The sequence below is a fragment of the Sminthopsis crassicaudata genome, chromosome 2 (genome assembly GCF_048593235.1).
Source record: "Sminthopsis crassicaudata isolate SCR6 chromosome 2, ASM4859323v1, whole genome shotgun sequence".
NCBI lineage: Eukaryota > Metazoa > Chordata > Mammalia > Dasyuromorphia > Dasyuridae > Sminthopsis > Sminthopsis crassicaudata.
Window position 1 is genome coordinate 241,753,922 of NC_133618.1, and position 144,179 is coordinate 241,898,100.

General features: G+C 35.2%; 3 protein-coding genes across 6 annotated transcripts; 2 read left to right on the forward strand and 1 right to left on the reverse strand.

Moving 5' to 3' along the window:
- The first annotated feature begins 625 nt into the window (after positions 1-625).
- RTF2 (replication termination factor 2) lies at positions 626-67,324 on the forward strand. Its single transcript, XM_074288664.1, has 9 exons — positions 626-1,306; positions 10,682-10,776; positions 11,154-11,247; positions 12,426-12,565; positions 14,488-14,566; positions 58,087-58,200; positions 65,572-65,626; positions 65,715-65,810; positions 66,752-67,324. Exons 1-9 carry the CDS (start codon positions 1,238-1,240, stop codon positions 66,928-66,930), a joined length of 921 nt encoding a protein of 306 aa, XP_074144765.1. The 5' UTR covers positions 626-1,237; the 3' UTR covers positions 66,931-67,324.
- Positions 23,353-47,854, reverse strand: LOC141555630 (beta-1,3-galactosyl-O-glycosyl-glycoprotein beta-1,6-N-acetylglucosaminyltransferase 7-like). Of its 4 annotated transcripts, none has more exons than XM_074288656.1 (8): positions 43,173-43,425; positions 37,163-37,251; positions 35,219-35,364; positions 34,810-34,861; positions 33,528-33,591; positions 29,706-30,750; positions 27,743-27,838; positions 23,353-23,620 (listed from the first exon to the last, which is right to left on the reverse strand). In XM_074288656.1, the coding sequence occupies exons 6-8, from the start codon at positions 30,688-30,690 to the stop codon at positions 23,394-23,396; spliced, it is 1,308 nt and encodes a 435-aa protein (XP_074144757.1). In that variant the 5' UTR covers positions 30,691-30,750; positions 33,528-33,591; positions 34,810-34,861; positions 35,219-35,364; positions 37,163-37,251; positions 43,173-43,425; the 3' UTR covers positions 23,353-23,393. The 4 variants fall into 4 exon arrangements, with proteins under 4 accessions (XP_074144757.1, XP_074144756.1, XP_074144758.1 ...); XM_074288655.1 differs by having other exon boundaries at positions 33,528-33,711; XM_074288657.1 differs by lacking the exons at positions 33,528-33,591; positions 43,173-43,425 and adding an exon at positions 47,767-47,854.
- Positions 67,325-69,657: 2,333 nt separating the features above from the next.
- LOC141555635 (protein FAM209-like) lies at positions 69,658-72,676 on the forward strand. Its single transcript, XM_074288665.1, has 2 exons — positions 69,658-70,884; positions 71,613-72,676. The coding sequence occupies exons 1-2, from the start codon at positions 70,636-70,638 to the stop codon at positions 71,871-71,873; spliced, it is 510 nt and encodes a 169-aa protein (XP_074144766.1). The 5' UTR covers positions 69,658-70,635; the 3' UTR covers positions 71,874-72,676.
- The last annotated feature ends 71,503 nt before the right edge of the window (positions 72,677-144,179 follow it).

Below are 144,179 nucleotides of genomic sequence, written 5' to 3' on the forward strand. Positions count from 1 at the left end.
CCAGCATTTCTAACACAATACTATTTGTCACTCGCTTCTGATCTTACATTACAGATAATGGCTGCTTTTGGTTTTAGATCAATACTTACCATTTTTAATAAAGTTCCATTTATTCCTGTACTTCCGAGATGTTTCTAACTGAAGGGGTATTCTATCTTGTCAAAAGCCTTTTCTGCACGTATTGAAATAATTATGTGATTTCTGCTTTATTATGAATGAGGGACAGTCAGAGGAGGACCACCGGAGCTAGAGATGGGACAGCCAGGACTGCCAGAACACTATCCGTTTGATCCTGGAGATAACAGGAATCGCACGACTACCTACCAATTCCGTGACGTAGTCAGGGGTTGATGATCATTTGGATTAAAAAATTTTATTGCTAAAAGACATGAGATTATTAGGTCCAACCCGTTTTACGGAGGGAGAAAACTGAGGTAGAAAGAGGGAGGGGACGCATCTAAAATCAAAGACAATTAAAGGCAGAGCTATGGATAAAACCGAGACCTTTTCACCTTCTGTCCCGGATTCAGACGCTTCTATTTTCTGTCCTTGTCTATGATTATTGGAGCTGGAGAAGACTTCTTCCGGATCAAGAGTAAGAGTCCAAGGGCTCTTAACCTGAAGTTCCCAGGCTCCCAACCCTCGCGTCCATGAATTTAAGTGGGAGGGGGAAGGGGGAGAATCTATTTTTCACTAGTCTCATTGAAATGTCAGCATTTCCTTCAATTATTTATTTGGAAGAGAGATCCGTAAGCTTCGCCAGATTGCCAAAGAGTTCCATGAAACAAGGTTAAAACAAATGAAGAAACTAAGGCTGAGGATCTCCCAGAACGAAGGGAGTCCTTCAGAAGAAAAAGAGATTAGCAAGAGCCTCGGGAAAGATGGGAGAGAAGCAGTGACTAGTTAAGAAAAGGAAAAAGAGGCCGGGACAGGCAAGGGCGGAGCAGAGTGGGAGGAAAGAGGATCAAAGCCATGGTGAGCCGCCCGCCTCCTCACTTCCGCAGCTACCTCGCCTCCCTTCACTTCCCCACGCGGAGGCCCAAAGACAGAAGGCGTGGCTCTCTGGCAACGGTCTCCATAGGAACTATACACCAAACGAGTTCCGCCCTCTCCCTCAATCAATGTCGTCATGTCAACGGTAGTCTCTTGCGTCATCTCAGCGCGCCGGAAGTTTGTGTTGTTGACTCTAGCGACGACCGGTAGGGCAAACTGCGGAAACGAATAGTACTGAAGAGAGATGGGCTGCGACGGGGGCACGATTCCTAAAAGGCACGAGCTGGTGAAGGGGCCGAAGAAGGTGGAAAAGGTCAGAGCCGGGTCTTAATGTCAGCGGGGTGAATCAGGTGAAGTGTCACCTTCCGGGGGAGTTTTTGGGAGCGCAGGTTCTGAAATGTCTTTTGGGGCGGAGCTGGACAATACCTTTTCCTCCCCTCCCCCCTTGAGCGTAATTTTCTTATGACAATTCCTCCTGACTCCTTCTGCATCTCGCCGTGGGATCATTCCCTACTTTTGGTTTTTTCTTATGGTTTTCTAGGTTTCCTCAAAACTGATAAAAATAGACAGCTCTGGCTTGAGTTCGCCGTTTGGCGTCGCGCGTTTGTTCCTCCTTTCACAGCCAGATTCAACAAAGAGTTGTCCATAGTCGTTACCTCAGTTTCCTCATACCCCCCATTTCTCACTCCTCCTATGATATGGCGTCTAATCCCATCACCACCAATCATAACGGACCTTTTTCCCCCTCAAAAGTCGGTGATTTCTTAATAACTAAATTAAGCTTTTTTTTTTTAATCAATTCATCTTCTTTGATATCAGTTTTTGATACTGTGACCATCCTCTTCTTGAACGCTTTCCTCTATCTTTTCTTTTATAACCTTCCTCTCTATTGTTCGTCCTCCTTATCTTTTCTCCTCCTCCTTTTCAGGGCTATCATTTGCTGTCAGTGTAAATGTCCTTCCTTTAGGTCTCTGTATGAGAGCCCCGATCCTTGTCGTGGGCTACATGAGTTTCTGTTAGTCTCATCTTCTCTTCTGAATTCAGTTTTCTCCGATTGTGATTCCCAGATTTAATTTCACCGAGGTACTCCAGACCCACATTATGATCGATGACATTTGTCTTGTGCTTACTAGCCAGGCACTTTGGTAAGCACTTTACAATTATTAGCTCATTTGTGACCCATAGCAACCCCTCCCCCATAGGTGCTATTACTATCCTGTTTTACAGATGAAAAAACTGAGGCAGAAAAGAGGTTAAGTGACTCACTTTGTAAGCTACTAAGTGTCTGAGGCCATATTTTAATTCAAATCTTTCTATTTCTAGGCTCCAGGCTCTCCTTACTTTGCCACCAGCTGTTCTCCCACACCCATGCTCACACTCACAGCTCTAGGTCCCTGTTAGGCATCTCCATTTGAGAGTCCTGTGAACATCTCAAACATGTAGTTTTCAAGATGAGACTTAATTCTTTTCCTCTAAATATTCCCCTCTCCAAACTTAATCTATTTCTGATAAGAACATCGCCATCTTCCCAGTTATCAGATATCATTAATGCCAATTCATCTTTTATTTTTCCTTGTTCTTAAATCCCATAGCCAATTTTTTTTTTTTTTTGGCAAAGTCTAGTTGGTTCTATATCTATATTCTTTGTACCTGCCCTTTTCTGCTCTATTCCTAGCCTTAATTCAGCCCCACATCACCTTTCAGTGAAATGTGGTAATAATTCCTAACTGGTAGCAGGCCAGAACTCTGAAAGGAGGGTATACTTGAATTTAAGATAGCAGGTACTTAACTACCTACTCCAGTGAGAGCACGTACTTGGTGTAATGTAATGATGTGATCAGTCTAGAGGATGTGATGCTCTACAGCTGCTCATGCCCAGTGTGGTGATGTAATGTAGTTGTGCTGGCATATTTAAGGGAGTCTCAGAGACAGAGGACTCTCAGCAGCAGCGATCTCAGTCACAGAGAAGATTTCAGGTTCCAGACTCCAGAGACCAGACTCCATCTTTGACCAGCTATGTGTCTGCTCTCTTCACTTCATTCCCCCACTAAGCCCAAAGGCCCACCAGAGAGCTAGCCCGGACATTACAGATTTGCCCTCAAGTCTTCCTGACTTCAGGCCCAGAGGCTTTTTTCAAGTAGTGAGCTTTTGTCCCCAAAGTTAGGATATTTCTCAAATAGTAAATCATTATGGTCATTTACTACAATGTATTATGTATCTAATTTATTCCTCTGATAAACTTTTTCTTAGCCAGTACCAGATTATTTTGATGATTACTGGTAAGATTTGACCTTTCTTCACATTTTCCCCACATTAATTTTCTTGACATTTTTGACCTTTTGTTGTTCTAAATCAATTTTTAAAATTTTTTCTTTTTTAGCTTTATAAAATAACTTTTGGTAGTTTATTTGGATGATATTAAGTCGATTAACTTAAGTAGAATTGTCATTCTTATTATATTGACTTGGCCTACTCATGAGCAATTAATATTTTTCCAGTTGTTTATATCTATTTGGGTGAAAAGTATTTTGTGAACTGTGTTCCTGAGAGTTCCAAGGTCTGTCTTGCAAGTGCTGCAGCTTTACCCACTTCAACACCTAGTTGTAGATAATAGATAATACTTTAATTAAATGAGACACAGAAGGTATGTCAGAGCCATTGTGTGTATGTATAACCTTGATAGGCAAAGTGGTTTTGGAAGATTACAACTATGAGTGCTTATATAGAGAATAGTTAAGTGACTTGGCTTTAGTTACTAAGTGTTGGAGTACAATTTGTCAGTTCTATTCATACTCCTCTAGTATCCAGAGATTTATTTGGAGGGATAATGAGATGTCCAGAGCCAGGGAAAAGACTGAGTGAAGGGACCGTGGAGCAGTCCTGAGTCCTAGACATGTAAGTCAGTAGTAATAATAATGCCTTATATTTAGTCTGATTTCACAAGGCTTTTATTATTTTTCATCTCATTTTATTAATGTATAAAAATGAAATCAAATTAAGTCATTTCTTCTTTTGGCTTAGAAAAACTTGGTGTAGTGGCAAGAGAGCTTTTTTTAGGCAGAAATTTGAATATTGGCTTTGTCACTCATTACTGTGTGATCATAGCTATTTTGGGCTTCATTTTTCTCTTGTTTGAAATGAACAAATTGAACTTGATGTCAGCTAAGATATCTTTTGCCTCCAAATCCAAATCATAGCTTTGTAACATTGGAGCCTTAGGTTCATAATATCATCTTTGACTTATTTTTTCCTTCAAACTCTCATATAATATATGAATCTGTGGATTTTGGATTTAAATTGATATATTGACTTGTAATTTAAAAAGTAAATGCCTTCATTTTTAAAAATACATTATTTAAATCTGCCATATTCAGTTCCGTAGACTTGAAATTAATTATCACCTGTTATATGCCCATGTGGTACAAAAATGTTCAGAACAAAAGACATGGTAATCTCTGTAATATTGGCAGCTAGATGGCGCATTGTGCTAGGCTTTGAATCAGAAAGACCTGAGGTCAGATCAGTCCTCAGAAATTTACTGTGTAATCCTGAGCAGGTCATTTAACTTGTTTGCTTCAGTTTTTTTCATTTGAAGACAATATCAGCTACCTCAAAGGGTTGTTGTGAGAATCCAATGAGATAATTGTAAAGCACTTAGCTTAGTGTCTGGCACATAGGGCAATATAAATGTTAACTATCATCGTTATTATTATCAGAATGGATGACTACTTGTTGAAGCAAAATTATTAAATTGATGATATGTTGTGTTTTTAATGGAACCTAAAAAAGCTATGTTGAAAACAAATAATATTCTCTTATAATCTTTAAAATCTGCTATTTTAAATCTCTTTTCATGCATTTTGTTGCTTACTCCATTTTCTCAAATATTTACAGGATCATAGATTTAGCAGTAGGAAGGGATCTCTGAACTATCTAGACTAATTTCTGTCAGAAAAGCTAAGGTGAAGAGGAAGTAAAATTTTAATCTGCCCCAGTGCAAAGAAATAGCTTGCTAGGAAGATTTTTTCCCTTAGCATTTTAAGAAACTTTTGTTTTTCTTTAACTAGTTTTATAGCCTTGGTGAGAGATGATGAGGGTTAAACTAGGGTTCAAACTTTGTGATGGGGAAAATGGGATGATGTGAGAGGTGTTATAGAGGCAAAATCAGACAAGATTTGACAAGTAATTGGTTATATTAATATGAGTGAGAAATTGAGGGTAACCTTTTAAACTGGATAGCATGTTGGATAAAGCATAAGACTTGGAGTCAAGAAGACTCAGGAGAACTGCCAAAACACTTAGTAGCAATGACCCTGGGCAAGTCATTTAACCACCCAGTGCCTTTTTCCTTATCTGTAAAATGGGGATAATAATGGTGCCTACTTCACAAGACTGTTGTGAGGATCAAATGAGAGAACATATGTAAAGTGCTTTGCAAACTTTAAAAGTGCTATATAAATTCTGGATATTAAAATAGTAAAGTTGAAAATCTGGGTTACTAAAAGCGTGGTTGTGACCTCAACAGTTTGGGGAGATTTAAGAGAGGGGAAAGTTTGAGGTATGGGAGAAGACGACTAAATTCTATTTGTATGAATTTGAAATACCTGTAGGATCTTTGCTTCAGAATTTCTGAAAGGTAGCTTATAATGCAGGACTCGAGTTCAAGAGAGAGATGAAGGTTGCATGTATACATCTTGGAATCATCTGCTATAAATAATTGACCCTATAGGAACTCGTGTAGAAAGAAGCCTTCGGAGATATCTACAATTATTGAATATGACTTAGATGACTGTCCACGCTAAGAAGGATCAAGGAAAGATCTTGAATATGGATGATCCTAGTATCAATTGCTATAGAATTATCAGGAGAGATAAAGATTATTTAAAAAAAAAAAAGCCACTAGATTTGGCAATTAAGAGTTCATTGGTAATTTTGAATAGCAAGGTCAGAAGCCAAATTGCAGAGGGTTTACAAGAGAATTGGAAAGGAGAGGAAATAAGAGAGGAATAGACCATACATATGTAGATGGATTTTTCAAGAAGTTTAACTGAGATGCAGAGGAAAAATATAGATAGCTAGTGGGAATGTAGGCTCAAATGAGGCTTTTAAAGATGACAGGGAAAGAAAGAGGAAAAGAAAGAAACATAAGAATTATAGTGGTGATAGTCTTCTGGAGATCATTGGTACATGAAGAGCCATTAGCTTTGGCAAGTAGAGTCACCTTGAACATCCTTTTAAGTTCAAACATTCTATAATTATAAAATTCTATAATCAAGTCTTTATATTTATCTATCAACTGACAAATATTTATTAAATGCCTTCTATGTGCCCAACATTTTGCTCTGTGTTGAAGATATAAATACAGAAAATGAAACAGTTCTTACTATAGAGCTTACATTCTAGTGGGAGAAACAGGTATATACAGAATTAATATTTATTTGCTACTGGGGAAGCAAATCCTCTGAAGGGCCTGTCATCCCCACCAGCTGCCAACTAATTACCATACACAATCCAGCCCAGCTGAAGTACCAAGGCACCCTCAGGGAGAGACAGGAGCCAGGTCTAACTACCACTACCACCTTGGCATTATCCCCCCAACTCCCCAGACCTCAATGGAGACAGCCTAGAACCCAAAGCCTAAGAACTTTGAGAATAGCAGTGTTTACAGTCCACTGCTTGACATAAGGAAGCAACTTGTTTTGAGATGAGGCCTTGCAATTGCTTTTTTCACTGTTACAGTCACATCTGTTGAAGACCCAGAAAACAAAGTTATCAACAAAGACTTTGGCATTGTAAAATGATTTAACATCAGAAACCTGTCTGATTTTTAATCAGTGGAGATGACATTAAAGAAGAAGCATTTCCATTTGCTTTGCCACTGCTTCCTAAAGACTCTGGGCCTTTGTAGCTAAAACCTCCTTCATTATTATATGAGCTCCTTGAGAACAGGGACATTTCAATTTGTATTCCTAATACTTAGCACAGTGCTTTGCACATTGTAAATTCTTAACAAATGCTTTATTCATTCATCCATTCAAATATGATGAGTGAAAACAAGCAAATACAAAATAGTTCAATATGGAGAAAGTCTAAGAAGGGGCATGCCAGTTAGTAGTTGGAGGATCAGAAAAGGCTTTCCTATAGGAGATAGTGCTTAAGCTGTAATTTGTTCATATCCTTTGACCATTTATCATTTGGAGAATGACTTGTATTTTTATAAATTTGACTCATTTATCTCTATATTTTAGAAATGAGACCTTTATCAGAGATCTTGGATATAAAAAAAATTTTCCCAGTTTTCTGTTTCCCTTCTAATCTTGGCTATAAGATTTGTTTGTGGGGCAGCTAGGTGGCGCAGTGGATAGAGCATCAGCCTTGAATTCACGAGGACCGGAGTTCAGATCTGGTCTCAGACACTTAACAACTTCCTAGCTGTGTGACCTGGGCACTTAACCCCAGTCTCAGGAAAAAAAAAAGATTTGTTTGTACAAAAGAGTTTGTACAAAACTTCTTTAATTTAATATAATAAAAATTATCCATTTTACATTTCATAATATTCTCTAAATCTTCCTTCCTTTTCCACATTTCTGACAAATAGTTTTACCCTTTTTGTCTAAATCATGAATCCATTTTTACTTTACCTTGATATAGGTGTTAGACGTTAATCATTCACTAGTTTCTGCCATACTATTTTTCCAATTTTCCCAGCAATTTTTGTTAGATTTTAAGTTCTTATCCCAGAAACTGAAGTCCTTAGGAAATGAGCTTTGTGTTTTGTTTTGTTTTGTTTTTAAATTTCAAACATACATTACTTTATGAATCATGTTGGGAGAGAAAAATCAGAACAAAAGGGGAAAATCATGGGAAAAGAGAAAAAAACAGAAAAAAGAAGCGAATATAGCATGTGCTGTTTATGTTCATAGCTCCTTAGTTCTTTTTCTGGATGCAGATGGCATTTACTATCCAAAGTCTATTGGGATTGCTTTGGATCACTGAAGTACTGAGAAGAACCAAGCCTTTCATTGCTAATCATTACACATTCTTGCTGTTACTAGGTACAAGTTATTCCTAGTTCTGCTTGTTTCACTCGGCATCAATTCATATAAGTCCAGGCCTTTCTAAAATCAGCTTGTTCATCATTTTTTATAGAATAATAATATTCCATTACTTTCATATACCACAACTTGTTCAGCTATTTCCCAATTGATGGGTATCCGCTCATTTTCCGATTTTTTTTGCTAGCACAAAAAACTGCTACAAACATTTTTGCACATCTGGGTCCTTTCCCCTCCTTGATGATTTCCTTGGATAAATCAAATTACAGACCCAGTAATGACACTGTCGGGTCAAAGGGTATATAGAGTTCTATAGCCCTTTGGGCATAGTTCCAGATTAGTCTCCAGAATGGTTGGATCATTTCACAACTCCAGATGGTGAAATCTTTCATTGAAATAGGAAATTTTGGAAGAGGACAGGGTTTGGGAAAATATAATGAGTTCCATTTTGGACATGTTGAAGCCAAAATGTTTGAGATGTCTTTGAGACATTTAGTTTTAAGATTAGTAAGCAACTAGTGATGCGTAATTTGAGATTAAGCTCAGACGAAGCTTAAGAAGATATTGGAACTGGATATGTAGAGCTGCAAGTCTTCAAGGGAATGATTTTGTTAAGCTTACATGATCCAATGAGGTTACCAAAAAGAGAAATTGTAGAGAGAGAAAAGGGCCTAGGTCAGTACCTTGGGGAATACCCACACTTAGGGAATTTGATATGGATGATGAACCAGCAAAGAAGTTGAATTAAAAGCAACCAGTTAGGCAAATAGGATGAGAAACAGGAGAGTAATACATGAAAATCTAGTTTGGAGAGAGGATCTAAGGAAAAAGGTAGTTAAGCATTGTCAAATGGAGAAGGTACCTTGAAAGGAAGAGGACTAAGAAAAGACCATTCGATTTTAACAAATCATTGGTGACTTTGGAAAAAGCTGTTTCAATTGAGTGATGAAGTCAAAAGCCTGATATCAGAGGTGAGGAATAAGTGAGAAGAAAGATAGTGGAGGCAGTGAGTATAGAGTGATTTTTTTAATTAGTTTGAGGAAGGGAAGAGACATATTTAATGATAGCTTAAGGGGGTGGTTGGGTTTAGTGAAAGTTTTTTTGTTGTTGTTGTTTTTGAGAACGTAGTAGAGTTGGTCATGTTTGAAAGGCAAATAGGGAAGGAACCATTAGATTGAGAGAATTTGAAGATTCAAGTGAAGGACAATCTACTGAAGAAGAAAGGAAGGGATGAGGTCAAATGTACCTGTAGAGAGGCTGGCCTTGGAAGGATAAGGTGGACCTTATTGTCATATCTAGGCATGAGTGAAGGATAAATCAAGGAATTTTGAAATGAAGAGAATGGAAGAAGAGGGTATTCATGTCAAATGGCCCCAATTTTCTCAGTAAAGTAAGAGGCAGGGTTTTCTGAAAAAAGAGTAGGGAAGGGGAAGTATGTGAGATTTGAGGAGAGAAGAAAAGGTTAAGAAAATTATTTGGGGAATAAGAAAGGAATTTAATCAGAGATAAATAAAAGGTCTGTCTTGTTTCAATGAAGGTCCAGTTGAAATTGGGTAATATGAATTTGTTTGTTTTTGCTGAGGCAATTGGGGTTAAGTAACTTGCCCAGGATTACACAGCTAGGAAGTGTTAAGTGTCTGAGGCCAGATTTGAACTCAGATCCTCTTGATTTCAGGGCTGGTGCTCTATCCACTGCACCATCTTACCTGCCCCAGTAATATGAATTTAAAATGTACTTATTGAATACAGTTGTTGTTATTCCCTCAAATTACCATTTGTGAAAAGGACTAAAGGAGTAAGAATAGCTATCCAGTGCTAAGGTTTGGAAAGAGATGAGTCAGGGTAGAACAGGGGATTCCAAAACAGAAAAAAGAAATGTGCACTATATATCAGCCATAATAATGTTGTTTTAGAAGGATGTATATATCTGTGTATTTGTGTATGTATATATGTGTGTATATGTGTACATGAAGATGTGTACATATAAATGTATCTAAGCTTAACTGTAGCCTGCTTAGGGAGAAAATCTAGGTTTTTCCCTGAAAGGGGGAAAAAAGAATAAAGTAAACATGCATAGCAGAAAACAAAAGAAAACCTACTAGGAAGCAAAGATAAGATTGACAGGTATAAATACAGTGTCTTCTATTATTATATGTGCTTTCTTGAAATGGAATTCCTCCCTGATGTTCTGCTGAAAAAATGATAATGTGTTTTTTCTTTCTTTCTTTTTCTTTTTAGTCTTTTTCTAGTTTGTTTTTTCTAAGACCAGAAGTAGTATGGAGTTCATATGGCTAACTATAGGGTTGAAATTGGAAAAGGGAGTTAGAGAAGCACCTAATGGTAAAATAAAGAGATTGGAGATGTCAGTGAACATGAAGTATTGGTTTAGGAGGAATAGAACAGAGAGAGAGATAGAGTTATGGAATATTGTGGTCAGATGGAGGAATGTCAGCGTTTCTAATTAAGGAAGTGAAATATTTGCAGATAGTGATGAGATCCTGTGTATGATCATCCTATTATTTGATTGAAGTGGAATGAATAATAATAGAAAAGAAATCTGAACCACATATCAGACAGAAGGTGGAAGTAATTTAAAAACAAATATATATTCTTTTACTTTTTTCATTTCTTAGGTTGACAAAAATGCCGAGTTAGTGGCCCAGTGGAACTATTGTACATTAAGTCAAGAAATTCTAAGAAGACCAATAGTAGCTTGTGAACTTGGCAGGTATGCTTGTATTATTTGAATTATCACTTTCTTTTAAAAATGAATTTAAAGTAAATTTATATTTGTAAATAGGGCTTTTGTCTACTTGAAGGTTTTCATTTTGTATTTCTTTTTCCTCAAGTATATTTGAATCAAATTCTTCAAATTCAATCCTGTCCTAAGATCACTTTTTAAATTAGTTACCTTCCTTGAACACACTATATACTATACATACATTTCTCTGAAATATTTTAAAAAGAAGCATCATATAATCCATTCCATTGTCAAATGCAGTTTTATACCATCCTTATTACTGCTTTAAGTATTTGATGAATCTGCCTCAGCACAGATACTTTATTGTCTATAATTATAATTTTTTACTACTTTTATTGTTACAGACTTTATAACAAAGATGCAGTCATTGAGTTTTTATTGGACAAATCTAATGACAAAGCTCTTGGGCAGGCAGCATCTCACATTAAGAGCATTAAGGTAATACTAATAATTCTGAAATAATTCAAGGGTCATAAATGTTTACTTTCTTACTGGTATGCTTAAAGATGGGAATCATAAGAGGTGAGTTCCAGTAACAGTTTCATTAATTTGCTGTGTAACTCTAAGCCAATCACTTAATGTCCTCAGAAATGGGGCATACTGAAAATGGGGATAATATTTACCTTCTCTACAGAGTGTTTGTGATGGATTGATTAAATCAGCTAATGGATGTCAAAAAAGCTTTTAAAGTTATAAACTATCATATAAATACAAGATAATATTTGTAACTGTTGATGGTCAGTTCCTATTGTTTAGATGTAGAAGATAATTTTATAAAATTTTAGATAAGAAATGGAACATAAATATCAAATGCTTCCATTTCATTTTGCTCAGGAGAAAACTGAGGTGCAGGAATTAAGTGACTTCCTTTAAAATCACACAACTAGTCAATAGGAAGATTGGGATCTGGGTGCTCTTCTAATTCTCAGAATAGTCCTTTTTTTTTTGTTATGTCATACTCTGTTTCATTTTGTCTTGTAAATTATTATTAGTGATATTTCTTTCATAAAGAGAAAAAGAAAGTACTTTTATTATTAGGATCAGTGCAGTTTTTATCTCAAGATTTAATTTTTAATTATGAAAGTTATATCTTTCTCTCAAAAATACAGTAAAATAGAACTTTGCATTTAGCAGATAGTCAATATGTTACTTGGCTTAGATTGAAAATTGAAATTTAAAATGATCATGTATTTATTTATCTCATCTGTGGATAAGTAAAACACTAATTCCTTTCATAATTTTAGCGTGATATTCTCTTCAGATTTGGAGTTACTTAGATGATATGATTCACTTATTCATTTGGTAACATTTAACATGCTTCAAATCTATTATTTATTGGTGATAATAAAGATTTTTTTTTTCTTTTAAGGCAAAATAATCCCTACCCTGAAGGAGCTTACATTCCTATGGGTGGAATAAGAAACAACACACAAATATAAATAAATATGGAGAACTTCTTTGGTGGGGAGAAAGCATTAACAATTGGGAAATTAGGATAGTCCTTATGTAGGAGATGGCATAAGAAGGAAGAGAGCAAAACAATAATTTTGATGTTGATTTTATTAATAAGGGGAAATAATATATAAACTAATTAAAATGTTGATGGTTTTTCCTAGAATGTGACAGAGCTGAAACTCTCTGATAATCCATCCTGGAGTGGTGATAAAGGAAATACAAAAGGTGATAAATATGATGACCTCCAGCGTGCTCGATTTATTTGCCCTGTTGTAGGTCTGGAGATGAATGGTCGGCACAGGTCTGTAATTCTGAAATAATTGGTATAAAGTCCTGCCTTGGATTTTATCTTTTATCTAAAGGTGCTATTGAGTCACAAATGGGTGTTTACTGTTAATCCATTTGTAATGTAACTTCTAACTCCAATCAGTTTTTGTTTTTTCCTCACTTAATAGTACTTTTCCCCCAATTACCTATAGAGATATTTTTCAACATTTATTTTTGTTAAGATTTTGAGTTACAGATTTCCTCTCTCCCACCCTTCCCTCCTCCCTCCCTAGGACAACAGGCAATCTGATATAGGTTATACATATGCATATACATATACAAACAGTATTAGTCATGTTGTAAAAGAAAAATTATAACAAAAGGGAAAAACTATGAGAAAGAAAAATCAAAAAAGAAGTGAAAATGGTATGCCTTAATCTGTATTCATTCATTCTTGGATTGAATAGTATTTTCTACCACAAATCTTTTGGAATTGTCTTGGATCATTGCATTACTAAGAAGAGCTAAATATGTCTTAGTTGATCATCACATAATGTTACTGTTACTATGTATAATGTTCTAGTTCTGTTCGCTTCCCAGTCAGCGTTTTATTGTAAGAAAGCTTAATGTGGGATTTTAAAGAGTTCTTTGTATATTTTTAAATGTTCTCTTTTATGCACTAGTTTCCACATGTGACACATTTAAAGCTGTTTGGTTGCCTGATATATTTGACCCTGGGAAAGGAAGTAAAGGGCAAATGTTTCCCAGACAGTGATTCTGTTTTCCTTGTAACTACAGCTATAATTTACCATAGTGGAAAAATGTTATAGAATGTGCGGTTGATGCATTGGCTCTATGTCCAGTAATAAAGAAATAGTCTTGAATTTGTTCTCACTTCAGTACTTAAAAGGTAGTCATTTCTTTTATTACATGGGTATTCTTTCCACTTTTACACATTATATCCCCACTAATAAATTAGTCAAATGTCTTTTCATATTGCTATGGATAGATATCTTCACAACGCCTCAGCCAAACTGTTGCTTTACAGTTGCTTAGTGAAGCAAGCAGAACCAGGAATACATTGTACACAATAACAACAAGAATGTGCAATAATCAACTATAAAAGGTTTGGTTCTTGTCAGTAATTCAGTGATCCAAAGCAATCCCAGTAGATTTTGCATAGAAAATGCAGAAAAAGAACTATGGAAATTAAATGTAAATCAATACATGCTATATTCACTTTTTTCTGGTTTTTTTTTTTTTTTCTCTCCTATGGTTTTTCTCTTTTGTTCTGATTTTTCTCTGACAACATAATTCATAAAGCATTATTAAAATATTAAAAGTAAATTTTTTTTTAAAGTGCAGACACTTTTATTGAAATGAGAATTGTGGAAAATCTAAGATGAGTGATTTCTATAAGGAAAATTTTTATGGATATATTGTGCCTTGTGGGCTATATGTCTTTCCCCAATCAGCCACAAGGGGTCATGTGGAAAGGAGGCATCTAATTTCTTATTACAAGATATTAACCTTCTCTAGAATACAGTGTAAGATTATTAAAATACATTTAACCCTCAAGGATTTATAGACAATTAATTCACAAATTTAGAAACTAATTCCACAGAATAAAAGTAGAATTTCTAAACAACAAAAAAAAAGGAGATGTTTTCTCTTTTTGATGTGGCTCTTTTCACAAGGCTTGTTTCTACATATAGAATCAGTCACTTTAAACTGATATTGTAAAATGATATATGTGGATGTATTACAGAAATGCAAATTATGCTCAAATGTTAGGTAATAAATATAATTATCAAATTTATAACATAATATATTATGTATTTATAATTTGTTTATTATAATTGTAATAATATGCTGTTACTTTGTAATATGACGATACTGTGATTATTATTTATAGTAAGTATTAATAATAAATAATTCTTATATTTAATTTTTAAGGTTTTGCTTCTTACGCTGCTGTGGTTGTGTATTTTCTGAACGAGCCTTGAAAGAAATCAAAGCTGAAGTTTGTCATACAGTAAGTAAATTCTATGAAATCCATCATTTCTGCCATATAGTCTGTTGAGAATAGCATTTGATTTGGCATAGAGCATGGTTCTACAATTTTATATGATTGAGGAGTCACAAATAGCTCTGTGATAAGCCAGGAAAGTTCATAAGTATTGATAGTGGTCATATCAGTCAAGAAAACAGTAAGAGCCTGCTGTGTGCCAGGCACTCTGCTAAGCACTGGGGATACACAAAAAAGCAAACAATAGTCCATGTCCCCAAGGTGCTTAAAATCATATGGGAGAGACTTATGCAAAGTATATGCAAAACAAACTATGTTATAGCATAAAAAGGAAATAATTTAAAGAGGGAGAGCACTAGAATTAAGAGAATAAGTTAGAGAATACATCCTATAAAAAGTAAGATTTTATTTGGGAACTTGATGGAAACCAAGATGGTTTAGAGCAGTAGAGGGAAAGCATTCTAGGCATGGGGGATATCCAGAGAAAATGCTTGAAGCTGGGAGATTGAGTATCTTGTTTGGGAACAACCAGCAGGCCAGTGTTAACTGAATCAAAGGGTATGTGTTAGGGAGTAAGGTATAAAAAGACTGAAAAGGTAGGAGAGGGCTAGGTTATAAACATTTAAAAGCCAAATAGATCATTTTGTATTTGAAGACAATAAGAAGCCACAGGCGTTTACTGAGATAATAGATTGTTTGATGTGATCAGACCTATGTTTTAGAAAAATCATTGTAGTGGCTGATTGGAGGATGGTTTGGAATGAAGAGAGAGCTGAAATAAGCAGACCTGCCAGTTCATTATTATAGTGATCAAGAGGTGAGATGATGAGGGCCTGCCCTAGAATGGTGTCGCTGTCCTTGGAGAAGGCAGCAAATCAAGAGATATTGCAAAGATGAAATCAGCAGGCTTTGGAAAGTGTGTGTGTGTGTGTGTGTGTGTGTGTGTGTGTGTATAAGATAGTGAGGATGACGCCTAAATTTGGAGCCTGAAGAATTGAGAGGACAGTAAATTTTGAGGAAAAAATGAGTTTTGTTTTGTAATGTTGAGCTTAAGATGTTTACTGAACTTCCAGTTTGAGATGCTTAAAAGGTAGTTGGTGTAGAAAGCAGGAACTCTGGAAAAGTCTACTTGAAACAAGGTATTAACTCAGTGGAATTGATGAGATGGTTGTTCTCTAGTTCACGTATATACTTCATATTTAGCATGATGATGTAATGGTTCTCTAAGTTCACACATAATCAGTATGCTGTAATGAGATAATTACAATAAGGTGTGTTTATAAGGGCTAAGAAAAACTGGAAGAGAGACATTCTATGTTTGACCAGCCTTGTGGTACCTCTCATGCCTCCTGCCCTAAGATCAAGACTGGGCCAGTATAAAGAACCTAGACTCTATTCTTGACCATTCTCATAGTGTCTATCCTGCTGAGACCAAGGCCCATCCAAAGGACCTCCAGAAAGCTAGCCCAGACATTACAGTTGGAAATGTCAGATTGGAGTTCATCTGACTATTATTATAATAATATTGCCAGGAGACAGCTAAGTGATGCAGTGAATAGAGCACCAGCCCTGAAGTCAGGAGAATCTGAGTTCAAATCTGCCCCCAGACACTTAACACTTTCTAGCTATGTGATCCTGGGCAAGTCACTTAACCCCAATTGCCTCAGCAAAAATAAGAATAATAATAATAATATGCCCAAAAAGTTATCAAACTGTGCATACCCTTTGACCCAGCAGCGCTACTACTGGGCTTATATCCCAAAGAAATACTAAAGAGCGGAAAGAGACATATATGTGCCAAAATGTTTGTGGCAGCTCTTTTTGTAGTAGCTAGAAACTGGAAGATGAATGGATGTCCATCAGTTGGAGAATGGTTGGGTAAATTATGGTATATGAAGATTATGGAATATTATTGCTCTGTAAGAAATGACCAGCAGGAGGAATACAGAGAGGCCTGGAGAGACTTAAATCAACTGATGCTGAGTGAAATGAGCAGAACCAGAAGATCACTGTACACTTCAACAATACTACTGTATGAGGATGTATTCTGATGGAAGTGGAAATCTTCAACATAAAGAAAAACCAACTCACTTCCAGTTGATCAATGATGGACAGAGGTAGCTACACCCAGAGAAGAAACACTGGGAAGTGAATGTAAATTGTTAGCACTAATATCTGTCTGCCCAGGTTACATGTACCTTCGGAATCTAAAGTTTATTGTACAACAAGAAAATGATATTCACACACATGTATTGTATCTAGACTATATTGTAACACATGTAAAATGTATGGGATTGCCTGTCATCGGGGGGAGGGAATAGAGGGAGGGGGGGATAATTTGGAAAAATGAATACAAGGGATAATATTATAAAAAATATATATATAATAAAAATTATTAATTAAAAAAAAAAGAATAATAATAATAATGATGATGAATCCAGGAAAAATAGCCTTAATTTGTTTTCCATTTATTTGTTCTATATACATTTATCACAGCTGCTATTTTGCAAGGAAAACTACTATACAAATGCAAAGTTTTGATAAGACACATAAAATACTCATTATAAATAAATGAATGCAAAAGTATTTATTAGGTGGCACATTACTATGTATCAAGTATTATGCCTGATACTGGAGAATACTAATTTAAAAATGTGATATTGTGTTTCGCATAGTCAAACAAAACCATTGCCATATTGGCAGTGTCCCAAACTTTGTATTTTATTCTATATATAATAGTCCATTACTTTCTTGTAAGGAAGTTCATTCTTCCTCATTAATTTTTTGGATTCAGGATTGAGCAATTAAGTCTTTAAAAATTGTTTTTCCAGTGTTGGATATTTTCCAGATTCTGTTCACTTCACATTGCCTTAGTTCATACACATTTTCCAGAGTTTCTCTGAAACCATATTTCTTAGCACAGTAGTTGTCTATTACATTCATATGCTACAATTTGTTCAGCTATTCCCCAATTGATGGGCACTTCCTATTTTCTCCCCAGTTTGCGACCACAAAAAGAGTTGCTATAAATATTTTTGTATATATGGATCTTTTCCTTTTTTCTTCTTTGATTTCCTTAGGGTATTTCCTGAAGTATACCCTACAATAGCTTATAGGCCTAGTAGTAGTTTGCTGAGTCAAAGGCATATATGCCCAGTTGAATGATATTGTATCTCTCTATACTGGGTGCCTTGTTTGCTATGGTGCCACATTTGTTGTCTTTCCCTATTAGAATGTAATGGTCATCACAGACATGGAGTGTCTTTTCTTTTTTCTTGTATTTTTATTTCCAATGCTTAGCACAATGACTACCACATTATAAGTGCTTATTAAGTGCTTGTTACCTTCCTTCCATCCTTTTAATCAGTGAAGTGAAATACTTTTGGATAATGGTGAGATCAATAGTATGACAGTCTTTGTTTTTGGGTGAAGTAGTGAAGTAGGTGATAGGAGAAGAGAAGATTAAAGAACAAGGAAACCATGATGTTTGAGAGAACATCAACTTGTATGTTGAAGTGCTTTTATACAAGAGGAGTAATTGGTGTGGAGAGGAAAACTATGAGCCTAATACTGAACTCTTTAGAAAGGAAAAAGGAGGACCTAAGGTCTAGTATATACTGATAGAAACAGAATATTGACTAAGTGCTATTTCTGACTAGAGTAACTTTCAGAAGAGGAAAGATTGCTGAATGATAGGAGAATCTGAATGTGGCAAAGGGAAGAAAAAAATTTGCTGATTCTTCCTGACTATAGTGTTTTTGTTTGGTTTTCTGGAGGTCTTGGAGCAGCCTTCCTTTCAGCAGGGTAATCACCACAAGAATAGCCAGGTGTTAAAATCCAGAAGGCTTTATTATCTCCTTCCCCTGGTGCTCAGCTAGCTTTCTTTTAGCCTTCAAAGGGGACTTAGTTTCCGTGGAGAAAATGCAGGACGACAGGCCAGCCACCACAAGGCTGATGAAGATGGAAATGAATCTCTCTCTCTTTAGCTCCAAGAGCTTGAGCTCCTGCCTCCAGTCTGCTTGTCTTCTCTGTCTCTGAGCCTCCTAGTCCCCTAGGAGAGCCACCAAAAACCTATCCGAAAATGGGAATGAATCTCTTCCAGTCCTTGCTGGCTGTCATATACTCCATTATCATAGGTGTGAATCTTGTGGAACTATATTAATTACTAAGTACATGTTCTGAACTAGAGAACTATTAAGCATCATACTAAACTAGATAACCATTGTCTTAATCAATTCCGTTGACTTAACACCTTGTAAGAATCCTTGTTTCAAAATTCAGAGTTCTGGCCCATAACACCTGACCTGTCAGGGAACAGGAAAGAAGGCACATCCAAACACTGGGAAAAGTGGTGAAAAATTCAGTGTCTTCCTGTGCAAAGCTTGATCTTCTTGATGAATGGAACATAAAGGGTAGAGGTTTAAGTTGAAGGCAAGTTTGTTGATAATGGAAATAGCCAATAATACCTTTTTCTGTCTGCTAGCATAATCAATTTCCTTTTTTGGTGCTGATTGGTGCTTGCCCTCTCCAGTACTTGTAGTATGTCAGTACATTACAGAAAACTTATTTTAAATTAATATAAAATTGTGTTTTGAGTTAGTTGACTTTTCACTTTATTTCACATGTTTTTAAATGCTTATTATGTGTCAAGCACAGTGCTAGGTATTGGTATGAGAAAAGACTTGCAATTTAGATAGGACTCAGTGCTTATCTTTTTAGAGTTGATAGTAATAGAAGAAAATATCTAGCAGAACAATTCTTTACAGATTTTTTTATTTTATATGTTACTTTAATGAAGATAATGAGAGTAAATATTCATTTCTCTGGGTAGAATGGGTTTTAATTTATTCCAGATTGACTTTAGAGAAGAGGAAAAACTTAATTTATTAAAAAAAAAAAAAAGTTTGTATTTGAATCAGGAAGTAAATTAGAGATAAGGATTTTTTAAATCACATATTTTTAATCTTTTTAATTACATTTTTTTAAAATGGTAGGATATATTATGCTTCTAGTCTTCAATATTTTCAAATACTGGAAAAAATTAGTGCCTTTTGAATATAATTTCTTGTTCTCTTGGTCACAATATAATTTATAATTGTCTTTATATTTTTTTCATCAAATGATAAGATTTGGCAAATGATGACTAGGTAGGTGGTGAGTACAAAAAGGCCGTGACTAAAGGTCTAGAGTTGTATTTCCACCACTCTCTTTTGGACTATGAGCAACTCACTTGACCTCCCTAGGCCTCAGTTTCTTAAGCTGTAAAGTGAGGGAGTTGAATTAGATTTCCACCTGTGAGATTTTTTTATTTCTATAAGAGCCAAAATTAAATTGTCTAAACAGTATTTTCTTTCGAATAATACTAATTCAAGTTCCAAAAACCAAAATTATAGTTCTACAAAGTTTCCAAATTTTAAATTCACTAAAATGGAAAAGCTCTCCAGTGTGTATTAACTACAATATGGAATAGTCATCATGATTTTTTTCCTAAGATTTAATCTTTGTAATTACTACCCATATTTGTCTCACATAGGCTACAGTGTTTATCTTTGACAATGGGTTAGTGAGCCATTTTATTCTGTTACCTCTGCCAGAGAAGCTTCCAAATCTTGAGTATCTGAACATGGGTGATAGTTGACAGGTGAATGACAACTTTCTTATCCATTCTACTATTGATTATCTTGATATCAAATTTAATACACAAGACTTAGTGTTTGAAATTGTCCTAGTTCCATATTTTAAAGCAGATAGGATGAGCAATGGTTTTAGAAAATGGGTTCCTAAGAGATGGGGGTTGCTAGGTTTTCTGTTTGCTAATGATTTGTTTATATTAAAAAGAAAATTTAATTGTATTCCCCACAGTATTCTGTGCCTCATGTAGTAATGAGAAACAAATTGGGGTGAATGTAAGTTGCACAGCACTAAACAATACAGCATTCTATGATACATTAATAATACATTTAGTAATAGTAAAGTTAACTAGTTTTCCAGACTGATTAGGTTGAGAAAGTGAAATATTTATAAAATGATATCTTCTGTATTATCAAAAAATCCTGCTAAAATAACAAAATACACTCACTTATAAGTTGTTAGGAGAAACAACAAATAAGGTATAATCATACGGACTCCAGGTTTTAGGTGTGTATGCATATGTTTTAAATAAGAGAAGAAACCTCACTGCAGATTGTAAAGCTTATTCTAATTTCCAGGTTCTCTAGTGAATATTATTATCCATGGACATGATGATCAGCTTGCTTCACCCATTCTTTTTGAGTCTGAGTTTGTGATTATCCTAAATAATACTTCCAGAGCCATATTGTCTGTTAACTATTCCAAGTCCTATTTTTTCCCAGTAACAAAAATAAATGACACATTTGTTTTATATGGTCCATGATATATTTTCAAAGCAAAGTAGAAACTTTCTGACATTTCTTTCAAGCTCACCTAACTAACCATAGAAGAATGTCCTTCAGTTAAAAAAACCCTGAAACTTTTTAACAGTCCTTTTATAGTATTTATTGTACTTTTGTGTAATATCCAACGCTTATTTTTCATTCACTTACCTCTGCTTATAGCTGCATTTCAGAAAATACTTAATTATTTTCTGCTATGTTCTAATTATTAAGTGGAATTATTAATTTTTTTAGTAGTCTGAGCATCATTCTTTAAAAAGAAAAAGGCTTTTGTAGTCTTAAGTCAAACTATGCCCTCAGTAGAATACTGTATCAGCTGAAAGACATTGGGAAGCAGGGAAAAATGCTTGAGGACAATGTTAGAAGACCAAGTTTTTCATCTCATTTTTGCTTATTAATCTGGTACAACCTTAGGCAATATGACTTTTAATTTTTCTGGATCTTAATTTCTTCATCTCTAAAATTTGAACATTGGATTAGATCTCTTAGGAATCTGTTCTCCTCTAATATTCTTAATTTTAAAATTTATTTTCCTTCTTTGTATAACAGAAAATACATAGTTGTATTCTTTACCACGGAAGATATAAAAGGAGTTTTTATTCATCTGTTTATGTTACCCATTTCAAGTCTTATTTTCTAGGTCCATTCATTGCCTCTTGTCTTCTATTTTCAAGCTAAAAGAATTCAGACCAAACATATTTCTTTTTTCCAACTTAAAATTAACCTTGTACCTGTTTTGCTGTCAGGACCCACTTTTTGCCTTCATGGATACTGTTGGTCCCCTTCCTCACCCAATTCCCTACTCCCATAATTCATCTTGGTAATCAAAGGGAATTAAATATAATTAAGCAAGACTTTATGTCCAGTTTTTTTAAAATTTGCTGATATATTTCTTTGTCACTTTACCCAAATTTAACTTAATTTGGGCATATGATTCAAATAACTCAGAAAAGTATTTTTGTGTGTGTGAGATTTATATATTTTTTAACTTTATATTTAATAACCTATAGTATATAATTATGGTGAATCTAAGCTTTATAAACAGCTAACATAAAATAAATTTTAATAAATCTCAGAAGAAAATTTTTTTTCATAAAATGTGTTCATTTTAGGAGAGTTACTATAAATAAATTGATTTTTTAAAAATTCTTTTTAAAAACTTTCTAGTACTTTAAGTATTTATTAAAACTACAAATATCTTGTGAGAAATGTTTTCAAAAAGTAGCATTTTAAAATTAAATTGATTTTTCTTCATTTAGTAGATTATTCTGTTTTCTTCTACTAGCTTTCAAGGGCAGTGTCTTATATTTCTACTGCCACTTTGGGTAGCTTTGAGGGCTTTCATAATTTACTTATATTTCATATGTTTTTCCATGATGCCCTTCCTTTTTAATACCACTTGATCTTGGTTCTATCCTTATTTTCTTTATTGTTTTTCCTTGTGTTGTTATTGTATTATACATATATATGTGCGCTGGCACGCACTTTTTTGTTGTTCTGAGTTACTTTGAACTGTTTTGGAGAAAAGTTACTTTATAACTTTATCTCCTCAATTAGGGTGCTGAAAGCATTTGGAGAATGAAGGTTAGTTGACAATCTTGATATAAACAATAAGCTGCTTAATGACTGTTTACCATAATAGATTCCTTTTTCTTTTAGAGAAATACAGTATTCACTATATCTTGGAATCCTTATAAGGTTGTTTGATTTACTGTAAAGAGTAGCTATAGATAAACTTTAAAATATATAGTTTTTGGGACAGCAAGGTGGCACAATGGATAGAATACCAGCCCTGAAGTCAGAAGTTACTTGAGTTCAAATCTGCCCCCAGACACTTAATACTTCCTAGCTGTGTGATCCCTGGGCAAGTCATTTAACCCCATTGCCTCATGAAAAAAAATTTATATATGTGTATATATATATATTTTTTTTCTGTACAGCTTTCTGTAAGATAGCATAGAATTTTAAAATACGATTTGCTCATTTTATCCAGCCTTTATTTTCCCTTGATTTATTCTTGAACATTTTTGTATTTCCAGTGCTTACTATTTAGTAAATGCTTGTTAATTCTTCTAAATCTATATTAAGGAGTAATTTTAGTTTTCAGTGAATCATGTGAAGCAGTTTGAACTTTTAGACTTTCTTCAACAAATAATGGGACATTATGCTTTTTCTTTGCTTTCTTTGAATTTATGAAAGTTCAGTATATAACACTCTGCATTTCTAAATCCATTGTTCAACTTTTAATGGCCTGAACTATATCATTGAGGGATATCTACATTTCATTATTTTTGTACTTATTTCATCTTATTTGGATCTGTGTTCCCTTGCAATCAAAGGAACAGCACTCAAAATAAAAAAGTGAACTAGAAAGCTTGATAGTTTCTCTTTATTCTTTGACAGTATACATTACTTGCTGATCAAATATTTATTTTCATATTAAAATAGGAAGTCTCTTGTAAATGCCAATGTGATTCTGAAGGAATCTCTGCCTGATTTAGTACTTTAAGTCTATATCTTCTCTCTAAGCATTCCATCACAAGTGGATATGTTGTAAGCTCAAATTTGTTAGCGAATAAATGAGGGGATTCAATAATCCATTGCAAATCTCCCAATCCATACACACAGATATTTCGAACATAATGTCCTGTTAAGATAAATTAAAACCATAGTTAGTACAACCTTAGCTGACTTTGTTTAAAAATAAAATTCTAATTTTGTAAAAATAATTTTCTGTTAGAGGATGGAAACTGTGAATTTGTTGGTTTGCTTGCTCTGCATTAGAATTAAACTGGTTGGTTACCTTAGGTTTCCATAGTAGCTGGATGGAAGAGGCTTTTAGAGTTTGGTTTATAAATAGCTAATTGGAAGTTTTTATTCCCATTGACTATAGTTTTTGAACAAAGTTTAATGGCTGCCATGGGTGAATGCTGTGGAATCTTTTGGCTGGCTAAAAGCACAAGAAAACTGGATTGGAAAAGCAAAAGGGGGGGAGGCACAAAAATAAGGCAAGCCAATATTGCTTCCTCTAAGATATTGCAGTTGTTTGATTGATTATCTAAGACCTAGTGAAAGAGGGAGATAAGCCAAAAATGTTTGTAGTGTTATACTGTGTTAGACTAGATGGATAAATATACTAAAAATTTAAGGAATGATTTTCAAATGGAGAACATAGTTATTTTATTATTCCTAATAAAAATTTTAATAACTAGGACTTAAAGCTCCAAGATTGATTTTTTTTAATAATTGAGGAGGAAGAGAATTATTTTCAGCTACAAATTTTTCTAGAGCATTTTGTTAAATAATCTCTTTTGTACCCATCACTCTCCACTTTGTAATACACTTACAACTTATTTTCATATCATATACTCCTCAGAAAAGGATAAGTTTCCCAGAGATTTTAAATATGTGACTCATTTTTATAATTTTCTTTCCAGAGTCTCACACATTGTCTTGTACCCAATAATTGCTTAAACAATGTTTGTTAAGTGAATTAAATTTCTCTGGAATGTGAATGCATTGTTTAAATAGAGATGTCTAAAAATATGTGGTTAAATTATAAATAAAACTTGTATTTCAGAATGTAAGCAAAATATTACTAGCAAAAGTTTAACTTTGGGAAGAACAAATAATTGTGTCATAAAATTTCAAAAATTTGAGTGTTCTCTCTTACCTTACTAATAATAGTAACTGCTTTCTAACTTTATGTACCATCTTTTCTCTCAGATCATAATTGACATAAGTGATTAGTATTAGTGTTGCTCTCCAAACTATTTCTGATAAAATACAAGTTCCTCAAACTTTTGTAAACACAATAATTCTAGAGTTGCAGTGGAAGTAGTTAAGTGTTGTTTAGATAAGCAAGCTTTCAACTAAAACCTCTAATGCAAAGCTGTTAGACATACACCATGTACAACTCACAGAATTCTCTGGTGTTTCCCAAACCAGATTAAAATGAAATTAGGAAATGTTAGTAAAATAAAATTTTAAAATATAGTTAAAATTATATATATATATATATATATATATATATATATATATATATATATATATATATATATATATATATAAAACCACTTTCTATTTGACTTTAAAATCTCTTCCCTAATTTTCCCACATGACATGGTGACCTGGGTTCTTAAAGACTATGTCAGTAGAGTACATGCTCTGTCAGGTTCTACCAAACTCATGGCTTCTGGTATTAAACCAATAGTAAAATACCTACCAATAGATCAGCAAGCATCACTGGCCATTAATATAGTTTGTTTCTTATTTGAGGACCAACCATCACTAGGCAGGTCTCCAGGTAATGAAATTTTTTTTTTTAGTTCAAAGTATTATTCAAAGATCACCTACTAAAATTATAAAGGATTATGTTGTTTATTGATGGTGAGGGTCCTTGTACCAATGAAATGATAGATCCTTAAAATATTCGTTTATTGGACATGTGAACAGCTATTGAATAAACCTTAATAAACTGTTTGTGAAAGGACCTCACTTTACTTTCTATCTTTGTGACCTTGGGCAGGTCTTTTAATTCCCCTAGACTTCAGTTTCTAGTGGTAAATCTGGTAACATTTGGTTGTATAAATCTAGTTGTAAAGCTTTAACATTTACCTTTCAAAGGATCCTGCTATTGAATATTATTACTTGAAGATCATATTTTTTTCCTTATTCTTAATACTTCAAAAGATCAGCATAGCATCATCAAATGTCTTCTTTATTAAGATTACAACTTTTATAAGCCTGAATATAGATTTATAAATAATATAATATAATATATTATATATAATAAATTATTTGGGGCAAAAATAAAATATAGTAGGTGACCAATCACCTGGTGGTGAGACCTTGTCCTTGTGTGATTAAAATTCTTATTAAGTTTGTTTTTTCTGTTTGTTTTAGCTTTCTGTTTGTGTAGTCTGTTTATTCTGTTTGTTTAGCCAGGCCTGCCTGGCTTTCTTCCAGCTTCTTGACCTGGTATACCTGATTCATTTGCGTGATTATATGATTATGATTATATCATAATCAAATAAAGAATTGCCCTGAATTTGAACTTGGGAATTTGCAAGTTCATTCTCTAGAATTCATTTCAACTTGTACAAATACAAATACTCTGTGTAATATAAAAAATAAAATTGGTTATTTTCATCAATGTAAGAGGCAGTATGTTATAATGAATAGAGTGCTAGATATGAAATCAGGAAACCCATATTCACATCCTGATTTGTCACATAAGAAATAATTATGCAATAATGAGTAAGCTTCTCAAACTGTCAGAGCGTGTATCCCAATCTATAAAATGGGAATGGTTATAGTAGTACTATGTAGTTCACAGGGCTGCTAGGAGAATCAGAGAGGCAGTATCTATAAAGTGTTCTGCAAATCTTAAGGTGCTTTCTAATTATGCTGCCTTTATATGGAGTGCATAATGGGTCTACAGATGTCCTTGGTTGGGTAGAATTTTCTCTCCAGCATTTTGCTTAAGTAGCCTATAAACAATGAAATTAATTTTGTATATCCTGTATTTGTATATGTTCCCCCAACTAAATATAGTAGACTCTTTAAAAAAGACAGAAATATTTTTTTGAGGTCTTTTTAACATGTTTAACTTGGGTAAATAAATGAGTTTGACTTTCCTACTTAAGAATGACACTAATCATTTAATGGACAGAAACATATTCTGTAGTATGTCATTGGAGGGATGTTGACTTTTACACCTTAAATATTTTGAACCAAAATTAAATAATGTACTTTAAACTAATTTTTAAACTATATTCTACTCCTTCTTTGCAGTTTTATAGAGACAGGTTGACAGTTATTTCATTATAAAACCTTAAAAATCATATCTAGCCTAGTTAAATATTGAGCCCTAGTTATAAAATGATATCCAACTTATGTAGAGATGTTCTTGTCAAGTGGAACAGTACTGTTTAAGAGCCAGTGCTTTTATATTCTCCTGCTACTTGAATATTACAGAGTTGCAAGGGATCTCAAGAGGCTACTTTGTGTAGCCAAGAATCCCTTCTATATTATTTTTGAAAAATGGTTCATCAGTTTTTGTTTGAAGACTTATACTGAGGAGTAACCCCTTAACTCCCAAAGCAACTCTTGATTTGAAAGAAGTGTTAATTCCAAGTTGTAATCTACTGCCTCTGCAATTTGCATCCACTATTGACTTTCTATAGTGGAGTAAAAGAAATCTAATCTTTTTTTTTTTTTTCTATATGACAGTATTTTTGATACTTGAAGACAGTTCTCATCTTTCCTCCCCCCCTACAAATTTAATAAACATGCCACGTTTACTCAATAACTCATATTTTTTTCCAAGGTGATGTGGAAGAAGTTTTTTAGCCAGTTCTGAATGCTTACACCTACTCTGCCATCTTTTTCACATGTCTCAAATGAGAGGAGCACGGGAAACTTTGGCTAGTATGTTGCTAAAATCCATTTAATCTATGTGTACAGCATTCTTTTGGCTTATCAATTTCTTTACCTTGTTTAAAAAAAAAAAAGAAGAAGATATTCGTCTGACTTGGCCTGTTCTTAATGAGTTACATAGATTTCACAAACCAAACCTTTAATGGTATATTTTAGAATATTAGTAGCAATTTGAAACCAAATTTACTATTCTATAAGTAATAGATACTATCATTTTCTCACTTAACAAAGTCAGAACATTCGACTTTCTATTTCTGTAACACCCTTTTATGTTATCCACAATGAGCTAATTATATATTTTTAAGTATAATTTGATCTTCAATATTACCTTTGCAACCATTATGAACAACTCCTTCCATATCTTTCCATTTAATAGCTCGAATATGACCTTCCCAGTCAGCATTTGGTGTAGCACCTGGAGCATCTAAGGGGAAAAAAAAGAGAATTTCAATTGAGAGAGGTTAAAAGTAACCACAATTATCCCCTTAGAATACTTTTCCTAACTCAAATTCAAGAACTAGTGAACTAACATTTTAGAACAAAATATAAAAATAAATGTAGGAAGTCATTAACAATAATTAGGATTTTTTTATATTTTGTTGGGCAAGTGAGTAAAAAAAAAAACCCTACCACATTGTCTAGTAAAAAGAATATTGAATTAAGATAATTTAGGTTTGAACCTTGTCTGCCTCTTATTATGCAAATAACCTTGAAAGTTAACAAATGATTTCTGGGCCTCAAGTATTGTTAAATGATAACTAGATTTGATGATCACTAGGGTTCATCGCAACTCTAAATTCTGTCAATCCCAGCTAAATAGTATTCCCTATAAGGATTTCTCTTATCAGTTTCACCTCTTTACAGAATTAGAAATATTTGCCTTGTTTTGCCCTCAAGTGAGATCATAGCTTCTGCAAAAGAGAAAAATGAATCAAACTTACAGCCCCTTTTGTCAACAGTTGATAGAGATATATAAAATATTAAGGGTCCAGAATTATTAAAAGAACCAAAAGAATGTTAATAGTTAACATTCTTTCTTAACCTTAGTTTAAATCATGAAGAATCTCTTTGATCTTTAGCCGTTAAACTTTAATTTATCCATTTTAATTGCATAAACAGAATGGCTATTTTTCCAAATATTTTCTTAAATTGTCTCATAAATAGTATAGAATATAGCTCTTAAGTATCTATGAACTTCTGTTTATTAAAGAAAAACTAAAATGATGAAATCTGACTTTTAAAAAATTGACCACACCAAATAACTTAGCTGTGTTTTTAGATTTCCTTTCTCCCTGTCCTTCTAATGAAACATTTGTAAAGCACTTTGCCCTGATAATGTTGTTTTCCATAGTAATCTGCTAAACTGACTTTTTTATTTTTTCTTTGTGTCCTTAAAGCCTAACACTGCCTGAGTGCTTAACAAGTGTTTGTTAATCTATTTTTATAGAATTAATTGGGATGAGAAAGGATTAAATTCAAGATTATCATACAAGCTAATGATACACTTTGTGTGTTATTTTACCACCTCTGAGTTTCTTTCAGCATTAATGACTTTCTAGTGAAAGTTTCATATATATTTTATATATATATATATATATATATATATATATATATGTATATATATATATAGCAGAGCAATTGGTCATTGTCATTACAGTTTAAATCAAACATGATCAGTTACTAAAGCCTTGCTAAAGAGAGACTCAAACACAAAATGGATCCTTAACTGTAGCAACACAAGGTTTTTTTAAGTCTACTAACATATGACAATTTTCTTTTAAGATTTGGTAAAATTGCAAAACATTTCTTTAAAAGTTAATATAAAGGAAAATAAATTCGATATCCTTGTTTTAATTCTTTTCCTAAAAAGTTGATTAAATTTGGAAGTTACCAAAACATAACTCAAAGAAAGTAATAGCCACAAACATTATTATAAATAGCATTTCTTTCTAAATAGCATTCCATAAAAAATTGTATTGGGATATTTTCATATCTTTCAAATTGAGTCTTTTGAGAAGTCTGTGTAATTGTTTTGGAAAAGAAGGGATTAGAGCCAATTCTGCAGATTTTGAAGCCTTCATCTTGGCTGGTTTTATACCATTGATAAAGAGATGCGCCTTGTTATTCCTACCGTGGGATGTACATCACACTTGGCAAAAACTTAAAGAGCTTGTAAGAAAATTGTTGGAAATGGGTAAAGCTTGAAATGAAACGAAGCTTATTAACTGAAGCTGAACTGCTCCCTACTATGTTGTTCTCCTAGAACCCTAACAGTCCACCATTCTTCTTACCTCTTAATCTATTCAGTGTAACCCAGTAATGCTCATCGGGACTGTATGTATCTTTTGACCACTCAAGCAAGTCTTTTGCCCTGACATCTGTCAGTGCAAATTCAACAAATTGCCTAGTGAGTACATAGTAAGCACTTCCAAAGTATATTGTTAAGTTATGTGGGGGATCTTTTTTTTCTTTTTTAGTTGGATAAACATAAGCATTTCCTTGATGAACATATTCTTTGTAACTTTGGTGTGTCCTGTATTTCATGTGCACAGGCTGAATTACTCCTGGGGTCATATTTTTACCATTCCATTTGCTTTTGATATATTGTATGATTTCTTTGTTTGTCTTGATTGGATAATCCTGCCCACATAGGTTTATTACATACTTCCACTGAAATGTGGAGCTCACTAGGTCTTTCATACAATTAATATCTGCCTGTAGTCTTGAAAATCCACCATAAATCACAGTCTCTCTCTTTGATGAAATAAAGATGTTTTCAAAACAGTCAACCAGGTTTTTCACTGCAGTTTTATAATTCTGGGGTGATTTTTCATCAATGTGTATGCAGTAAACATTCTGAGGGACATAAATAGCTCTGAGAAGCTTCACAAACATGGCTAACTCCTTATGAATGGTTATAATATATGCCAAAGAGAAATTCCCCTCTTCTGCAGACAGGGGTCTTGTAATGAAATGTAGCCTCTGAAAAATCAGAGAGCAGTTACAACTGCCTGGTATTGCTAGGCAAGGGGTTATTTCAGTCTGTTGAGTGTTTTGCTGACAGAGTTGTCCAATTTGAGGGGCAGCCCCTTTCCCCTCAAAAAGAGCTGAACATATTTCATCTGGATAAAAGCCACACTCTGTTGATTCTGGGTAGGCTGGTTCTTCTTTTGGTTCATCTGGAGTTGTATTCCTCACATAAAGAAAAATGAAGATAAAAATGCAAATACCAATGCACACTAAAAATCCTGACTTTGTTGCATCCAGCTGGTTCATTTTTTATCCTCCAGGAACTTTCTTCTCACCATAGTTTGAACAAATATTTGTTTAAGCCTCCTAAAAAAAAGTACATGAAATTTAAGGATAGCTTTTTTAAAAATAGACTTAAAAGCAAATGTTGGGGAGGGTTTGGTTTTTTGGGGGAGGGGAATTTGATTTTACAAAAATAAAAGAAATACAAAAGAATTGCTAAAAAATGCTATATAAAATATGAATATGTATACATATTATTATAGATAGTAACATTAAATCATTCATTTAGCATTTTATAGTTTATGCAGTTTCTTTACTGTAGTAGCTTTGTGAAGTAACTAATATAAATATTACTGTCCTTGCTTTGCAAATGAGAAAAATGAGATTTAGAGAAATTAAATGACTTGCCCAGATTTACATACCTATCAAGAGCCAGGTCATCTAATATCACCACAATATTTTACTCCTTTTGGATCTAAATATTGAATGGTATGTGACTTATTTTCCAGTTATATAACTTTAAAAAAAAATACTACATTTATTTTTTAAAAATGGTTTTTATCCTGACCAATCTAATGCAACAAACATTTATTAAATATCTATTACTTTTGCTAGGCACTGAAGAGACAAAGATAAAACAAAACAAAAAAATAGTCCCTGCCCTCTAGGAGCTTACATTCTATCACTGTAATGGAGGGTTATAAATCTAGGCTCCTTCCCATCCACAACTCTTGAATGATGATCTTGTTCCTCAGGAACCCATTAGCCTCACCCCTAGAGCAATAGGCACCACAGTGCCTATCACATTTCCATGAGGCTGACTTCATAGGACTGTTGGTCTTTATAGCCCAGGACCTTTTCTACTAGATTGCACCTCTCCAGGCCTCAACAGCTACAACTGGTATCCCTTTTTGGCCATTTTTGGGGAATCTGCCTCATAAGATCTATTGGCCATAACTTAGGGTATGAGCTTCTTCTGTGAATCTTCGCATCATAATCCACCAGGACCCCTCCCACATATATCTTGGGGTTCCTTCTTCCTCCTGGACTATATATTACACAGGCAAAAAGACTTCCCAGCCCTACAAAGCCTGACCTGTAATTTCTTATTGTGAGAATTCTTATTCTTATTCTGAGAATCATTCATTGTGTCTTATTAATTGATTTATGAAATCCAGTGTAAGGAAACTACCTTTCCCTATGAATTCTGCTACTGCTCTGAAATTTGTCATCTGTGGGGAAGGAGGGCAAGATGTAATAGATTCATCTAAACTTATTAATATCCTCAATTTATCTCAGAAAAGGAACTTAAATCCCAGGTGTTAATTCCCTCTCCAATATAGGAGGTTGTCTCTTTATTTCTGTGTCTATAAGATATGGATTATATTTAAATGTTTTATTTTTGTCATTTTTAAAAAATTCATTGAACTTCTACTTAAACTAATATAGCTTAATCTGTAATTATTGTATTTATTTTATTGTATTGTAATTATTTGGGAGTGTGTGGGGGGGAGAATCCTGACATTTCTTATTAAGTCAGACTTTAACTGTGTAGAAGAATAAACTATTTTTTCCCCTTAGAATAAAAAAAGTTCCTTGCTTCATTTTATTTTTTTAAACTTGATATAAATTCACTTTCTCGTATGTAAAAACTGAGAATTGGAGATTATTTCAAAGGCCTCTTTTAGTTTTTAACATTTTGTAGCTTTTGTATTTCTAGGTAAAATCTTTTTTATTTAGGTGTCTGGGGGGGTATAATTACAAAGGTTTGCTCTTAGACTAACTGGATAAAGTAAAAGCAACTTAAAGAAAATGCAAGACTCATTTAAAATACCTTAGTTTCCTCCATTCTAATCCCTCTCTGTAAAGCATATTTAATAGACCTGAAGAGTTGAAAAAATACAGATTTTGATCTGTCTTGATTACTCCTTATCTGATCACTCCCTAAAGATGCTAATGAGTGAAAAGGCTAGGGACTGGGAAGATATTTACAACTAAACGGCTCTAAATAATTGAGAACTGATAACCCTGATAAAACTAGTGATTATGGAGTATATTAAGATAGTGAAAATTTACAGAATAAGATGCATCAAAAGAGATTTTCTTATTTGGAGAACCATTTATTGTGTCTTATTAATACAACCCATTTTGATTTTTTTTTTTCCTAGCAAGAACTCTAACTCAGAGATCAGTTAAAAATATGACCAATTTGCTTTAGTTGAATGAACATAAATCAAAATAATCTATGAAATGTTACAGATTTTTACTTTCAAATATGCTTCAAATGCTTTTGTTCCTTTTTTAACTTTGCCATTTTTGTATTTTCTTTTTAATTTTTTTTTTTTTTTAACCTTGGGTCCTGATAGACTATTCCCTGTCATTTCCTAGCAATCTCTTCCTCTTCAGAAAATGAAGGGAGAAACAGGGAGAGTACTTCAATTTATAGTACTTCCCCACCCCCTCTCTTTCCCTAATAGTTACAGACATAAGGAACCATAATGTTCCTTACTGCTCAGTAGATGAGTTCCCTCCTTTTCCTCGTGGATATTAGGTGTTTCAGCCTTAAAATAGAGCTGATACCAAAGGGTCATGTTATAACTTCAAGATTTGATTCTGTGGGAAGGGGGTTTATGCAGCATGAGCTTTATTAATATAGGTTTTGCCCTGGTATCTTCTTAATTTTCTAAAATGTCATTCAACAAATTTGTTTTCTAGAACAAACTTCTTTTCTTTCACCTGGAGATGATTCATACTTCTACAGCAAAAAGAACTTTATTCACAGCAAAATGGTGTGAAATAGAGCCACCTTTCTTAATTTTGTCTATATTAAACCTTCTTGATATCTTCCCATGAATTCCTACCTCTTTTTTATGATCACTTCTTTCTGGTCAGTCATGAGTCCTCTTACAGTTGAAAGATTTCCTCCTTGGTTTGGGAAAAAAATGCCTCTTAAAAGTAAATCAAAATCTTCCTTTTCTTCCTCTCCTCTTTCTGTTCTGTCTGCAAACATGTGCCCTCTATGTTGCTTCCAAAATTATCTAGGAACTTTTATGAATTTGGAGAAAAAAACAAGTCTGAAAAGCTCTTGAGGCTTCAAAGTTTAAAGGAAACTATCAGGAAACAGCCCCACACCCTGTTATTGTTCATTTTTCACAATGAAACCAAATCCTGAATTTTAAAATCATATTACTGATATAGTAGTTAAGGCCCTATTAAGCAATGAAGGCCTTTTAAAAAAAAAAAAAAAAAAAGACCAACTTTAAGGGAACACTAGGTTGTTGGGGTTTTTGGTAGGTTGGTTTTTTTTTTTTTTAAATCAGGGAGGCTAGGCCTATCTAGGTCTTCTCAGTTTGGATGAAGTATGGTGGGAAGTAGTCATGATGGTTGAATAAAGGTGAATTGAGCTGAATAATGTCCCTTTTCCTCCTATGTTTCAGCCAAGTAAGGAAAATGAGTGAGAACATAGCCTTCCTGAATTGGGACAGGTAGCCAGTGAAATTGTTGAAAAGAAAGGTTGTAAGAAAAGGTCTTTTTAGCCTTCTCATGGATGAAAAATAGAGACTTGACAAGGTTCTTTTATGTTTTTGTTAACATTATCATTTGTATATGTGTGTGTATGTATGAATATCAGTCTATTCTTCCTTCCTTTGCAGGTCTCAGTCATTTCATTTGAGTGTTTTTATGCTACCCTTAATTGAGATTTAACTTCCTAAAATGGATGCCTGGGATGAAGTTAATGTAGGAATAAGGATAAGAATCAACAGAAGGGTGTGTAGGCAGTCCACCAAGGAATCTACCTCAGTAAATAAGAAGCAGGAGGATTCCAGAGAATTGACATGCTGCCCAGGTTTTGTTAAGCAGTGGATTCCCATTTAAGTCTCAGAGTATGTGCAACATTTCAATCCATATACAACTGTTCTGGAGTCATTAGAGACAAGAATTCAGCATTTTCCAATTGAAAATTGCAAAGTATAAAACACTTTTTTCTTAAGACAATTGAATGAGAGTGTGAAAAAAGCTGGGGAAGAAGGTTGCTTGATAAACTTATTTCAATATAAGAAACTCCAAAGTAGATTATGCAGACCCTTGTCTTCCCCTCTTCTCCCCCCCCCCCCCCCAGGTCATTTGCTGTTCTTTACTTACTGATTTTGAGTCTTGGATAGCACCTCAATTGCTGAATACTTTTATGGAGTACCTAGAACAAGAAGGACACAATGTTTTTGAGATGCCTTATGGTGCACTAGGACTCAGCTTCTAATCTCATTCCCCACCCTAACTGCATGATCTTCAGGAATTCCTCAGTTTAGCCTCTCTGTTTCCTTATTTGGAAAAAAAAAAAAGGGGGGGGGGCGGTTAAGCTTGACTGTGTGGTTCCTTTCAGCTCTAAATCTATGATCCTATTATATTAAAAAGTTTTTTAAAAAGTCTTCTAAATGGAAATGGAAATAGCAGTTCACTTATACATTTGAAAATGTTCAAATTGATTTTTTGTGTAGTGGAAAGAAGAAAAAACTCACTAGCAGCCCTATTCTCATGTTTTTGTTGGTATTACCTTCAGGGAATCCCTTAACTTCTCTGGGCCTCCATTTCCTCCTCTGTAAAATGAGGAAGTTGCAGGTTCTCATGTCAGCACTCTTCATGGTTACAAAGAATTAGGAATAAAGTGGACACTCGTCGATTGGTGAATGGCTAGAAAAACTGTGATATATAATTATGAGATATTTATTCAGTAAGGGAAAATAGGAAAAATTCAGAGAATTATGAAAAGATTTATATGTACTGAGGCAAAGCAAAATAAACAGAACAAAACAATTATATTTATGATGTAAAAAAATTTTGAACACTAAAAGACAGTTGAACTCTTTATTGACTGCCTACTATGTATCAGATACTGTGCCAGATTCTAGGAATTCAAAGACAAAAATATAACTTGCACCAAGGAATTTATATTCTGTCAGAGGAAACATCATGTACAACAGGGGTAGGGAAGCTTTTTTCTGTTAAGAGCCATTTGGAGATTTGTAACATCATTCGTGAGCCATACAAAATTATCAGTTTGATTTCTCTTGTGTAGTAAGAGACTTGTATAAATGTTTATACATATTGGATTTAACATATTTTAACATGTTTAACATATATTAAATTGCTTGCCATCTAGGGGAGGGGGTTGGGGGAAAGGAGGAGAAAATCTGAAACACAAGGCTATGCAAGGGTCATTGTCAAATTATCCATGCATATATTTTGAAAATAAAAAGTTTTATATTAAAAAAAATATATCAGCTTATAGAATTTCAGCAGTGGGGAGGTTGTTGTACCTAGCTTTCAGCTCACCATCACCTGCAACTGCCTAAGCAAATGATTTCATGGGGCCATGGATAGGAAGTTCCTCACCCCTGATATGCACAGATAATTAACACAGAACACATATTAAATACTTTGGAAGTAAAGGGAAAAGTACTTTTAGCTGGAAGAAGTAGAATGAGCTCCCTCTTGTAGCATGGCATTTGGGCTGTGCCTTGAAGGGAATGTTAGTATTCCAAGAAGTGCAGTTGAGAAGAGCATTCAAGACACAGAGGGAAAAGACAGCCTATGCAGAGACATAGCAGGTGAAATGTCCTGTCGTGTATAGGGGATAGGAAATAAGACTAGTTTGGTTGAGTACATAAGGCAGGAAACATGGATTTTTTTAAATATCAGAGGGATTTGATCATAAAAGCAAAAGGGAGTTCCTGAAATTTTTGGAGCTGAGTGGGCAAACTTCTCAGTCTTGTGCTTTATAAATATCACTTTGGCAGCTGTTTGAAGTTTGAGTTGTGAGAGTTGAGGAAATTGGTAGCTAGAACAATTAGCTATTCTACTGGTCCAGGTGAGAGATGATGAGGGCTTGAATTAGAGGTAGTGGCTGTGTGAGTGAAGAGAAGGAAGTGAATGTAGGTGATTTAAAGGTAGAATTGCTGAAATTTAGCAACTGTTTAGGTCTGGGCAGAGTAAAGAAAAGAGTAATGAAAAAAAATTGTGAATCTCGGAAAATATAATGAAACATACTTCCTCCTTTACAGCATAGGGGAGGAATTGCTGCAATAGGACATTGCATATGTTATCAGATCGGTCTTTGTAGTGGATATTTTTATTTATTTTCATTGTCACACAAAGGAACATTCAATCTAGAGGAGGGCAGGAAGTGGCTCTTGTTAAAACAAAAGCATCAATAAAATGTATTTTAAAAAATAAAATTAAGCCGTTAAATTAGCTGGTCCCTAAGGTTCCTTTCATCGCTAAATCTTACTGTTTTCTATAAGTTTTAGAGGTTAGCTGTATGTCAGTATGAAACATTATACCATTATTTGAGAAATATACTACTTTTTGTAGGTCATATTTTCTTATGATTTCTGCTAAATTTATTAAATTGCACTTTTCTGCTGACTTACCAACTTTTTTTTTTTTTTTTTTTTTTTCAGAAATTGTTCTTAGGATATTTCATTTTTTAAAAAATCACCTGCTTTTGACGTTAGATAGAATCCATGTATATAATCCAAGGATGCTGTTTCATTATATTTGAAATATTAGCTTAAGCAGGAGTCTCTCCTAAGAGGAAAGAAAAACAATTATTCTGATTTATCATTTCATTTTGTAGTTAATGGATCAAGTGTTCTTTTTTCTTTTTACAAATAATGTAAAGTTTTGAAGTTGAGTAAAATTGTTTGAGTTGATAAATTTTTTATTTTAAAGTTGTACTTATAAATACTTTTAATACATTATATTGAAAATACTTCACTCTCTCAGATGGTTAAATGCTCTTCTTTTCCCAACTAGGGAAAGCTTACTTCTTATAACTTTCTTATTTTTGGTGATAACAATTATTTCCCCAAGTCATCTTTCACATTTACCTCTCCCTTACTCCAAACTTCGAATTATAAATTACTAAAGACTATTGAATATCCTTATGCAATATTAAGATAGTATCCATCCCTTTATCCATCCTTTCCTTTCTATTTGCAATGCCAATATTCTTGTTAAGTCCTTAATCGGCTCTCATCATGCCATGGAAAGACTGCCTAACCCAGAGGTTCTTTACTTGGAATCTGAGGACTTAGATAAGGGGGAAAAAAATACATATTTATTTTTTACTAGCCTCTAGTTTCCTTTGTATATATTTAATACTTTTAGAAACGTTCTGATAAGTGATCCATGGACTTCATTAGACTGCCAGAGGGTTCTGTGACACAAAAAAAGGTTAACATTCCACACAAACATACACACATAATTCTCTCTCTCCCTCCCTCTCTCTCTCTCTCTTTCTCTCTCTCTCCTCACATTTCCTTCTCCCTCTCCTCCTCTTTCCTTTTCTCCTCTCCCTCTCTCCTCTCCCCTTTTCTCTCCTCTCTCCTCCTTCCCTCCCCTTACCCCTCTCTCCCTTCCTCCTCTTTCCTTTCTCCTTTCTCTCCCTCTTCTTTCCTCTCTCCTCTCTCTCCCTACCTCCTTCCCTCCTCTATGTCCTAACTGGACTTCTGGATCTTTTGGTCTCTAGATCTCCCTCTGCCCACCCTTCACAAGACTGCCAAAGTAATCTACTGAAGTACACAAGACAAAAGGATTTTGGTGGCTTTCCATTGCCTACCAAATAAAATATATATTTCTTACAAACATTTCACAGCCTTTCACAATCTGACTTGGTCGTCCTGTCTTTAGCTTCCCATGTCTCCATTCATGTTATCTCCATCCAAGCTTTGTTCTTTTTTTCATTTTGATACCTCATGCTTCTAGACATTAATGCACACTCTTCTTGTCTATTCCTTGAACAGATGTGTTACCTATATCATCTTTTTTTCAAGGTCCAGTCCAGTTAACTACCCTTTACATAAAGCTTTCTCTGATTTACCTAGGTGGAAACAGTTCTTCCCTCATAGAGTCTCTTATGCCTTGGTGTGACTTCTGCAAATTTCATTATTTGGATAAGATTGCAATCTTATTACAATAGATTTGTAGGCTCTGATTCCAGTCACAGACTTCCTACTTACTACTTGTGTGAATATGGACAAATCATTTAATCCCTTTAAACCCTCTGGTTCCTTATCTATAAAAATTAAGGATTTGCTTAAGTTATTTGTAAATGTCTACATATATTATAAGCTCCTCAAAGGCATCCCTATATCTCCAGTACAGTCAACACAAAATAGGTACTTAATGCATATTTGCTCAATCAAATTGAATGCAGTTCCTTTGTTAGATGCCCTCTCCCCATTCCAAATTGGTTCATGTTTATATTTTCAATGTATTACTATAAGTCACAGCATATTTCCTTAGGACACTATGACCCAAATTATCTCTTATTAAATTAGAATATTGATTTCTCTCCCACCCCCCTATTAACAAAGTACAACATAGCAAGAATACAATTAAAACCTACTTCTTTAAATATCCAAACATAAAATAATAATAAGGAAAAGCTTTCTAAATCTACCTGACTTCTTAGTATATAATGTTTAATAACACAGGATCATCAATATAAGAATAAAATATTATCTGATGCAATATAGTAATACTCTTGAGTAACATAGGGCTTTTTTTATCCCATATTGTAAAGCTCTGAATTGTGCTTCGTTTTAGTTTTTGCCTATAGTTTTTTCTATCATTTCTCTTATTGTCAAGCTATCATTTTTCATTTTGTAATGTTTTTTCATTGTGCCTGCTACTACTTTCTCTTCTAATTTATTGATTCTGACCTAGTATGGGTCATAAAACCAATTAAGTAAGCTTATTGGAACTGTGTGCAAAATAAAGATAAATAGGCTGTAAATGAGAACCATAGGGGCATTCTATGAGGATTATGGTTAGGTGCTTCAGTACATAGACAGTGATGCCTGTTTTGGTTCCCTAGAGGCTTTTTTGCATTACTTTCTGGTTCATGGAATCATAGATTTTGGAGCTGAAAAAGAGGTAATTTACAGATAATATAATGATTAATGGTTCATTGTTGCCAAATAAGTTGCCTCTTGATAAGTGAAATACTATTATAGGAAAACAGATTTAGCTGGGGAAGATTTTAAGATTTAATCACTTGCTGTATCAAGAGACTCTTTCCCCAGTTTTTTCAGCTTGAAAAGAAAAAGACTGTGCTAACAATTCTTCCTTAAAAAGAAATTCTTTAGCAAGATAACAGAGGAAATGCCATTTTTAAGCTTGTGAAATATTGTTGCAAACAAGCTTAGATATTGAACCATTTGATACTATGTTGTGATTACACATTTGGCAGCATATGAACTTGGCATGTGTATAAGGAAAAATGTTGCTTTCTAGGCATTTTGTTTTTAGTAGGGTAGGTTGTGTCAAGACAAGTCAATATGGAATATAGACAAGTTGTAGTAAATTTTTTTATTTTTCCCCTTTATTTTGAATTTTTGGCATTGAGTCATCATATTATCATAGTTTAAAATTGGAAGGGACTTGAGGCCATTGAATCTAAGCTCCCTCATGTTACAGATGAGGAAATTAAGGTATACAATGATTAAATGAACAGATTCTCCTATTTAGAAAGCAGTGAATATGGAGTTTAAAACTAGTAGTCAGGTATTCCATCCACTGTACAATTCTGCCTTTTCAAGATTTTTATTTGGAAAATGTGGGAGATTTGGGGAAGTGGCCATCTGATATTTTCCCTAGCAAAAAAAAAAAAAAAAAAAAAAGATAGGCTTATTTGGGCTCTTTATCATGCTGCTTGAGGAACAAAACATTTCCAAAAATAGATGAACTGATGGACATTCTGTACCCAGTAGCCAAACCCCAGGAGGGAAGGGGAGAAGGCTTGTGTGCGCATTGAGGGACTAAGATACGATAATGCCTTTCAATAGGGAATACTCCAAGAAGGAAAAAGAAATGTTACTTTGATTTGGTAAACACCAAGTAGTGTTTGTTGCAAAATAATTTTAAATTCAAAACTAATTAAAAACATAACTCTTAGGTTTTATGTCTTTGCTATAAATAATAATGGATAGATAACAGAAATCTGACAACTAATGAGACATGATTTTCAAAAAGTATTTTATACAATTAGAAATTTGAATAGCTTGAGTTCATTACAATAGAATGACTTGTATAACTTTGTGATATTATCGTTTTAACAAATGTAATTGAGAATTTCCTTCGTTCCTGGGATATAAAAATTCATATAAATAGCATATACATTTTTGTTGTCTTTTAAAACTTTGGTATTATTTAGGCAATGAAGAGAGGCACTCCCCTCCTCCCCCCCCCCAAATGAATATAGTAATTCTTAGAAATGTCACGTAAGGTAAATCACAGTGATGATTTACTGTTCCTTACAAGGAAATTAACTATTACATAAGCAAGGAATCAGATTTCCAGCTTTCATTATCAAAAGAGCCTGTTTTGTCAAAACAAAATAGAGCAAATTTAGATTGAGTGGCAAAAATTGAACCATTAAATTGATAAGCCTTCCTTTTTTTTTTAAGATGGAAAGAAAATTCTCTTTTACTATGGAGAGAACATTTATTTGCTATCAAGGCAAGTTTAAGGATGAATTAATTAGTTTTTTAAAATGAGTTGAATAGAGGTTTGTTTGGCTTAGTGCCATTTTGAAAATATTACTTATTTCCATGCAGACCATTAGCCTTAGCTAAAAGAAGGATTGTTTCATGACTTCACTCTATACCTTTTGCTGTAGCCAACATCTCATCTCTTTGTATATTTGGTTAGAATTTGTGTGAATACCTAGGTGTGGTCCATCATAAACAGGAGTTAAATTCAAAACATCCATTTTGATGATAGGTTATCTTCCTATATTCTAGAATATTTACTAGTAGTAGAATTTAAAATAAATCTTTGCATAAGCTGTACTATAAGTGTATTTGTTAGTCAAATCATTTTTGGAGAGTTATATTGGTGATAGATTTGGAATGAAAATTGCATAGAGAGTCAAACTTTTTTAAAGGGTCATGAAATAATGCAATTATTTTCATAATTATCAATTTGTGAAGATGAAAGTTTTCTGTCAACCATTAATCATTGAGATCTACAGATACTGATTTTATTACATAATGTTTTTTTACAGTTAAGTGATAAAGTCATCTGGGCATATAAAAAACAAGAATTGATTTTGTACTTATGAAGGGAAAAGGGGCACTATCAGCGATAAAGAACAGCTTTTATCGTTTATATTAAATTATTTCTATATGAATGAACTTTTGCCTAAATTCTTACATTATTTATTACTACTCATTGGAGTGATCTGATAACTTATTTTACTAAATATTAGGGTGACAAAATATAATTAGGAAGAACACCTAATATCATTATCAGTTAATATTTATTTAGTGTCAAGGGGTATATGAGAGTTAACTAGATGAACAAATGTATATTTCCACTATTCCCTATTATTAATATAGATCATTTGGGAATTTACAGTATTATCCCACAAATCAAATAATTTGGTTGCACCTGCTACTCTTTTCTATAACCTTTAGTTCCCCTAATACCCATATGTAATAAAGTTCTTTTTAAAGATAATAAGCTAATCTTGCCTCAGTTGCAATTCTGAATAAGTTTACATCTTCTTGATTTTTATTACTTGAATGGAAGGGAGAAAAGCAACATTTGCTTACTTGTATTTTATCACTATTTTGAAAATTGACAATTTGCTCCAAGCCTTCACACTTAAAACAAAAAACAAACAAAAAAAATAAAAACAAAAAACTCTTTTTCAAAAAAAAAATTATTTAAAATAAAGTTGAAGCAATCTTGACTTATCCTTTGGTTTAAGCATGGTAAAAATCAAAATGTCAATGTAAGACATAAAAGGGGGAAATTTGAGAAATAAAAACTTTTTTATGGACTGAATTCAGCATTATCAATAAATAAGTAGCAATGTTTTCAGTCTTTTCCATTTCTTTTTAAAGAAAATAAGTGGTTTGATTTTCTAGTTTGCAGGAGGTTTGTTTAGAATTCTTTACATTAAATTTTTATTTTCAATTTATTGTTTTAGTTTTTATTGCATGACATTTAAAAATATAAGATATGTAATAAACCCCCTTGGGGAGGGGAAGGTTATTCATTCAAATATATATATATAATCAAGAATTTTGAATAATAACCTATAATATTATAGATTTGTTATGTTTTACATTTATTGTTTTTGTATATTAAATATTTTTACTCAAAAAACATCTGAAAAGGCTTCTTTGATGCCATTTTCAAACACTGCATTACAACAATTGATACTAGGGTTAGATTCTAGCACTCAGGTAATTGATAAAAGTACAGAATTTTTTAATGTTAAATTGAAACATTTAAACATACCTCATGTAGAAGACCCATGGGAATTTACTTATGTATATATATGGATGGATGTATTTTTCCCTTAGTAATTTGTGATAGCTAAAAAGAAGGTAAATCCCATATGTAATCCATTATCCTTCAGGCAATACTCAGGTTGAGGGTTTCATTACATCTTTCTGATAGTCACATGAAATTAGTTAAATATTAATCTGTACCTTTCTGCTTAGTTGGATTAGTCCAGCATCACTAAGTTGCCCATAGAACCTTTGTTCAGTTGTAAGTCCTTTAAAAATTCGGAACCTGATGCCTTCTCGGATGCAATATGGAATGGGAGCCTGCTGGCCTCCAGATTTTTGCTTTTGTGTCATTGTTCCAGTACAAGCCTTTTAAGGCAGCAAAGCCAGTCTTTGTGAATGAGATCTGTGGAGACTGCATTGCTGTTGATTATAAATAGTCTTGCTGCAGCTTTAACCTTTAGATTGCTAACAGATCTAGTGAATAATATGAAAATCCCCAATAGATTTAACTCTTTGTAGGCAGGCAGTTTTTCTTTGAAGAATTGTAAAGATTAACTTTGGAAATTTGGTGAACTCATTAAGCCCTTGTGTGTATAATTTAAGAAAAATATTCTGTGATTATATCTGTTATGTAGTAGTAATCATTTTTATTTTGCTAAAGATTTGCTTTTTAAAGCATATAAGGTTTACAAAATCAAGTGAATTGCTATCTCAGTGTGTCTCTTTCTCCCATCAAACTCTCCTTAGCAAACTGATGCCAGTAAAAACTTGACACGGAAGAACACATGACCCATGTTTATTGATTGATTGAAAGAAAGGAATTGATTTACTAAGTTTATACAAGAGACTTGCTATAATCCATTCCACAGACAATTTTTAGTCACTAGGGATTGAAAAAAAGGGAAAACTAGATAGTTATTATCTTTGAGGAGTTTACACAATCAAAAGGGGGGGGGAAGGATTGTGTGTATGGAAGACAAATAAGTATACAGTAAGACAGCATGTGATAGGGACAAAGAAAAGAGCAAGATAAATTCTTTAGGAAAATTTGAGGAGTATGAAAACTTTTTCAGCTCATTAGTATGAGCTTCATGAGGAACAATACTTGAACTGAGCATTTAAGTATTTCAGTAGATTGAGATGAAGATAGGAATATCAGGTTTAGAGGGTGACAAAATCAAGAAAACATAACATCTTCAGTTGGCTGTTTTTGAGGGAGCAGTATGTTGGAAAGGTTTGGTTTTTTGTTTTGTTTTGTTTTTAGTAGGGGGATTCTATACCTGAGCATTAGGCAGATTATTATTTCATCTGTGCAAAGAGTGGATTGAGAAAGGTGAGCCTGAGGCAGGAAGTCACTTAGAACACTGCTTTAACAGTCTAATCCATTAGAAATGAAGGCCTAATCATTATAACTTTGATTCTAATGTACACATTAGAAGAGATGATAGGTGCTAGAGATAAAGCTCTCTCCCACTTCTGAACTATTGCCAGAGGCTCTGAAGACTTCACTGTTTAAGGGTCTGCTATTTTTCAATTAGTCCAATAAACACTCCTTATTAAGCACAAAACATATTAGGTCTGGGGAACACTAGGGTTTTGTTTTTTTAATTACCCATAGTACCTGCTGTTAAGAAACTTAATATTCTTATAAAAAAATTTACTCATACATATATACTGTGAAAAAAGAAACTTAATATTCTTCTGGAGAGTGGGGATAGGACACCTTAAAGCTTAATAAAATATAAGGTAAGGAATGAGGAGTGCAAAGGAAAGTACCACACAAAGTACTCTAGGGGAATATGAGGAAGGGCAGAACATTTGGAAGGTTAAGGGAAAGTTTCACAGGGGAAGTAATATCTGAGTTGAATAGTGAAAGAAGGATTGTGACAAATAGATGAGGGTATATAATCCAATCATCCTGTCAACATTTATTAGTTGTATACCAGGCATTGTGGAGGATAAAAAGACAAAGGGGAAATTGGCCCTGCCCTCAAGGGACTTATATTTTAACCCGAGACAAAACTCAGTTTTCAAAGAATCAGAATCAATAAAACTATAATCTCATCATTTGATTGTTCACCTAGGCATCTAAGTGGTGCAGTTGATAGAGCATTGGTCTAAAGTTAAGAAGACCTGAGTTCAATCCCAATTCATATATTTAGTAGCCATGTGGCCTTGGGAAAGTGTCATAGAATTTGCCTCAGTGGCCTCATCTATAAAATAGATCTAATAATAGCGTCTGCTTTCCAAGATTGTTGTGAATATCCAATGAAATATTATTTGGAGTGTGCCTTGCACAGTGACCTGACATATAATAGGCTAGTGCCTATTATAGATATATATATATATATTTTTTTTTTTTTAGTGCTTTAACAGTAGGTTTAGCTTATGTCAATAAGGGTTAGAGATAGGATTCAAATCTAGGTCTTCAGACTCCAAATGTGGTGTTCTTCCCACTATTCCACACTGACTACCTCCTGTCTCTGATTGTGCCCTGCCCATCCTTCATGGTTTGAATTAAATGCTTCCTTCATGGAACTATTCTTGATACCCCCAACTGGAAATTTCTTCTTCATCTGTCTTAACTTTTTTCTCTAAATTGCATTTATCTATTTGTATTATTTTCCCTTTATTAGATTGTAAGGTCTTTAAGGGTGGATTTGTCTTAGATTATTTTTGTACCTTTGTTTTTACTGATTATAGTAAACTTTACTTGATAGACAATACACTTTTAGTGGCTGAATGAATGAATGATGTCAGTGGTGATTTATGTGTTTTTAGAATATTATATTGGTTCAAATATAAAACATTCAGAAGGAAAATATATATATTATATATTATACATATGTATACAATGATTTTAAAAAGATACTTCTTAGTTTACTCTTATGTTTTATATTATAGTCAGATTTTCAGGGGGGAAAATTGGCTTATTGGAATCCAAATATAAATCCTTGATAAGAAGGACTTCCATTAATAGGTAATTTTTTCAAATGTACATGTAATCTGACTTCCTCTTCCTCACTTCTCTCTCTCCTCGCTTCCTCTGCTTCCTCACTATACACTTGCAATGTATAGGTAATGATTCTAAGGCTATTGCCCAAACTAATTTCTGCCACATCAGCTTTATGTAAATTTTAAATTGTTAGGAATAATTTCAAAGTTCAATAATTCTTAAACATCTTGTTAATCTATAGTATTATAATTCTAATCAATCTCTTATAATTTATTTTTTCTTTTTCTTTTGTTCTTTTCTAAAATCTAATTATTTTTCTTTTTCCCTTTCTGAACCAACAAATTCCTCTGATAATTTAGTTTTGTAAAAATTTTAATAAATCCTTTGAATTGACAGTCTATATTTTATAGAAAAAAATCCTTGTAATGAGATCTGTTCAATTGTTCTTTTATATATAATATCTGTAATGCTACAGATGATTTCTGTTTATGGTTAGCAGTATTTCCATATCTGATTTTGTCTACTGGTTGTAAGGCTTAATGAGGCACACAGTTCTTCCCAGGTGGCAGTATATGATTTTCTGTGACATAGTGGTAAAATTCAAGGCATTTTATCAGTGAAAGCCAGTGAGCAATACAGAATTTTAATTCTGTCTCATTGCGTTTGTCCTGAGTACTATGAAAATTAGTAGCTCATATAAACAGGTTTTGATTATAGAAAATTGTATACGGCAGGGTTTGTTTTGTTTTTTATTTTGTTTTTTGGGGGGGGTTTCTTTAAATAGGATTTCTCTTGTATCAAATGTTGCTTTTTTTTTTTTTTCCATCAAAGGGGGTTGGCAGTTTTCTTTCCCACCTCTTTTCTGTCAAACTAGCTGTATCTCCCTGACTGATGGTGAATATGTTCTATATAAATATAGAAGTATTCTTTAGGCATTTCTTCCCCTTAGCATATATCTGGGTATGTTGCAAAGGATTTAAGAGTTCATTATGTTAACTTTTATATGTAATGCCAGAGAAATAGACATCAATTTGATTGAATGAGTATTAACTATAAAGAAACTGAAAAGAACAAAGTAGCCCTAAGAATATGACATAAAGCTGAATATTTGCTCTTAGCTTTACTCTCTCTATCCCAATACTGAATTTTAATTATTATACTATTTCTTCTATTTACTGAAGTAGATGGAATTATGTGATTTTTATTTGTCCAGAAAAAGCCATAAAGTATTGACATTTCCATAAATGAAAAATGTACATTTGTGATTTACTTATTTTTAGTCCTAAAATAATGGTGAAGATATCCCAAAAGAATTCCACAGTACTTCAAAATCAAATAAATTAACTACAAAACATGTTTATAACTAAAATTTCATATTAACTGTTAAGAATATATACCATTAAAATCTAAATTAGAGTTTTATTGAATTTTAAGGACTTTTTTTTTTTTTTTTTAAGGAAACAAGATTTTTTATTATTTATATTATTTTGGTGCAACAGAATGGAATGTTGGCTTTTAGTCCTAGCACAATATGGAAGAAGAGAGCTTTAATGATTGTTTCCTATGTCTCAATTTAAGAACAATACTAGTATATTTCAAGTATGGTTGTTCTAATACTTTGACATATCCCCATTCATTTTCCTGAATTTAAACAGAATGCTAACAGCTGCTCTGTGAGGAAAAAGATGCCCAAGGATCCTTCAATTCAAAATATAACTGCTGTAATGGCTGGTTTAAATCCAAAGAAGGGAGCAAATAAAAACATTTTTGTTCCAAACTAATACCAGCTTTAACACATGCCACTTACATCCCAACAGTATTAAAGGAAACACTCACTAAAAGGCAACTCTCAGATCCCACGGAGCAAAATCACAGCAGGGTTCATTCTTGGATTTGTTTTCGACTTCTATCAGTGTCCTTTCTTTCAACAGATCCAGCTTGAATCACATGAACAGAGTTGCTTGGCAGGTTTTGTTGCCCTTTTGTCCCCTGAGAATTTCAGTCTCATTTATTTTGACCTGTGGGTCTCTTAGCTGTGAGTCTTTGAAGAATAGAGAAGAAGCAAAAAGCATTAGCTCAGCTTAGTACAGCAAATTTTTTTTCTTTTTCATAGCATCAGATTTGGAAACTCTCATCGGTAGAGGTTAAAAGATGATGATTCACATAAGCTAAGAATTCTTTTGGCTGAAATAATGAGCAGGGGTAGATTCAAATTCCTCTGCTTTAAATAAATTGTGCTAGGACCAAATGTCACACTTACCATATTTTATCTAATGTTTCATTAAGAGGATAAACTAGTATTAGACAATTTGTTTCAGCTTTATGTTAGCAAATATAGTACATTATCATCTCTTTTGATCCTGCTATATAGTGGATTGCTGAGGTTAATTTTGAGGAAAAGAGTGTGATTACTGAAAGCATTCTCTGGTGCCTTTGGGACTCTTAACTTCCAGTCTGAACTGCTGCTTCTCACAGATTTAAAAGTTTATTGCCAAGGATTCATTCAAGATATATTCAGCCAACATAATAGTAAGTCCTAGAAGCAAACGTCGTGTGAATTGTGGTGAGTTGTGTTAGGCAAGTTGGAAGATTAAGACAGACAAGCTCCTTGCCTTCATGGAGCTTATGTTAGTAAGACACAAACACAAATCAGAATAAAATAAAGCATTACATGGTGAAGAGATAATTGAGTATTAAGCTTAGAAAGGCTGCTTGGGTGACTTGGTCACTTTCTGTTCATTTGATTCCTTCTCTGTTTACTTTATATTTTTTGTATGTAGGTCATATCCTTCTCTAGAATGTAAGCTTATTGGGGCTAGAATCTATTTTGGTGTGGAATTGTAGTCTCAGATCTAGCAGAATGCCTTGCACATCAGAGAATGTCAGCTTTGGAAGAGATCTTAGACTAGGAGTTTAATCTTTTTGTGTGTTAGGAACTGCTTTGTCAGTCTGGTGAAACCTATTGACTTCATCTTATGTCCAAGTGCATAAAATAAGATTACAAAAAAAAAAAAACCTAGTTGTATTGAAATAGTTTTTGAAATATTGAAACACAAAAATTCAGAGATAACAGATTAACAATACCCTTCCTGGGGCAGCTAGATGCTACAGTAGATAGATTATAAGCCCTGAATAGGAGGACCTGAGTTAAAATCTGGTAGGGGACACTTAACACTGCCTAGCTGTGTGACCCTGGGCAAGTCACGCAACTCCAATTGCTTCAGCAAAAAAAAAAAAAAAAAAAAAAAAAAAAAAAAAAAAATAGCCTTCCTTAGACCACAAACTATCAGGGAAAGAAGTTTTTTTTGTTTTTTTTGTTTTTTTTTTAATAGTTTTTATTTTATTTACTTGATATATGCATGGGTAATTTTACAACATTGACAATTGCCAAACCTTTTGTTCCAATTTTTCCCCTCCTTCCCCCCTCCCCATGGCAGGTTGACCAATACATGTTAAATATGTTAAAGTATAAATTAAATACAATATATGTATACATGTCCAAACAGTTGTTTTGCTGTATAAAAAGAATCAAACTTTGAAATAGTGTACAATTAGCCTGTGAAGGAAATCCAAAATGCAGGCGGACAAAATTAGAGGATTAGGAATTCTATATAGTGGTTCATAGTCATCTCCTAGAGTTCTTTTGCTGGGTATAGCTGGTTCAGTTCATTACTGCTCTATTGGAACTGATTTGGTTCATCTCATTGTTGAAAATGGCCACATCCATCAGAATTGATCATCATATAGTATTGTTGAAGTATACAACGATTTCCTGGTCCTGCTCATTTCACTCAGCACCAATTAATTTAAGTCTCTCTAGGCCTTTCTGAAATCATCCTGTTGATTATTTCTTACAGAACAATAATATTCCATAATATTCATATACCACAATTTATTCAGCGATTCTCCAATTGATGGACATCCACGTAGTTTCCAGTTTCTTGTCATTACAAAGAGGGCTGCCACAAACATTCTTGCACATATAGGTCCCTTTCCCTTCTTTAATATCTCTTTGGGATATAAGCCCAGTAGTAGCACTGCTGGATCAAAGGGTATGCCCAGTTTGATAACTTTTTGAGCATAGTTCCAAATTGCTCTTCAGAATGGCTGGATGTATTCACAATTCCACCAACAATGTATCAGTGTCCCTGTTTTCCCACATCCCCTCCAACATTGTGCATTATCTTTCCCTGTCATTCTAGCCAATCTGACAGGTGTATAGTGGTATTTACAGTCAATTCTCTATATATTTTGGAAATGAGGCCTTTACTGGAACCTTTGACTGTAAAAATGTTTTCCCAATTTGTTTCCCTTCTAATCTTATTTGCATTAATTTTTGTTTGTACAAAAGCTTTTCTATTTGATATAATCAAAGTTTTCTACTTTGTGATCAATAATGATCTCTACTTCTTCTTTGGACATAAATTCATTCCTCTTCAACAGGTCTGAGAGGTAAACTATCCTATGTTCCTCTAATTTATTTATAATCTCATTCTTTATGCCTAGGTCATGAACCTATTTTGACCTGACCTTGGTGTATGGTGTTAAGTGTGGGTCAATGCCTAGTTTCTACCATATTAATTTCCAATTTTCCCAGCAATTTTTGTCAAATATTAAGTTCTTATCCCAAAGGCTGGGATCCTTGGGTTTATCAAACACTAGTTATTGATTATTTTGTCCTTTGGAACTAACCTATTCCACGGATCAACTAGTCTATTTCTTAGCCAATATCAAATGGTTTTGCTAACTACTGCTTTATGATATAATGTTAGATCTGGTACAGCTAGGACACCTTCTTTTTTTTTTTTTTTTGCATTAATAGGAAGAATCTTAAAAACAATACTCTCAAATTCAAATAGAAGAGAGGGCCATCAATTTAAACTTTCTGCAGGCCATATAATGACTTAGTTTTAAAATGTAATGTTATCTGTGTTTTATTATATTTTTATTTATTTTGTTAAATATTTCCTAGTTGCATTTTAATCTAGTTCAGGCTGCTAGACAATGTGTTTAACACTTCAGCTGTAGAGCATGGAAACGGAAACAGAAACAGAGCAAGCATTTAAATATGTGTTGATTAAACTACTGAATTTTGACTTGGAAATTAATGTTGAGGGTAGAAACATGTAAAAAAGGTTGGGTTTGAGGAGATGGAGATGTTTCGTTTAGAAGTCATGCAGTTTAGTTTAATAAAGCTCTAGACTTGAGTCAGGAAGAAACTAAATTTGATTCTTGCTGTGACCTTGTGCAAATTCACTTAACTTTGGATTCAGTTTCTTTATCTGTAAAATGGGCATGATAATAGCATCTACCTGCCAATGTTGTTCTGTGGCAAAAGTGAAATAGTGTAAAATATGAAAAAGCACTTTGCAAACCCTAAAGGGCAATATAAATGTTAGCTCTTATCAATACTGTTAAAAAGAGGGAGGGAAGAACTTAGAGGAAGGAAGAACATGATAGCTTTCTTCAAGAATTTGAAGGTCAACATTGTAGAAGTAGTTGGTTGATTTGAGTCCTTTGTTTCTAGTGCAGTATATTATAAATAGTAAATGCTTAATAATGTTACTTAATAACAAAAAATAACTCATTTTTATAGCACCTTAAAGTTTACCATGCACTTTATTTACAGTAGCTCTATTATTATTCTCACTTGTAAAATGAAAAAACTAAGACAAGTAATATTCTATTGGGAGGTGAAAATGATGTTTAAAAAAATAAAATATCCTTAAAACATTCAAAAAAACCTGAAACTCAGAGACATTGAATGATTTTTCTATGCTTACATTTCTAGTAAAGTGTTGAAGTCTAATTCCCATGGTTCAAGACAAGTACTCTTTGCACTGCTTCTCACTAGGCTTCTTGAAGGAATAAATGACCTTTTCAGAAGGAAAATAAGCAATAGTTCCACATCTATTCTCATTCTCAAATACTTCATTTAAAAGCTACATCCTGAATTCTGAGCAATAGTTTAAACACTAGTCTGATTTTTTTTTCCCCTTAAACATAAACTCTTTCTCTTATTGCTTAGATAGGAAATAAGCCAGTATCCTGGTTCCACCCAGTATTAGTGTAGGACACTAACTGGCCTTAGGCTTAGGCCTTCTTCCTGTACACTGAGCTTACTTGAGCATTCAGGAATTTTTGATTTCTGATTTCATCAGTATGGATACTGCCTTTCACAAGCCCTTTACCATTTAGTATATGGTATATGCTGAATTACTATGGCTGCTGAATTTATCATCCTGTGGTCATTTTGGTGAAGAGCCCCTCCACTCTTAAATTATTCCATCTTGGAAAAACGCTGCAAAAGCATGTACCTTCAAGAACTCAAATTCACCTGCATTCAACAATAGGGTATTGGAGCAGGATTTTAACTAAACATGAAAAAATGTGCAAAAGTACATTTTTTTTAAGGCATTGAAGGTTTCTCTTTATTGAAAAGAATAAGGGACCTATATGACTTAAAAGAAAAATAGCTCTTTTGCCTGTGCTATTTCTTTTTAATAGGTGTGTCATGTACTCAAGCCATTAGATTGTAATGAAATAATGACTAAGATGAAATAAAATTGTACTTGAATTTAATTTCTCTCCATCCTTAATTTATTGGGAATTTTTTTTATTAATTTAAAAACATGGCTTAAATTTTCACATGCTTTTACTTTTCTTCCCCATAAGAAAGAAAAAAGCATTTGGATAAGAGCTGTCCAAATTTTGAAATGGGAAAGGGGGAATGATGCCAACTTTGCTCTCTAGCTTAGTTTCTATTACAGGAAAATAAATTGTGATTATTGTAAATGATAGTTCAGAGATTATGAGACATTCTTTGAATTTCTGGAGAAGATCCCATACCATAACAACCTGGTCTAGCCTCCAAAACTATTACGAAAGACTGGGGGAAGGTAAAAGCCAGGTTTTTTTTTTTTTTTTTTACCTGATTTTGTTTAAAATGTCTTCATTTGACTTTTACTAATAATTGTGGGCTGCAATAAGACTAGACTCTAGGAAAGATACAAAGATAATAAGACCCACTTTATATTAAGGGCATTAGCACATTCCAAATTCTTTTATTCTCAGATTATACTATCATTCAGAATCAAGATTGTGACACTTCATTTTCATGTCTGGAAGAACACGACATATTCTGCTCTCTGTTCCTGCCAGATAAATCTATATTGCTTTCCTGTCATGACTCACAAATGATTCTTAGTTTCTGTCCCAAACTGATACTATACTGATAGGCATAACTTGATTTTTTAAAGACAGAATTCAGCATGGCTTAAAGAAGCAGAGACCAGATGATAGAAGAACCAAGGATTCTCCTGAAAGATTTGTGATCCTTGATTTGAATTTGGAAGAGATCTAATAGATTTTCTAGTCCAACCCCATCATTTGCAGATGAGGGAAATGAGGCCCAGAGTTTAAATAACTTGCCTATACTCACAAAGGCAGTAAGTGGCAGAGTGGTTTTATATGTGAATTTCAGCCAGCAGATACTAGGTCATTTTTCTATGGCCTCAGAAACAGGTTTCTTAACTGAGTAATGTTTTCCCTATGCTTGTATTTAATAGTTCCTGGTAAAATTATAAAACATCTTAAAAGAAAGGTTAATGAACATTTAGAAAAAGAAGCATTGGGTACATGGAACCATCAAGACTTCATCTCAAACTAACTTTACTTCCTTTTTTAAATGAGGTTATCAAATTGACAGATTAGAGGCATTCTGAATATATTTTAATTAGATTTTAGCCTAATTTGATAAAGTCTTTCATACTCCTTAGAGGAGCTAAAAGGAAAGTATGATTTTGCAACTCTTTAAATGGCTGAATGCAAAAAATTGTTTATGGGTCATTATCAGCCTGAAATGAATAATAGCAAAACTTGGTGATCTTTTCTTGATCCTCTTTTCTTTTCTGAACATTTTCAACAATGATTTAAAGATATAGATGATATATACTTGTCAAATTTACAGATGACACAAAATTGCCCTTTGTGGCTAAACTCCTTGAAAAGGTCTACAATTAGGTGCTTCTATTTTCTCTCTTCTCTCTTAATTTTAATAATGTGGCTCCCCCAACAGCAAGAGATACAAAGAGAAATTCCATTCAAAATAACGGTCGATAGTATAAAATATTTGGGAATATATCTACCAAAGGAGAGTCAGGAATTATATGAGCAAAATTACAAAACACTTGCCACAAAAATAAAGTCAGATTTAAATAATTGGAAAGACATTCAGTGCTCTTGGATAGGCCGAGCGAATATAATTAAGATTACAATATTCCTTAAACTAATCTATTTATTTAGTGCTATACCAATCAGACTTCCAAGAAACTATTTAAATAACCTAGAAAAAATAACAACAGAATTCATATGGAACAACAAAAGGTCGAGAATTTCAAGGGAAGTAATGAAAAAAAAAATTAAGGGAAGGTGGTCTAGCTGTACCTGATCTAGAACTATATTATAAAGCAACAGTCACCAAAACCATTTGGTATTGGCTAAGAAATAGACTAGTTGATCAGTGGCATAGGTTAGGTTCACAGGGCAAGATAGTGAATAAAAATATCAATCTAGTGTTTGACAAACCCAAAGATCCCAAATTTTGGGATAAGAATTCATTATTTGACAAAAACTGCTGGGAAAACTGGAAATTAGTATGGCAGAAACTAGGCATGGACCCACATTTAACACCACATACTAAGATTAGATCAAAATGGGTCCAAGATTTAGGCATAAAGAACGAAATCATAAATAAATTGGAGGAACATGGGATGGTTTACCTCAGACTTGTGGAGGAGGAAGGAGTTTGTGTCCAAGGGAGAACTAGAGACCATTATTGATCACAAAATAGAAAATTTTGATTACACCAAATTAAAAAGTTTCTGCACAAACAAAACTAATGCAAACAAGATTAGAAGGGAAGTAACAAATTGGGAAAACATTTTTACAGTTAAAGGTTCTGATAAAGGCCTCATCTCCAAAATATACAGAGAATTGACTTTAATTTATAAGAAATCAAGCCATTCTCCAATTGATAAATGGTCAAAGGATATGAACAGACAATTTTCAGATGATGAAATTAAAACTATTTCCGCTCATATGAAAGAGTGTTCCAAATCACTATTGATCAGAGAAATGCAAATTAAGACAACTCGATATCATTACACACCTGTCAGATTGGCTAAGATGACAGGAACAAATAACGATGAATATTGGAGGGGCTGTGGGAAAACTGGGACACTGATGCATTGTTGGTGGAGTTGTGAAAGAATCCAACCATTCTGGAGAGCAATCTGGAATTATGCCAAAAAAAGTTATCATACTGTGCATACCCTTTGACCCAGCCATACTACTACTGGGCTTATATCCCAAGGAAATACTAAAGAAGGGAAAGGGACCTGTATGTGCCAAAATGTTTGTGGCAGCCCTTTTCATAGTGGCTAGAAGCTGGAAGATGAATGGATGTCCATCAATTGGAGAATGGTTGGGTAAATTATGGTATATGAATGTTATGGAATATTATTGTTCTGTAAGAAATGACCACCAGGAGAAATACAGAGAGACTTGGAGAGACTTACATCAACTGATGCTGAGTGAAACGAGCAGAACCAGAAGATCATTATACACTTCAACAATGATACTGTACGAGGATGTATGCTGATGGAAGTGGGATATCTTCAACATAGATAGAGAAGAGCTAATCCAATTCCAATTGATTAATGATGGACAGAATCAGCTACATCCAGAAAAGGAACACTGGGAAATGACTATAAACTGTTATTTTTACCTTCTGAATCCAATTCTTCCTGTGCAACAAGAAATTCAGTTCTACACACATATATTGTTTCTAGAATATACTGTAATATATTTAACATGTATAAGACTGCCTGCCATCTGGGGGAGGGGGTTAGGGGAGGAAGGGAAAAAATCTGAATAGAAGTAAGTGCAAGGGATAATGTTGTAAAAAAAATTACCCATGCATATGTACTGTCAAAAAAAAAAAGTTATAATTATAAAATTAAATAAAAATTATTTAAAAGTGCCTAAATAATGTGGCTCCCTACCTCATAATATTACTGAAATTGCTCTCTCCAAAGTTGCCAGTGATCACTTAATTGACAAATCTAATGGCCTTTTTTTCTTAATCCTCATTCTTAACTTTTCTACAACCTTTGACGTCTCTCCTTGATACTCTTCTTTAAGTTTTTGAAACACTCAGGGGGAAGGAAAGTAGGAATTACCCTATTTGGGGGATGAGAGGAGGAAAAGATAGATTCTGAGGGTTATTGACTAATGAACTTGATTTTCATTCCTGAAATATTATAGAATTGTAATAATTTGTGACAATTTAGTATAAGTAGTGATAGCTCTGGTAACCATAGGAATACTGTAGTACCTATCCCAAAGGACAACAGTGATATGTTGTATACAAAGTTTTTCACAAACTTGAAACCATTTTATAAATGATTTGATTGGTCAATCAGGAGAATGACATATACATCATGGATCTAGATTTCAGCAAAATACTTTATAGTGTATCTCGTTTTAACCTTTGTGATATAGGAGTTCACTAAAAGTGACTCTACTCTCTCACCAATTCTTTCTGCTTGCTGTTACTTTAGCCAGAATCTACTGGAAAACCTCTGGGGCTTCCTTTTTTAAGCCCTTATCTTGGGTGTGGCCTCCTTGTTAGGCCTTATCATTCTGTTTTTTCCATTGCACTGCCCTGCAGAATGGACAGTTCCATCTTCTCTGATTGTAGTGATCCTTCCCCTCTCTTTTTCTTCAGGCTAGCTTTTTAAAAATGCTTTTTTGTTTACCTTGCCAGCCTGACCTATTTTGCACTTTAGCCTTCTTGACACTATTTTGACATGGCAGCTAGGTAACACAGTGGATAGAACATGGAGAACATGTGAAGTCAGGAAGTTTTAAACCAACTTCAGATACATAAAAACTATGTGAGCCTGGCCAAGTCATTTAAACCTCTTTCAGTCTCAGTTTGCTCATCTATAAAATAGAGATAACACCACCACGTATTTTAACAGGATTCATTTTAAAGCTTAAATGAAATAATATATAAAAAAATACTTTAGAAACTTTTAAAAGTCACAAATTATGGTGTTATTTTTCCTTGCTTACATCTTTTAAACATCTTTAAAAATCTTTTAATTGTTGGTGAGTTTCTTATGTATTCATATAATTATCTTTATAAGTATCTTCAAAATGTCCTTCTGCATTGGAAATAATTCTTTTTGTGTCTCCACAGTTTTATTCTTGAGTTATCCATTCTTCTATGGGTTTACTTTCCTTTCTGAATTTTAGTCCATGTGATCCTTAGTATCCTTTCTTGTATATATATTAGGGACAATTTTCCTGGCATGGTAAATATAGCACCATGCATGATGTCAGAAAGACTTGAGTTCAAATCCCACCTCAGACATTAGTTGTGTGATATCCTGAACAAGAGTCTGTTTCCCTCAATTTCCTAATTTGTAAAATGTGGATAAAAATATCATCTACTTTCTGGCATTTGTAAGGATCAAGAGATATAATTGTAGTTATGAATTGTTTCAAGTAGGTTTTTTAGTTGATTCTCTAGAGTTTTTTAGGAATACTATCATATCATTTGCAAAGAATGATAATTTGTTTTCCTTATCACCTACTCCAATTCCTTTAATCTCTTTTTCTTCTCTTATTGTCAAAGCTAACATTTCTAATACAATATTGAATAGTAATAGTGATAGTGGGCAACCATGACCCTGATCTTATTGGGAATGGTTGAGAAATATAATTATAAAGCATTTAGCACAGTGACTGGATTATAATTAATTGCTATATATATAAATGTTATTGCTATTGTTATTTTTACATATTATTAATGACCTATATCTGCATAATGATGTAAAGATGAATACTTCTTAACATGTATGACTGAGCAAAATTCTGTATCCGTCTTCTACCCTGCAAGTGACTAACCAAATTTGTAATCCTTGCTCATATGTAAATACTAAGTAATTGCTTGTATTTGCTGAGTGAGTAAGGAAATATATTGGCTCTGACCTTTGGAGTCATATATAATAGAAAATTTAGGAAAAGGAGAAAAACTTAGAAAGCACTAGTTTACTAATTTCTATTTTCTTTTTCCCTTTACTTCAGTGTGGTGTCCCTTTTCAAGAAGATGATGTCATTGTACTTAATGGCAATAAAGAGGATGTAGATGTATTAAAGAAGAGAATGGAAGACAGACGACTCAAAATGAAATTGGAAAAGGTAATATACTTTGTTCTCTCTCCAGCATATATGCCAGTTTGCTTATCTTTAATGGTTTTAAATGTCTTCTTGGTAGCTGAATAATCATAAATGTATTTTTAATGAGGATAAATACAATTTACATTCTTCTTAATAACTGTTAAGAGCATCTTGATCAAAGTCTTTATAATTTCCACTCTAATCTAGTACAATTAAAGAACATTGATCAGTTATCCAATTCAGGGGTTTAGAATTACTGAATTGCTATTCATTAGTTTCACTTCAGGTTCAGCTGTATTAGCCAGTGTGCCATAATAAATTGAGGGTCAGAATTGCTTTCAGGAAGATATGAGTTCAAATCCAGACTTTCTTGTTAACTTTGTGACCCTGAGTAAATCACTGATCCTTTGCCTGCTGTTGGAAACTCCTGGAGAATTTCTTTTTATCTGCTAAATCTGCACTGTTGAAAGAATTCCAACCCTAGGTTCACAGATCCTTTAATATTCACAGAAGTTAGTATGTTCTGTGAAAGGAACAGAGGACAACAATGAACTATTGCATGCAGCAGAGCTTTTCACAAACTTGAAAGCATTTTATATATGTTATGTTATATTGACAACAAATCATGGAATGCAAATTTAAAAATTTAAGATGTAGGGGATAAAATATTGGACTTGGAATATATGATTTTGAATCTCCCCTTGGATATTTACTTTTTAATGTACAGTAGGATAGCTAACTGATCCAGTGGATAGAGTGCCAGGCCTCCGGAAGTTTGTCTTCCTGCGTTCAATTCTAGTCCTAGACACTTCCTAGTTTAATTGTGTGACCTTGGGCAAATTAAATTAACTCTGTTTGCCTTAGTTTCCACATCTGTAAAATGAGGTGGAGAAGAAAATGATGAAACATTTCAGTATCTTTGCGAAGAAAAACTCAAATTGGGGTTCACAAGGAATTGGACAGAACTGAAAACTCAATAGGACATTTATTTCTCATCTGTAAAATGAAGGGTTAAATTAGATGGCTAGTAAGATTTTACATCTGAACACAGTTAATTCTTGTCATTTGAGATTGCTAATTCTATAAAGTCTCTGTGAACACTGAATTAGCAAATGCTGAACCATTGTTCACAAAATGTGAAAAACATGGCACTAAATACAGAAAAGGTCGTTTATTTACAGTGAGAACTGAAAGAAGCGAAATTGCCTTGACTTCACTTCAGGTAGATGATTCAAATTTTTTCACTGTTTGTGCATGTCCCCATAACTGCAAAAGCATTGCGGGCATTGGATTTGGGAATACAAAACAAATTTCAGTGAACAGACAAATTTGCAAATGTGGAATCCACAGATCGTACGAATTGACGTCATGTGGTTTAATAAACTCCAGATCTTTCCCCTGAACTTTGTGCTGCAGTAAATGTCAGTCAACAAGAGAGAAGGTTTGGACTGAGTACAGGAAACTGGTCAGGAAGACCTGGATTTTAATCCTGCCTCAGACACTGATTGGCTAATAAGACCTTGGTTGAATTTATTCATCTATAAAATGGAGATAATAGAGACATCTATTCTGCAGGATTATTATGAGCATCAAATGACCTTACATCTATAAAACTTTTCACAAACCTTAACATCTATATAAATGTATGAACTATTAAATTTATATAGATATGTCAATATACTCTTGTTTGAATGAGCATCCATTTGACCCACTTTTTTTTTGCATCAGAGTGAAAGTGTTCACAATATAGTAAAATTTGGTGACTCTTTGAATAGAAAAGGTCAGGTCTGGACCACAATGGAACATAAGACTTCAGAATGAACAAAAATTATTAGATAAAAGTAAAACAGACTTGATAAGCAAAAGATACAAACAGTTCAATTCAGAAATATTCCAGGAGTGCCTACTACATTCAAATCCTGCACTAGGATGACACAAAAGTTTGACTGGAAAAAGTGGTGGTTTAGTGGACTGCCAGCTCATTATGAGTCATCACTATGATGTGGTAACCAAAGAAGCATTAAGAGACCCAGCATCAGGGAAGTAGGAGGTGAGAACTGTTCAGTGCTTTGTTTCCCTAGACTATATCTAGAATATTTTGTTTGATTCTGGACTCACATTTTAGGAAGATATTGATTAGCTGTAGAGAATACAAAGAAGGCCACTCAAGATAGTAAAGGGCTTTGAGTTTGTCATAGAAAGATTAGTTGGAGAAATTAGAGATGCTTAACCTTAATTCAAAAGTGTATGTGACAACTGTATTAAGATGTTTTAAGGGCCTTTACATAGAAAAAGAATTAGATTTTTTAGGTCTTAAATGGTAGAAGCAATGGTTGGAAATTCCCTAGAGACACACTTCCTAATAATTAAGAGGGGGTCAGAACTAGAATGAGCTGCCTCAAGAGGTAGAGGTAGTAGGCCTCGACCACTTATACCCCATTGGAGAATTTTAAGCAGAAGATGAATGACCCTTTGTTAAGTATGTTATTGTGGGAGGGAGGAGTCATTTGGAGGATGGACTAGGTACCTTCTGAGGTTTTTTTCCAGCTTTGAAATTCTGTAGTAATTCTCTGACTCAGACCTGGAGAATATACTAAAGCAAGACAATATAGTCCCTGCCCTCCCAAAGTTTGCTTTCATCTGGGTTGAAGGACAAAACCTGTGCCCAAGTAGGCAAATACTAGTTATATACAAAGCAAAATATTAATTTCAGGTGGAAGATAGTCTACCATAAATGAAAGGATCAGGAAAGATCTCATTTTGTGAGGTTGCTTCTGAACTGTGATTTGAGGAAAGCTATGGTTCTATGAACTTGGGGGTAAGGTACAGGTAAAATTAATGACATGAGAGAGGAACTGTACAAAGTCCCAGATACAGGAATGAATGTTGTATAAGAAGAGCAGTTAGTAGGACAGTTTGATTGTAATAGAATACAAAGAGAGGCAATAAATGAAATACAACTAAAAAGGTAGGTGGGAATCAGATTGTGGAAGACCAGGCTAAGAATTTGATATTTTTATCTCAGTAATAGGAAACCATCAAAAACTGGTGGGAAGACAATGGATGGTGGAGTAACATGATCAAACTTCTTTTTTTTTTTTTTTTTTTAAGAATACCTATTTAGCAGTTGTTTGGAAAATTGTTTCAAAAGGGAATGGATGAAAAACAGGAAGCCTAATTAGGAGGCTTATTCATGCAGGTGAGAGTTACAAAACTTGAACTGTAGATATAAAACTCTCAGAGTAGAGAAAAAGGGATAAGACCAAGAAATGTGTAAAAAGAAATGTTGGAAGCTGGTGGTGCAGTAGATACAGTGCCTTGTCTGTAATCTGGAAGGACTGAGTTCAAATTTGGCCTCAAACATGTACTAACTGACCATGCTCAAGCCATTTCACCTCGTTGTATAGTTACAAAACTTAACCTGCAGCAGTTGTTGTGAGATTCATATATGTGTAAAGTGTTTTAGCACATTGTCTGACACATAGGTAGGCATTTCTATAAATGATATCTATTAAGATAAAGATGGTGGTAGTGATAACAGAAATTATGTCTTGTTGGCTAATTAGATATAGAAATTGAGGGTAATTTGGGGAGAAGATCAAGGATGTCTTCAGAGTTGAGAACATGGGTAACTAGAAAAATAATGGTTTCCTTAATAGAAAGGGGAAAATTAGAGAAGAAAACCATTATTGGAAAGATGAGTGAGTTTTTGTTGAGTTTGAGATGCATACAAGGCATCTGGAGATATCCAATAGTCAGTAATATTGTCCAGGGAAGATGTTAAACCTGGATATACAGATTTGGGAGTTATCTACATAGAAATGGTAATTTAACCCCTGGAAGCTGATGAGACCATATTCATTATATATTTAAACCTAGAAGGAATTTTAGGGATTACCAAATCAATTCAATTCAACCTATTTTTCAGGCCCAGCAAGGTTCTTGGAATGCAAAGAAAAATTCAACTGTTGCCTTTCTAATTAGAGAGATATGTGAAGGAAGAGAAGAGGACCCAAAGTAGAGTCTTGAAAAATACATTTAACCCACCCACATGAAAGAGCTCTTGGGATATTTTCTTTTTTTTACACAAATGATTTGCTAAAGCTGTTGTGTAAAACAACAGTTCTCCAGGTGTGGACTAGGATACCTTAGGCAGCCCCATGGTCTGTAAGATCAAAATTGTTTCCATAATTCTAAGATATTTTCATTTCCAATGTGATAAATATTTATAAATATAATCGCCATAAACATATGTTTTTGGGAAGGAGGGACTCTTCACTAATTTTTAAGAGGATAAAGGAGTTCTGAGTCCAAAGAGTTTAAGGAACTCCTGGTGGAGAGCACAGCCAATATCACTGACTGGTGATCATATATTCATTTTTTTTCTTAACTAATACTTTATTTTACCAGATGCAATGAAAATTTCATAAAAGTCACCACCATTTCAAAATAGAGAGCAATTTATCAGGTTATATTTATGAATATATAGAGAAAGCATGAACAGTAGAAAATTTTGAAGATACTTTTAACTTTTAAAAATGAGCACTTTATTTAGCCATGTTTGTTTTTGCAAAGAAATCACTTTATCAAAGTGTTTAAAGCTTATTATTTTAAAGAAAACCAGAGAATGACAGTGTTGCTAAGTGCCAATGAAAATGATAGTTTTGCTTTTTTTTTTTTTCTTCCTTAGTCTTTTTTATTGTAAGAGTTTACTTTCTAAGAGATCCACTGGGAAATGTAGGTAGTAGCAAAAGACAAGAAAAATATTTTTAAATCCACTGAAATTAATGTACAATTCTATTAGCAGCTCAGAGATTCTTTATAATGTCACCTTATGATAATGTTAGAGGATGCCATGTTTAGGAAATGGTCTCAACTTGAAGTGAATATTGCTGATGAGGTTCTGGTGATCAATGTTATGCAGATAGCAAATAGCAGGGAACTGGATTTTAAACCTTAGTTCCCTGAGCCTGTGAAACCTGTTCCTTAACTCCAGGGCTTTTTCTACCATACCATATGCTGCTTATATGAAAAGGGACAGAAGTAGTTTAAAAACAACAAAAATGTTTGAATTTACAGTGTAGTGTGATTTATGTGAGCAGGAACTTAAAAAAAATTAGGGAACTTTCATTTAACAATGACTCTCCTTTTTGTATCTTTTTGTTTGTTTTGTTTTTTAATTTTTGCTGTTGATGGTACCTGGTGGATTGAGAGCTCCTGAAATGCCCTATAATGTCTCTTTATCACCACCTGCTGGATGCCAATGAAATAGTACTTAATTCTAGTGATTCCTAGTTCTGTAGAATGGTAGTACCTAGATGGCTCTGGAGGGGAAAATAAGGCAGATGACCTTACACAGCTCTCCCTCACTTAAAATGGCATCCATCACCTCCATGATATCATGGTCTTCTTTGAGAAGGAAGGACAAATAACAGCATGATAAGCCCTAGAAGGGATATAAAGATATTTTGATCCAACTCCTTTAATTATAGGGAATTTTACAGAGAACTAAAATCCAGAGAGATCAGATAGTCTGATTCCCCAGCCAGCTAGTCAAAGAACTAGGATTAGAACTCAGGGGGCCTCATTCATAAGCTAATGTTCATTCCAATATTTAAACCTTTACAAGTTTTATATTGCTACATACTGAGTTTGTTTTTGTTTTGAAAGGAGTGTTTAGGAGTTACATTCTTGTGGAATTTGATGGTAAATTAACTGAGTTCACTGATTTAAAGTGATTCTTTAGCTTGGGGACTTCCATGTTTATTCTAAATGTCTTTGAAGAATATCTTAATTCTAAAACTATCCCGAGTATTCTGCTAGCTTTTTAGCAAACACTCTAATTTCAATAGGAATGTCATGTTGGGAATATTCATTGCTTGCCTGTCTTGTCATTTCTCTTTTGGATGCCTTTGTATATTTTGTTCGCCATAGGTCTGGAACTGTCTTCCCCTTCCCCATTCGAAATCTTTATGTTCAATGCCTACCTAGAATCCAATTTCTCCTTGAAGTCTTCCCTGATGATTTAGAGAATAGCAGAGTAGTACAGTAGAAAACACTAGATTTGGAATTAGGAGGGGATGAGTTTCACTGTCTATTTTGTCATTTTTTTTACTTAGTATCTTTGCCCTGAGCAAGTCATTTAATCTTTCCAGACCTAAATGCTTATATCTATTAAATGAAGGGTTTGAACTAGAGGGTTTTTTTCAATGGAAAATAATATGATTACAGTGAGGTGATTTAGGCCAATTACAATAGACTTGTGATAGAGAGAGCCATCTACATCCAGAGAGGACTATAGGGATTGAATGTGGATCATAATATAGTATTTTCACCTCTTATTTTCTAGCATATTTTTTTTCTCTTTGATCTGATTTTTCTTATGCAGCATGATATAGAAATAGATTGAGAAGAATTGTACATGTTTAATTTATATTGGATTGCTTGCTACGTAGGGAAGGGAGAGAGAAAATTTTGTAACAGGGTTTTGTAAGGGTGAATATTGAAAACTATCTTTGCATATATTTTGAAAAATTAAAAACTTATTAAAATAATAATTTGGGGATCTTACTTTTTGCTAGAGAAAGAGCAGGGAGGTTTTTTGGTATCAGCATACTCACAAATAATCATACTACAAGCTAGGGTAACGATGTAGTATAGCCTAAATCCAGACCAAGTGTTCTAGGCAAGTTTTAGTTGAGAGGATACTTCCAAGAAAATATAATAGTTCAGGCTTTGATGCACTTTATTGTAATTTCAGTTGTAGTTATTTGGGTTTTGGTTGTCTCCCATTCCCTAGTAAATTCTAAACTCCTAGAGGACAGGGATTGTGATATTGTCTCATCTTTGTATCCCCACTTCCTCATATAGTGCATTAAATATAATGAAGGGATTAATAAACATGGACTTAACAATGATTTTATTCTTTCAGCATATTTTTAAGAGTATTAAGTATTTAAGAGTATTTAAAGGTAAAATGAATGATACTTTATCAGAATTTTGGTATATTTTAGTAGGAGAAGCCCTAGAGTAGATCAGAACCCCATTGAGATTCTGCTACTTGCTTACTGCTAAACTAGATAATAACCTTGAGAAATTACAACCACAGTCTTTGAATCTCTGTTTACTTATTAAATGAAAGATTAAAGGGCGTCTATGATAATCTTCATCCCCTAAAATCCTGTGATCCTTGTGAATTAATTGAATCTCAGAGGTGTACCTTAAGGGAACAAATTTACTGTATAAAGCACATTAACCTGATCAATAGACTTAAATCTATTTCAAATTCACATTTGTGACACTATGCTTCTTTCTTGCTGTTTTAAATATAATCTCACATTTCATTCTCTCCCCCTTTCCCCCCTCCCTGCCTTTTCTTTTTTTAATTGCCAGAAATTCAAGAAGCCCAAGGCCGTAGAATCAGCTTCTAAGTCAGATGTCACCAAAGGTAATATTTTAATATACCTTCATTATGCTAAAAAACTACTTTCTCTGCCCTCTCCCCTTCCTAATTTCATTCTCTAATTCTTTTACAGACTCTCCAGGACCATCAAAAGTTAAGGGTTTAAAATATGAAGAAACAAGCTTAAATTCTAAAGAGAAGAAACTCATTTCTAGTCAGAAAACTGCAGGTTTGTTCCTCTAGAGAAAATAATTATTAATTTAGGGTAGGGTTCTTAACCTAGAGGCTTTTAACTTTTAATACACACACACACACACACACACACTCACCGTTTTCAATATGGTTGATTTACTTCATAATACTAAGTCTTTTACTTTATGCAACTTAAAAAATTCTGAGGAGGAGCCAGCCAAAGAGGTAGAAATTATACTCTGGTTTAAGGGGAAATTAGAAACACACATTATTTTTGCCCCACTGTCTTATTGCTTAATAGAGTAGCCAAATAAGAGAACTTGAAATTGGTTCTCTTAATATTGATTTATGTTGATTATGTTTCCTATTTCGTTTAGGATAAATAAAAGTAACTGAATGAGATACTGACTCAGGACTTGGACAAATTTCTTCAAGATTGTTAGCCATTTTACCATTGTTACTCATTTTATAGATGAGGCAAATCAAGTTAAGTAATTTACTTGCCCAGAACCAAACAGTGAGAGTCAATCAAGCATTCAATCCAGGTCCTTCATACTGACTCCAAATACAGTGCTTTTTGCAATGGATTCTTTATTTTATAAGGGAAAAAAATGTTTGTTTTCTCGATGTAAAACATGTGAAAAAGTATAAAATAAAATTATATTAATGAATCTGTCATTAAAATATCATTTAATAGAAATTCCCTTTTATTGACTAAAGACAGGACTAAATTTCTTAGCTATGTCAATATTTGGAGAGCATATATGACTATGTCATCATTCATAATTTGTGATTCACATAATTTTTGTATTGATATAATTTATGGTTATTAGGAAGATAGGAAGAAATTGTATTTGAGCAGGTTGACATTTATGAGTAAATGCATCATGGAATGTTCTCTCTTAGTGGGATAAAGAATGTTAATTTGAAGTGCTAGAATTAAAACTCATGCCTTTTTTTTTCTTTTGGGTTTTCTAGGAACAAATGGAAATTCTTCAGGAAAAATCAGTAAATCATCTTCTGGAACCACTAAGAGATCCATAGCAGACAGTGAAGAATCAGAGGCCTACAAATCTATTTTTACAACGCACAGCTCAGCCAAACGCTCGAAGGAAGAATCTTCCAATTGGGTTACTCACACATCATATTGCTTCTAAAGTACTATTCTGTATGATTGCAGCTTTTCTTCCCTAAAGAAGAATAGTTTTCACATAGACTAGCCATTGTAATCTGATACTATCTGGTTTGTTATATTTTGAAAAGTGTTTACAAACTTGCCCTTGTCTGTTTGAAGTTTAATAGTTATAATTATTGAGTATGTAGGAAAAATGGTAGATGCTCGGATAATTGAAAATTTAAATATTCTCCAAGCTTATTTTTTGGAGAATATTAACACTGTTAAAACATTAAATGCTTAAAGGAGATTTTTATTTCATCTTGACTTTTGAAGTTTTAATTTAAATCAAAATAATTAAAATTTAACAATATGCTTTTTCATTTTAAACTTCAAATACAGTTTAAGTTCAAATAAAATATATACTAATAATGAAACTGTCCTTTATTTGTCTTGATTTTGTGTCCACCAATAAAGTAGACCTGAACAGTGGAGAAAGAATATCTGTTAGGATGTCTCAAGGGCATTTCTAAAGAGGTCATGCCTTTAACTTCAGCTATAAAGGGAGTCAGAAAGTTGTATTGCTCTAAAGTAATTAGGAAAAATAAAAATGTCTTTGATCTGTGACTTTAAAGATAGAGGGAATATAGTTTGATACTGATATTCTGTATATAAAATGCAGCTGGGGTGAAAGGTCAAATAAGATGAAAAGAACTGTCTTTTAATGAGCTAACGTAATGGGTGGCAATGTCTTAGGACATTGGGATCATCTAAATCAGATTAGTGTAATCAAATGAAGAGCCCCCTATTACTTAGATATATCTCTGCCTCTCAAGGTCTTAATTCTTAGTTTCAGTTTTGATGTTCAACACTACTTTTTCATATAAGAAATTTTTTTCTATAAAAGCATTTTCATACACTAAATTTTCCCATTAATATGGTTCATTGCATGTTTCCATTCAAAGACACTATGTCCTCTTTTTTCATTTTATGGTTGTTTCAGAAGAAGTTGGCTAATATTTTGATTGATACATAGATATAAGTTCCAATAGAACACAGTTTTCTTAAGGGTAATACCATAATTTGTCCCAAACTGACATGGTCATTTTGTAATTATTACATACCTAAAGTTGAATGGAATCATCTGTCATAAGCTGTTTTAGCAACACTGTGCCTATGCTATGCAGAGCAAAAGATAATCAGGAAATGAGCTAAAAACATGGGGAGATAAGTACAAAACTGACTGTAGCCAGTATTGTGCTCTTATATAATCACATTGTCTTTCTCCTTAAATGAGAGAGTTGAATTCAAATGATTACTATTATTTTTTCTAATTCTTAAAAGTACACAATTCTATAGTAGAAGGGAGGATGCTCCTGGAGCCCAAAGATCACATAATTTGTGGAATAAGGGAAAGTATTAATGGAAGAGGGGAGAATGTTGAGAAGAATCTTGAAGGACGCATAAGATTACAGCAAGTAGAGTTGTTGGGAGAGAACAGTCTAGTGGAATGTCATGTTCAGTAGCAAGAAGATGAAAGAAATTCTGGAGTGTTTATAATAAGAGCATTCCAAGCATTTGCAGTATAGGGAAATAAGAGGAAAGGCAGGAAAGCCAGGTCTGTGCCACTTTATGGAGGACACATTATGAATGGCTTTACAGCTCCTTTGGTTAGGTAATCTTTGAATGACTCTCTCTTACTCCTTCATGTTGTAGAAGTGCCACTCCATAGGCTTGATTGAAGGAGAAAGAGAAATGAAAGCAGGAGAGAATAGTCAGGAGGATGTTTACAAGATTTCAGTCTCATTCAACAAACATTTGTGAAGCACCAATAAGCTAAGAACTTGGCAACCCAAGACAAAAATGAAATTTCCTGTCCTCAAGAAGCTTTTGTACTAGAGTCAAGAAATGATAAGCAGGCTGGTTTCTGGAAAGACTCACATGAACTGATGCTAAATGAAGTGAGTAGAACCAAGAGAATATTGTACCCAGTAACAAGATTATATGATCAGCTGTGATGGACGTGGCTCTTTTCAACAATGATGTGATTCAAGGCAATTCCAGTACAGCTGTAGATGGAGAGCACCATCTGCACCCAGAAAACTATGGAAATAATGTGGATTACAGCATAGTAATTTTCACTTTGTTGTTTGTTTCCTTTTTTTTTTAACTTTTTTTTAATAGCAGCTTTTTATTTCAAAACACATGCAAAGAGTTTTTTCAACATTCACCCTTGTAAAACCTTGTGTTGCAACAATTCCCACCTCTCATCTCTCCTAGTCAGCAAGTAATTCATGCAGCATGATAAAATGTGGAAATATGTATAAAAGAATTTAACCTATATTAGATTACTTGCTATCTAGGGAGTGGGAGTACGGAGAAAAATTTGGAGCACAAGGTTTTGCAAGAGTGAATATTGAAAATTATCTTTGCATGTATTTTGAAAAAAAAAAAACAAAGTAAAATAGCTTGGGGGGGGAGAGAGGGGGAAAACTTTTAAGTCCTGAATTGAGCTAGTGACTGTGAAGAGGAGGAGACAGATAAGACACATTCCAGAAACAGATCTAAAATCATTGTATTTCATTCCAAGTAAAATTCCTGAAAAGAATCCTTAATCAGAACCTAAGCTTTTATTAAATGAATACATCTTTAAATATTGTTTTATCTTCTCTAGACTCAGTTCTTCAATATTCACCAATGGGCTAACATTTGTTTTACTCCTTTGGATTCCTATTCTTTTAAGTAAAAGTTCTTATTTTTATGTAAAAGTGAAAAGAAAATAGTTTATGTAATAAGCATAATTTCCTTGTTGTTGACTCTGTAAATAGATATTTGCCAATACTGAAAATTCTGAAATTGAGTAAATTTTAATTTTGTTTTATGAAATCCACTGCTACTTCCTTTCCCTCATGGAGCAGCATATATCTCTTGCCTAAAAATAGGCAAGACATCCCATCATTTCCCAGCTCCTTTATGAAGCCTTCCTTTATACAATCTTATTTTCTCCATGAAGTCTCCCTGACTTCATGAATATCACAAGTATTCTTGTTTACACATAGATTGACTTAGATCTTCTCAGAAACTTCTCTTAGTTCTGAGATTATTCTATTGATTGCTCCGTAATTTGTTTTCCTTCTGTTAATTCTTATACCACTTTATCATCAGCCTCAAGCAATATTGTCCTGATAATGCCTTACCTTGTACTGCTAGTCATTTTTTAATGTGTGTGTCTGTGCCCACATTGCATGTGCACACGCTCACATCATTCCCTGTTTTCCAAACCAGATGGTATAGAATATTCCTTGCTTCAAGATACACATTGGTATATGACTCCATATATAACTAGAATGTTTGGTCTTATGTAAAGTTTAAAAAAAAAGTTTGCAATCTATGATAAAGACATTCCTAGAACTCAATTATTTATATGGGAAGCTGTATTTGGAATCAAGGCTGTAGGACATGGGCAATATAAAGAAGGAAGAAGGAAGTAGATTCCCCATCAGATTAATATAGCTCTATCTTTCTTGCTTGCCTCTCTCTTTAAGCCCTTCTCTCTGGCCTGGTGGGATTGGTCATTATACACACACTTCCCCCGCCCCCCTATCCTCTGAACAGCTGTGATGTATTCTGGTGATTCAGACAGTTGGTGATGTCACAAAAGACTCAGACAACAACTTGGCTTTCAGGTTCCCAGATGCCTGGGGAAACACACTCACCATGAGCAAATACTCGCCCCTCTCTGCTCATCATGCATATGCTGAGATGCTTTTTGTTCTTCCTGCTATGCACTACTTTAGGATATGCCTTTATGTTCTCTTCTCTGAGAGAGAAAGCCAAAGAACCTGCCGGTGATGTGCCTTGCGGAGGCCACTTTCGGATAAGGCAGAATCTATCTGACCAGGCCAAAGGCTGGCTTGGGAGCAAATGGATCTGGCTGTTGTTTGTTGGACTGCTCTATGCTGTAGTAAGATTCCGAGGGGAAGGTGACAAAAATAAGGTGAGGATCCAGTTCTGAATGGAAGAGAAGTATTGGATTGCCTTTACATTTTGTCACATGTTTGTGTGAGTTTGATCAGGCTTTATTTTCAATATAGATGTCAGAAGAGGTAAATGTCAGTGGAAATGGAAGATAACTGTGTCGAGGAAATCATTGGATTAAAAAATAACTATGTCAGAAAGAGAACCTGACCAAACAGATTTAGAACTCACAGTGGGAATCAGCTTATTAAATGAGCCCTTTTAAACTTCTCTAAGCTTGACAACATAAGGAAACATCATTTCTTTTGTGATTAATTGGCAGAAAGTATCCAAAGGCCTTGTTCTGAAGCTAACTCAGAAAAAAAAAAAAATTTACACAAGCAGATTTAAATACACAAACTCTTCAGATTGGATTTTTCTTCAGATGATAGGCATTAACAAGGCAGGAAAATTAAAGCATTAGCTTTTTTGGATGAAAATTGGCTCATCTATTTGAATACAGCTATGTTTTTCCTACTACTAACAACATGAAAATAATTCTATAATTAATTTCTATAATATACATTTATCATTTTATAGTACAGTATGATTCTGTAATATTTAGGTTATCCTGCCATCTGGGGGGAGGGCAGGGAATGGCAGCTAGTGTGTTTTAAATTATACTTTGACAAGAACCATCATTTTAGATTGAAACCCACTCCTCCTTTCCCAACCCCAAGTATGTGACTCAATCATTTTTTTTGACAGGATAAGGACCCAAACAGTGGAAACTGTTTGTACCGACCTCTACAAAAGAAAAATCAGAATGCTGCCCCTAACAAAGACTATGCACTGAATACCTTAACCCAACTGGAGATGGATCTGGTGACATTTGTGTCTAAAGTGCGAAGTCTCAAAGTGGCCATGGCAACTGGTAATTCCCTCAAGCTTCCAGACTCAGAGGTCCCTTCAGATCCACACAACAATATTACGATATATGAAATATGGGGAGAAGATGATTCTGACTAGATTGGTTTGGATGTAAGAGAGAGAAAAAAAGTCAAATGATTGACAAACACTATACAAACTAATAAACTATTCCCAAGAAAATAATTCCCTCATTTCATACATTTTTTACTATTTTAAAAACTTGAACTTCTCTGTCATGTGAGACTGATTACTTTAGGTTTTATTTTTATTTAAATGGGGAATTATGCTAGTAGTCAACACATTCTCCCCATGGGAGACTTCCTCCTTGGCCATCATGCAAAATTATTTTTTTTCTGTTTTAATTGGGTCTGAGGAATTACTGGAAAAAGTTGTAGTAAGGGCAAAATTTTTTTCATATAAACTTTTTTTCTTCTCTAATTACAAAAATATATGGTCATTGAAGAGTATTATTTCTTTTCCAATGTTATATATCTTAGAAATGTGGATTTTGATACAGATGCCTAAATAAAGAGCTTTTTATGTTCTCTAAGGAAATTGTATTAAAGTTGGGCAAAAGTCAAATACAAGTTTTGGAATGTATGACCCTACTGAATGTGTCATGAAGCTATAATTCTTTGTATCATTCCTAAAAGTCTGAATGTCAGATTAGATGAAAATTCTCTTTCCTGCCCCTTGTCTTTTAATGTTGGTGTAAAGAATTTCTTAGGAGTAGATTTTATAAGCATGAAAACTTCAGCATTTAGAGAGACATCATTTTCTCCTTTGTGTTTCATGTTATGAAAGCTAAAGTAGATTTCCATCCAAGTCAGTAGTTATCAAATGTGTATTTGTTTATAAATACCTGATACAAGAACCTTAATAAAGTTAACATGATTTCAGAATATTTGGATGGTTAAAGTTGTTTCTACACTGAAGTAAAATACAGCCACATTTTCTGTCAGTAGAATATAAATGATTAGCCTCTGTAATATTGAATGTCATAAACACCATTAAAAAAATATGGTTGTAAACTGTTAAGAGGAGCAACAAACAGTAACGGTTTTGAAAATTTGGGGAAATTTTGGTAAAGTGTATATACAATAGTCCTCTGATTAGGAAAAGTAAAGCATTTTTTGCATTAGTAAAGAGAATTTGATGCTGATTCAATTCACAACTACCCTTTGTATGCTTTCTATTATACACAAAAATGAGGAATGTAGTTTGATGTATGCTACCTGAAAATTTAGATTTACAATGTTGGTGTATTGTAGCTCCATACCATTCTGGTTCCAAAATTGTTATCCAGAAAAGCCTTGTGATTAGACCAGCTAATATTTGTGTTTTATAATTAGTAATGCCTGTTAGGGTGACACAATGTATGGAGTGCCAGACCCGAAGTCAGAGCCAAGTTCAAATTTTACCTCAGACAGTTACTTATGTGGCCCTGGACAAGTCACTTATGCCTGTTTGCTTCATCCCTCATCTATAAAATGAACCAAGAAAACCCCAATTGGGATCATGAAGTATTGGACATGACTGAAACAACTGAACAAGGTTAGATTGGCAGTAAAAGGGAAATAAAATTGTTTTGATAGAAAATGCATTCCAAATTCCAAACATATTTCATTATAAGAGCTTATTTTTGAGTGGTGGGACTTTCTGGATTATTTATAAAATCTAGATTCTTTAGCAATAAGACTAAAAATTCTCATGTTTATATATAATTGGAATTTTAAAAATTAAGTATCAGCTGTCTTTTACAGTAGTATCTGTGTCCCCTTTAATAAGTGATGTGTTCTGAGAAATGGGTTCCTTATTGGTTTGTCCAGAAATTGCTTTGCTACCTGGGACATGAAGAGAATTCCCATTGTTTTAGGTCTTTTCAAGTGTTGCAAATCTGACCCCTTTAAATATTGATTTAATTGTAGGAAAACAGCAGATGTGTGACTAGATTGTTGAGAATGTCTTTCTAGTGTTTGCCTTAAATTGGATCTGAGTAGATAAGTCTCTAGATGTTACACTAAATGTGTAATGTCCTTTCAGAGAATTTATCAGACTGATTTTTTTTTTTTTGGTCATATTCTCTCCATGTTGGTGGAGATGAAGATATTATTCAAGTGAAAATCAATCTTTTTGTTCTTTTGGTGTTAATTTACCCCAGGTAAATTGATTGTAATGAGGATCAAGAATCTAGTCCACTGTCATGTCAAGATTTCATTTGAAATTCATGTAATAACAAAAACATAGGCATTTCTAGAATATGAAGTGTTAAGGGATAATCAATGTCTTAAGTTCACTGAAGTTAAAGTTGGAACCCAAGCCAAGTTTATCTTGGGTAAATTACTTTTCTGGGCCCTTAGGTTCCTCATATGTTTAAATGGCGACCATAATGTTGCCTACCTCATAGGATTTCTTGGTAAGACTAAATAAAATGATGCATATGAGGTACCTGACACTTTAATAACACTTTTTAAAAGTCTATTTCCAGCTGTTTCTCTAGATTTCTTAATGGGATTTATTAACCACTCCAGTATTGATATGTTTTTATTCTATCTTACTGAAATATTATTGCTGCTTTAGGAAGTTATAAAATCATGAGACACAATACACACACGAGTGCAAATAGTGCTATATTATTAACCTTAGATTACCATCTATATTTCTAAAAAGAGAGGGGTGTTCCCTGCAAAAGATTTCAGTCATGAAAATTGGCCCCTTACATGATCAAAATCAGTCAATAATATGTATGTATTAGCTAACATATATGAAGAACTTAAATTTTGCAAAATGTTTTGCAAAGGTTAGGAAGTGATGTTTTCATTTGTTCTCCAAAATATCCCTTAATATCCTCCTCCTGATTACCAATCAACCATGTGTGTTTGTATACTAAATTCGAATGTAAGTGCCTTAATTCCAATATAGAGAAAAGGTCTATATACGGAGAGAGAACTATGGAGACTGAATGTGGATCAAAGCAATAGTATATTCACCTTTTTTTGTTATTGTTTGTTGGGTTTTTTTCCTTATTTTTTTTCCCTTTTGATGTGATTTTTCTTGCACAGCATGATGAATGTGGAAATATATTTACACTTTCACATATTTAACCTATATCATATTGATTGCTATCTTGGAGAAGGGGAGGGAAGTGGAGATAGAAAATTTTGGAACACAAGATTTTGCAAAGGTGAGTGTTGAAAACTATCTTTGCATGTATTTGAAAAAATTAAATTAAATTAAATTAAAAAAGAAACAAAAAAAGACCAGGGATAGTAATAATTGATCTCTAAGTCAAAATTAAAATAGATTCAATCAAAAAAGAAAAATAGACAAACTACTTTACATGTCAGGTATGTTAATATTGCTATTCAAAACAAGTTGATAGCATATGATTGGATTATTTTTGTGACATAGGAAATGATGAAGAAATAATGAATTTACAAAAACATACAAGTATTTAGAAAAAATTGTACCTAAGGATGATGTTATCCAACTTCCAAGAAACAATGGACAATCTTATGAAGATGCATATGTATATTTTATATATGTATATGATGATAAGTATCTATATATGTGTATATGCATATGTATATGTATGTATGTGTATATAGATATGTATACATAAATATATCTGTAGCCTGATTCCATGGGAGATGGGGAGGAAGGAAAGAGGAAAAGAGAATAAAGTAAAAAGTGCACACCAGAGAGCAAAAGAAAACCTACAAGGAAGCAAAGAAAAGATGGACGCTCATGAATATAACATTTTCTATTATTATATACACTTTCTTGAAATGGAAATTTATTGTTACATATTTTGAATCTTGTGATGTTCTGTTGTACATATGACAATGTTTTTTTTTTTCTATTTTTTTCTATTTTGTATTTGTTTTAAATAAATTAAACAAGAAAAATGTAAATGCCTCAAGGGCAAGAACTGTCTTAATTTTTGTACTCGTATCCACAGTGCTTGGCACATAGTAAGTACTTAATTTTTTTTCTTTTCTTCATTCATTATTCTCATCTTTCCAACAAGAAAATGGAGATTCAGAGGGGTTAAATGATGGGCAGAATGACTTGGTTAGCAATGGAGGAAAGACTCAGACTTTCAAAGCTGATGCACATCGTATCAATGAGATTTGGTTCAAATTTTAAACCTTAAGATTTTTGGTCCACAAAAAAACCATGCTAATTTACTCTGTCAGCTTATGAGTCAGTTCAGGTCTGGCTGCTCCAACCAATATCATAATCACAGTATTTTATGATGATTCTCAGGTTACTTTTTTTTCAAATCAGCCTCATAATCCTCTCCACCCAAAACCTCTCACGAATGTATCATGTGTAATCTTGGAGACAATAGGAATTTTGTTTTGAGAATTTCACATGAATTCACTATAATATAAAAATGTATGCACACCTTATTATACTTCAGCTGGTAACTGGGGAAGAGTAGGAATTAGGAAAGAGTTACCATTAAATCAATGAGATGGCACAACTCCAAATTCTCAACTTTGTGCAGCACTACAGAACTCAAAAATATTTAGCAATGTGGAATGGTGAGTTTTTTTAACCAAGACTCTCCCTCTAGCATCTTATTGAATGCTACCAAAAAATTTGTGAGATAGGCGCTTACAAATAGAAAACTGACACAAGAAAGATCAGATTATGTGGTAGAAGCAGAAAACCTGGAATAGTAAAGTATCCCAGTTTGTCTGCAGCAGCCTAGCATGCACAAAAAGGAGAAATATGTCATCAGCCTCTCATCAGCATGGAAATATAAACTGGAGCCAGACTATCTAAGGTCTTAAATGCCAAAGAGAGTTTGTATTTTATCCCAAAGATAATGAGAAGCCACTAAAGCTCCTTGAGCAATGTAGTGACATGGTTTATACTTGCAACTCAGGAATGTCAATTTTGTAGGAAAATAGAAGATGAGTTAGAGGGGAGAGAAAAAACAGTTTAATGTAAAGAAACCAATACAATGGTACAAACAGCTTTCTAATGAGATCAAATTAAAACATTAAATATGAGTCGTCTAGGATCAAGGACAAGTGTCCTTGCAGATTTGTCATTCAAAGTATGAGCCCTTGAAATTAGGTTGCAAAAATTGTGCACAAATGCTTAATAAAGTTTTGTTCAGAGCAGTTAGAAGGCAGAATTGTTTTGCTTTCTGGCACTCTTTCCCCAAGCCATGGTTTCCATCATCTCTCTAGATGATGAATTAGCTAGCTTATTCATGATTTTTGTTGCTTTAAAATGAGGTCTGGGATCTGCTTAAACTAAGTCAATTCTTTAGTAACATATTTAACATAATGATCAATCAAAGCACAATTCTCTATTGGTGTGTTCAAAATGGTCTTATTTTGCACCTTCATCACTGGTTCAATCAGATTTCTAAGTCAAGACATTTTCTTTACAATGTTATCTTGGGATTTACTGGCTAAATTTCCCAAGGACCAGGCCTTGAACCAACATTATTTTGATTCTCATTGGTTACCAAGAGGTCTTAGGCCAAGCCCCAAATGGTCACTGCTTGGGTTCTGATGGACTCAGATTGAATATAAATAGCAATCATTTCAGCTTTGCCCAGAAACCCTGAGGGTCTTTTCCTTCCAGATTTATTTACTTAGATTATATAATTTTTTTGACTAGGTGAAAGAGATTCTTTGTCTCATTTGCTACCTAGCCTTAATCTTTGAATTGGGTGCAACCTCAGTCAGACTAAGAGACCCTCTCTAGGCATCCTGATCTCTATCTGGCCATTGGACCCAGGTGACCTTGCCCAGCCCTCCCTCACTTAAATCCAGTTCACTTGCTTGTTAAGAGATCACCCTCCTGATGTCATGTCCTTTTCGAGAACTAGCTATGTTAGGAATGGTGGCATAAATCTTTAAGCCACTTTGTAGCTTAGTTTGAGACTAATTGATCACTTGAGTTCGGAACTTCTGAGTTGCAGTGGAGCTAAAGCTGATTGAGTGTCCAAACTAAGTTCATGATGCATATAGAAGACCCTCTTTGGTAGTGAGGGGCACTAAAAGGAGAGCTGAGCTGACTCAGGAGAGCACAGAAAACAAGAACAAAAATTTTGTCCTGATTCAGCTCATTTTTCTTTGCATCAATTCATACAAGTCTTCCTCCGTTCCTTTGAAACTAACATTTCTTGCATTGTTGATGGAGTTGTGAACTGATGCAACCATTCTAGAAATATTTGGAACTATATCCAAAGGGCTATCAAACTCTGCATATCCTTTGATCTAGAGACACTTAGTATGATACTGCTGGATCCAAAGATACCATAAAAAAAAGGGGGGGAAAGGACCCACATGGGCAAAAATATTTGTAGCAGCTCTTTTTGTGGTGTCAAGAATTTGGAAGTTTGCATATGTACTGTCAAAAAAAATGTTATAATTATGAAATAAAATAAAAAATTTAAAAAAAAAAAAAAGAATTTGGAAGTTGAGGGGATACCCATCAACTGGGGAATGACTGAATAAATGTAATAGAATACTATTGTTCTATAACAAATGATGAGCAGAAAGATTTCAGAAAAACCTGGAAAGACATGACTGATGCTGCATGAAATGAGCAGAAGCAGGAAAACATCATATACAGTTAACAGCATGATTGTGAGATGGGCCTACTGAGGTAGGCTTAGCTTTTCTCAGCAATCCAGTGATCCTAGACAATTATAATAGAATTATGATGAAAAATACCATCCACAGGGGCAGCTAGGTGGCGCAGTGGATAGAGCACCAGCCTTGAATTCAGGAGGACCCGAGTTCAAATTTGGCCTCAGACACTTTAACACTTACTAGCTGTGTGATCCTGGGCAAGTCACTTAACCCCAGCCTCAAAAAAAAAAAAGAAAAGAAAAGAAAAGAAAAATACCATCCACATCCAGAGAAAGAAATCTGACGACTAAATGCAGATTGAAATCATACTATTTTCACTTTTTTTTTCTTTTTCATGGTTTTCCCCTTTTGTTCTAATTTTTCTTTCACAACATGACTCACATGGAAATATTTTAAATGATTGTACATGTAAAACTCATATCAGATTGCTTGCTGTCCTAGAGAGGAAGGAGTGAAGGAAACAAGGGAAAAAAATTGGAACTCAAAATCTTTTTAAAATGAATGTTGATGTACATATATGTTGTATTTAACTTATAGTTTAACATATTTAACATGTATTGGTCAACCTGCCATCTGGGGGAAGGGGAGTGGGGGAAAGGAGGGCAAAAGTTGGAACAAAAGATTTTGCAATTGTCAATGCTGCAAAATTACCTATGCATAAAAATTTTGTAAAAAACAAAAAAAACCTTAAATTTTTAAAAAATAAAAATAAATTTAAAAATGAATGTTGAGGGGCAGCCAGTTGGTGCAGTGGATAGAGCACCAACCCTGAAGTCAGGAGGACCTGAGTTCAAATGTGATCTCAGACACTTAATAATTCCCAGCTGTGTAACCCTGGGCAAGTCACTTAACCCCAAAATTATCTTGTTGCACAGAAAATTATCTTTAATTATAATTGGAAAAAATACTATTGAGTGTGGAGGAGAAATTAGAACAAAAAAACATTTTAATGTGTAATATATTTTAAAGTGTATTAATAAGCAGAAACTAGGTATAGAGCAACATCTCACATCAGTCAAAATGTATACATGATTTGGACATAAAAGGAGACAAGTAAATTAGGGGAGTAAAGAATAATCTACCAGGCAGATTTATAAAGGAAAGTTTTATTGTCTTAACAAGAGACAGGGAATACATTAAATAAAAAATATTTCTAGCAGCTCTTGTGATGGCAACCAACTGGAAATTGAGATGTCCATTAACTGGGAAATTACTGAATAAGTTGTAGTATATGATTGATACTATTGTGCTATAAGAAACGATGAGCAGGATGCTTTCAGAAAAACCTGGAAATACTTGTATGAACTGAGGCTGAGTGAAGTGAATAGAATGAAAATATCGTATACAGTAATAGCAAAATTGTACAATGATCAACTGAGAATGACTTAGCTGTTCTCAGCAACATAGAAATCCTAGACAATTCCAAAGGACTTGTGATGCAACATGTTTAATATGGAAATTTTTTTAATAATTATATAACTTTTTATTGACAATACATATGCATGGGTAATTTTTACAACATTATCTCTTGCACTCACTTCTGTTCTGATTTTTCTCTTCCCTCCCTCCACCCCTTCCCCTAGATAGCAGGCAGTCTTATACATGTTAAACATGTTAAAGTATATCCTAGATACAATATATGTGTGCAGAACTGAATTTCTTGTTGCACAGGAAAAATTGGATTCAGAAGGTAAAAATAACCTGGGAACAGAAACAAAAATGCAAACAGTTTACACTCATTTCTCAGTGTTCCTTCTCTGGGTGTAGCTGATTCTGTCCATCATTGATCAATTGGAACTGAATTAGATCTTCTCTTTGTTGGAGATATCCACTTCAATCAGAATACATCTTCATAATACAGTATTGTTGGTGAAGTGTATAATGATCTCCTGGTTCTGCTCATTTCACTCAACCACTATTTTCCTCAGTTTCTTCACTTGTAAAATGGGAATAATAAGAGCATCTACCACTCAGATTCAAAGGAAAAATATTTATAAAAGTACTTAACACAGAATAGGTGCTTATTTTCTTCCATCTCTACCTGGATGTCCTAATACACTCCAAATTCACACATATCTAAAATTGAACTGATTTGCTTTCCTATTTAAGCAGCTCCTCCTTCTGACTTCTCTATTTCTTTCTGTAGTAGCACCTTTTTGTAATGTTCTCTGGGGATCTCTGGAGGCAGCCCCCTTTTCAGTTCAATAATCACCACAAGAGTAGCCAGGTGTTAAAGTCTAAATCCTTTATTATATCTTCCAAAGTTTTTTCTCCTTTCCTGGGGCCCAGTTAGCTTTCTTAAAGACCTTCCAGAGTCTTGGTTTCAGTGGAGAAAATGCAGGAGGACAGCCTGCCACCAGGAGCCTGACTAAAGATGGAAATGAATCTCTCTCTCCTTGGCTCTGAGAGCTTAAGCTCCTATCTCCAGTTCTGTTGTCTTCTCTAGCTCTCTCAATGAACCTGGCTGAGGCTCCTAGCTTATATCCTCTACACTAAGTATAAACCAATCATTATATCACTAGGAAACCATTATTTGTTATAAAATTAAATCAATCATATTAAACTTAGAGAACTATTAATCACCATTCTAAACTAGATAACCATTGTCTCAACAATTCTTAGTATCTTATGAGAATCCTTTGTTTCAAGTTCAGAGTTCTGGTTCATAACACCTTTTATCCAGTTTCTCATATTATAAACCTTTCAGGTTATCAGTGAATCCTTTCTCTCTCATCTCTTTTCTTCTGTCAGATATCATCAATGCTAGTATAACATTTATGATACAATCTCTAGTATCTATATCCTCCTCTAATCCAAGAACTACCATTTTGGTAAAGTCTTTGAACATTCACATGGATTATTTCAACTAGCTCATAAGAGGTCTATTTGCCTCCATTCTTCTTCCTAACCTCTAGCCTTTTATTCACCAAACTGGAAGAATAACCTTTCTTAGTGTTAAAAAAGCAAATCACAATTTTCCTAGACCTTATTTTTCTCATCAAAAATTGGATTCATTGATCTTCTAGACTTCTAGCTCTAAATTTAAGTTTATGAGGCAACGTTAGTCATGTTACTTATACTCCAAAACTTCCCATAACATTTTTTATTACCTACCAAATAAAGTTCAAACTTCTTTCCTTAGCATTCTGACCCTTCCACCATCTGGTAATTATGGTAATGAAATGGCCAACATCAAGTCTCAAAGGGAGGAAACTACCTGGTCAGTTTGAGATCCTTTCCCCCATACTCCAGCCCATCCTCTGCTCTTGTTTCACCACAATTTCTCCTTCCCAAGGACTCTGTGACTAGGCTAGTTATAGTTAGTTATAGTTAATCCTACCTATTACCATCTACACTACAACTGAACTCTCCTATATTGGGTCATCTCCCCCAGTAAGTGAACTCTATTTACCATTTGATTTCTAGAGTTTATAACAAAGATTTTGTGACATAGTAGCCTTTTAATAAATACTTTAACATTCTATTTTCCTAACATTACAACTTTCTGGCCTTTTATTCTATTTCTTCCCTCCACTTATTCCCCTCCCTAATCAAACTGTATTACTACTCTCTCCTCTTCTCCCAAAGTTCCTGTCCTTTCCTGCCTTTGTGCTTTATTTATGTTCTGCCTTATGCCTGAAATGTCCTCTTTCTCCTTTTGCCTATCATGTCACTTTACCTAGTCTTTAGAACTTAATGCAGCTGCCACTTCTTTCCTGAAACCTTCCCTGATTCCACAAGTTTAGTAATGATTTTCCATCATTCTAATGAACTTGTGATTTATTTATTTTTATTATAACTTGAGAAGCAGCATGACTTAATGGATAGAGAAAAGGCCTCAGAGTCAGTAATATCTGAATGCAAAGCCATCCCTGACTCATACTGAGTGTGTAACCCTATGTAAGTCCTTCTGCCTCTCTTGCTATTTAAGATAATTCTTTTTCCTCAGTGAAAGTTCTCTAAATGAATTGAATCCAAAATCTTATTTCATTATCTGTGCTTATGTACACTAGAATATCACACTCACTCACACACAGACCTACCACCACCACCATTAATTCTGTAACAGCATCCATGTAAGCTATGCATCTCTACAAGGGCCTAATAAAGTGTTCTGTACACAGGTATTGCTTAATTTGTTTCGTAAATGAATAATGAAAGGACAAACATTTTTAACATAACTTGTAAGCAATTTGAAATGAAAGCAGTGATCATCAATTCCGATGGATGTGGCCCTCTCCAACAATGAGATGAACCAAATCCATTCCAATAGAGCAGTAATAAACTGAACCAGCTAAAGCCAGAGAAAGAGCTCTGGGAGATGACTATGAACCACTACATAGAATTCCCAATCCTTCTAATTTTGTCCACCTGCATTTTTGATTTCCTTCACAGGCTAAATGTACACTGTTTCAAAGTCCGATTCTTTTTGTTCAGCAAAACAACTGTTTGGTCATGTATACATATATTGTATTTAATTTGTACTCTAACATATTTAACATGTATTGGTCAACCTGCCATGGGGGGAGGGGGGAAGGAGGGGAAAAGTTGGAACAAAAGGTTTGGAAATTGTCAACGTTGTAAAAGTATCCATGCAAATATCTGGTAAATAAAAACTATTATTATTTTTAAAAAAAACCCAACAATTTCAATCAAAAAAAAAAAAAAAAAGAAAAAGAAAAAGAAGAAAAGCAGTGATCATAAGGAGTCAACATGGATTCATTATATTAGTGAGGTACTGTGTACTGTGAGGTCCTGGTACCAAAGAAGGTCAAAGGCATGAAGTGTTTGAAATTGAGATAAAGTCTCTCACAATATTATTCTGGATAGGAAAAGGATTTGTAGGTTTGATAAACAGGTAAATTAATAATACATTTAGATATGATTGCTCAGATAGTTAATAGTGTTGAACAGGTCGTGGCTGAGTAAAGAGTCCTGTGGTAAGCCATTAAATATAAACACCTGGGTGGATAAAAATGTTGATGTGACAGATTGGTGAGTGGTTTCATTTAAATTATTGTTCTTAATTTGAGAAGCATGCCTTCTATGGCACAGGCAAAGGGGATATTAAAACCATGTTTGAAAATCATATAAGGCAGTAGTCCCAAGTTATTATGACAGTATGAAACGTTAGAGAAAAGTATGAGGCAGTAGTTTTAGATTTTGATCCTCAGCTAATCTTCTACATTCAAAATGAGGAAGGAAATAAAGGAATTGTACAAGCACAGAATGAGGGAGGCATTCCTTAACACTAGTCCACTTCTAAGTCTTCTGTGTCTTGGTTGATCGTCAAATCAAAATGAGCCAACAGTATAATGTAGAAATAGCCTGTCATTCTCAAAATTTGGTCTGGCTGATTGTCCTCATCCATTCTGGCAGTGAATAGATTAGCTTTTTAAGTAATTACATTAATAGAAGAATATAAAGTTTTCATCAGAGTATATTGAAGCTATGACATGCTCTTCTTTAAATAAGCTACCAAAAACTACTTAAATGTGCCCCATTTTCCACCTACCCTGGCATTCCCACAGATTACCGAGTTCAGTGTGAAGGTTTGGGGAAATAAGTTTACCTAAATTGATGAGCCCCTGAATAAAACTAGGAACTTCTAAAATCACTTTAGATCTAGATAGTTATCACAATGCTAACAAAAAACCTGAACAAACTATAACATTGAAACAATAAATCTCATCAAGGGGAGGGAGTATAGGGAGGAAGGGGATAATTTGGAAAAATGAATACAAGGGATAATATTATAAAAAAAAATTACTCATGCATATATACTGTGAAAAAAATATAAAAAATAAATAAAAAAAATTAAAAAAAGAAATATTTAAAATCATGAAAAAAAAACAATAAATCATGAAAATAGGAATATGCTAGTACCATATTTAATTGGAAAAGAAAATAAAACAAACCTTAGAAACCGTTTCAACAACCTTAACTCACATGAGTATAATTCTAATTTTTTCTTTCCCAGCATAATCCAGAAATTTAGCTTCTTTTCCCCCCAGATTCTTGTCTAGAGAAAACAGTACCACTAATATTTTGGCAGCTATGTTAGCTCATCCCCTCACAGTGGGGCCAGTGGCCTGTTTGTCCAGTATTTCCTTGGCTCTGGTTTTGGTCGTCTTACTGAGTCAAGATGCTTTTGTTTTTTCTCCGATGTAGTTCCTTTTTTCTCTCTTTTTTTCCCATTTCATTATGAAATTAGTCTTAGCCAGCTCAATTTTCTACAGGAATTTGAAGGCCCAAATCTTGGAGTTTTGAGCCTTACAGGAAATGAGTTCCTAATGGGACAGACATGTACACATGTGCACCACACTGGGAAAAACAGGCTTTCCTTTATCTCACCCCTGTTAACCCAAAATGTCTAGAATAGCAAGTGGTCTGGAAGCCATATCTTACCCATGCCCCAAATATTTAGCCAAACAGAAGGAAGATCATGGGAAACTTTCATGTGGAAATGACAACAGGCTCCGAGTAAGAGAGAACAAGGGATTAGAATGTTCTACGAAGACCCAGAGGGTAGAACTGGGACAAAACAGGCAGAAGTTACCACAAGGCTAAAAAGTGAAGCAGCCTCTCACAGAAGTCAATAGCTGAGGCTGTTGGAACCTCCCTGCCTCCTCACCAGGCAAATTAAGTCAGCTGTGGCTTACAAGCAAAAAGAATTTAAATTGAAATTCTGTGATTCTCAGCCAAACTTCAGAGGAAGCCTGATTTGCTTTGCTTCCTTCCACCCTTCTCCCACAATTTGCTTACCCCCAGGAACATGTGAGGTCTCAAAAGGCATCACAAGTCATCTGTAATCAGCTCAATCTAGAGCCTGCACAAGTCTGGGAGAGAATTGGCTTATATCTGATTAAGATGAAAAATCCTGCCTTTTCCATGAATCCTTTCAAAATTACTTGCATTATCTTGACTGACATATCTAAGACAATCCTTCAATACAATAAAAGACCCCTGATTTCTTCAGTACAGGTGCTATTTTCACCAGGGCAAGGAAACCCCCTCCTCCAGACATTAGGAGATGGTCTTTATGAGATGCTATAGCCAAAAATTTCATCAATTTGGTGAGGATTCTCTCTAGACCTAGCTAGTAAGGCTGGTCCTTGGATGGCTTACACATAGCCCATCTTCAGAACAGTCTTGGAGGAATGGCTTTAAGAACCCAAAGTCACCAACACTCCAAGAGGAATCATAAGAGGAAGACAATGTGGACGATACAATCTGAGATTGAACTTGGGCAGCCTGGACAAGAAATCAATGATATGGTGAAATAAAGATCCTAGGTAGTATGTCAATTCAATAATATTTTAACTTTATTATCACTGAGAAATTATTAACAAACAAGAACATTTCCATATGTAAAGAATGCCAGAAAAGAAGGGTTTTGAATGAAACATTTCATCTGTTACATTTATTGACTTTTAAAATGTACATCATACATGTATATATATGTATAATATCTATATTCATGCATATGTGTATAAATATACAAACACATACACACACATTTTAACATAGTAATACCAAATCAGTCCTGCTCACCTGTGTTATTTTCTGAATTTCCTTCTACTTTATTCTCTGTATTTTAAAAGTATTTCATTAATGATTTTCTTTTATCTTTCTTCCCTTTCTCTCTCCTCTTTCCTTTTATTCTCCCTTCTTTCTTTCCTTCTTCCTTTCCATCCTTTCTTCTCTTCTTCAATATAGCTACTGGGCACATAAATCTTATGCAGTTTTTATCTGTCGACATTCTCAGGCATCAGGGGTAGAGGACTCCTGTCAATGTCAAAAACTATGAATAACTCTAGGTCCCATCCCAAATCTTTATTTTTTAATATTTCTGATCACAATCATTTAATACACAGAAGAAATAAAACAATACATTGCAGCCGGGGGGGAAAAAAAAAAGTTGCAGTTATTACCTGAGAGAGATCAGTATCTTTCACATTATGCAGAATCTTTGAAGCCCTGGCACAGATGTTGCAACTGCTTCACAAATTCCTTCTACAAAAAGGACAAGATACAACAATTTCTGCTAAAGAAAATCATGTGCCTGAGTGTGGTTGGTAGAGACAAAGAGGAGACATTCCCAAAGAGAGTGCAAAGCCCAAAGTTCTTCAGCATGCTAAAGCTTTTAACAAAATTTAACTTTTTAAATAAATGTAGATAGGTATACTTAAGGTGATAAATGGCAAAAAACTGGTTTATAATAGTATTTATTTATGTATGACTTACTAAATTTTTTTGGTTTTCTTTACATACCTGAATCATCTGCAATTTTCCAAAGTATGTAGCATGTTTCCCAAAAAATTATCTTTTAATTATCAGCCCAGATGTGAAGCCCATGAATGTCAAGGGATGACTGTGCATGTTTTGTGTGTTCTTCTGCCTCCATATCTTAGCACTCCACCCCAGGGTGTTTCCCCATCCGTGGAATAATAGAAAGCCACTCTTGAAGACAAATTTATAGGTTACCTCTGACCCGTGCTAGCTGTATGATTCTGGGCAATCCACTTCTCAGTGTTCCATCTAGGTAATTCTCCAAAATTTTAAGGCAGGTGTTCATTTGCATTGAAAAAGGGAATTTCCGGGGCAGTTAGGTGGCTCAGTGGATAGAGCACCAGCCTTGAATTCAGGAGGACGGGAGTTCAAATGTGGTCTCAGACACTTAACACTTCCTAGCTGTGTGACCCTGGGCAAGTCACTTAACCCCAGCCTCAGGAAAAAAGGAAAGAAAAAGAAAAAGGGAATTTTCTTGAGCTCTCAAAACCAGTGAGTCATCAGATCTTGTAAGGGGCCTTTAAATGGGTGCCACAGCGCATCGGGAGATTGAGGCCCAGAAGTAATTTCTGTGGATATTAGGACTGCCCTTGGGCGGGATCCTGGCCATATTGAGATAGTTTCGTAATGGGTGACTCTCTCACTGATTGGCTGTGTGTGTGACCTCACAGGCCCTATGTAAGCCCACTGCAGGCAGCAACCGCCCTCTTTAACCTTGTGCTGTTCACCCTGGCTTCCTAGCCTGGGTGGCCAAGCCAAGATGGGTAGCCAAAAGAGGTAAGGGTTTTGGTAGTGAACACATGGGTCTTCTGACCAGGTGTTCACCAGGGAACCAACAAGTCAGGGCATCAGTTAGGGCATTATGTGAGTAGGTATAATAAAGGCTTTTAAGATTACACGTGATTGTTCTTGAGTGCGCTACCGGTTATTAAGCTATAGATTCAAGAGATTGTGGCCAGAGACCTTAGAAGGCCTCAGAGGAGGCGAGCCGGGTAGAGCTCACACTGCAAAGGACAGTGGTCCAAGGTACTCTGGTGGGTCTAGGACAGAATAGTAATTGTAACTGCCAGGAGAGCACGTTACAAGATCTAGTCTCTATTTTTACCTTTACCCTTGTCATCTAAACTTCTTCCCCTAAATCTAATTCCTTTTCTTAATGCCTAGCCCTTACAATTAGAAGAGACACAAAAAATACTGGCTGAACTACTTTGAATTGAACTTAGCATATCCAAAGTGAAAACAAAGCCTACTAGGGTTCATATTCATGATTTTATATGATTTCTAAACCGCTGTGAGATTTCCATATGATTTCTTTATTACGTCTAGGCTGAGTTAGGGACTTTGGTATAACTGGATGTCCTGGGAGCCAAAGGGCTCTCTGGCTGCTGGTGATACTGAGCACTACTATGACCACTGACCTCCCACTGGCCTACCCTCCAGGGATGCAGACCAAACCAACTTATTCCTCCCTAAGTGAACTTTCTATTGAGCTTAGAATCCTTCCTTTTGACTAGTTATGTAAGCCTGAAATTCTCTAGCTCTTACTCTTGCAGTCTTTCTATAGTATGCATTTATGGCAATAATAACTAGACCGAAGAGACCTTAAAGTGGATCAAGTGCTGGGCCTGGAGTCAGGAAACTTCTCTTTCTGAATTCAAATCTGGCATCAGACACTAACTAGCTGTGTGATCCTGAAGAAGTCACTTAACCTGTTTCCTTAGTTCTTCCTCTGCAAAATGAACAGAAGAAAATGGTGAACCACTCCATAATCTTCTCCAAGAAAAGCTCAGACGGAGTCACAAAGAGTTGTACTGAAATCATTGAATGGGGGGGGAGGGGGGAGAAGAGACAAACCCTCTCTGTGTCAAACAAACCTAAAATGTGGCCCTGCTAATCACAAGATTGATAGGCCATATTCACCAATTCACAGATTTTTTCCTTGGTTTTACCATAGTAGGTACTTAATAAATGCTTATTGTACTGTATCCTAAAAGCAAAAAGATCCACTACAAGCTGTTGAACATGGTTTGAAATAGTCTAAATTACACATCAGAAACATCACTTTGGCAGTTGGGTGGAGGGTGGATTAGGAGGGAGAGACTTGAGGGAAGAAGGTCAATTGCAAGAATCTAGCATGGGATTTGTGAAGTGGAGCTGTGAAGGAAAGTGATGGCAGAGACCGACCCATAGCATTCCCTCTTTCACCAACAAGATGAGGATCTGCTGCCAGGCTGGGCTAAATATCAAAGATTCTCTTTCCTGCCTACCTTGCCCAGGAAGCTAACTTATGCCAACTAAGTCACAAAAGGCCTGATTGTTATTCTGCTTTGGAAAGGTGGTCAAGGTGCCATTGACAAAGCTGATTTTAAAATCCTGACCCAGAACCTCTCTGTCAGATTAAGCAAATATTAAACCCGTAGGGTTAACATTGAAGGGTTAAGCAATAGAATCATAACAAGTTACAAGTCATCTTGTCCCTTTTTGTTCACCCTTCTATTAAAAATAAAAACTAAAAAACCCACTTCCTTTTAGATCTGAGTCTTAGTGGTTTGATACTAACCTAAGGTCACACCGTGCTGAGAAGCAGCTGTTTACCTTTCCAATATTAAGAAACAAGCCCCAGCCCTGTCATTGTCTAATACTAGTTCTCCAATATACTCTTTCATTCTGGGCAAAATGGTCCTTCTTCAACAGAACCCTTACTACTAACCTCCCTGGCTTTCTTTAAGGCCCAATAAAATTCTATTTAATATAAAAAGCCTTCTGCAACCTTTATTAATTCCAGCATTTTCCCTCTTTTAATTATTCCTATTTGACTTATATATCTCACTTTGTCTATATTTGTTTGGAGGATGTCTCTCCTATTAGATTGTAAGCTCCTTGAGGGTGGGAGCTGTATTTCACTTCTTTTTTGTATCCCCAGTGGTTGGCACAGTGCCTGGACATAGTAAGCTCTTAATAAATGTTTATTGACTGATGTCTTGTACTTTCAGAACTCCATACCTCTGCTCCCATTCTTTTCTTCTCCTCCTTTCCCCCTCTGCCAATGAAATATTTTGAGATATCAATAGGTAGAAAGGAGGCGAAGGAAGATCAAGTTTAAATCTCATTTCTTCCAGGAAGCCTATCCTGATCAGTCTCCCATGGTGTCATCTACCTTAGAGATTCTATGTGAAATACTCCTATGAAAAGTCATCTCTATTTCTAATTGTATCTGTACACCTCACCTACTCTCCCAAACATGCATATAAAAAGATTAATATTCAATTGATTTTTTAAAATACATCCCCCTCAACTGAACATATTCTCTCTTTCCTGAAATTTCTAAGAGTGCCTTTTTTTTTTTTTCCTGGAATAACTCCTTGTACTTCACAGAATTGGAATCATAGAATTGAAATCAAAGTGAGAAAGGGCTTCACTACAACCCTCTTGTTCCCACTACAATAATCAAGGAATAGATCCAAGCAGCTGGTAAAACATGCTATACTGGATTTGGAATCAGGAAAAATTGAGTTTAAATGTAGCCACAGACACTTATTAGTTGTGTGACAATGGGTAGATCACTGACCCTTCCAGACTCTCAGGTCCCTTATGTGTAGAATGAGGATAATAATATCACCTACCTTCCAAAGTTGTTGGAGGATCAAATGAGATAACATATGTAAAGAGCTTTTTAAATCTTAAAAATGTGCTTTAGAAAGACTAGTTATTATCAAAATGACTTGTATGGGAAAGATCAAGAGCAAAATAATCATAACAAAAGAAAAATTTACACAAACATCACAATAGCATAAAGAAAAACAATAGTAAAAGTATCAGAACTCAGATCTACACAATTGATCATATCGATCAAATGAGAAACAAAATAACCAATTTTGAAAGCACACCTACCTCCTTTGCATTTGATGAACAGGCAGAGGGTTCCAACCGGATGAATTGAACAGTGTAGATAGGAAAGTCTAAAGAAGCTGGAAAGCAAGTTAGGGCCAGATTAAAAAGAGCTCTACAAGCCAAAGTACCAGACTAAGGTCCTTTCTTGAACTGAACTGTCAAGCATTCAAATGCTACTACCTAAAACATTATTTTACATAGAACTCTTACAAGCTAAGTGCTCACATGAAGGTCAGAAGAAGTGATACAAGGACACTCTCGAGTTCTCTCTGAAGAACTTTGGATTTGATCAGAAGACAATGGCACAGGATCATCCAGCATGGTGTGTCCATGAGCAAAACAAAATTACGGTAACTCAAAAGAAACATGAGACATGTATATTTAAAGACATCTCCACTCAAATGTTCACATAGACTATTTGTGTTCCCTGTGGTAGAGTCTTCTGACTTCATATTGGTCTGATCAGCCACAGTCAGACTCACTATTCCTTGACCATGAAATAATAATGTCATTTTGGTTCTCTTCTAGTACAAAGAACAACAATCAAATGACCCTCAATTGATTTTGCCCTTCTGATTATAAAACAGATCAGAACAAAAAACTCCTTCCAAAGCCAATTGCTCTGCTTGGTTTAGATTCCTTAGATTTCACCATCTTTATTCATGTTCTTCTCCCAACCCCCATCTCTGGTCTACCCTATCCCACCTTCCTTTTCAGCTTCCTTTTAGGTCGACTTCTTCATTCCATTGTAAGCTCCTTAAGGGATTTTTCTTATTTGTAGTCATTTTTTTTTTTTTTTTTTTTTTTTAAGAACATTGCCTGGCATCTTTTAGTCTCTTAATAAATGTTGATTGTGTTGTATTCCAAAAGCAACAGAGAACCATGGAAGTTTGTTGAGTATGGGTTGAAGCAGTGAGAACTACAATTTTTTAAATGTCACTTTGGCAGCTATATGACGAATGGATTGGAATGGAAAAAGACTTGATGCATGGAAGTCCATGAAGCTGCCATTGTAATAGTCTAGGTAAGAGAAGATATAAACCTGAGGTAAGGTAGGAGTTGTGTAAATAGGTATTAGGATATAGATTTAAGAGACATTCTTATAGTAGAAATGACAAGACTAGTTGAGTCTTGTCATTTTTACTATAAGAATGTCTCTTAAATCTATATCCTAATACCTATTGATTACTCTAAATATCTGAGACAAAGTGGAAGTTGAAGCTAATGAAGAAGTTAGAAACCTGAGAAACTTGGAAAAAATGGTGATTTCAACAGAAATAGAGAAGTTTGGCAGAAGGCTAGATTGCCAGTAGCAGGTTTGGAGATGGAAAGGAAGAGAATGAGTTTTGACTTGGACATTGAATTTGAAATAACAGCAATTGCAGATATGAAAATGAAACTCCAAAGAGAGAGGGGGACTGGATCTGAGGTTACTCTAAACATGAATGGCAATTGAATTATGGGGACTAATGAGGTCACCAGGAAAGTGTGTAGTGAAAAAGGAGAAGAGAATTTGAAAAAGGACTTGAGAAGTACCCACAGTTAGGAAGTATGATGACTCAACGAAAAAAGACTAAGAAGCTTTAAGGAGAAGTCAGGCAGATAGGAGTAGCTGACATCAGTATCATGAAATCCTAGAAAGAAGAGAATATTGAGAATAATCAACAGTGTCAAATCCAGCAGGGAGGCCAAGATGTACAATCACTGAAAAAAAGACCATCAGATTTGGTATTTGAAAAATCATTGTTAATTTTGGAGAGAACAATTTCAGTTGAATAATAAAGTGGGAAATCAGGTTGAAAAGTATTTGAAAAGTGAGTCAAGAGGAAAAAAGAAGTAGAGGTAATGTATATAGATTGTTTGTTCAAGTAGTATAGCTGAGAAAAAGAGTAGAGATATGGGACAATAGTTTGCATGTGTGTAAGGTCTACTGATAGTTTTTAAAGAAACTTGACCATGAAGGAAATAATGTAAAAAAGAAGAAAGGGGCCAGAGCAAAACCAGATCTCTAACTATACTACAGAATAGTAATCATTAGAATAATGTGGTACTAGTTAAGAAATAGATTAATCAGTGGAACAGATTAAGTAAGCAGCAAAGCCAGTGTACAAAGTGTAGTACCTTAGGGCTTGGTCAACTCAAAAACTCTAGCTCCTAGGGTAAGAATTCATTATTTGATAAAAACTGCATCAAAAAAATTGTAAAAACACTCTGGCCAGAAAATAGACACAGACTGACATCTCACATAGTTTACCCAGACAAGCTTGAAATGGTTATAAGACCTAGACATAAAGGAAAACATCATAAACAAAAAACAGGACTTAAGGCCAGGGAAGATTTGGGCTTAACTGAAAGTAGTGAGATGAAAATAGAGATCGAAAGTTGGTGAAGGAGGACAGGGGCAGCTAGGTGGTGTAGTGGAAAAAGCATCAGCCCTGAAGTCAGGAGGACCTGAGTTCAAATCAGATCTGACACTTCCTAACTGTGTGACCCTGGGCAAGTCACAACCCCAATTGTTTCAGCCAAAAAAAAGACCATTGGTGAGGAAAAGGATGGTGAGTCAATAATCAATAAACATTTATTAAACATCTACCATTGTGCCAGATACAGAGCTAAATGCTGGGGATATTAAAAAAGAAAATTCCTACCCTCAAGGAGTTTACAATCTAAAAGGGAAGGAAACACAAAAGAAAGCTGAAAGGTAGAGGTGGAAGGGATACCTGATGGAAAAGCATGATGGAAAAGTCAGTCAAAAAAGCCCCAAAGTAGTACCCAAAGTAGTGGGGAATGAGAAGTCTGAGCTTAGCTCTCTCCTTAAAATGGAGGTTTGAAATTTATAGTCTTACTCTCTAACCACGACACATAGTGAGGATAAGGTAAAGAACCAAGTTTGATGAGATTTAATAGGATGATGAAGTCATCCCAATGAAGAGTTTCCTGGGTATGGTGAAGTCAGAGAAATCCCAAAGGAGAACAGGAGGTAATCTGCTAGAGAAAATGAGTTAAGTAGGAAAGTTCAGGGTATACAAAAAGAAGCAAAAGACAAATCCTTGCCCTCAAGGAACTTCGAATCTAAAGGGAGAAAGAACAAAATAGGAAACAACAGAGGGAATGGAAGTGGGTGGAGGGGTGGAGAAGGTTTCAAGTAGATGTGATTTTTTTAAAAGACTCAAAGTAAGCCCTGGAGGACTAGGGAGAGCGTTCCAAGCATGGAGGACAGCCAGAGAAAATGCTCTGAGCAGAGAGTCTCTTGTTTGTGGAACAGCCAGGAGGTCAGTGTCACTGTATTGACGTATATGTGGGGGAAATATAAAGTATAAGAAGACCAAGAAGGTAAGTAGGGCTTATAAAGGGCATTTTGGATGTGATACTGAAGGCAACAAGAAGCCACTGAAGTTTGTTGAGTAGGGAGTAGAAAGTGACATGGTCAGTCCTGTGTTCTTAAAAAAATCTTTACTAGCTTAATAGAAGGTGGAGTGGAGTGGAGGGAGACAGGCAGGCAGACCCTACATGCAAATGCAATAATTTGAGCATGAAGTGAGAGCCTGACCTGGAGAGGTGGCAGTGTCAGCAGAGAGAAGGGGGCACATTTGAGAGATGTCGGAAAAGTAAAATGGACAGTTTGGCAGTCGCGTGGATATGAGGGGTGAGAGATAGTAAGGAATCCAGGACAGCTCCTAGGTTCTGTGCTTGAGGGATAGATTCAGAGCCACTGCTGAGGGGCTGGCCCTAGAAAGGAGAAAGACCGCCTCATCATCCAAGATTAGGGGGAAGGAGGAGAAATTGGAACAGGATGTGAAGGTTTGAGGCAAAGAGAAGGGGAAAAGTGAGAGTTCATAGTGAAAGGTCTCAGTTTTCCCAGGAAAGCAGAAGACAAGGTCCTCAGGTGAAAAAGAGAGGGAGATATGAGAGTTTGTTGTTGTTGTTGTTTGTTTGTTTGTTTGTTTGTTTGTTTGTTTGAGGCAATTAGGGTTAAGTGATTTGCCGAGATCACATAATTTGTTAGAAATCAAATTTGAACTCTGGTTCTCCAGACTCCAGAGCAAACACTTTATCTATTGCCCCATCTACCGGCCCTTAGAGGTATGGGAGTCTTGAGAGAAGAGAAAGTTTAAAATATCTCTTGCAGAAAGTGAGGTGTGATCAATTAGGGAAGAATTAAAGAACTTCCTTGCGCAGTGAGGGATCATTTAAAACTGGGTAACATCAATTTATAATCTGCCCAGTCAATATGGCTGTGTGACTTTCTGTAGCTTTGTTCATTAACATGTGACTAGAAGTGGGACCGCAGATAGTGGGAGCAATCTAGGTTTCAGCATCCGCAGAGGAGAGCCACAATAGGATTCTTCACCGTTGATGCACCACCCTACATGCTGGGGGCCTTCCTCACCCTCTAGAATAATACCAGAGGAACACATGGGCCATCTGTGAAGTTCTCTTTATCTCAGTATTACTAGAGGTAGCCTGAGTTACCTCAGAATCTTAACACCTGGGTTTTAGTCCTTTCTCTGACATTATTAGCTTTATGCCTATAAGCAAATCACTTTCAATACTCTAAGCACTACTTGAACATAAAAGGCTTAAAACTTGTTCTCCAGGAATTTGCTTTTTAAAATCATTCCCACAAACTTTTCTTAATATAAACGCTTTCCTTCTTAATCCTACTTACTTTATTTTATGTATTCTAATATATTATTCTGAGAAGCTGTCTGAGAGTTTCATTAGTTTGTCTAAGGAATCTATGAAACAAAATTAAAAAAAAAAAGAGTCCTTTTTTCTAAGACTTTCAGTTTAAGTTTCTTTTCAGTTTCTAAGTTTCAGTCTAAACTGCATTGGGTAGACCAATCCCTATCCCTATTGATGTTACACTATATTATCACTTATTTCTCTGCATTTCTCTTCCCCATGGATTCTGCAGTTGAGTTATGGGTCCCCCCCCCCACCATAAGGGCTGGGACCAAGTATCCCCCATCTCTTCTTGTCCTATAGGGCTTATCTTAGTCTATCAACAAAGTAATTCACACTACAATCGTGGAAGACATGAGCATGCACAGAAGCTTTGGGACTCCTGCGCTTTCCACTTCCAGAAAAGCAATAATGGAGTCAATTTGTTTCTCTATTGTGCAGAGGCAGCTTGGCAAAATGGCTAATGCTTTGGTCGTGGAGTCAAAAACACAGAAGTGAGTTCAAATCATACTAGCTACTAAGTTCTGGACAAGTTACATTTTTTTTTCTCAACCTTAATTTCCTTATCAGCAAATTGGTGATGATAGTGCCTGCCTTACAGGTGTTGTGAGGATCAAAATAACAATATATATAAAGCACTCTGAAAACCTTAAAAGTTCTAAATAAATATTAACATTCATTAAATGCCTACTATATGCTAAGTGCCAACAAAGAAAAGCAAAAAACCATCCTGGGAGCTCAGGGATCTAACAGGGGCAATATGCAAACAACTTTGTATAAATGGGCAGCTAGGTGCATCATGTGCACAGAACCTTAGCAAAATAATAATAATAATTAATTGAAAAAATAAAGGACACAACTAGGAAAATTTTTTTTTTCATGGTGATTAGTTATAATTTGGAAATCACCAAATGCTACAGTCATTGTTTGTTGATTATTTTGACTTAGGAAAGTGCTGAAGAAAATGTTAATAATGAACATTAAATATAAAAGTGTGCCATGTGTAACCCCCCCTCCCCACCCCCAAGCTATTTTTCAATTAACTAATTAAATTTTTTTTTGCTAATGCAACTGGGGTAAAGTGACTTGCCCAGGACCACACAGAGAGGAAGTATTAAGTGTCTGAGGCCTCCTGACTTCAAGGTCAGCACTCTATCCATTGCACCACTAACTGCCCTTGATTAATTTATTTTAAATACACATTTCTTCATGTTGGGAGAGAAAAATCAGCACAAAAGAGAAAAACTATAGGAGAGGAAAAAAAGCTGGGAAAAGTGACCATAGCATGTGTTGGTTTACATTCAGTCTCCATAATTCTTTTTCTGGATGCAGATGGCATTTTCTGTCCAAAGTCTATTGGTTAGCTTTGGATCACAAAGAAAAATAAACTAGCCACAGCTTTTATGCCATCCTTCCATTCTAATTCTGATACAACCAGCTTCCCCAAGACGGCTGCCCGTTTAAAGCAAGAAAAAAACTTGCCTCTGCCAGCAGATGGCAGTAAAAGCCTATTCCATTGAACAGAGACGGCTGGTTTTCCCGAAGGGATCCTGATGGTTGTGGATTAGTGAGCAGAGCAAGTAGGTGACTCAGTGGATGGGGCATGGAGGCTGCTGCTCCTGAGGCTTTCTGGCTGCATGATCCTGGACATGTCACTTAATTCCTGTTGGCTTCTGTGATAAAATGATGAGTTTGAACTAAACAGCCTCTGAGTTCCCCGCCGCCTCCTAAATCGATGTTCCTCTAAGTTCCAAGATCTCTTCTTTCTTGCAAATTGATTATCTTATGAAATTCTAATGCAAGGAAGAGACCGGCAGGTAGGAGGAGAACCAGGGAGAACAAGGTTAATGAACAAAGGAATCACAGAACTGGAGATTTAGGGAGTTTACAAATCCATTTTATAGGTAAACATATTGAGACAGAAATTAAGTGACTTTCTAGGGTTTATATGGCTATTAAGTGTCTAAGGGGAAATTAGAATCCAAGTCTTCTTGATTCTGGTTCACCCAGAAGGAAGTAATATTTGGAATAGTGTTAATAGTTTTTGAAAGGAGAGGTCCAGAAGAATGAGGCCTGAGAAAAGGCTATTACAGTCCCAGCTCTGCCTAACAACAATCCAGCAAGTGGTCCCACATTCCGTACTACCCATCACGATTTTAAGGCAAATTCATTCTTCCTGGAAGTCACCTTGGCTGTTCCATTCCAGTTTTTAAAGGGGGACTAGGTTAGAGAAGGGAAGAAGAGAAAAGGAACAAACAAGCATGTATTAGGTGCCTACCTCGTGTCATGCATTGTACCAGCATTTTACAAATATTATCTCATTTGTTTCTTGGTTTATAGTTCAATATGTGTCTCTCCTAAGTGCTTAGTCTTTTGTCCATAATTAAATTATAATTTCTTAAATATTCAAATGAACTTAAGATCTCACTCATTTGGATAATCCTATTCCATCCAACAGTGCATGTCATAACCCATGGGGCCTGCCCATCCTATGGGATTCTTCTCCATACCCTCCCATAAGTTCACCCTAGGGGATTTACTCAGCATGTTGGGAGTCCTTCTCAGTTTCTTGTAACATCACAGAGATGCCAATGGCTATCCATCAGCACATCACTCTTTCCAGGGAAACAGACATCTTTTTCTGTGGGACTTTTCTTTTGATGACATTCTTTACCCTGAGTTTTCATTTTTTTTCCCTACTTGTCAAGCATTTATTTTGTTTTCTCCCTTTCATTTCCCTCCACCAGAAAAAAAAAAAAAAAAAAAAAAAAAAGCGGGGAGGAAAAACAAAACCTTGTGACAAATAAATATAGTCAAGGAAAACAAATTTCTATATTGCCCATGTCCAATAACCAGTGTTTCATTTCAGTCTTCTGGGATCATGACTGTTACTTTGATCAGAATTTTTCAAGTTTATTTGCATTTTCAATATCAATTTTCTCTTGGTCCTCCCTTCACTCTGCATCAGGTCATACAACTTCCCACTGTGGAGAAAGCTTTATTAGTTAGGTTATTATATTATAATTAGCTATAGTTAGGCATCGTAGCTGCCTCACAACCCTCCTTTGTCTCCCAGTTGTCTTCTGAGGAACATTCGGTTTTACATCTTCTTACATTCTTACTAGAATATCAAGTTCTACTCCAGAGCCATGACATGGCAAAGGGATGACCCTGCATTCCCAAACTGTGTGCCAAGCTTTGGCAGGGCCCATCACAAGATGCATCCAGACCTCCTCACAGAATGGATTAACTTCTCTGAGAGGTTTATCCTAAGTAGGCTAACAACTTTTTGGAGAAGACAACCCACAAAACAAAAGAAAAAGTTGATAATTAAATCATATTCCTTGTTTCCAATTGAATTAGTTTGTGTACTCAGTAAATAAACTACCTGTTTCTTCTTTTCTATTTTATCATTCATCTCCAAACCCTATAAGTACAACTTGTTCACAAAAGATTTGTTTAATTTTGTTTAATTCTCTATCAATAACAATAACTTTTATATAGCATTTGTTATGTATCAGGCACTAAGATTTTATCATTATCTCATTTGATTCTCACAAAAGTCCTGTGAGATAGGTGCTATTGTTATCCCAATTTTACAGATGAGGAGACTGAAGCCAATTGAGATTAAGTGACTTGCCCAGATATACATAGCTATTAAGTGTCTGAGGTTAGATTTTTAATTCAGATCTCCCAGATTCAAGGTTGTAAATAGTAACATATACATTTTAAATGTTTTTGTATAATGTTTTATTTGTTTTTGTGAATCCTTCTTCCATGGTGTTTCTAGTGCTCTTCCTGATTCCATTTATCTTCTGTTCTAAGCTATTCTCCACCTAGCTTCCCAAATCATGTATCTGCCTAAGATTCAACACATTCCTCAACAGTAAAGATGTTCCTTCACCATATTGACTGACAACCTCCTATTCTAATAACCACCTTATTTTCCTCTCTTCATTTATTTATGTTCCAGCCATTATGGATTTCTCCTTGAAACTGGAACTCCATCTCCTGCCTCCATACATTTATATGAGGTATACCAGGTGTTCAGAATTCTTTTGCAATGAGATGTAGGCAGAAACTTAGGCCAGGAGTCAGGTACGGCTAGATTCAAATCCCCGCTCTAACTCTTAAATAGCAGCCTGACCTCAGGCAGTCACAAGAATTTTTAAAATGCATTTAACTGACTGTTCCAACCCGCTGTTGGTTCCCATCTATAAAATGGAAATGATGTCGGTAGAACTTACATTACAGGTTTTTGTGAATTTCAAATGAGATAAGTACTTAAGTATGTAAAACATTTTGCAAACTTTACAATTCAGCTCAGTCACCTTTCTGGAACCTCCCAGGATTTCCTTCCCAGGGACACCCCCTCCTTCCTACTATTAACAATTCTCTCCAATCTCAAATTTCCCTTTTTTTTTTTTTTTTTTTTTAACATGTATATATGTGATCATCTTCTCTATCCCTTCCCCCTTAAGGTCTTTGAGGGTACGTGATTTTATTTTCTCTTTCTATCCTTAACATATTGAGCAGTGTCTTACATATAATAGGCACTTAACAAATGATGGTTAAATATGAATTGTCTGGATGACCTCAGAAATCTTTTCCAACTCAGCTGTTCCAGGATTAGGAGCAAAGTGAAAAGGAGATGGGGAAGGGGAAACTACTTGGGAAGTGTTTAAAAAAAGATGGAATGTTCACCTGGAAAGAATGACACCATCCTTATATGGAGGAAAGTGTTCTGGATTGGGAAGTGATAGAAAATAAAATTGAAGAAGCAGGGTGGGATACCTCCTGACTGAGAGGTGATGGGATTCACTAGGCACAATGGAACTTGCTTTTTTTTTTTTTTTTTTTTTTTTTTTTTTTTTTTTTAACTTTTTTTCTTTTTTTTTTTTTGATCCAGCCAATGCTTGAATCTGTTTTTTATGATTCTTACTTCTGCATAATAAGGGTTTTGTTTTTCTTTTTTGAAAAAATTGGGTGGGGAGGAGGTAGAAGAGAAAATAGGTACTTGTTAATTGAAAAGGAATAGTAGGGTGGGGCCAGGTTAAAGTGGGTTGAATCCCTAAGGAATTTGACCTTTTCGTTTTATTCTATAGACAAAAGTTATAGTTTATAAAAGTTATAGTCCTATTTTCTTTCTAACTAAAAACATAATGGGGATTTAATTTATGGCTTTTTCTTTCTCTTTCTCCCAGGAGAATGGCTGCCTTGTTCATAATTGTACTCTGGCAATCCCACTGAAATTCCTTAATGGAATTTTGTTGTATCTCTCGACCTCAGAGGATATGTATGGTCAGTGTCTCTGGGGTGAATTAGCAAGTGAAAAGAAATAAGGCGAGCTTGGAGACCCATAGAGGGAGGCACCATAAACAATTCTCCATTCTTTCTTCCTTAGTCATTGTTTTGTTCCTGGGAGTAATAGTGGGATTTTCTAGGATGAGAGATTGAACTGGAAAGGTAATTGAACCCTTCCAGTTGTTTTGATGTGAGTCAGTTCTTTTCCTAGTCCCACTCAAAGTGCTTTTATAGCTCTGCTCAGCATCTCTCTTTCTCATTCATAATAACAGTAAGTATTTACCTAACTATTAAAAGTTTACCAAGCACTTTACATACATTATCTCATTTGACCCTCACATCAACCCAGTGAAATGTGTAGGTGCTATGATTACCCACACTGGACAAATGAATAAACTGAGTCTGAGAAAATCTAAGCATCTTACTCAGTTACACAGCAGTTAAGTGACTGAAGGAAAATTCAGACTTCCTACATTACATTATTCACTGTGCCACCTCAATACTGGGTGACCCCCCTTACCCCCTCCTGGAAAAGCAGTCCTGTTTTATGTAAAGATAATCTACTGGCTTTCACTCTGGTGCAGGAGTGTTCCGGAGCCAGCTCTAAAGGGCTTTTAATAATCAATTATTAAAATTTCCACGTGAGTATTTACATGTCTTGACCTCACTCTTCAAGCAATAGCTTGATTTATTATTTTGTTGATTGTTTAGATTTAAGAAAGTGATGGAAAAAAAATTAAGGAGTCATATTATATTAAACTTTAAAAATGTTCTTCCCTGCATTTCCCCCTTACAAAGAGCTGGTTATTAAATATTTACCCAAGTATTCCAGTTGCTGTGACTTATTTAAGTTTAGTCAACAAGCATTTTATTAAATGCATGCTATATGCTATAGGATGCCACAGAGCATAGAATACTGAGCTTGAAGTCAGGGAGACTGCAGGTTTTTTTGCCAAGAAAAAAAAAATACTCGCATTCTAATAGAGACAGCATGTAAATAACTAGGTACATATAAAGAGTAAGAACATTAGCTGTGGAAGGAATGAGGAAAGATCTACTGGAGAGTGGGATTTGAGTCTTGAAGGAAACTAAGGGACTGAGGTCAGGAAGGAGAATATTCCAGGTATGTAAGACAGGCAGTTCAAAGATATGAAGATAGCAACAAAATGTCCTTTTGTAGGAATAGCAAATGGGTTGATGTAGCTGGATTGTAGAGTCCTTGGAAGATGAGTTAAAAAAAAAACCTGGAAAAGTTAGAAAGAGCCAAGTAAGGAATAACTCTAAATGCCATGCGTTAGGCTTTGTAACAATAGCTAACATTTATAAAGCACTTTAGGGTTTGCAAAGTGCTTTACAAATATTTTCACAGAAAGCCAAGAAAGTAGGTGCTACTATTATTCCTGTTTTGCAAATGAGAAAACGGAGGCAGATAGCAGTTAAATAACTTGCCCAGTGACCAACTAGTGACTGAGTGCTGATTTGATCTCAGATTTTCCCCTACTCCAGCATAGGTGCTCTCTCTATTTTGCCATCTAGCTTCCTTTATTTGACAATTTTCACTGGTTCCTAGAGGAGTTTATTGAGTAAGAGGTTAAAATAATTAGAAGCATGACATAAAATAAATAGTCACATTGGCAGCTTAGAAGAAAGCGTATGAAGATGAGACTATGAAAGTCTACATTGAATCCAACATGATTCTGAGACTTTTGAGCTAGTCAAAAGGCAATAGGTGTTATGGGATTGTTAAATCAAATCAATTTATGACATGGTTACTATGTGTCAGACACAGTCTGTTAGAAGCCTGGGGAATATAAGTACAAGCAAAAAGAAAGATGGAACTTATATTCTGCCTTATGGAACTTGTATTCTAATGAGGAAGATAACATAGAAAACAGAGCTGAAAGGGGTTGAAGGATAAAGGAAAGAAACCAATGTGGAGAAAGTCTGAGAGTCAGGAGTCCAGGCTGAAGAGAAATAAAAATCCAGCTGGCTTAGACCTCCTCCTTAAAAATGGAAGTTTTGAGAGATAAGAGGAGATTGTAGAAAGGGAGAATACTTCCAGTGTGAGAAGTTTAGGTGTGGAATGTGTTGTCAGGATGAAGTTTGGGGGCATTGTGGAGAATGGAAGGATAAGTCAAGAGAGTCCCAGAAAGGATTATATCCCAAGATAGAAATTAGGATGGAATATATAGATCTTAAATAATTTGCATAGAAATGATAATTAAATCCAAGAAACAGATTGAAGGTTTTCTCCTTTAAGGATTTTCAGAGTTTTGGGGTTCCCTCTTCAAAATGAGATTATCAAGTGTGATATTATAGATTGAAAGAGAAGAAAACCCAGAACTGTCTTGGTTAGTGGGCTTGACAAAGATGGAGAAATTATTGTTTTTCCTAGAGAACCAAGACATCAGGTAGGGGACACCATGATATGCAAGTGAATTGGATTTAGGTGAGAGAGGGCTGGCAAGGTCCCCTGCCTCATTTTCCCTTCCAGTGCTAGTTATAGATCAGGACGACTGGTAACAAAGGAAACTGAAGAGTGGTCAGGTGGATTAGATGAGAATTAGGGAAAAACAGGGACATGAAAATCCAGAGAGAGAAGAGGATAACCAAGAGGGAAAAATGATAAGAAGTGTCTGGTGCTGCAGAAATATCAAGAAGGATCAAGACTGAGGAAGGCTCTAGAGCTGGCACTTAAGGTGTTCAGATGAGGCTTTCTTAAGGACCTTAGTAGAGAAAAAAAGGGAAGTATAGGATATTTTCTCTGCCATTAATAAATTATAATCTAGGTCGTTCAATCAATAAACATTTATCAAAGGACATTGTGCTAGGTGATTAAGCAAGTCCTTCCTTTCAAAGAGATTATATTCTACTGGGTGAATCGATATAAAATAAATGGAAGGATGGAGGGAGGGCACGTAGTTGTGGGATTCCGGAAGGGTTTCATGGAGAAGATGGTGCTCGGGCTGGAACGTGGAGGAAGCAGGGGACTGTATGAGGAAGGAGCACATTTCAGGCAGGGTTAGCAGAAGTCTCCAACTAAATCCCTGTGCCAAATAATGGAGTCAGGAGGATGGAGTACCATGTGTAAGACTTGGTATAGGAGCAGCTGGGGGCGCTGTGGCAGAGCACCAGCTCTGGAGATCCTGAGGGATCCCAGACGCTTTCTACTCCAGCTGTGTGACTCTGAGCAAGTCATTTAACCCCTATTGCCTCCAAAAAATGCATAAAGACAATTTGGCCAGACTGTAGACTGCAGCGTAATGGAAGGTTATTTCTAATTTGATTTTTTTGATATTATTTCTAATTTGACCTGATAGATCACTTATTTGTACATAGGGTTTTTAAGGTTGTATCCCATTAAACTGTGAGTTCCTAGAAAGCAAGGACTGGCTTCTGCTTTCCTAGTATTCCCCAGACAGTGCTAGGTGCTAAGTGAAGTGTTTGACACATAGTAGGCACTTAATGTTCTTTGAGGACTGACTACAAATAGGTTTTGCCTCCTTCCTACATAACAAAGCCAGGGCTTTTTATTGTAAATGTCTTGGAGGTTGAATCTTAGAAGTAGAAACTGAGTTTGGACTAGCGTTCTTCTTCCTTTACTGGGGACAGAGCTGGTCCTGAGAAAGTCCTTGAAGGCATGAATACAAGATAAGGGAGGCTGGGAGTGGGAAAGTAGGCTCAGATGAGCTGAAGAGAAAAAGATAAGAGAAAAAAGGAAGGGAACTCAGAAAGGGAAAGAGGAGTATTTAGGAGCTACATAACTGCATAGCATTTATGTTGCACTTTGGGGTTTGCAAAGTGCTTTATATAAATTATCTCATTTGACCTCCATAACAACCCTTAAGAGGTAAATTTTGTTATTCTCATTTTACAGATGAGGAACTGAAACTCCGAAAAATTGTCACTTGCTTTGAATTACATAGAATAGCTTATGCAGGATTTGCATTCTGGTCTTCTGTACTCTTAAGTACTTTACCCACTGGGCCACATCCTTTCACATCCCAATGACTTAACATTACAAAAATATAAAATATTCTATAAACAATTATTAAACACCTATGTGTCTGACACTTTAAATGTTGGGCATAAAAAAAATAAAAAAAGGGAGACGATAATCCCTGCCCTCAAGGAACTCACAATCTAAAGGGGATGACTTTGTGCAAACAAATATATACAAAGCAAGTAATGTTCAGGATAAATAGGAAGTAATTAAAAGAAGGGAAGGGTCTGGTATTTAGAAGGACTGGAGAAGGCTGCCTGCCTGGGATTTTAGTTGGGATTTAAAGGAAGCTTGTAAAATCTATAATCTGAGAGGAAGGCCATGGGGGACAGCCGGAGAGAACTCCTGGAAGGGAGAGTTGAAGCCTGTTTTTCATGGAATAGCCAGGGGGCCACTATTGCTGGAGTGGGGAGTACCTTGGATGATGAAAGGTATAAGAAGACTGGAAAGGTAAGATGGGTTTAGACTAAGAAGAACTTTGAATGTCAAATAGAGAGCGTTTTGCTTTTTCTCCTGGAGACAATAGGGAACCACTGGAGCTTATTGAGTGAGACAGAGGTGAGAGAGATATATATGTGTATGACATCATACCTGCTACTTGAAGAAAGTCACTTTTTAGTAGCTTAATTAATGGGTTGGAATAAGGAGATATGAAGCAGGCAGACCCACCAGCAAGCCATTGCAGTAATCCAGATGTGAGGTGATTTGGACCTGCACCATGAAGGTGGTAATGGTAATATCTGAGGTAGAAAAGAACTTCCTAGACATGTTGCAAAAGTGAAATCAGTAGGTCTTGCCAATAGCTTGACTGGGAAAGGTGGGGAGAGCTGCTTTACTATCACAAGTTTGAGGAATAAAAAGAAACAGAAAGCTCAAGAAAGTAGGTCAGAATGAGGAAAGCAGAATTGAAATCAAGGGCACAGCCAGTAAATCAATATTTCAAGGGTCTGTGTGATTTCCTTTGTGGCTAATCTTCTATAACTTAATAGAAAAGTACTGGAGAGTTTGCCTAAAGGTCCAAAGAATTTAATTGACTTACCTTGGTCACACAGAGAAGTAATTTAAACTTTGAAAGACTAGCCACTCTTGTCAGTTAGAAGCTGGGAGTTCAATTCTCAGACATTTAGTACTTAAGTGATCCTCAGCAAGTTACTTGACTTCTACCTGCCTCAGTTTCCACACTTGTAAAATTCTTTACCTCCCTGGATTGTTGTGTGACTTAAACGAGATAATATTTATAAAACACTTAGCCCAATACCTAGTACATAATAGGTTTTTGATAAATGCTTGTTCTCTTTCCCTCCCTAGACAGTAAAGCATGCTACCTTTCTAGCAAGTAAATTGTACGATGACTTGTAAGTGGCTCAGATTTACCTTACACCCTAGATGGGTTTTATTGCTAACATTTGATATGTTGCTTACTATGTACCAGGCACTGTGCTAAGATGTTTACCATGATTATCTCATTTGACCTTAAGACAGTCTTAGAAGGTAGGTATTATTATCCTCATTTTGCATAAGAGAAACTGAGACAGGTTAAGTGATTTGCCCAGGGTCACGAAGCTAATGTCTAAAGTTCATGTCTTCTTGATTTCAGGCTCAGTCCAATGTGACACTTAACTGCTCCACAGATAACCTTGATTTTTTTTGTTGTTGTTTTTCTTATATTTAGTGGAACTTTGTGTGTAATTTTGAAATGTTATAATCTTAAAATCAAAGATTCTAGTAGTAGATCAGCTCCTAACTCCTAACTAGCTCCTAACTGGTAGAATCCAGTGTAGTTACTCCCCCATTCCTTCTTCCTAGCAAACCTGCTTTTTAAATTCCCCCCAGGGTGGGTCACACTTTAAGTAAAAGTTATCAGTTATTAGCAACTACTGGTTTTGAGTTTATCTGATCTTTTTACTTTGGAGATCAAAGCCTTAAGCTTAAAGACAGGGTGGGGCTAAATCTTGTACACTGAGGTTGGATTGAATGATTTGAATTCTGAGTAGAATTTCTGTGGTCTGACTCCCCTAAACTACCTTTTGTGGCTGTAATATCTCTCTCACATTCATTTCTGATTTCCCCTCCCTGCTCCCACTCTCCCACTGCCCCTTGCAAAGGAGTCTCAAATCTGGACCCACCCAAATGATCTAATCCTAAATCTTCTGCTGTTACTAGACTTGATAAAAAAGCCCCTTAATCCTAAAGTGAAAAACTAGGAGCAATTCAGTTTTGTAGTGAGGCAAACTTCCTAAATAACATTATCCTAAATTGGAAATGGCTCCCTGAGGAGCAGTAGATTCCCATTTCTGTGGAGTAGTGAATTTCCATCCCTGAAGATTTTCTAGTAGAGCTTGGGTGATGTATTCACTGCAGAGAATATTCTATATACATTACGGGATTAGAGTATATTTCTCCAAGAGGGCTTTTACAGGACTAGAATCTGAGAAAGGATTTCCTCTCTAAGAACTTTCCTAATTCTCCAGGAGAAGCAGTGTACCCCAACACAGGAAAATGAGGCTTGTCTGAGCAATGTGAAAAATAAGGCATTCCATCATGGTTTGTTTTCTTTGTATTCCCAAAATGAATGTAGAGCTTGAAAAAAACGTTTGTTGATTTGTGAAAATAACAGTGCTAACCCAAAGGAATTGTGGTATAGATTAGGGCTTCTTAAAAACTTTTACTATTTTCTTAACACACCCCCCCTTTTTTTTTAAAGGCAACTGGGGTTGTGACTTGCCCAGGATCATATAGCAAGTAAAGTGTCTGAATCTGGATTTGAATTCCAGGGCCCGTGCTCTATATACTTTACCACCTAGTTAGTTGTCCCTTGGAGTCCTTTTTGCCCAAGAAATTTTTATGTGACCCTAGGTATATAATCAAATATTTACTAATAATAAATGCTAAAGAAATTTATTTTAAGACAATTCTTTATATATGTATGTATATATTATTTTTAAATAAAGGATTAAATCTTGGTGGAATAAAGACTATGAATTACTTAGAGGGTCAATAAGCATTTAAGTACCCACTGTCTGCCAGCTACTAAGTACAGAAGAGTTTTTAAAAGGCAAGATAATTTTTGGCTTCTAGGAACTCACAATCCAATGGGAGAGATAATATGCAAATGACTGTAAAACAAGATATATAAATGAATAGATGAAATAATCAATAGTGGAAAGGTAATTTTTAAAAAGTGAAAATAGTATTCACCCTCCATAGTTCTCTCTTAGGATGTGGATAGCATTTTCCATCTTAGATCTATTGGAATTGTCTTGAACCACTATTGCTGAGAAGAGCTCAGTCCATCACAGTTGATCTTCACATAATCTTGCTATTACTGTATACAATGTTCTCTGGCTTCTGCTCTTCACTCATTGTCAGTTCTATTCATCATTGTAAAATCGTGGGTTCCAAATTTTTCCCCTCCTTTCTCCTGCTCCTTATGCCCCCAAATAGTAAGCAATCCATTATAGGCTAAACCTGTGCAGTTCCTCTAAACATTTCCACATTTGTCATTGCTGCACAAGAAAAATTAAAAGGGAAGGAAAACATGAGAAAGAAAAAAAGCCAAGCAAACACCACCATTTAAACAAGGTGAGAAGTTCACTAAAATCTCTAGGTTGTGATCCTGAGGGATTTGGAGGATAAGGTGCCCTAAACAGTAAGGGGGAAATAAAGGGGAAAGACGGGTTCTGTTTTGGGCATATTGAGTCAAAGATGTCTACTCAACATCTAAATTGACATGTCTGAAAGGCAACTGAAGATGTTCCAAGACTAGAAGTCCACCAGAGGTGTTGGGGCTGGGTAGATCAGCCCTAACCTTTGAGATAACCAAATGAAGTAACAGAAAAAAAGAGGGCTTTGTTTCATAGAATCCCCATAGATAGGGAGGGGGGGTATGATCAGTTTGAAAATCCAGCAAAAGAGATGGAATAGCCTTTCAAAAATCTAGAGAAAACAGAATGTCAAGGAGGAGAGAATCACAGATTGTCCTCTATTCCTAATACTCAAACTAACTTCCAGGATTCAGTGATCCCTTTTCCCCAGAGAAATTTTTACTCAACCCAATTTCAGATCTGAATCAGTGTTTCTGGAAGCATTCACACATGTGCAATGCAAAATGTGCATGTTGTGTGTTCAGAATCAAAGCTGTAGTAAAGTCACAAAATACAACATGAGCAAGCATTGCCAGAAACACCTTGGATTTATTATCCATTTGATTTTTAATTAATATTTGGTAATTACATTCAGAAACCTTTTACTGTTGCCAATTTTTTTTTTTGTCACACCCACAAACACCCACACACACATACATATTCAGTTATGAGACCCTATTTGGGGTCTCCAGCCATACTTTAATAAGTTTTGGACTAGCTGATCACTATCACTGTTCATAAGCTATATAGCTCTGCAAGTGTTACAAGTCTCATATTGTGTGTGTATCACAACATCTGGACCTTTCTATGGCTGTTTAAAAAAATCTTTGTCATTTCCCAATGGCTCCCCCCCTTCTTAACCCTCTCTTCCCATCCACCCCCACATCAATAGGAATATGTTTGAGAAGAACATCCATATATTGATTGTTTTAAAATACATGCCTTATCTTGCACATGTGGTCCACCAACTCTTGGATGAGAGGTAGGATGCATATTTCACCACTAGTTCTCTAAAATCCTTTAAACTTTTAAAGTCTGAAGTCAAGATGCATATATAATCAGAATCTTTCATGCTACACCTCCTAACACAGGTCAGGGATAGTCTCATGGAGAAATGCTATAAATCTTCCTTCTTCCTCTAAGATTAAATAGGAAATAAAGGTGTTTGAGCAGCAGAAAATCCATTTGCCAAGCCTACTAGCTAAGCAGAAAGCAAGCCACTATTAACCTAGGCTGAGAATCCTAATGAGATTTTTAACAGCCAATCCAAACCAAACCCTGAGGCAAACTCCTTTTCTCATTTTATTTAATGTACTTCATAAAGATGAAAAACTCCACATTTGTTGTTGCTACTGCCTAAGGTAGGTGATAGCCCTATGGCTCCCACCTACCTTTGTAGCCTTACTATTTACTACCCATGTTTCAGTTAAATTGGCTTTCTCTCTATTTTACCATATACTACTTTTCTGCAGTCTCTAGCCCTTGCACAGTTCTCTCTTGCCAAGAACTCTTTCTTCTCTTTCCCTCCCTAGAATCAATCTTTAGTTCCCAAGGGGGAAAAAGATGAACAATGAGGTATGTACATTTTGGGAAAGCTATAAAAAAAACCCTATGTATACTCTAAGAAAATGAAACTATTATCAGTCCAAATGGCTTCCTTAATGTGCTAATAAATTTCTTCTTTCCGTTTGGCTACTCCTTTTATTTGACAGGAAGTCTTATAGATCTGGTGGTAAATAAAATTCTTCCTGGGCTTCAAGGAACCCAGTTAGGAAACTCCCATGACCAACACCCTTAGAACATAGCTCACGTGCCATTTCTCACAGGAAGCCTTTCCTGATTCCCCCTATTGTTAATGCTCTTTCTTTCTAAGAATTATTTTATGGGATTTACTTGTGACCAATAGAAAACTCCCAGGTTCCAGACATTTTTATGTCCTCAGTGTCTATCAAAGTGCCTTGCATGGAATTAGGTACTTTATAAATGTTTATTGAATTGAATCAGTCCTTGTAGCTTAAGCACAAGAGACATCCCCAAAGGTTAGTAGTGGTAACCATTAACTCTGCTGACTATATAGGCCGATGAATTCTGGTGAGTTATTGAACTTTTCTGGATCTCATTAATGATGTGTAAATGTTAGTTAACAGTGCTAATTACCACATATCACTCATTAGGACACTTACATTCCAGAGTGAAGAAGAAAAGCCCAGGAATAGAAATGACTTTTCCTTAGTTACTTCACAAGTAGAAAATGGATTTGAGATCTAAAAATAGTACTTTTTGCATTGTACAAGGCTAGTAAATGTTGTTTCCTTTTTGTTGTCTAGTACAAAGGACTGTCACATCAATTATGCTTCTTAATAATAACTAACATTTGCATAGCATTTTAAAATATTCATAACATTTTACATACTTTATTTCATTTTATCCTCATAACACCCCTATAAAGTAAATGCTCTTATTATCTTCATTTTACAGATTCTGAAATAAAGGCTATGAGAATGTGAATTGACCGGGTCATAAAGATATTCCAAGTGTCTTCCTAGCAGATTGATCACTGTTCTCTCACCACATTTTTCTTTTTGTCTACTTTACTAGGTCTCCCCCATCCTCATACATATCATTGTGGGATGTTGTCAATCCCCGGTAGCTATCATCCTGGCTCTCTTTTGTGATTAAGTTTTTTGAGTCTCTACTGACTCCTTTCCTCTCACTAGCTTCTTAAGTCTTTCTGGTCTGTTTTTCAACCTCATCTTGATGATTAAAGGGCTTAAAGCATGGAGTACATGGAGAATTGGACTCCAAGCCAGAATGCCTTTGTTCAAATTCTTGCTTCTCTATTTATTAGCCAAGAGATCATGTGCCAGCTAAGGAGAGGGAGAGAAAGAGCTCTGGATCAAGGAGTATTAACTTCAGATGCAACCTCAGACACTTAACAAATCATTTAATATCTACTTCATCTATAAAATGGGCATAATAATAATATTTATTTCCCAAGTTGTGAAGATGAAATGTGATACTATAACTTTAAAGTGCTATTTATGATGATAATGATGTCATTAGCAGTCTTAGTTCCCTTTTTTTTTTTTTTTTTAATTTTATTGCTCTCTCCCTTTGTTATTAGGATTTTTTTCTGATAATAATAGCTTTTTATTTTTTCAAAATACATGCAAAGGTAGTATTCAACATTCACCCTTGCAAAACTTTGTGTTCCATCTTTTTCTCTCTCCCTCCTCACCTGCCCCCTTCTCTAGACAGCAAGTAATCCAATATAGATTAAACTTGAACAATTCTTCTAAACATATTAACGTATTTGTCATGCTGCACAAGAAAAACCAGATCAAAAGGGAAAAAAAAGTGAGGAAAAAAACAACAAATAAGCAAGCAACAAAAAAGTAAAAATACTATATTGTGATCCACATTCAGTCCCCATAGTCCTCTTTCTGGATGCAGATGGCTCTCTCCATCACAAATCTATTAGAATTGGCCTGAATCACCTTATTGTTGAATAGAGCCAAGTCTACCACAGTTAATTATCACATAATTTTGTTGTTGTGTACAATGTTCTTTTGGTTCTACTTACTTAGCATCAGTTCATATAAGTCTCTTCAGACCTTCTGAAATCATCCTGCTGATTGTTTATTATAGAATAATAATATTCTATAACATTCATATACCATAACTTATTCAGCCATTCTTCAACTGATGGGCATCCATTCTAGTTTCCAGTTTCTTGCTACTACAAAAAAGGCTGCTATAAACATTTTTGCACATGTGGGTTCTTTTCCCTTTTTTTATGACCTCTTCGGGATATAGACTCAGTAGAGACAATTAGTTTCCTTTTCTATAAAACCTATGGGTAAAGAATATCTCTACTAATGAAATATTTCAAAGAGCTTTTGTAAAGAAAATACAAGATGATGCTTTAAAAACATAGATTGACATTTTAAATATCATCATTTATAAAAAAGGCAGTATGGTTGAATTAGACAGTGGTCCTTGAGGTCAGGAAGATCTGGTTTCAAGTCCACATCCTGACTATGACAAGTCTCTTAACTTCTCAGTGTTGTGGGCAACTCTTTAAGACCATAATATTTAAGGAAAGTGCTAAGCTCCATTGATAGAGAGAATTTCCTCATTTGGGAGATTCCTTATAATGAAATCACTAGTCACTATCTCTATTTTTATTCATAGGACCATGGATTTAGAGCTGAGAGGACTCTTAAAACTCATATTGTTTATTTTATGGCTGGAGAAATTGACAGGTAGTGAGTCTAAAGAGTCTAAAGCTGATGTCTGTCTGGCTTTACATTTGTCACCTAGAAGGCATTGAGCAATATTCCCCATCTCTCTGCACCTTTGTTTCCTTATTTGTTAAGTGAGGAGATTGATGTGAATTAAATGGCTTCCAAGATCCCTTCTAGATCTAAATCTAGGCAGCTAAGTGGTAGTGGATAAAGCACTGGGCCTGGAGTCAGGAAGAACTCAGTTAAAATCCAGTATCAGATACTTCATAGTTTAATGAACCTGGGCAAGTCACCTAACCATAATCAGAACAAAAGGGGAAAATCACGAGGAAGAAAAAGTCAACAATTTTTTTTAAAAGATAAAAAGACTATGCATCAATATGTATTCAGTCTCCATAGTTGAGATTATATTTATACAGTACTAATCAGCGTTCATGCTTAACACTTGAAGGTATTATCTCCTTCCTTCCAAGTTCTATGATGCTATATTTGTCTAGTACAAATTTTTTTTTACCTCCACCAAATTCCTCTTTGGATGCCTCAGGGTGTCGGAGGCAATTATGTGGTATGTCTTAATATATCATAACCTCTGGCAAAGTCCTAACAAATTAGAAAGGTTTGGAGTGGAGATGGAGCTGTGGACTGTATGTTTGTTATCTGGGTAGAGAGAGGACCAGACCCAGAAGGCTAGCCATTAAGTTCTGGCTAGAGCAACTCACATGGATTATCTACTTCTGCAATATGCTGGATCTGCTCAGGTAGTGAGTGAAAAAATTTCAGTTTTTTTTTTTTTTTTCCCCATTTATTTAAAATTTTGTTATCCTAGTTACATGAAAATAATTTTTTAACATTTATTTTTAAAACTTTTGAGTTCCAGATTCTCTTCCTTCCTCCCTCCCCATCTTACTCCCCATTGAGTAGACATGTGTGAAGATATGCAATACATTTCCATAAAAATCATTCAATTTTCAGTTGCATCCAATTCTCTTATCGCATTTGAGGTTTTCTTGACAAAGATACTGGAGTGATTTGCCATTTCCTTCTCTAGCTCATTTGACAGTTGAGGAAACTGGCAAACAGAGTTAAGTGACTTGTCCAGGGTCACATAGATAGTCTGAGACCAGGTTTGAGCTATGAAGATGAGCCTTCCTGACTCCAGGTCTGGCACACTGTTGTCTGACTGATCTTCCTCAAATGATGAACTTTATATTTATCCCTAGGAGATTTAGTATTATTCAATTTGATCCATTTTTCTATCTTTTTCATCTGGAATTCTCCAACTCATTCATCTTACTAGCTTTGCAGCCCTGGGGTGTTCAGTCCCAAAAAAACTGACAAACTCAAAATAATCAAAAGAGAAGGCACCAGAATTAAGAGGCTTTCCATAGAAGTTGAGATTTTGACTGGGACTTGAATCAGGAAAGCCAGGAGGCAGAGATGAGGAGAGAGCCCATTTTAGGCCTCAAAGGATGGGAGGATTCTGTGATATTTTGGACTAAAAAAGTTGTATTGAAAAATTGAATGAAGGCAATGTAGATGTCATGGGTAACTCTAGAGATTGGCCTATTGGAGAATAAGGATGTAAGACTACATATAGATAGCCTTTAAGTGGCAGTTCAGTATTAAAAGGACTAGCAGGTGGTATTAGAGCACCATTTCTAAGTTTAAATCCAGTCTCAGGCCTTATTAGTATGTACTCCTAGTCAAGTCATTTAACCCTGATTGACTCCAAACAACCTCCAACCAAACCAAAAACCAAAATATAAAGGACCAGAAGGCTCAGAACATAGGTTGACATATTTTTACACATGGCCAATGAAGGCATTAGTTTTGCCTGCCTATCTATTGATCTATCTATTGTAATGGTCTCTGGGAGTAGGTTTCTTAGGGGTCTTTGGGAGCAGCCTTCAGTTCAGTAATCACAAGTGCAGTTAGATGTTAAAGTCCAAATCCTTTATTGTCTCTTTCCAAGTCTTGTTTCTTTTCCTGGGGCCCGGATAGCTTTGTTACAGTCCAGATCCTTTATTATCTCCTTCCTGGGGATGGGCAGCTTTCTGGAGAGCCTTTCAATATGGCCTTGGTTCCGAGCCGCCTGCCTTCTCTGGCTTCTGAATCTCCCCGACTGAACCTGGATGAGGCTCTGAGAGCTTCTAGTGAGCTTGTCTCTTTGGCCCTGAGAGCTTCTTGCTTATATGCCCTACATTGAGTATAAACCAATCATTACATCACTAGGAAACCATTATTTGTTGTAGGATTAAATCAATGCTAAACTAGGTTTAACCATTGTCTATCAATTCTTCCGTCTTAGTACCTTGTAAGAATCCTTTGTTTCAAGTTCAGAGTTCTGGCCCATAACAACCTACCAATCTGTTTTGGCATCCATAGATCTATCTATTGAAACATCTGTTTGTTTATTTTAAGGTTTTTTCCTTTTCCTTATGGGAAAGTGAGGTGAAAGAGAACAGATTTTTGGTCAATTGAAAAAAAAAAATTAAGAAAAACAAAACTTTGGTGTCTTTGTTAGAATCATGGGGAAAAGATAGACAAGAACAGGGAAATGGAAGATTTTCTGTCTCCATCAATGAAGGAATTAAAAAGCTATGGCAAAGGCTTTGGGAGGTATTTTCTGCAGTCACATTTACTAGGATTATCCTATAGACTATACAATCCATTCCATTGAGAACCAAATTGACTCACTACATGGCAATAGAAGAGAAGGCTCAATACTCAGTTTAAAATTAATCAACAAACAATTAGTAAGCCCTCACTGTATGTCAGACACTGCTAGGTAGGCACTGCAGCCACAAAGATAAAAATGAAATAATCCCTCTCCCCAAGGATTTTATATTCTAATAAGAATGACAGATATACACTTGGTGTGTACTCAGCAACTTCTATTAAAAATAATTGGCAGGGGAACTCTCAAAGCAGAACTAGACACGTTCTCTTTCTGGAATTCAGAGATAATTGACTCCAACCCATTTATTCTAGGAAGGAGGAAAAAGAACCTGAAAATAGGAGTTACCTAAACCTTGGAAGTTGTTAGCAAGGGAAGTCTTCCCCAAGTTAGGAGAAACTCAATTCTAGTCCTCTCCTCACTGACTTCCATGTAAATTAGAGACCACGTGTTGAGGTAGAAAGAACCTTTAGTAGCCAGGAGACCTGTTCAAATCCCTACTCCAACACCTCCCAGCTTTGTGATCCTGAATGAGTAATTTCCCTTCTCTTCTTTGTGATGAAATGAGGAAACTTTTTTTGCTAATCTTAAAGGGACATAAAAATGTGAGTTCTTATATATGAGAAATCTTTGAGGTTTCTATCAAGAGACTGTCAGCTTTATTTTTTCTAGATCAACTAACAGAATTGAAATGGAATCAGCTACTTGTTTGGCAAAACAGTGAAAAAAAACATTCTTTAACTTCATTTTATAGTGTTATTCAGGGCTTCAATGATTATAATGATAAATAATTAAACAAGGTAAAAGGATGGTTCCCTTCCTTCAGATATAAGACTCTTGTCCCTTTTCTCCATGTTTCTTTCTGGATCTGAGTGGATCTGGTGTCCTATCCAATGCAAAACTTTGGAAATGCTTAAGGAGGAAGGGAAAATGCTAGTGAGTTCTGAAGAGATGTGTAAGAGGCCAAAGCACATGTACTATGAGATGGGAAATTAACAGCATTTTTCTACCATAAGTCTGTGTGTCAACTGGGATGTAGATTATAAGGCACAGGGGTAGACTGTATGTAGATTCTTAATCCCTGGACAGTAATAAGAATTTAGAGGGGGGCATTTCAGAGTTTGGGGATAAAAATACCCTTATTTAGGTTGTTGCTAATGGGGGGTTCCCATTCTATTGTCCTCAGTGTGAGAACTAGATTTAATATAGTCTTAGTGATAGGGAAAGGAGAATTAGATCAAAGTCAGAAGACCTGGGTTTTTCTTTCATTCTAGTTATGTGGATTGGACAAGTCTCATCACCACTTCTGAGCCTCAGTTTCCTTATCTGTGTAAAATGGGGGTAATAAATACTTTTGCTTACATACTTCATGATTTAGGGATTGATTCAATCAACTAACATTTATTTGGATTAGATCTGTGATTTTATTGGTATAAGGAACTTCCAATTATTGACTCACTCCCTCTATCAGTATAGATTTGCACCTGTTCTGTACCTTATAATTTAAAAAAAAAATTGCCCGAGGTATTGAGTGATTACGTGACTCCCAGTGTCATATAGCTCTCATGTGTCAGAGATAAGACTGTCTTGAACCTAGATGTTATTGCAAAATTGGCTCTTTGCACACTATACAAGGTTCCCTCTCCATTAATCTATGAAATTTACTACAAGAATTCATCAGGACATGATCCCACACACATTATGATAGTTAAATTTTATATAGTTATACACACACAGATGTATATAATAAATAAAATTTGAGATATAATTATATATGTGTATGGAGGGAGAGAGAAATGTGTGAGACTCAATCCCCAGGTTGTTATGATAATCAAATCAAGATTTTATATACACACACGTTTTGCATGTTTGTGAGTTATCTATCCCCCTTTTTCAGATGAAGAAATAGTGCTTCAAGGGTTAAGTGTCTTGCTCAAGAACACAGAGGTATTAAGTGTCTGAGATGAGGGTTTGAACTTGGATCATTGTAATCCTGAGTGGAATATTCTATCCACTAAGGGACCTCAATAAACAGATGTGGTCTCTGTGTCAAGGATATGCATATTTACATATTTGCAAGATTTCTATCTGATGATCAAAACAAGACAAGTTCAGTGCTCACTTTTTCTTCTCACTGGCTAGGATCACCATTATGAGCATCGATTATTGTGTTTTGCCAGAATATGGTCAGCAGTATGAGCTTGAAGTTTGCAAAATTGTAGGGATTCATTTTAGAGCTAGGCAAAATGATGTTTGCCCAGAGGCCAGATGATGCTTCTTAATGTCTCAGTCAATTAACATTTATTAAATGTAAACTATCTGTTAGGCACTATACTAAATACTATGTCTTAATGCACTTTTCTCTAGAATTATTGCACCCTGTCAGTATTGGGACTGGACAAGATAGGCAACCACATATTGTAGTATGCAATCTACTTTTTAATATCACTTTTTACAAATGCACATTTTCAGCGACACCCCCCCCCAAAAAAAAAAATCCATTTTCTATGACAGGCAGCCCTTTATTTTGTGATAAGACAAATGATATGTGTTACTATGGTTGCTCAATTCCTCTACCTGTGAAATATTGGGGAAAATTACCTAATCTCTCCCTGACCTGAATTTCCTCATTTGTAAAACTAGATCTAAGGCATAAGATCCTTACTGTTGAAGGTATTCATACCATCACTAATAATAGTATCTCATATCAGTACAGTGTTATAACATTTATAAAAGTACTGTCCTCACAAAAACACAGAAGCAGGTAGTATTAACTATGGTCCTTCTTTCAGAGGCTGAGTCTGGCCTAGGCCTATACAACTAAAAATAAGATGCCTAGATATTCTATTACCAATTTTCAAAGCTGCCTGTGAGACCTAGCACCAGTCTGATTCACTTCATACCTCTCTGCTCAGTTCATTCCCCAATACTAGAATATTTCCCCCCCTCCATTCTTTAATTCTGAGCTCTATATCAAGCCTCACCCAACTTCTCATTCCACCATTCTCTAACTCTATCTGGGATCATGGTCAAATGGGATTAATAGAAATGAATCTTAAAGTTTAATTGGAAGTTAGACTCTTTTAAGCTTTCTACTCTAGATAGGTGTCCTGGGACTCACAAGCCTATAGTAGCAGAGCCTGAGCTCGGTAATGTCATAGTAAACTGGAAATGCTCCATGTATGGTTCTCCTGTGTATTTGTACACCAATCTAGTTGAGCTGAAAAGAGCTCATCACCAGAAATTGGGCCATTAAGCAATATTTTTTAGGGATGGAGACTTGGGGCTAGTAGTTCCCTGATGACTGTCTATTGAGATAAAGTATGAAGAGTTGGGTGGATGTGTTAGTTTGAGGGGTACCCAGATGGATGAGATGAGGGATCTTTGAGAGATATAGAAATTATCATAAACAATGTGCTTCATAAAGTAACCACTCATGAAATAACAAGTATTATGTACTTACTATGTGTCACCTACAGTGTTAAGTACTTGAGGATTCAAGCAAGATAGTCCCTAACTTCATGGGAGAAGACAACTTCAAAGGAGAACTGAGAAGAGACGGAGATACACAGGGGTGTAACATTGAAGTTTAGAAATTCAAAAGTACAGTAGGAGCAGAATAAAGATTGACCATAGATATCATCAAAATAGCTAATGTTTGTTTATCATAACCCTATGAAGTGTCTACAGATATGTCCATTTTACAGATGGGAACACCAAGGTTTATAAACTAATTTTTTTGCTGATGGTCATATAGCTGATGTCTGATGTAAATTTAGATTTAGAACTTCCTGAGACCAAGTCTAGGAAAAATATCTACTAATTCTTAAAACAGATGTTTTAGAGACCAAAGACTATCAGTCCTTTATTCCATCAATTTGACTTGTGCATTTATTTATGGTATTTTCCTTCTGTTTAAAACTAGGTTACCCAAGAAAATGAGCAGACACATTAAATCTTCAAGTCCTACAGATGGAAGGGATCTCAAAGATCTGGTTTCAGATATTATCTCTTATTATGCATGATCTTATGCAAGCCACTTAACTTTTCACCCCAATTTCTTTATCTGTAAAATGAGAGTTATTTGGCTGCTGAAATTCCTTTCAGCTCTAACTCTAATATCTTATGGTCTTCTGATCTGGGCCAGTCCCTCTGGTGTCTCCCTTTTACCTCTTTTGACCAAATAGAAAATCCTCTGTTGGGCTTTGGAAGCCTTTTCTAATTTGACTCCTTCCTTCCTATCTTTCATTTCAAATCATCTTAGACTTGACTCCCTCCCATTCTCTATAATCAGGGAACACTGACCTTGTCTTATTCCTCAACAAATACGGTCCCTCTCTTGACTCTACTTATTCATTGGCTGCCCCCACAACCAGAACATTCTTTCCTCACCTCCCCACTCCCCACCTTCTGGTTTCCCAGCCCTCAAGATTCAGCCTATCTTCTTAGATATCAACTGGCTTCTCCTTCCACACAATGCATTGTGTGTCTTCCCTTTGACACCAGTGTATCTTATATGTATTGTTTGCGTAGTATGAACTGTCAGTGTTTTTGCTTTGCTTTATACCACCAGATCTTAGCATGGTGCTCCGTATATAATAAGTGTTTAACAAATTACATTCATTAAGAACTTACTGTGTGCCAAATGTTCTGCTTATCTCTAAAGATAAAAGTAAAAAGATGCAACAATCCCTGCTCTCACGTTCTCAAAATGAGAGGCAACATATATAAGAAATCTCAGGTCCTTGGTAAATGGAAGGTCTAATTGTGTCACTAGGATGCCATTGCAAGGCACATGACAAAGCCCAAAGGTCTTTAGGCCCTAACTATCTTGTTAGTCCTTCTCTTAGTAGTGGTTCATATGAGGTCCACATTGGAAAGACTGTCTTAGGGGAACTCTATGGGCCATTGGCTCCCATTTGCCTCTGTTGTTCTTGCCATAGTAATAGTGTTTTTATCATCCTAGGATCATAGATTTTCTATTGGGACAGGCCTTACAACCTTTAATTCAATGACTTCCTAATTTATTTTTATTTATTTTTTTTCCCTGAAGCTGGGGTTAAGTGACTTGCCCAGGGTCACACAGCTAGGAAGTGTTAAGTGTCTGAGACTAGATTTGAACTTGGGTCCTCCTGAATTCAAGGCTAGTACTCTATTCACTGTGCCACCTAGCTGCCCCTCTAATTTACATATAAGGAAAATAAGGTCCAAAGTCAGTGTGTATCAATAAATATTTATTAACCTTGGCAGGTGAACCCTGTAAAAATTGTGTAAAATAATCACTGAAACTATGTCCCCTTTGCTCTGCAAAAGAAGAGAGATTGGGGTCTCCCACACTCCAGAGAGTCTGGGAAGAGGCATATTTTCCAGATCAGTATCATTCAGTTGTAAATCTTGGGCAAATCCCCATGCCCCCATTGATCTTTTTGGGAAATGGGATTGCCCATTCAGGCTGAAAAAGTCTTCAAAGTAATCTCATTCAATTGGAAATCCTGGTCTGATAATCAGTTCGGAATACCCCCAGATTTGCTCATAAAATAAGTTTTTGCCAACCTATTCTTTGCAAGTTTCTTCATTAAGAAATCTGCCCTGCTAAAGGAAAGCCTCTTAGTGAAAAATAAAAGTTCCCTTTTTTTGCCACAGACTTTGGAGTTTGCGAAGCTTTTGAACATGCTCCAAGCAGAGGGGATCTCTTTCTCTCATATTCCTATATATCATCAACCTCATACCTCTCAGATTGGCTAAGAAGACAGGAAGAGATAATGATGAATGTTGGAGGGAGTGTGGGAAAACTGGGACGTTAATGCATTGTTGGTGGTGTTATGAACTGGTCTAACCATTTTGGAACTATGCCCAAAGGGCTGTCAAACTGTGCCTACTCTTTGACTAGGTCTGTATTCCAAGGAAATCATAAAGAAAAGGACCCACATGTGCAAAAATGTAGCAACTTTTTGTGGTAACAAAGAATTGGAAAATGAGTGAATACCCATCAATTGGGGAATGGCTGAATAAGTTATGGTACATGAGGGTAATGGGATATTATTGTTCTATAAAAAATGATGAACAAGCTGATTTTAGAAAGGCCTAGAAAGATTTACATGAACTGATGCTGAGTGAAACAAGCAGAACCAGGAATATATTGTACACAATAACAGCAAGAATGTGCGATGATCAACTATGAAAAGCTTGGTTCTTCTCCGTTCAGTAATCCAAAGGAATCCCAACAGACTTTGGACAGAAAATGCCAGCGAAAGAACTAAGAGACTGAATGTAAGTTTCTACTTTGTGCCAGGCTTCATGTGAAGCTCTGGAAATACAAATGTGGGAGGAAAATCGCCCTTGCCCACAAGGAACTTACTATCTAATGGGGAAAAACATAAAACATAAAAGGAAGGGGAGGGGAAAGTATCCACTTTAGGAGTTCGATGGGTAAGTAAAAATGGAGAAATTCTAAATACACGACTAATGGAAAATGTAGAGATGACTCTGGTCTCAACATTTAAATGTGGATTTTTGGAGTTTTTCAGTCTCACTTCCAATCAAAGAGACAGTATAATGAGCTGTGAATACAAAGGTTAATTTGATTGTGCAGTATGATGATTCTGGGGTCATGAGACACAAATCCATAAGAGTGCTAAAGGGAAATGACGAGCAGGGGAAATGAGATGTACAAGATCAAAGAGTAAATGGCAAAATTAGTTTTCTCACTGCAATTTCAGTGTTCATTTAATGAGATCTTTGCCCTCAGACATCTTGCCTACAAAGCAGATATCTGCTTAGGGTAGGAACATAGACTCACAGAATTCACAGAAATTGTTGGAAAAGTCCCATTACAATCTTTCAGTCACAGTGGAGTCCAATAATAATGAGTAGAGAGATTAACATTCAGAGAAGGAAGAAGAATAATGAAATGGCAACGCCACACTTAAGTTGGTAGGAGAAAGTCTTTCCCTAGACACTTTGGGGCATATGAAAGTATCACAAACACATAAAGATCTTGTAATTTCCAGTTAGGAAAAACCCTTTGGTGTGGCCATGAAAAACAGCATTCTTTATGACTAATGTAAAAGAAAAATTGAATTTGCCCAAGGGAATTTGAATAAAAACAATGCCTTTAAGGTGGGGGGTTCTGGCACTAGTGCTGGATATTGGTGTATCTAGATAATGAGGGGGGCAGAGGGAATTCATTGGGGAGGGGAAATGAGATTACAGTCACTGAAACACATTAGGTTCTACCATCTTGTAAATCATTAATTCTGGAGCATTTAACTATATTATAGCCCTTTTTTTATAGCCTGACTGACAATTTATCATCAATTTGGAGTAAAATATTCTATAATTTTTTGCCTTTTTTTTTCTGACATAGATTTTATTTATTCACTTTGAACTTCAAAAAATTGATACCAGTTTTTTTTTTCAACAAATATTTATTAAGCATTTATTATATGTCAGGCACTGAGCTAAGTGCTGGAGATATAAAAACAATAAAACAGAAAGTCTCTGCTCTCAAAAAATTTGCATTCTAATGAAAGAAGGGAGCTAGCTAAAGAACCAGAGGGATAGAGGAGAAAGGTGACAGCAAAATCTAGAGAATCTGTAATGGGCTTTCCTTTGGGAAAGGAATTATTAGAGTTTTTGTTTTTTCATTAGTTATTTCTGGATTTCTTTCACTGAGACCTTTCCCCCTTTTTATAATTAAAAAAAAATTATACAAAACCAATGCTTCAGTTACCACACAACAGTGTATACAACATTCCTTTATCTATAGTCTTCCATCTTTCTACAGAAAAGGAGAGAGATAAATTTTATCTCTGTATCTTTTGCATATTGTTCTTCTGGTTCTCTTTTTGCACTTTCTTTGCCTATTTAAGAAGAGTACATTGAACATAATTAAAGTTTTTCTTACAAAAATATTTTTTTAATATCTGGTTTTACATAATCAATATTTCCCTGCACCTGTCATTCAATCCCCATTCCTATTTCCCTATTCCCACTTTGAGATCAATGCCTCATAACACAGAATAGAGGAGGAAAAATGTTCCTTGAAACCATTCAATACATGAAATAAGTTTGATGTTTATATGTAATGTTGCTCACTGTAGACTCACCACCACAAGAAAGTAGGAAGAAAGGACTTTTCATCTTTCTTCTTTGAGACCAAACTTTGGTATTATGGTTTTGAAACACTAATTTCAGCATTGTTGTTGTTCTTTTAATTTACACTGTTGTAGTAATTGGATTTAGTTTTCCTGATTCTGTTTATTTCACCTTGGATCAGTTCATCAGAGGTATATTTCAATTATTTTCTGTATTCATCATGCTTTTCTTGTATTCATTTTATCCTATCCCAATAATAATCAAGAAGTATATATTAATTTCAAAGAATGACTAGATTTACAATTCAGACCCTGCAAGAAAAGCAGTGTACGATGGTGGAAAGCTAGGTGTGGGAACTGGGAGAGTTTGAATTTGGGACAGATCACTCTTTGGGTCTCAGTTTCTTCATCTCAAATCAATTGATCAATGAACATTGCCTACTATGTGCCAAGCACTATGCTAAGTACTAAGAGTACAAAAAGTAGCAAAATATAGGCCATGCCTTCAAAGATCTTAAAACTATTTATTGGTGGAAACAATATGTAAACAATTATCTATAAAATAAATTATATTCAGAATAAATAGGAAACAATAGAAAGAAGGCATTAGAATTAAAAGGCAGAAGGTAGGCTTTTACTTAGGACTTAAAGGAAGCCAGACAGGTCAATAGTTGAAGTGGAGGAGGGAGAGCATTCCAGGCCTTGGGGAAAGCCAAAGAGAATTTCCAGGGTCAAGAGTCTTGTTCATGGAACAGCCAGGAAGCCAGTGTCACTAGTTCAAAGAGTTAAGATATAAAGAATGCTGGAAAAAAGTAAAATAAAGATGTTATACTAGATGATCTCTCAAATTTTTACACTAATGAATGAATATGAATTCAATCTGTGAATCTATTTGTTTAGATGGCAAATGTTGACCTCTCACACCTCATGATTCTAAGAATTCATGGTATGATTAAGGAGGCTATACTAGAAAAATCTCCTTTAACAGATAAGGACTATAAGGCTCAGAAAGATTAGGTGATTATTTGTCCTTGAATAAACCTGGATTAGAGATTGGAATTCTAGTTCTGTCCTCTCACATTGTATTATGATAATAATGATCATAATAGCAGCTAATATTACATAGATGTCAGGTACTATATAAGAAGGAGCAGCTTACATGGCACGGTGGACCAAATGCTAGACCTAAAGTCAAGGAGACATGAGTTTAAATATGGCTTCAGACTCTTACTAGTGACTGGGCAAGTTTACTTTTGTTTGTAATAATCCATTGGAGAAGGAAACAGCAAATGACTTCAGTATCTTTTCCAAGAAAAGCCCATGGACAAAATGATCCAGTTGGGCAGAACTGAGTAACATAACAGCAAACTTTTATCTCACACAACAGCCCCATGTAGTAAGTGCTATTAGTCTCATTTTACAAAAAAGGAAATTGAGACAGTGGCAAATGACTTCCTCAGGTCACAGAGCTACTGAGTGTCTGAGGACGCCTTTGAACTCAGGAAGATGAGTATTCCTGACTCCAAGACCAGCACTCTTCATTTCACCTAACTGTCCATGTGTCTACATTTCCTTTGCTTGACTGATTCTACAATCAATAAACATCTATTAAGTACCTGCTATGCCAGGCATAATGCTAAGCATTGGGGAATAAGAAAAATAAATGCTCTCAAGAAGCTTACAGACTAATAGGAGAAGCACACATATACAAAAGAAGCTAGAAAGGGGAGAAGAAGGTACCATAGATAGTACATTCAGTCCAAGTCCAGCTGGTGGGAAACAAAGAAACAACTGGCTTGGGAGACCTTTTTATTTTTCTTTTAATATATTAATATATTATTTAATATATTTTTAAGGTTATCCATATATCGGAGCATATCCTAGGTTTTTTTAGTCTTTCCCCTTCCTTCTCACCATAAATTATAAAATTTAGAATATTAGAGTTAAAAGGGATTAGGAATCCGCTAATCCAGCCCTTCTATTTGATGGATTAGGAAAAGGAATATCAGAAAAGGAAAAGTGACTCACAAAAATAAGCACTATAACCCAGAATCTGAACTTGGGTCCTCACCTGCAATTTCCTGCCCCTTCCTATCTTTAGGGGTTATTCTGTACCAAAGCCGGGTCTAGACTAGCACTACCCACTCACTCCTTGAGGTTTCACTTCAAATCAATATCAGTATTTTTTTTTTCCTCTGGATGTTTACCTTAGTGGTAAACTTTGGCAAAGCCAAAGTCAGAGGAGAGAAATTTCAGCTTTGGAAAGTTGGAAAAAAACCAACTCCCAGACCATCTTTAATCACTTTTTCTTGCCCTTCTTGCCCTTTATTTCCTGAGAGAATAAAAGGAACTTTTTCCCAGGGTCATCCCGTCCTCTCCTCTCCTTTCTCTTTGCCTCTGAGCTTGTAGAAGTTACTTTTCCAGCCCCCTAAAGTGAGATTCAACTGAGGAATCCAGCTGGCCCTGTGATGAAGTCAACTGGATCAGGTTCTGCGGCTCTTCTTGCCAGACCTGTGATCCAATCTCTTCCGTGCTGAGCTGTCTTTCAACTGTTCTCAACCTGCTCCTCACAGTCTTGTTTTCCATAATTATAGTGTTATGGATGGTCTTGTTTGGAGAAGACGATTCAGTTTGCCAGGAGCCATAATATATCAAGTTGTCTTGTGGGTCACTACTTGAATTCAAACAATAATATGGGAGTCTCAAACTTTTTCTAATTCGTAATCTAGAAAGAGCATGTTGCTTTCTTTCTGGATTTTGCTTTTTTTCTCGGAGAAACTGTGCTTCAGTTTGCTAATAATTCAGGATCTTGGAGAACCAAATGTTCTTTCTGGACTCGAGTAGAGAACGTTTAGTCTTTGCCTAGTTAAGTTTGGTTAGGTGTTTGTAAAATAATTGCAATTTTTCCCTTCCAATCTTGTACACTGGCCAACCTTCCATGTAAGCTCTGCAACTTAAAAACATCTGTTTGTTCAGACTCAGGAAAAATATTCCAGTTTGCATTCCTATGCAGATCCTTTCTGGGGTTCCTTTCATATATACTATCATGCATGGAACCTCTAAAATCCTCTGTATTGGGGCAGGCATGCAATTCTACAAATTTCAGCAGTATTCATGTTAATCTTCTGTACCTGTACAACAGCATTCAGTTGATTAAACCATAAATGAGCATTTATCAAACTAGTACTCTATGCCAGGTACCATATACTTGAGAAATTTCACTGTTTGGGAAACCGGATTAGAAAACAACATATAGAGCAAATTTAACCATCTATTTTCTTCTCACTAATGTCAGTCTTTAATTGTTGATAGACTAAAAACACATCTTCTGGGGTCATTCCACTTCTAAATTTGCTTGAGATCCTACAGCAAGTCTTTTTTTTTTTTTTTTTTTTTTTGTGGACATACGTATAGAAGGACTGTATATGTTTAACATTTATTGGATTTATTTGCTGTATAGGGGAGGAAAGGAAGGTTTTGTAATGGTGAATGTTGAAAACAATCCTGGCATATATTTTTAAAATAAAAAGCTATTTAAATAAAGTAAAAAAAATTAAAGTTAAAAAATCTTCCTTTTTAATTCCTCCCACTCTTTAAGAAAGAAAAGCAAACTCTCATTACAAACCTGATAGTCAAGCAAAACAAATTGTCTCATTGATCATGTCCAAAAAAAATGTTTACCTCAATCTGCCCTCTGAGTCCATCACTTCCCTTTCAGAAAGTGGGGAGTATATTTCATCATGAGTCCTCTGGACTTGTGGTAAGTTAGCTTTTGGCAAAGGCTATACAAACCACAAAATGAGGTTTACCTAACAAAGCTTAAGTCTAATACACTTTTTTGTTGTCATCATTCCCCATGGTACTTCCCACCCATGTGACCCTGGGCAAGTAAAACTTTTCTTTGCACTTCAGCCCTCCCTTAAGCAAAATGGGGGCCTGAGATGATTTTAGAGATCTCTTCCAGATCTAAGTCTATGGTCTTATGACCTCTTTTTCTTTGAGGAACCAATCATGTAACTATTTTCAGAGGTTTAAAGACAACCCATTGCCAAATGTGAATGTGACAGTGAAATTGGGAATAGCCACACAGAAAAAATTTAATTGAAATTTAATGGGAATGTCCAAACTCCTTAGCCTGATATTTGAGGCATTGAACTTTAAAAAAAAAAAATATTTTTTATGTATATATATATATATACACACGTGTGTGTGTATTTGAGTAACTATATTAACATAATTTTCTTTTTAATCCTCTGGATTTTATTTTATGCTTTTAAAAACAATTCTGAGAAGTGCTCCATACTCCATAGACTTCACCAGATTGGCAATGCTACCATTTCACAAACAAGGTTAAGAATCACTGCTCTTGAGTTCTGGCCTGACTCTATCTTTCTATCTTATCTCCCATGACTGTTTTACAGGAACCATCCACTCCATTCAAATTGCCTATCATGGATGTGGCTCTTCTCAAAAATGAGATGATTCAGGTCAGTTCCAATGATCTTGTGATGATGGAGAGCCATCTACCCCCAAAGAGAGGACTGTGAGAACTGAATGTAGATCACAACATAGTAATTTCATTATTTTTGTCGTTATTTGCTTGAATTTTATTTTTTTTCTTCTTTGATCTGATTCTTCTTGTGCAGCAAGATAATGTATAAATATGTATGTCTATATTGGATTTACATATGTTTTTACCATGTTTAATATATATTGGATTACTTGCCATCTAGGGGAGGGGGTGAGGGGAAGGGGGGAATTAGAACACAAGGGTCAATGGTGAAAAATTATTTTTGTATATGTTTTGACAATAAAAAACTTCAATTAAAAAAATAATTACAGAATAAGACAAAAAAAAAAAACAAAAAACAAACAAAAAACAAATTGCCTATCATTCCTTTGACCTCTCACCTTTGTTCCAGATTCTTTTGTCTTTGTTTTTGTCACTTTCCATCCAGGAAAAGTGACCAAAAAAAAAAAGTGCCCACTTTTTGAGACTATATCATACATGGCTTGGGAAAGTCACTTCTACAGCTATGGTATGAACATTCATAGTACAAAACAATAGAAAAACACTGAAAATATTATTTGCCAGCTTATGTCAAGTAGATAGACCAAAACTTTAATATCAGTCAAATAAAGAACATTTAAAAAGCACCTATTCTGTTCCAGGTAGTGTGCCAGGCCATGAGACTTACAAAGATAATAATAAAACTGGCCTATCCCTCAAGCAGCTTGCATTCATTCTAGTTACATTCTAAAATATGTGAGGATATGGAGAATAAATTCCAGGTAATTTGGGGGGAAGACACACCAAGACTAAAGGACTGGCTTCATGTAAAAGGTGATGATTGTGCTAGGCTTTGAAGAAAAGGCAAGATTGTAAGAGACAGGGGAGGAGAGACTGCCCAAGATGCATTTTCACATGTAAGAGCCATCAATATCCACATATATGGGGTTAGTGGAGGGGAATAATGTCTTATCAATTTGTGATCATTTGTAAGAGTTTTTTATGTATCAGATACTCTAATAAGCTTGGGAAGACATTAGAAACAAAAGCAATCTTTGTTCTAGAGAAGTTTAAATTCTAATGAGACTGAAAAGGTAACCTGTTTAACAAAGTCAAAATAAGATTTAAATGAGAAATAGAGGAGTTTGCACAGATTTTTTTTTCTTTTTGTATATAATTCTTGAGGCAATAAATGACATAATCTACATATTGGAAAAAGTACTGGCAAATGTATGAAGGATGGATTCCAGAGGAAAGAAAAGTCAAGGAGATCCAATAGAAGTCATTGTAGCCATCCAGTTAAGAGGTGATGAGGTCCTGAACTTGGGTAATAGCCGTGGGGCAGAAAAAGGATTGATTGCAGGACATATTTTGAAGATGTAGAGGTAGAATCCTCCACATTTCTGGGTTAGGAGGAGTAAGGAAGTGGGGATGACTTGAGGTTTTGAACTTGAGTGATTGAAATGAATAGTGGTGTCTTGGACAGAAATGGGCAACTTTGGAGGAAGGGAAGGTTTGAGGAGAAAGATAATGAGTTCTCTTTTGGACAAATTGAACAGCTTTCAATTGCCTGCTGAACAAAATTCAAATTGTGTCTGACATCCAAGGCCTTCTACAATCTGGTACCATTTTTCCTTTTCAGCCTCAGCTCAAAATTCTTTCTTCTATAGACCCTAGGCTTTTGCTGAATAGACCTATTTCCAACATATCCAACATTCTCCGGCCTCCTTATCTTTCAGATTTTATAATTTAAATGCTCCTTTGATCTCTCTTGATCCTTTGAATTCTTTTCTGGAATCCTTTTCTGGAATTCTTTATTAATGATTTCTCATCTTGGATTGCAGTAGTTAGCACAGAGACTACTATAGATACTGCATATGTAGTAGGTATTTAATAAATGTCAATTTGTTCTTGAGTCGGATCCCATATAACACTATTTTGTAACTCTAAAGCATTTCCTTTGTGATACATATTGTATAGCATAGCCATTTTATAATGTTGGTGTTGCTGTCCTACTCTCTCTGTAGAGGGATTGTGTTTTTAAGATTTGCATCTGTTCCCTTAGCACATTGTTCTGTACACAGTAGATACTTAAGTTGTATGTTGTAAAAGTTTTATAAACATCTCTGAGGACAAGCTAAAAGGAGAGTCAAATTAATTTGACTTTTTGGGGACATAACTACTGTATGTATAGCACCAAAGGGATTACTAAAAATTGTATTATATGTGTGGGATTGAGTGTGGGGAAAACTAATAAAAGTATTCTCCAGAAATTTATCTGGGAAGATGATAGATACTCAGATCCAGATTCTAAGAAATATCCTATTGAAACGGGCCATTTATATTAGATTTTGTTGATGTCTTTTGTTTTAATATTCCACTCATTCCAGGGAATCTTCACATGTAACATAGAAACTCAATTAAGCAAAATCAACTTACATAAAGACATTGGACATGTATATACCCTTCTGTACTTGTGGTCCCTTACCACTGGGGGAAAAAAGGATCTCTTTGATGTTTTCCCCCAAAAGGTCTTGGAAGGATTGAACACATACCTCCATAGCTTCTTTCTAATCAGTGGTGCTGGTGCTATACCTGCCTCTGCAGCTCTTTTCTCACACTAAAACCTGACCCAGCTTCTTCCAACATCCAAGATTTGAAATAACCCAGGTGCTGCCCCCACCAGCTGGTTATCAGCACATCTGCTGCCCCCTCCCCCCCCATACACATCTATTTGGTTATCATGTCAACACATCTGCTTAACCCTCCTTCCTCCCATTTGGTTATCAACATATCTGGGACACCCCCCACATCTGGTTTTCAACACATCTCCAAAAGGCCATGTCGAAATGTCCAGATCATGCAAAGGAGCTGCCGCTGCCTCTCCACCCTGCTGCAGAGCCTCTTCTAGCAGCCCGGGTTGCAGGCTTTGGGGCTCTCAGGAAGCCTGTCTTTTAAAAATTTCCTTTTCTTAAAACATGCTCTTGTACGTAGCAAACTTCCCTCCTTCCCTTCTTTGTCTCCAAATTTTTTTCTCTTTAAATGCTCAAAGTCAGTTGGTATCTTTTAATAAGTGACTAAATAAGCAGCTGAAGAAATATAATCACAGGACAACATGTGCGATCACAGCTTTGCATTAGGGAGGATTAAGTGTGGATTAGGCCTGTTTGTCAATTTCTCATCTCCTTTCTGTAGAGACAAGACCTGAAATATTGCTAAAGAATTCCTTTAGTAACAAGTGTTTCTTGAGGGCCTTGTTTGGATGGGGCTGGGACTGGGCGTTACTCCCATTGGTGTACAACTTGAAAAGGTCTTTGCACGGATGTTTTAGGGAGGAGCCAGAAGCCTGCCAACAACCTTCAAAGAAGAGGAACCAGGGCATCTGAGAAGGGAGCGATAGTGCCAAGCCTGAGTCACCCCCTTGGCTGGTGTTTCTGGCCAGTGGCATTGAGCCAGTTGATGCCAGGAGGCAGCATTTCCTCCTTGAAGGTTGTTGATAATTCTAGATTGGAGCTGATATTTCTGTGGCAAAGTCACAATGATGCTGAGAACCTTCCTAAAATAGTTGCCTCATGGTGGTACCTAGGGCATCTTGGACTCATGAAGGCTGGGATTTGGGAAAAGATTAGATATTTGGCCTTTGACAAACAGTCAAGTGAAGTGTGGAGAGGACTGCTACTGAAAGTTTAGCCGCTGGGCAATTTAACAAATCAATTTAACCACTTGTTAGTAAGGGCCATAAAGCTAGGTTCAAATAATATTACTAAATAATAATCCAGAGTCTACTATCAGCTAGGCTAGGCATTAGATGGAAATAATTGCACACATGACCCTACACACTATATCTATACATATTCTCTTTATCTGTCATCTATCTACATACACACCTGTGTACTACAAATATATTCTGCCATGTACATGAAAATTCCATATGTGTGTGTGCCTACAATGCCTGCTTTCAAGAATCTTATCTTCTACCAGCAAATTTCTTCAGACTTTAAATTTAGTAATAATAATAGTTGATAGTTTTATAATACTTCAAGGTTTTCAAAGCACTGTATTAGCCATTCTCTGATCTTCTCTATGGTAATGTGATGTAGTGAGATGGCATAATGTATAAGAGGTTTGGATCCTCTAGTCAGTAATATCTAGGTTCAAATACAATCTCAAAAAATTATGAGCTGTGTGACTCTCGGCAAATCACTTGGTGTCTGTCTTGCCTTTGTTTCTTTTCTTTTCCTTTCTTTTTTTTTTTTTTAAATACTTTGTAAAGCTTTTTATTTTCAAAACATTCACAGATAATTTGACAACATTGACCCCTGCATAGCATAGCTTTATGTTTCAGATTTTCTCCTCTTTCCCCCCATTCTCTCCTCTAGATGGCAAGCAATCAATATATGTTAAACATGTTAAATCCAATATGTATAAACATTTATATAATTCTCTTGCACAAAAAAAAAATCAGATCAAAAAAAGAAAGTAAAAGAATAAGAAAATAAAATGCAATCAAACAACAAAAAGAGTAAGAATGTTATGTTGTGATACACACTCAGTCCCTACTGACCTTTCTCTAGGTGTAGATGACTCTCTTCATCACAAATCTTTGGAACTGGCCTCCATCATGTCATTGTTGGAAAGAGTCATGTTCATCAGAATTGATCATTTTATAATATTGATGTCGCCATGTAAATGATCTCCTGGTTCTGCTCATTTCACTTAGCATTAATTCATGTAAGTCTCTCCAAATTTCTCTGTTTTCATCCTGTTGGTCATTTCTTATGGAACAATAATATTCCATAACATTCATATACCATAATTTATTCAGCCATTTCCAACTGATGGACATCCATTCAGTTTCCAGTTTCTTGCTACAATGAAAAATTGCTTTGGTTTCTTGATCTATAAACTGGAGATATAACTGCATCTACCTCCCAGGTTTGTTGTTAAGGAGCAAACAAAATATTTGTGTGTGTGTGTTTTTTTAAAATAGCTTTTTATTTACAAGACATATGCATGGGTAATTTTTCAGCATTGACAGTTGCAAAACCTTTTCCAATTTTTCCCCTCTTCCCCGCCCCCTCCCCCAGATAGCAGGTAGACCAATACATGGTAAATATGTCAAAGTATATGTTAAATCAATATATGTATACATGTCCATACAGTTATTTTGCTGTATAAAAATAATTGGACTTTGAAATAGTGTACAATTAGCCTATGAAGGAAATCAAAAATGCAGTTGGACAAAAATAGAGGGATTGGGAATTCTATGTAGTGGTTGATAGTCATCTCCCAGAGTTGTTTCACCAAGTGTAGCTGGTTCAGTTCATTACTGCTCTATTGGAGCTGATGTGGATCATCTCATTGTTGAAGAGGACCACGTCCATCAGAATTGATCATCATACAGTATTGTTGTTGAAGAATGTAATGATCTCCTGGTCCTGTTCATTTCACTCAGCATCAGTTCATGAGAGTAAGTCTCTCCAGACCTTTCTGAAATCATCCTGTTGGTCATTTCTTACAGAACAAAAATATTCCATAACATTCATCTGCTGCAATTTATTTAGCCATTCTCCAATTGATGGGCATCTACTCAATTTCCCAGTTTCTGGCCACTACAAATAGGGCTGCCACAAACATTTTGGCATTTTCCCTTCTTCTTTAAGACTTCCTTGGTATATAACCCATAGTAACACTGCTGGATCAAAGGATATGCACAGTTTGATAACTTTTTGAGCATAGTTCCAAATCACTCTCCAGAATGGCTGGATATATTCACAATTCCACCAACAATGTATCAGTGTCCCTGTTTTCCCACATCCCCTCCAACATTCACCATTATCTTTTCCTGTCATCCTAGCCAATCTGAGAGGTGTATAGTGGTATCTCAGAGTTGTCCTAATTTGCATTTCTCTGATTAATAATGACTTGGAGCATCTTTTCATATGGCTAGAAATACAAACAAAATATTTGTAAAGCTCTTAGATACTGTGTAAATGCTGGATATTGATATTATTACTGTTAAATATTCCCACTAGAGATGATTTGACTTGCCCTTGGTCAAAATGGCTAACAGTCATCAGTTAGAAGATCAGGATTCAAATCTTAGATTCACATCCGGTACTCTACTTACATTCTATATCAAATGGAGGTCGGATATGGGTAGCAAAGCTACTGAGTTATCATTGAATATGAGAAGTTACCGAAGGGACATGGAGAATAATAAACTTGTTACAACAGGAAAGAGACGTGGCTGTGACAAAGGAAAGGCACCCAATCAGGTGTCCCATAACTAGGACAAGGCAATGACCTAAGAATATTGAGGTAAAATAATCATATCTGAAATTTATCTAGCACCTTAAAGTTCACAAAGCACTTTACATTTAAACTCTTTGGAGTTTCAGAACAACCTTGTGAGGAAAGTAGCTAAAAGCAGTGCTGATGGTAATATATCAAAATAGGATTTGAACTCAGACCCCAAAATTTAACCCTCTGTATGCTATGCTGCTTCTGTTGGTAATAATAATAATAATAATAATAATAGGTCACATTTATACAGTGCCTTAAGGTTTACAAAGCACTTTCCTCCCTGCTACTCTCTGAAGTAGGGAGTGCAGGAACAATTATAATTATCCCCTTTTTACAAATTGAGAAACTATGGCTTGGCAATTACAAGTTATTTGCCCGGGTTCACAGTGAGTCGGGAGGCATGGTGTAGCATAAATACTGGATTTGGCATCACAGGGCCTCAATTCAAATCTCTCCTCTGCCCATGTCTAGAGGTTTGATTCTCCTAAAATCATTTCCTTTCTCTGTAGTCCTTAAGTTCCTCTTCTGTAAAAATTAGTTGTGTTACTTGCCATTTAGAGGAGGGGTGGGAGAAGAGGAGAGGAATTAGAACACAAAATTTTCGCAAAAGTCAATGGTTGTTTGTTTGTTTTTTTAATTATTATAGCTTATTATTTACAAAACATGCATGGGCTATTTTTCAACATTGACCCTTACAAAATCTTCTGTTCCAACTTTTCTCCTCTTTCCCCTCCCCCCCTCCCCTAGATGGCAGGTAGTCCAATACATGTTAAATATGTTAAAGTATATGTTAAATACAACATATGTATACATATTTATACAGTTATCTTACTACTCAAGAAAGATGGGATCTAGAAAGAAGGTTAAGAATCTGAGCAAACAAAATGCAAGCAAACAATAACAGAAAGAGTAGGAATGCTATGTTGTGGACCACACTCATTTCCCATAGTTCTCTCTCTGGGTCTAACTGATTTTCTTCATTACTGAACAATTGGAACTGGTTTGGATCATCTGTAAGAGTCAATGTTGAAAAATTATCCATGTGTGTGTTTTGAAAATAAAATGCTTTAATTGCAAAAAGAAAAAAAAAATTAGTTATGGACTAAATTATCTTTTAAAATTTCTCCCGGCTCTAATTCTATGATTTTCTAATTATCATCATTGTCTTTTGTATATATAGCTTGTTGGCACATAGTGGTTAGTACCTTGTCTCCCATTAGACTGAGTTCCTTGAGGATAAGCTCTATAAGATTGCTTCTAGCTCTCCATTCTGTGATCATTTTCAGCTTGGGAAAGATCAGCAATATTGTATATGATACTATTATAGGCTTTGAGAGCTCAGGGTCACCTCTACCTCAAAGGGAAGGCACCAAAGCTGAGGAGAGATTTCAAACATACTTCCCTAAAATAAGTGACTTCCTCCTATCCCTGGTGCTTAGCAGAGTGTCAGGCACAAAGTAGGTGCTATATAAATGCTTATTCCTTTTATCTTCCCCCATCAGACTGGAAGGAGGAGACTGTCGTTTACTTTTCTTTGTATCCCTAGCACTTGCAACAGTGTCTGCTACACAAGAAGTGCTTGATAAATGCTGACTGGTTGACTTTTAAGTGATATAGCTAGGGCTTAAACTTTGTTTTTTTGACTATTTCTAATGCCTTTCCCAGGAGTAGGAGATCAAGCTACAGTGTGGGAAAGGAGGATAAGAGGGAGGAGAGTGTTACAAAATAGAAATAAGTGTATTTACAGTTTTTGCTTAGTTGTTTTTCAATTGTGTCCAATTCTTCATGATCCTATCTGGGGTTTTCTTGGCAAAGATGTTGGAGTGATTTGCCATTTTTTCAGTTCCTTGTACAGATAAGGAAAATGAGAAAAACAGAAGATATATGACACAGCCAAGGTCACATAACTATTATCTGAGGCCAAATTTTGATTCTTTCTGACTCCAGATCTGGCTCTCTCCACTATACCACCTAGCTGCCCTTTAATAATAGTATTTCATATTTATTTAGTACTTTGAATTTGTAAAACTTTACATACATACATAATGTCATCTGTTCCTCATAATTACCCGGTGCAGAGGTGTTAGGGATATAATTATTGATATTTTATGAATGAGGGAACAGAATCTGAGTGGGTTAAGTGACTTGTCTAAGGTCACACAAACTTGTAAATGTCTGAAGTGGGATTTTAACCAATATTTTTATAGTTCAAAGACTTTATTGACTACTATAGGAAGTCTCATCACAGAATATAAAATTCACAGTGAAGCCACTGTACTATCAACATAAGGATAAATTATTTCCTGCATACTCTGAACTAGAACACTTGCTATCATGAATCATACATTTCTCTGCCCTAGGAAACAATTAAAATGTAACCATTGGATATCTACAGGATTAAATTCTAATTAAATTCATTCATCTTACTTGCTATCCGTGTGAGATAGGAGGAAGTCACATATTTTAGGGAAGTATGCTGAAATCTCTCCTCAGCTTTGGTGCCTCCTTCTGAGGCTGAGGTGATCCTGAGCTCTCAAAGCCTATGATAATATCATACAATATTACTGATCTTTGCCAAGCTGAAAATGATCACAAAATGGAAAGTTAGAAGCAATCATCTAATCCTATCATTTTAAAGATGAGGAAACAAAAGCCCTAAGAGATTAAGGGACTTGACTGCAGTAGCAGGTCACACAGTAACAGAACTACAGGTCCTGACTACAAAAGTACTGTTTATTCCTTTCTATCCAGGGATGTGCTGAAGTCAGCTTTTATGGAGTTTCAAGAATCAAATGTTAACTTTCCAATGTGAGCTGGAAAGGCTGGTGACTTGGTAGAATTTGGGGAATTGCATTTTGCTGTGGTTTGTTAATTTTTCATTCATGCCTGACACTTCATGAACCCATTTGGGATTTTCTTGGCAAAGGTAATGGAATGATTTGCCATTTCCTTCTCTAGCTCATTTTACAGATGGGGAAACTGAGGTAAGCAGGGTTAAAGGGTTTACCCAGCATTGTACAGTTAGTGTCTAAGTCCAGATTTAATCCTGTTTTCAGATCCAATGTAAACTATCTACTATAGGTACTGGTGTTTGTAATCTATGAAGAAAACATTTGCATTGATGAAATCACAGCTCTTTTGAAGTATTACCATAGCTAAATGCTCATTAAAAGAAATAAATGAATAAATAAAGAAATACTAGTCCAAGAACACACCATCTGGTGAATCAATGATAGATGCAGTAGCTCTAAATTGGTATAAATTAGTAAATAGGTACTAAGTAGTACAGTCTGCTCTGTGGAATAGCACATAAAATTGGACTTGGAATCAAAACTGAGATCTGGCCCTTCTGTCAGTATAAGATAGCTATATGAACCTGGATAAATCCCTTAACATTCCGTGCCTCAGTTTCTTCATCTGTAAAATGAGAATAATAATAGCATCTACTTCCCAAGATTGTTATGAAGATCAAATGAAAGAACATGTAAAGCACCTTGTAAAACCTTTAAGGGAGGGCTGCTAAGTGATGCAGTGGATAAAGTGCTTGACCTGTATCAGGAAGATCTGAGTTCAAATGTTGACACTTTACTAGCTTTGTGACTCTGGGCAAGTCATTTAACAATGCAAAATGAGCTGGAGAAGGTAATGACAAACTATTCTAATATCTCTGCTAAGAAAATTCCAATAAGGACACAGAAAGTTGGACACTGAAATGACTTAACCACAAAACTTTAAAGCACTGTATAAATGCTAGCTATTATTATTACTTACCACTGTGGGTGGCCAGAGATAGATAAGACTGGAGTTTGAGTAAAGGATGATGGAGGATGGGGTGGAAATGGGAGCCAAGAAGATCAAGATGAAAAGAATGAGAAAGAAAACAAAGACCTCAAGATTTTGCCCAGGGCCAGGACCTAACTTGAAGAATGTCTAAAAAAAAAATTAAGGGAATATTCTAAAAACAGCACTGAGAGACCGATGGCAGGACCTGGATTTTTTTTTTTTTTTTCCAATCCCTTTCCTTATTTTCTCCTTATATTTTCCCCAAGGCATCCTGGGACAGGAAAAATGGTGGTTATCTAAAGTGATGAGAAATTAGGAAGGAATGCCTAGTTTAAATCTTTACTTCCTCCATGGATTTGGGGTAGTTACACAGATGACAACTAAGGTCCTTTCCAACTCTAAATCCATGATTGTATGATAATAAAAAATATCATGTTTTTATGATGATAAGTTTTTTTTTTTTTTTTTTTTTTTTTTTTTTAAACTCACCTACCAATATTGAGAAACTATAATGTTTGTTGGGAAGCTGGTGACCAGTGATGAGAAGAAAGATAAGGATATTGTTTGGGGAAAAAATAATTTCTTGGATTCTTGGGGATTCTCCAGGAATCTCTATTAGACTCATGGTTCCCACTCAGGATTGTTCTTCTACTAGAAGTGGGAGAATGAACAATGGCTCTATTCTATCTTGTGTCATTATCTAGTAGCTACCTATTTTTTGGTTAACCCTCCATTCTGAAAGAAAGCTAGCAACGCTTCTCCAACTCTCCCCCACCCAAGAAGGAAAAAAAAATAGTATTGTCACCTTCACTACTCAAAAAAAGAAAAAATTCTGGGAGTTTACTGCTAAATTGGGGAAAACTGAAATCAACTATATCTGTTTAAATTGTCTTTGGGCTTTGTTTAACAAAAGATTTTGTACAAGTTTTTATTAAATGATAAATCAATTTTGAATTAGAAAAAATGCAGAGAGCCATCTTTATCTGGAAAGAGGACTATGGGGATTGTGTGTGGATTATAACATGGTATTTTTACCTTTTTGTTATAGTTTACTTGCTTTTTTCCCCCTGGTTTTTCTTGTACAGCATAATTGTGGAAATAGTATAGAAGAATTGCACATGCTTTACACATTTTGGATTGCTTGCTGTCTAAGAGGAGGTAGCAGGAAAGAAGGGAGAGAGATTTGGAGCACAAGGTTTTGTGGTAGTAGATGTTGGGTACTATCTTTGTTTGTATTTCGAAAATAGAAATCTATTATTTAAAAAAATGTTATGAAGGTTGTCAGGTTGAAAGAGAATAGCAAAAGATCCATGTACTTTAAGTCATCAATCAATCATTCAACATGCATTTGCTAAATACCAAATATGTACTAGTCATTGTACAAAGTATGGGATACAAAGTTAAAAATGAAATCATTCCTGCCTTTAAGGAGCTTACATTCTATGAGACACAACATGTAAAATTAGATGTATATAAAGAAAAGATATAAAAATCATAGAATGGTATGGATGGAAGGAACTTAGAATTCTGACTTTGCTGAATAAGTGTGTGGCCTTACACAATGAGCCTTATCTGTAAAATGAGAGAGCTGATCTAGATCCTAGCTTATTAAATTGGTTTGCAGCCCCATATGGAATTTTGTAACTAAATGTGAGCAATCATAATTTTGTGAAATTATGATTTATTATCAGTAAATATTTGGTTTGTATACTTATTTTATATGTCTATATACCTGGGGTCAAGTAAAAATTTCTTACCCAAAAGGAGTCACAAGCAAGAAAAAATTTCAGAAGCCCAAATCTAAAAGACCTCTAGGGTGCCTACTTATTTGTTTGATTCAGGTTTGAATCCCCTTCCATTTCCCCTTCTTCTTCCCCCACCCCAAATCTGGGGACCTCAGAACTAATCAGGATTGCAGTTCATTAGGAAAATAAAAATAGAGATCATACATGTACTCCTCTTGATAATCATTTCACTCATTTCCAGAAATTTTCAGTATCTTGAGGTGGAAGAAGCTGCTTGTGAATCCTATTCCTCATAAACAATACCTCCCCATTTTCATAGTTTCTTCTTGGTAACCAGAAATTCTACTTTGATCAGGAAGAGAAAGAACAGGATTTAATGGGGTTCCTGTGATCATTAGTCTATTAGGCTGCTTCATTAAGAAACAGATTTTCCAGAAGTATACTTAGATTAGCTCTCTTGATTCATTCAACAAGTATTTGCAACAATTTAGGCTCACAGAATTCAGAGCTGAAAACCCCCCCCAAAATTTTGTAGATAAGGAAACCGAAGCCAAGAGATCAACTCATTTATCCAGTGTCACACATTTCACTAAGGAATAGGCCCATCTGGCTCCAAATCAGGTATCCAAATCTGTCTCCAATGTGGTCTGTGACCAACATAATGAATTGTACCAATCTTTAAAAGAAAACCATGCAGAACAATTAAAAATGTTTACAGCCTTTTGTTTCCTTAATTTGCTTCTAACCATATACTTTCAAGATTTTAATAAAAATTTACATTTATATTAGTGGTGCTTTACAGTTTGCTAGGGCATTTTCTTCTAAACCCTAAGAGGAAGTAATGGGATTCCCATTTTATAGATAGAGCCTAAGTGACTTGGACAAGCTTATGAAGCGAGTTACTTTGTAACAAGGACAGGTACTGTGACTCCACATGTAATACTGTTCCCATACCACAGCTGTTCATCTCTTATTTTCTATCCCTATGGGATAGATGATAGAAGTGTTATTATCCTTAGTTTATAGCTAAGGAAATGAAGGTTCAGAGAGGTCCAGACTTGCCCAGGGTTATACTACTAGTGACTCAAACTAGGATTCAATTCCTTCTGCAGAGGGTGGAGGAGATAAGACAAGACACCTGCGGGGATGACTAAAATACAGATAGTATATGATAAATGTCTGATGATGATCACTAAAAGACTGGGATATTTTAGCCTGAAAAACAAAAAACATAGTAGGGATAATGATAGCCATCTTAAAGTATCCGAAGGACTGGCAGGTGGAAGATAGATTAGATTTTTTTCTGTTTGTTCCCAATGAGAAGAACTGAAAGTAATGGGTGAGAGTTCCAGGGGCAGATTTCTGTCCTACATAAGCAAAAACTTCCTAAAAAAATTAAAGCTTACTATAGTGAATTGGAATGCCTCCGGAACTAGTGAGTTTCCCATACCTGGAGAACTTCAGGTAGAGATTAAATGGCTACTTGTCAGGGATGTTGTAGAAAGGATTTCTGTTTGGGTTTGGATTGGACTAGATTTCCTTAGAAATTCCAATTCTGCCATTTTGTGATTCTGAGATTGAGTAAGATGGACACAAAAAGTGCTGAAGGAACTACTTGGTCATAGATGGTATATTTAAGTGCTGGTAAAGCTTATCTTCTCTGTGAAGTGTTTTCTCTGAAGTATCAACACTACACAGAGTTGTTTAGTCTTCACTTCTTAAATCAATTGGTTAATTAACGAGCATTTATTAAACACATAAAGAATGTAAGCTCCTTGAACAGAAATTGTCCCTTTTTTAGGTTCTGAATATCCAATTCTTAATACACATAGTAAGAACATAAAGCATATTGATACTCTATATAGGCATTGTGCTTTGTTATGGGAACACAAAGACAAAACAATCCCTATCTTCAAAGAAATTGTATTCTATCAGCATACATACACACACACAAACAGAGTAAATATAAATATAATTTGAGATAAATACAATAATAATTTCATATCATGTTTCTAACGATCTAGTAACTATCTCTCCATGGAAAACTGATAGGCTATCACTGACTAAAATATCATTCTGTCATATGATGCTGTCTTTGATTCTTTGATATTGTTTAGCCAATATGGTACTAATGCAGAAAAGGCAATAGATTTGGAAAGCCTGGAATGGAATAGTTGTTGTCCCCCACTACTAACATTTCTGACATTAGCAAAATCTTCTTACCTGTTCTCTTCTTCCTTCTTCTCTTCTTCTTCCTTCTCCTCTCCCCCTCCCAGCCCCCATAAATAAGTATAAATCTTTATCTATTTGGCATATCCCTTAATTCTCCCTATAGATCCAGGGCTCAATAAACTGTACCTCTCTCATAGTGTGACATAGTACTTTGCAAGAAATAGTGGAAAATGCACTAAATTTGGAGACAAAAGATTTGGATTAGTATCTAGACTCTGATATTTGGAAGTCATCTAATGTAAATTATGAAAATAGTAAGTTTCAGAGGTATTGTAGAAAGATAAGTACATTAATACATTATTAGTAGAACTGTGAATTGGTCTGTTATGGAAATCAATTTGAAATTATACTAAAAATCATTAAATTATGTGTATTTTTTTGAGTCAGTAATCTTGCTATTAGGCACATATCTAAGAAAGTCAAAGTAAAAAGTTCTCATGTATTTTTTTTTTAATTAATAGCAAACTTAAAGGAAATAAATGTTCATCACTTAGGGGAAATGGAATGAAATATTATTTTATTACTAAGAAACTTTCTATCAAGAGTTGGGGGCAGTTGTATGAACTTATACAGAGTGGAATAAGTAACCTAAAGGAAAACAACATTAAAAGAATTCAGAACTCTGATCAATGTAGTGAATAATAGTGATATTAGGGGGCTCATGGTAAAGCATGTCTCTATCCTTGACAGACAAGTGGTAGATGTTTTTTATGAAATGGGACAGGTTTTGTTTCTAGAAATGGCCAATTAATTGATTTGTTTTGGTTGAACATATATAGTTCTTTTTGGGAGGTAAAGAGAATCATTGAAGAGGACAGTGATAAGAAAAATCAATAAAACAGAAAAACAGGACATATTTCAATTATCTGGCACTCAATTCCTCCATTTGTAAAATAATTTTATTGGTCTAAATAATCTCTTAAATTCCTTTCCAGTTCAAAATCTTTTGTTTTGAATAGATGTTTATCAATCAGTATGTCTTTATGTGGCAATTTTGAAGGATAAGTCATAAGGGAAGGGCAGTTGCAGAGGAGAAAAGGTAGATTTCTGGGGAGGACAGGTAGCACCTCTTTGAAGAAACTAGATATTACTCTAAATAGTGTATCCTATCTCAGATATTTCTATGATGCATTATACTAGATCTTTCCACTTCCTCATCCATAAATGAAAAATAATAATAGTATCCATATCACTGGGTTGTGGTGAGGACCAAATTAGAAAACAGCAGTGTGTAAAGTGATTTGTAAACTTTAAAGTGCTATATAAATGTTAGCTATTTTTCTCTTTGTAACATCTTGGTCCTCCTTTTCTTACTCTCCAGATAATACATATATGGTGAATTCAGTCTAGGAAACAAGGTCTAAACTGACATTGTGAAAGTTTTGGAGTAGCCTAAGAATATATTGATGACAAATATCCCATGGGAACTTGGAAAAGGGACATACCTGGCTGGAAATACCCCAATTATCTTCATGATGACTTTCAACACCTACTGTATAATGAACACTAGAAAGTGAACAGTACTCCCAAAATGAATAACCTGTAGATTAAAGAGAGTAATGGGGGAAAGAGGATGAATAACCTCTGGATTAAAGAGAATAATGGGGGAAAGAGGGAAAGAGGCAGGAAACAGAGTTCAGGGGAGTTGCATGAATTCCCTTTAGATCCTGCAACAAAAACTTAAAATCATTACTTTCATATTCTCCTTGTGCTGATCTCCAGGCTCCTCATCTGTAAAAAGATTAGACTAGATGATCTCTAAAGCCCCCTCCAATTGTAAATTCTATATTAATCTGCATGCATGTGTGTGTGTGTTAGGAATTAGGGATTAAATCTGTGCTTTATTGGTCTTTGGAACTCCCTGGTAAATTGAGTTCTGCAAATGCAGGCCTGCATCTTCTCAGAGATTAAAGCTGCCTAGATCACGGCAAAGTTAAGTAGTTTGCATAGGGTCACACAGCCTATAAACATTGGAGGGAAGGCTTGAACCCACTGGCCAGGTCTCTGTCCACTACACTGAGCTATGTTTCTTTGAAATTCTTATCTAATAAAAGATTCTTTTCCGGGGAAGATTTTATACAGCCATTTCAATTTAACATTTGTGAACCATCTACTATCAGCAAGGGCAGCTAGGTGGCGCAGTAAATCAAGTGCTAGGTTTAGAGTTAGAAGTCTTCCTAAGTTCAAATCCCGTCTTAGACACATTAGTTTAGGAAAATCATTTAAATTGCTTGCCTCATGGGGCAGCTAGGTGGCGCAGTGGATAGAGCACAAGCCCTGAATTCAAGAGGACCCGAGTTCAAATGTGGTCTGAGACACTTAACACTTCCTAGCTGTGTGACCCTGGGCAAGTCACTTAACCC

Excerpts from the sequence above, each read along its gene's own strand:
- RTF2 (XM_074288664.1), top strand. The coding sequence starts at position 1,238 with ATGGGCTGCGACGGGGGCACGATTCCTAAAAGGCACGAGCTGGTGAAG. Across the intron at positions 10,777-11,153 it reads GTAGCTTGTGAACTTGGCAG|ACTTTATAACAAAGATGCAG; the intron begins GTATGCTTGTAT and ends TTATTGTTACAG. Across the intron at positions 65,811-66,751 it reads TTCTAGTCAGAAAACTGCAG|GAACAAATGGAAATTCTTCA; the intron begins GTTTGTTCCTCT and ends TGGGTTTTCTAG.
- LOC141555630 (XM_074288657.1), bottom strand. The coding sequence starts at position 30,690 with ATGAACCAGCTGGATGCAACAAAGTCAGGATTTTTAGTGTGCATTGGT. Across the intron at positions 27,839-29,705 it reads TACACTGAATAGATTAAGAG|ATGCTCCAGGTGCTACACCA; the intron begins GTAAGAAGAATG and ends TTTTCCCCTTAG. Across the intron at positions 23,621-27,742 it reads TGTTCATAATGGTTGCAAAG|GACATTATGTTCGAAATATC; the intron begins GTAATATTGAAG and ends TTATCTTAACAG.
- LOC141555635 (XM_074288665.1), top strand. The coding sequence starts at position 70,636 with ATGCATATGCTGAGATGCTTTTTGTTCTTCCTGCTATGCACTACTTTA. Across the intron at positions 70,885-71,612 it reads GGGAAGGTGACAAAAATAAG|GATAAGGACCCAAACAGTGG; the intron begins GTGAGGATCCAG and ends TTTTTTTGACAG.